Consider the following 112,404-nt stretch of genomic DNA (forward strand, 5'->3'; position numbering starts at 1 on the left):
ATATAAATCAAAATGTAATGTTCATTTGTTGGATTAACATAACTCAAAAACCACTGGGTGATTTCACACCAAATTTGGACACAATACATCTATCAACCCAATGAGTGACCATCACTTTAAAAAAATGTCATTTGGGAGTTGTAGTTGCTGGGATTTATAGTTAACCTACAATCAAAGAGCATTCTGAACTCCACCAACGATGGAATTGAACCAAACTTGGCACACAGGATTCCCATGACCAACAGAAAATACTGGAAGGGGTTGGTGGGCACTGACTTTGAGTTTTGGAGTTATAGTTTACCTACACCCAGAGAGCACTGTGGACTCAAACAATGAAGGCTCTAGATCAGGGGTCCTCAAACTTTTTAAACCAGGGGCCAGTTCACTGTCCCTCAGACCGTTGGAGGGCCAAACTATAGATTTTTTTTAAAAAAAATCAATTAAAAAATTTCCTCTGCACATTGCGCATATCTTATTTTGCTGTGTGGAAGGGCCCTTCGAGGGGGTTCTTTCTAGCCCTCTTTAGGCAGTAATTCCAGGAGCAGAGAATGGGAAATCTTCCTATTTCTAGTCTGAACAAAATCTGGCTACCAGTATTAAAAAATTATAACAGTAAATAAAGAACAACACTCAAACACAGGGGAACTCCAGACAAGAAACAATCAGGGCCGGGCTAATCACCTCTCAACAAAGGATTCTCCCTAAAAACTGTCAGGCTATGAAATGGTAACAAGGTGGCCAACTGAAACATTCATACCTACCTCCAACAGACAAGAGTTCTTTCTCCCACCCTGGATCTTCCACAATTTTCCTAGTTAAAGGTTTTCTTCTGACATAAAGTCCAGTCGTGTCTGACTTTGGGGTGTGGTGCTCATCTGCATTTCTAAGTCAAAGAGCCGGCATTGTCCGTAGACACCTCCAAGGTCATGTGGCCGATATAACTGCATGGAACGCCGGGGCAGCCTCCCTTGGCTGGCTCACGCTGCTCATCGGGCCTGATAGATAACGTGAGCCAACCAAGGGAGGAGCAGTACCGCGTGGCCTACTCTCGCGTAAAGCACCTCGCGACGTGCTTTACGTGAGAGTAGACCGCGCTGAGCACCTGCCCTTGGCTGGCTCACGCTGCTTATCGGGCCTGACGGTTAGCGTGAGCCTGCCTAGGGAGGGGCACTGTGTGTGGGGGCACTCCTCCTTCGCGGGCCGGATAAGTGCCCTTGGCGGGCCGGATGTGGCCCGCGGGCCTTAGTTTGGGGACCCCTGCTCTAGACCAAACTTGGCACAAATATGAACACAGATGGAGTTTGGGGGAAATAGATCTTGACATTTGAGAGTTGGAGTTGCTGGGATTTATAGTTCACCTACAATCAAAGCATTCTGAACCCAACAATGGAATTGGGCCAGATTTGGTACACAGAACCCTCATGACCAACAGAATATCCTGTGTTTTCTGGTGATCTTTGGCTATCCTTTCGCAACCCCTCCAGGGGTCTCAACCCTTAGGTTGAGAAATGGTGCTTTAAGGCCATCCAGTCTAACTCCCTTCACCAGGGCAAGGAAGCATAATTTATTATTTATTTATTTATTTATTTATTTACTATTCTTGTATACCGCCGTATCTCAAGCCCGAGGGCGACTCACAGCGGTTTCCAGACAGTAAACATCAAAGACAATAAAAACAGCAGCAATCAATATACCATGACAATTAAACTACACAATTCTATTACTAGCAATAAACAACATCAATACACAATTATCACAAAAAAACCCACCCCCGATCGCCTCATCATCCAAAACCTGATCCAAATTCGTCGTCCATTGTTCCGTTCCTATGTTCAAATTACCTGAATTGCACTGAAATTACTCAAATGCCTGCACAAACATCCAGGTCTTCAACTTTCTACGGAATGTCATGAGAGATGGTGCCAGCCTAACATCTGCAGGGAGGGCGTTCCACAGCCGAGGAGCCACCACCGAGATGGCCCTATCTCTCGTCCCCGCCAATCGTGCTTGAGAGGCTGGCGGGATCGAGAGCAGGGCCTCCCCGGAAGATCTCAAAGTCCGGGTGGGTTCATAGGCCGAGATGCGGTCAGATAGGTATCTTGGGCCGGAACCGTTTAGGGCTTTATAGGCCAGTACCAACACCTTGAATTGGGCCCGGTAGCAAATCGGCAGCCAGTGGAGCTGGTGCAACAGGGGGGTTGTGTGCTCCCTGCGCTCCGCTCCTGTTAGAATCATGGCTGCCGCGCGTTGGACTAGTTGCAGCTTCCGGGCCGTCTTCAGGGGCAGCCCCACGTAGAGAGCGTTGCAGTAGTCTAGGCGGGATGTGACAAGAGCGTGTACCACCGTGGCCAAGTCATAACCAAAGCCTTCCTGATAAAGAGCCATCCAGCCATAGATATAGATATGATTCACACACGCACACACATATATGTATATGACAGATATACGGTAGTACCTTCTGCTGTTAAGAATTCAATGACTACATGTTGCTTAAGTCGCATTGACCGTCTGCGCAGGGTTCCATACTTCGCACTTTAACCACACAACCATTCAATGCTAAGGCTTCCCACCAAAATGGAACTGTAGAGGAGAGTTTACTGAACAAGCCAGTACCTTCCGCATACCAGTACTGCCACCTGTTGAGGAGTTACGAAGGTGGAGGCATTACTTTTCATTCAACCCTCGTATTATATTAGCACAGCATAATATTATTATTAGCACAGCACAATATTAGTATTATATATTACTAATATTAGTAATATATAATTACTAATAATATTACTAATAATATATATATTAGTATTATATATTCCTATATTGTACTATACCACTATACCATAAAATTATTAGTAATATTACATGTAATATATAATATACAATTATTATCTATAGCAACCTCATCGCCCTTCTTCTAACTGGAAGGATCATCATCATTTCCCTTTGATTCTATTTCCTTCCCTTTGTTTACATCCTGAACTCAAGAGCAGCTCCCCCGCCCGCAAGGAAAGGGGCGTGGCCAGGAGTGGGCGGGGCTTCTTTCCCTCTTCCCCGCCCACTCCGCGCTCATTGGCTGCCCCTTCCCGGTCCTCCAGTATCCCAGAATGCTGCTGTTCCCGGAAGTGTTCCCTGTGAAGCGGAGTCAGGGGCTGTTGCTGCTTTGCTTGCCATGGAGGACGACGAGCTGGACTTGGCGGACGAGCTGGAGGCCGCCTTGCACCTGGCGCCCGAAGTGCAGCTGGCGATAGAGCAGGTGAGTCGGCTCATTAGCATAAATGGGCGTGGCTTCTGCAAGGGGCGGGGCGCCGCATGCTAATTAGGGAGGGAGGCTACTTGGGGCATCCCCAGTGACTGCAGCACCCATCATTACCCACTCCTGGACTATAGCATCCACCAGCCCTACCAAAATGAGTAATTATAGGAACCATGGGATTTGTAGTCCAACAGTGTTTGCTATTTTGAACCATGGGATTTGTAGTTCAACAATGTTTGTTATTGTGAATCATGGGATTTGTAGTCCAGCAGTATTTACTATTTTGAATAATAGGGTTTGTTGTCCAGCAGTGTTTGCTATTATGACTTATGGGGTTTGTAGTCCAGCTGTGTTTCTTATTGTGAATCATGGGTTTTGTAGTCCAACAGTGTTTGCTATTGCTACTCATGCAGATTGTAGTCCAACTGTTTGCTGTTGTGAATCAATGGGTTTGTAGTCCAACAATATTACTCTTTTGAATAATAGAGTTTGTAGTCCAATGGTGTTTGCTATTGTGAATCATGGGCTTTGTACAACAGTGTTTACTATTGCTACTCATGCAGTTTGTAGTCCAACTGTTTGCTATTGTGAATCATGGGGTTTGTAGTCCAGCAGTATTTACTATTTTGAATAATAGGGTTTGTAGTCCAACAGTGTTTGCTATTGTGAATCATAGGGTTTGTAGTCCAACAGTGTTTACTATTGCTACTCATGCAGTTTGTAGTCCAACTGTTTGCTATTGTGAATCATGGGGTTTGTAGTCCAGCAGTATTTACTATTTTGAATAATAGGGTTTGTAGTCCAACAGTATTTCCTATTGGTAATCATAGGGTTTGTAGTCCAACAGTGTTTACTATTGCTACTCATGCAGTTTGTAGTCCAACTGTTTGCTATTGTGAATCATGGGGTTTGTAGTCCAGCAGTATTTACTATTTTGAATAATAGGGTTTGAAGTCCAACAGTGTTTGCTATTGTGAATCATGGGGTTTGTAGTCCAACAGTGTTTAGTATTGCTACTCATGCAGTTTGTAGTCTAACTGTTTGCTATTGTGAATCATGGGGTTTGTAGTTCCCAACAGTGTTCGCTACTGTGAATCATGGGCTTTGTAGTCCAACAATGTTTACTATTGTGTGACTTATGCAGTTTTTAGTTCCCAACAGTGTTTGTTACCGTGAATCATGGGGTTTGTAGTCCAACAGTGTTTACTATTGCTACTCATGCGGTTTGTAGTCCAACTGTTTGCTATTGTGACTCATGGGGTTTGTAGTCCAGCAGTATTTACTATTTTGAATAATAGAATTTGTAGTCCAGCAGTGTTTGCTATTGTGAATCATGGGACTTGTAGTCCAGCAGTACTTACTAATGTGAATAATAAGGTTTGCAGTCCAACAGTGCTTGTTATTGTGACTCATGGGATTTGTAGTCCAGTAGTATTTACTATTTTGAATAATAGGGTTTGCAGTCCAACAGTGTTTTTCTATAGTGACTCGTGGGGTTTGTAGTCAGCAGTATTTATTATTTTGAATTATAGAGTTTGTAGTCCAACACTGTTTGTTATTGTGACTCATGGGGTTTGTAGTCTAGCAGTATTTGCTATTTTGAATAATAGGGTTTGCAGTCCAACAGTGTTTTTCTATTGTGACTCATGGGGTTTGTAGTACAACAGTGTTTAGTATCGTCAGTGTTTAGAACCATGGAGTTTGCAGTCCAACAGTATTTACTCTTGTTACTCATGCAGGTTTGTAGTCCAACAGTATTTACTATTTTGAATAATAGGGTTTGCAGTCCAACAGTGTTTTTCTATTGTGACTCATGGGCTTTGTAGTCCAACAGTATTTACTGTTGTGACTTATGCTGTTTGTAGTTCCCAACAGTGTTTGCTACTGTGAACCATGGGGTTTGCTACTCAACCCTACTCGTGCTACTCAACCCTACTAACTCACATGAGGGATCTCTCACAAGTTTACCTCACATTCCTCAAGAGGACACTAGCTTTGCCCCACTGACGCTAACAGGCTTGGGCCTACTAACTCACACAAGGCATCTCTCACACAGAGGTTTACCTCACACTCCTCAGGAGAACACTAGCTTTGCCCCACTGACACTAACAGGTTTGGGCCTACTAACTCACACAAAGCATCTCTCACACAGAGGTTTACCTCACACTCCTCAGGAGAACACTAGCTTTGCCCCACTGATGCTAACAGGCTTGGGCCTACTAACTCACACAAAGCATCTCTCACACAGAGGTTTACCTCACACTCCTCAGGAGAACACTAGCTTTGCCCCACTGACGCTAACAGGCTTGGGCCTACTAACTCACACAAAGCATCTCTCACACAGAGGTTTACCTCACACTCCTCAGGAGAACACTAGCTTTGTTCCACTGATGCTAACAGACTTGGGTCTACTAACTCACACAAGGCATCTCTCACACAGAGGTTTACCTCATACTCCTCAAGAGGACACTAGCTTTGTCCCACTGACGCTAACAGGCTTGGGCCTACTAACTCACAGGAGGCATCTCTCACACAGAGGTTTACCTCACACTCCTCAGGAGAACACTAGCTTTGTCCCACTGACGCTAACAGGTTTGGGCCTACTAACTCACACAAGGCATCTCTCACACAGAGGTTTACCTCACACTCCTCAGGAGAACACTAGCTTTGTCCCAATGACGCTAACAGGCTTGGGCCTACTAACTCACACAAGGCATCTCTCACACAGAGGTTTACACACACACTCCTCAAGAGGATACTAGCTTTGTCCCACTGGAGGAAGTCTCCATCTAGCAATTGCGGGCATTCTGGGAGATCAAGTTTCACAGGCTTAGTTATCGTTGGGAAATAATTATTTATTTATTGACAGTGTTTATATTCCACCCTTCTCACCCCGGAGGGAACTCAGGGCGGATCACAATGCACATATACATGGTAAACATTCAATGCCATAGACACACAACATATATAGACAGACACACAGAGGCTATTTAACATTCCAGCTTTTCCGGCTTCATGAGGATATGCTCGATTCTGGCCACAGGGGGAGCAGCTGTTTCACCGTCCACTTGTGACCTCGAGTCCTTTGATGGAGTACTTCCTCATTCTTCTGCATGCTGCTGGAAGGTTCTATGGCGTCATAAATTAGTTAAATTAGCTAAATTTCCTACTTGACCGATGTAACTGTGTTTCAGGCTGCATAGGTCAACATAACTGACTAACCTCCCTTTTCTGGGCAAGGTGCTGGAGCGGGTGGTCACCTTCCAGCTCCAGGGTTTTCTAGATGACATCAGTTACCTGGACCAGTCACAGTCTGGTTTCAGGCCTGGCCACGGCACCGAGACGGCTTTGGTCGCCTTGGTGGATAACCTCCGTAGGGAGCTGGACAGGGGGAATGTGACTGCTGGTCCTCTTGGACATCTCAGCGGCTTTCGATACCATCGATCATGGTATCCTTCTGGGATGGGTCTTGGGGGCACGGTTCTGTCATGGCTCCGGTCCTTCCTGGAGGGCCGATCCCAGATGGTGAAGCTGGGAGACGCCCGCTCGGACCCCTGGCCTTTGACCTGTGGGGTCCCGCAAGGCTCTATTCTGTCTCCCATGCTTTTTAACATCTACATGAAACTGCCGGGAGAGGTCATCCGGAGTTTTGAAGTTAGGTGCCACCTCTACGCAGATGACACACTACTACGCTTTTCCACCTAATTCCAAGGAAGTCTCTCAAGTGCTGGACGAGTGCTTGGCCGCTGTGGCGGTCTGGATGAGGAGGAACAAGTTGAAGATCAGTCCCGACAAGACAGAGTTCCTTCTGGTCGATCGAAAACCGGATCGGGGTATAGGGTGGCAACCTGTGCTGGACAGGGTTACACTCCCCCTGAAGTCACAGGTCCGCAGTTTGGGAGTCCTCTTGGATTCATCACTTACGCTTGAGGCTCAGGCGTCGGTGGTGTCCGGGAGGGCTTTTGCACAACTGAGACTCGTGTGCCAACTGCAACCATACCTCGCTAAGGCTGATCTGGCCGGGGTGATCCATGCCTTGGTCACCTCTAGATTGGACTACTGTAATGCGCTCTACATGGGGCTGCCCTTGAAAACGGCTCGGAAATTTCAGCTAGTCCAACGGGCGGCGGCCAGGATGTTAACTGGTGTTCCGTACAGAGAGAGGTCAACCCTCCTGTTCAAGGAGCTCATTTTCCGGTCCCAATTCAAGGTGCAGGTGCTCACCTACAAAGCCCTAAACGGTTTAGGACCCGCCTACCTGCGTGACTGCATCTCCGTCTATGAAGCCGCTCGCTCTCTTCGTTCATCTGGAGAAACCCTGCTCACGATCCCACCTGCGTCACAAGCGCGGCTGGTGGCGGACGAGGGACAGGGCCTTCTCTGTGGTGGCTCCCCGACTCTGGAATTCCCTTCCCAGGGACATCAGACAAGCCCCTACGTTGGCAGTCTTTAGGAAGAGCTTTAATGTTTTTGATTTGCTTTTAGATTATATGTAATGGTTATATTGTTGGTTTATTGTGGCCTTGGCCTTTGTAAGCCGCATCGAGTCCTTCAGGAGATGCTAGAGGGGTATAAATAAAGTTAATATTAATAATAATAATAATAATAATAATAATAATAACTAAGACCTTTTTCTTTCAACCCGCAGGTGTTCCCCAGTCAAGATCCGCTGGACAGAGCCGACTTCAACGCCGTGGAATACATCAACACGCTTTTCCCAACTGAGCAAGTGAGTGGAGTCTTTTCCCGGGTGCCTTGTGTGATTTGGAGTTACTTTGTCAATTTCCCCTTGTGTTTTCCTCCCAGTTTTGGAAATGTAAAGCAACAATCCAATATTGGCACTGTTTGCTTTTCTTTCTTTGTCCACTAGAGGCCGCTGTTCCCTTTTTGTTGTCATTCAAACCTCCTAAATGTTTTGAGAAGCAGCAAATGCAAATCTTACACATTTATATAGAATCATAGAATCATAGAATCAAAGAGTTGGAAGAGACCTCATGGGCCATCCAGTCCAACCCCCTGCCAAGAAGCAGGAATATTGCATTCAAATCACCCCTGACAGATGGCCATCCAGCCTCTGCTTAAAAGCTTCCAAAGAAGGAGCCTCCACCACACTCCGGGGCAGAGAGTTCCACTGCTGAACGGCTCTCACAGTCAGGAAGTTCTTCCTCATGTTCAGATGGAATCTCCTCTCTTGTAGTTTGAAGCCATTGTTCCGCGTCCTAGTCTCCAAGGAAGCAGAAAACAAGCTTGCTCCCTCCTCCCTGTGGCTTCCTCTCACATATTTATACATGGCTATCATATCTCCTCTCAGCCTTCTCTTCTTCAGGCTAAACATGCCTAGTTCCCTAAGCCGCTCCTCATAGGGCTTGTTCTCCAGACCCTTGATCATTTTAGTCGCCCTCCTCTGGACACATTCCAGCTTGTCAATATCTCTCTTGAATTGTGGTGCCCAGAATTGGACACAATATTCCAAGTGTGGTCTAACCAAAGCAGAATAGAGGGGTAGCATTACTTCCTTAGATCTAGACACTATGCTCCTCTTGATGGAGGCCAAAATCCCACTGGCTTTTTTTTGCCGCCACATCACATTGTTGTCTCATGTTTAACTTGTTGTCCACGAGGACTCCAAGATCTTTTTCACACGTACTGCTCTCGAGCCAGGCATTCTCCCCCATTCTGTATCTTTGCATTTCATTTTTTCTGCCAAAGTGGAGTATCTTCCATTTGTCACTGTTGAACTTCATTTTGTTAGTTTTGGCCCATCTCTCTAATCTGTCAAGATCATTTTGAATTCTGCTCCTGTCCTCGTTCCAGGTGTGGTCTCACCAAAGCGGAATAGAGGGGTAGCATATTGATCTAATCACATTATTCTTTTCGAACTGCTAGGTAGGCAGAAGCTAGGGCAACGGCGGGAGCCCGCTCCAACCCGCAGCTTTGAACTGCCAACCTTCCAGTCGGCCTTTGGTGTCTTTTGAAGCTGAGAGAGAGTGACTTGTCCAAGATTACTTTCCATGGTTTAGCAGGGATCTGAATTTGCATCTCTAGACTAATAATAATAATAATAATAATAATAATAATCCTAGTCTAGCACTCAAACATTTACACCACAAACTATTAAACATATGAACATAATGAGTTACAACTCATTTTGTGACCCTTGATGTCCATATCTTGAATACTATATTCAGTTGGATACTATAATTTAAGCAACAAAATGTCCTACCAACAACCCTCTGCATTCTCTGGACCAGGGGTCCTCAAACCTGTAAAGCGAAGGGCCGGTTCACTGTCCCTCAGACTGTTGAGGGGCCAGACTATATTTTGAGAAAAACATGGACAAATTTCTATCCACACTGCAGATATATTGTTTGTACTGCAACAGAACATGAAAGAACGATACAGTATTTAAAATGATGAACAATTTTAACCAACATAAACTTACCAGTATTTCAATGGGAATGGTGGGCCTGCTTTTGGCTGATCAGATAGTCAAGGGAATTCCGATTGTTGTTCTTGTTGTTGTTGTTGTTGTGTGTGACTTGAAGTTGTTTCAGACTTAGGCTGACTCCAAGTCTAAAGTTTAGACCAGGGGCCAAATAAATGACCTTGGGGGGCCACATCCGGCCCATGGGCCTTAGTTTGAGAACCCCTGGACAGATCCTTTGCTGATCATTTATTTTTCCAGTGAGAGATCGCTTTCCATCTAGTGGTTGCGGACTGGGCATTAGCAGGGCTGGGCTTTACCAGCTTTAGAAAATCTTGCCGCTTGAAAGGTCGACAGTTCAAGCCCAGTTTGGGGTGAGCTCCTATCGTCAGCCCAGCTTTCAAAAATAGCAGTGTGAGTAGATAAATAGGTACTGCATTGGTGGGGAGGTAATAAAAGGTACCCATGCAGACATGCCTACGATTTGATCGGGAGAGTGTCTAATGACAACAAAGCTCCTCGGCCAGAGTCGAGCACAGCCTCCAGATGCCGGAGATGAAAAAAAATGAGAAGCCTTTACCTCTGTTTATGTATTGTCTGTCCTTGCCCATTGTATAACGGCACTGAATGTTTGCCATATGTGTGCAATAAAAGGTGCCCATGCGGACATGCCTACGATTTGATTGGGAGAGTGTCTAATGACAACAACGTTCCTTGGCATGGAAGTGGAGCAACAACACCCCCTTGGGGCCATAGTCGAGCACAGCCTCCATATGCCGGAGATGGAAAAAGATGGGAAACCTTTACCTCTGTTTATGTATTGTCTGTCCTTGTTAATTGTATACCAGCATTGAATGTCTCCTCAGGGAGATAGGGTGGAATATAAATAAAGTATATTATATTATGTAATTAAATTAAACTCTGTGGCTCTTTTCTCCTCCTTGCCCCTTTTTTGTCTTACAGTCTTTGGCAAACATTGATGATGTGGTGAATAAGATCAAGCTGAAAATAAGGTATCTATAATATCATAATGTGATACAGGACAATACTACTCCTCCTAATAATAATAATAATAATAATAATAATATATAATAATAATATATTTTATATTACATGTAATATTATTGATAATATTACAGTATAATTGTATAGTGCTATATAGTAATATATAACACTGATATGGTTCTATGGTAATAATATTGTGTATATATCTATATAAATAAAAATGTAATGTTCGTTTGTGGGACTAACAGAACTCAAAAACCACTGGACGAATTGACACCAAATTTGGCAGCGAAACACATTCTAATCCGATCTATGTCTTTCAAACAAAAAACCCATAAAAAATGAAGGGGAAATAACTTTAAACTCCCCCAAAAGAAAAATGCCATACAGAGCATGTGCAAAAGCCCCTCTCCCCATTGCGCGAGAAGAATGAAGTCCAAACCGTTCTGAGGGAAGAGAAGCCTCTCCATGGAGTCCCTTTCCATGCAGGAAGGCAGAGTCCTTTTTCTTTTGGGGAGGGGAGGGATTGAGGAAAGGAAAGAGGGAAGGAAAGAGAAAGCCTGGCCCAATGGAGGGGTGGGGGCTTGGCGAGGCAAGCCCCAGCAGCAGCTGAAGCCACTGCAGCAGCTCCATGAGGCCCACGTGGCTACCAGGCAACTTTTCCCCCAAGACCAGAGGATTGCAAGGCAAGCCTGACTGCAGGTAGAAGGAAAGAAAGAAGAAGGAAGGGAAAGAAGGCAAGGACGGGATAGGAAAGGAAGGGAAGAGGAAGGAAAGGAACAAAGAAAGAAAGAAACGGGAAACTGGTGAAGGGAAGAGAAGAATATAGAATCAGAGAGCTGGGAGACACCTGGTGGGCCATCCCGGCCAACCCCATTCTGTTAAGAAGCAAGAAAATCACTTTCAAAGCACCCCCAACAGATGGCCACCCAGCCTCTGTTTAAAAGGAACATTTTGGAGTGTTTTGGCCGTCATGAATATAACTGAAAAGCCTTGCAGCTTCAGTGGTTGCTTCTCATTACTTTATTTTGCATACCTTGCACCTTAACAATCTGGCTTCTACTAGCCAAATCTGTCACTCCTTTTCATCTATCACCAAGGAGGCTGTCCAAACCTTGAACCGGTGCTAGGCCGCTGTGTCAGGCTGGATGAGAGCTAACAAACAGAAGTTGAATCCAGACAAGACAGAGGTCCTAATGGTCAGTCGTAAGGCCAAACAGGGCATAGGATTACAGCCTGTGCTTGATGGGGTTACACTCTTCCTGAAGACGCAGGTTCGCAGCTTGGGAGTGATCCTGGATTCATCGCTGAGCCTGGAACCCCAGGTCTCGGTGGTGGCTGGGAGAGCTTTTGCACAATTAAAACTTGTGCGCCAGTTGTGCCCTTACCTTGGGAAGTCTGATCTGGCCACAGTGGTCCACACTCTTGTTACATCCCGAATAGATTACTGCAATGCACTCTACATGGGGTTGCCTTTGAAAACTGTTCGGAAACTTCAGTTAGTCCAACGGGCGGCAGCTAGATTACTCACCGGAGCATCATACAGGGAGCACACCACCCCTCTGTTATGTCAGCTCCACTGGCTGCCGATCCAGTTCCAAGCACAATTCAAAGTGCTGGTTTTGACCTATAAAACCCTATACGGCTCTGGCCCAGCGTACCTGTCCGAACGTATCTCCTTCTATGTCCCACCTCGGAGTTTAAGATCTTATGGGGAGGCCCTGCTCTTGGCCCCACCTCTATCACAAGCGAGGTTGGTAGGGACGAGGGACAGGGCCTTCTCAGTGGTGGCCCCTCGCCTGTGGAACTCACTCCCCGGGGAAATTAGGTCATCAACATCCCTCCTCTCCTTCAGAAGGAAGCTGAAAACATGGATATGGGACCAGGCCTTTGGGTAATCTGGCAGACTGACAAGGTAATGACGACCAGAATTTGGAAAGGACTATGGTAATGCTGAATGGACTTACGGATTTTAGAACTCGGTGAACGTTGGCCACTAGATTGGCTTTTTAGTTGTTATTGTATTAATTGAATATTTTAATTATTGTGGTTATTGCTGTCATGTATTTTATCTGATGAATTGTTGGCATCGAATTGTGCCGGTTGTAAGCCGCCCTGAGTGCCCGAAATAAATAAATAAATAAATAGCCAGCAGGAAACCTTTGGTAGGAGGAGTTCCCTAGCCCAGACATGTGCCTTTCACCTTAAGAACAGACAAGCATCCCGAGCTCTGAGGATTATCTGGGAAGGAATCTCACTGGAGCATTGCAGCGCACCCAAATACCTGGGTGTCACTTTGGACCGTGCTCTGACCTACAAGAAGCACTGCCCGAACATCAAGCAAAAAGTGGGCGCTACAAACAACATCATAGGAAAGCTGACTGGCACAACCTGGGGATCACAATTAGACACAGTGAAGACATCTGCCCTTGCGCTATGCTACTCTGCTGCTGAGTATGCATACCCAGTGTGGAACACATCTCACCACACTAAAACAGTAGATGTGGCTCTTAATGAGACATGCCGCATTATCACAGGGTGTCTGCGCCCTACACCACTGGAGAAATTACACTGCTTATCCGGTATTGCACCACCTGACATCTCCAACTCATCCCTTGTTTGGGTATCAGCCAGCACGTCAACGACTTAAATCCAGACATAGTTTTCTAAGATCTAGAGAGACACTCGCTGGAACACCTCAGCAAGCGAGAGTCCAAAAGTGGCAGGCTCAAACTCAGAACCTCAACCAATGGCTGATACCAAATGAGAGACTCCCTCCTGGGCACACAGACAACTGGGTGACTTGGAAGACGCTGAACAGACTGCGCTCTGGCACCACGAGATGCAGAGCCAACCTTCAGAAATGGGGCTACAAAGTGGAATCCTTGACATGCGAGTGGGGAGAAGAGCAAACCACTGACCACCTGCTGCAATGCAACCTGAGCCCTGCCACATGCACAATGGGGGACCTTCTTGCAGCAACACCAGAAGCACTCCAAGTGGCCAGATACTGGTCAAAGGACATTTAATCAACTACCAAACTCACACATTTTGTATTTTCTCTGTTTGTTTGCTTTGTTCTGTTAGAAATGTAATATAACTGACTGGCTGCCCTGACACGAGAAATAAATAAATAAACCCAAAGCCAGTCATGCGTCAGAATATATTTGAATAGTGGGATTCCAGAGCATGGAACAGCTCCTTTCTTAGACTATGTCTCCCACTTTTCCTCCCTGTTGATGGGAAGTTCACAGGCAGGGCATCGTTGCTAATACATCAGGAAACTCTTTCAGTTTCCATATTTCCAATAGCATTATGGAAACGAAAGGTGGAACAACAGCTGTCTCTCCTTGGTTTTGGCACACAGAGTGGAATACTTAGTTAACACTAAAATGTCACACATTTCATTTCCTTCCTATGGCTGTGATCTATTTTTTGTAAAAGCCTGTCTGCTTTTTTCCCCTCTCTCGTTGCAGACGGCTGGACGATAATATTCGGACGGTGGTGAGAGGGCAAACCAATGTGGGGCAAGATGGCCGCGAGGTACGTGTTGTTTACCTGGGAGACTTCCTTCATACACTTCCTCATGTTGTGGTGACCCCCAACCATAACATTATCTTTGTTGCTACTTCTTAATTGTAATTTTACTACTGTTATGAACTGTAATGTAAATATCCAATATGTAGGATGTATTTCCATTCACTGGACCAAATTTGGCACTAATATCCCAAACATCCAAATTCGAATACTACTGGGATTGGGCAGGGGATTGATTATATCATTTGGGAGTTGTAGTTGCTGGGATTTATGGTTCACCTACAATCATCTGAACACGAGGAGGAACTTCCTGACTGTGAGAGCTGTTCAGCAGTGGAACTCTCTGCCCCGGAGTGGGGTGAAGGCTCCTTTGGAAGCTTTTAAACAAAGGTTGGATGGCCATCTGTCAGGGGTGATTTGAATGCAATATTCCTGCTTCTTGGCAGGGGGTTGGACTGGATGGCCCATGAGGTCTCTTCCAACTCTTTGATTCTATGATTCTAATCAAAGAGCATTCTGAACTCCACCAACAATGCAATTGAACCAAACTTGGCACACAGAACTCCCATGATCAACAGAAAATACTGGAAGGGTTTGGTGGGTTTGAGTTTGGGAGTTGTAGTTTACCTACATCCAGAGAGCACTGGGGACTCAAATAACGATGGAACTGGACCAAACACGGCAAGAATACTCAATATGCCCAAATGTGAACACTGGTGGCATTTGGGGAAAATAGACATTGACAGTTGGGAGTTGTAGTTGCTGGGATTTATAGTTCAGCTCCAATCGAAGAGCATTCTGAACTCCACCAACGATGCAATTGAACCAAGCTCGGCACACAGAACTCCCATGATCAACAGAAAATACTGGAAGGGTTTGGTGGGCATTGACCTTGAGTTTGGGAGTTGTAGTTTACCTCCATCCAGAGAGCACTGGGGACTCAAACAATGATGGAACTGGACCAAACTCGACCAGAATATTCAATATGCCCAAATGTGAACACTGGTGGCATTTGGGGAAAATAGACATTGACAGTTGGGAGTTGTAGTTGCTGGGATTTATAGTTCACCTACAATCAGAGCATTCTGAACTCCACCAATGATGCAATTAAACCAAACCCGGCACACAGAACTCCCATGATCAACAGAAAATATTGGAAGGGTTTGGTGGGCATTGACCTTGAGTTTGGGAGTTGTAGTTTACCTACATCCAGAGAGCACTGGGGACACAAACAATGATGGAACTGGACCAAACTCGGCCAGAATACTCAATATGCCCAAATGTGAACACTGGTGGCATTTGGGGAAAATAGACATTGACAGTTGGGAGTTGTAGTTGCTGGGATTTATAGTTCACCTACAATCAGAGCATTCTGAACTCCACCAATGATGCAATTAAACCAAACCCGGCACACAGAACTCCCATGATCAACAGAAAATATTGGAAGGGTTTGGTGGGCATTGACCTTGAGTTTGGGAGTTGTAGTTTACCTACATCCAGAGAGCACTGGGGACACAAACAATGATGGAACTGGACCAAACTCGGCCAGAATACTCAATATGCCCAAATGTGAACACTGGTGGCATTTGGGGAAAATAGACATTGACAGTTGGGAGTTGTAGTTGCTGGGATTTATAGTTCACCTCCAATCAAAGAACATTCTGAACAATAGAAGTGGGCCAAACTTTCCACGCAGAACCCCCATGAGCAACAGAAAATACAGTGTAGGGTCTTTGGCCACCCCTCTGACACCTTTGCCCCGTCCTTGGCTCGGCCAAGTACTGCCCTCCTCCTCCTCGCCGAGTGCCACAGCCGGCCATGGACGAGCAAGCCGACAATGTGTCGCTGCTGTTTTGAGCCGAGGGCCCTGGCGTACCACTGCCCCCGAGGAGGCACCCTGGGAGGTTGGCTGGGGAGGGTCTTCCAAGGGGTCGGCAGTGTTGAAAGGGGCTCCCAGTTTGGTCCCAGGAAAGGCCCAAAATCAACTATACTGCAAATGCTTACTTTGCGTAATGGGTTGAGTTGCCCCTGCCTGCCGCATACCAGTACTGCCATCTGTTGAGGAGTTACAAAGGTGGAGGCATTACTTTTCATTCAACCCTCATAACTATGATTTTTTTTTTCTTATCTGGGATTCTGGGAGTGATCATCCAGAGAGTGATTTTTCCCCCCCAAAGCTCTGGGTGTAGAAAAATAGAGCAAAAAGTGTATGAGAGCGTGTTTGTTTTCCATGCACGCAGCCGTCCTCTCCCCGACTGTTGATTTCCTGTTCTCTGCCAGGCTCTTGCCACAAGCAGCCCAAAGCCCGCAGGAATGCCAGGAATTTCCCAGCTTCGGGACTTTAATAGGTCAGGAAGGGAGGGAGCGGGGCAGGTCAGCTTTCACAGGAAAGGCGCTGGGATTGCATTTCAGGCCGCCGTGGAATTCTGCCTCCTTTCCAATCCAAGGCTGGTGGAAAGAGAGAACTTGTTGAAATTGTAATTGCTATCCCTTTTCTCCTTTGGCGAGGGAGAATGGATGGTCTGTCTGTGCTAATAGCTTCATTAATAAGGTCTGTGTCGGGGGCCAGAAGCCTGCATTTATCGGCCCATTCCACAACCATTTCTGAAAAGAAGGGGCCATTGTTCAGAAGCAAACTTAGAATACAGTTATAATGGATACAAAAGCTGGAAAGTGTCCAGAGGAGGGCAACAAAATGATCAAGGGTCCGGAGAACAAGCCCTATGAGGAGCGGCTTAAAGAGCTGGGCATGTTTAGTCTGAAGAAGCGAAGGCAGAGAGGAGTCATGATAGCCATGTATAAATATGTGAGATGTAAGAAGGATATTGCCTCTAAGCTGGAATGTGTACAGAGGCAGTTAAAAATCAGTTAGGGTTTAGGTTTAGAGGAGTGAGCAGTCAGGAGTTAGGTTCAGAGGAGTGAGGAGTTAGGAGTTGGGAGAGAAAGAAAGGAAAGGTGGCAGAGTGACTTGTGAAGCAAAACTTTGAGGCTTTGAAAAGCTGGGTTTGGTTATTGGAAGTTTCTCAGGCTAGTGCAGCCGAATGATGAAACATAGGTGGTATTCTTTTAGTCTAAGGAGAGGCTAAAGAATAGGTTACTTAGTATTTGATCTAGGGAGGATCAACTAAGGGAAACATCCCTGTATGGAAACTTTGTCTGAAACAAGTGCTCTACGTCAGAAAGATACTGTGTTACTTGAAAGAATGAACTGTTAAAGTTACAAGTATTATTCCAAGTGCAACAAGGAAAAGTTACGTCTTGCAACCACACGCTGTGTACTTAATAAAATTGTTAACTTTTATTTGAAGATCGCCTCAACTGGGAACTGGGGTAAAATCTCTGGAATACTGGTTCCTTTCAAATTGGTGGCAACAATAAATCATCCCTCAGTTTCCCTGCTTCTTTTCAGAAGTATTGTTAGGTTTTCCTTTTTATTTGGTATTTTTAAACGAGAGCACCACCCTCAAATTGCCTTCCAAGTCTGCAGGCTTAAAATAGCTCTGCTCTTTCTGGCTCCCCTACTTTCTGGTGGTGGTATTATTATTTTTTAAGGGATTTTCCAAGGAATTTGTATTTTATTTCTTGCCCAACATCTGTAGAAGGTGATTTGTTTTTGAAAAGGACCTGTTTCCTGGGGATGAAACAGCGGGAGAACATTCCTGGGCAGGGAGGGACCGCGCTTTGCCTTGGCTGGTCCAGACTCTGGCTGTTTCGGATCCCTCCGCAGATTCCGGGAGAACAGAGCCTGCCTTCTTCGTCGCCGCTGTTATTCTTTGTCCACTTGTTGGGAAGGGAGCGGGTCCTCCTTTCCTCCTCTGCTTTCCCCCCAAGTGCAGCTTTCTCTATTCCCTTTGGCACAGAACCCTGGTTGCTGGGTTGTTGTACGTTTTTCGACCTATATGGCCAAGTTCTAGAAGCATTCTCTCCTGACGTTTCGCCTGCATCTATGGCAAGCATCCTCAGAGGTAGTGAGGTCTGGTTGCTCCAACTCAGAGGGATTGAGTCTCTACCTCCCTTCAGTTAAAACTTCTGAGTCTGGGCTGAAGGCCTCTAGTCTAGATGTCGTCACAGTATTTATTTATCACCTAGATAAATAAAAATGTAATGGGAGGGGACCGCTAGTCACTCATAAAAACACTGAAAAACACAGCGGAAAATACTTAAAAAGCTAAAAAAACCCCATTACAATGCATGCACAAAACCACAAAAATACACACACACACATATATATACATACACAAAACTCGTATACACAAATGGCCACAGCAACGTGGGGTAGGGGACGGCTAGTATATAAATAAAAATGTAATGTCAGTTTGTGGGATTAACATAACTCAAAAACCACTGGATGAATTGACACCAAATTTGGACACAAAACACCAATGAGTGACCATCACTCATAAAATACTGAAAAACACAGCCAAAGAGACTTAAAAAGCCAAAAAATAAAAAATACATTACAACACATGCGCAAAAACACACATATATACGCATACACACACACACACACAAAACACATATACACAGGCTAGCCACAGCAGGGCATGGCAGGGGACAGCTAGTCACTCATAAAAACACTGAAAAACACAGCAGAAGAGACTTAAAAAGCCAAAGAAATAAAAAAATACATTACAACACATGTGCAAAAACACACATACACACACACACACACACACACACAAAACATATACACAGGCTAGCCACAGCAGAGCATGGCAGGGGACAGCTAGTCACTCATAAAAACCCTGAAAAACCCAGCGGAAGAGACTTAAAAAGCCAAAAAATAAAAATACATTACAACTCAAGCTCAAAACCACATATAGAATCATAGAATCATAGAATCAAAGAGTTGGAAGAGACCTCATGGGCCATCCAGTCCAACCCCATTCTGCCAAGAAGCAGGGATATTGCATTCAAATCACCCCTGACAGATGGCCATCCAGCCCCTGTTTAAAAGCTTTCAAAGAAGGAGCCTCCACCACACTCCGGGGCAGAGAGTTCCACTGCTGAACGGCACTCACAGTCAGGAAGTTCTTCCTCATGTTCAGATGAAATCTCCTCTCTTGTAGTTTGAAGCCATTGTTCTGCGTCCTAGTCTCCAAGGAAGCAGAAAACAAGCTTGCTCCCTCCTCCCTGTGGCTTCCTCTCACATATTTATACATGGCTATCATATCTCCTCTCAGCCTTCTCTTCTTCAGGCTAAACATGCCCAGCTCCTTAAGCCACTCCTCATAGGGCTTCTTCTCCAGACCTTTTATCATTTTAGTCGCCCTCCTCTGGACACATTCCAGCTTGTCAATATCTCTCTTGAATTGTGGTGCCCAGAATTGGACACAATATTCCAGATGTGGTCTAACCAAAGCAGAATAGAGGGGTACCATGACTTCCCTAGATCTAGACACTATGCTCCTATTGATGCAGGCCAAAATCCCATTGGCTTTTTTTGCCGCCACATCACATTGTTGGCTCATGTTTAACTTGTTGTCCACGAGGACTCCAAGATCTTTTTCACACGTCCTGCTCTCGAGCCAGGCATTGTCCCCCATTCTGTCTCTTTGCATTCTGTTTTTTTCTGCCAAAGTGGAGTATCTTGCCTTTGTCACTGTTGAACTTCATTTTGTTAGTTTTGGCCATTCATCTCTCTAATCTGTCAAGATCGTTTTGAATCCTGCTCCTGTCCTCTGGAGTATTGGCTATCCCTCCCAATTTGGTGTCTTCTGCAAACTTGATGATCCTGCCTTCTAGCCCTTCATCTAAGTCATTAATAAAGATGTTGAACAGGACCGATGCAAACACACATATATACACATATACACAAATATATACACGTATACACAAAAAAACACATACACACAGCAACGCGTGGCAGGGGATGGCTAGTTTCTAAAAAATATTATTATTAATCATCATCATCATCATCATCATCTTGATTTTTCTCCTTAATGCCTCTGATTAAAAGCCGGGTTGACAGTGCAACCCTCCTTCCATATGAGAGCACAATGACCCCATTCTCCGTGTCCTGGTGGGTTGTGGGGGAATATTTGGGGGCCCGTGGCATGCCAGGAGGGAACAATGCCAGACATTATTTATTTTAAGACGTGGGGAAATGGCAGTGTTTCTCTTCTTTACTGTTGGCAGCTGTGAAAACTCAGCTTTGTGAAGCAGGGTCTGTTCTGGCCGGGAAAGATATAGTGTTCGGCAGAGGAGGGGGGTCTATAATTCAGGCAGTCGATTTTTGAGCTGCTCCTCTTGAATGTGTATAGCCCGAAAAATAATAATAATCTATCTATATATATAAAAATGCCCTGTGCATAATGAGTTCCTTAAAAACAAAAGAACCAATGAACGAAATCACACCAAATTTGGCAACAGAATGTTTCACAAGGAGTGACCATCACTCAAAAAATTATGATTTTGTCATTTGGGAGTTGTAGTTGCTGGGATTTATAGTTCGCCTACAATAAAAGAGCATTCTGAACTCCACCAATGATGGAATTGAACCAAACGTGGCACACAGGATTCCCATGACCAACAGAAAATACCAGAAGGGTTTGGTCGGCATTGACCTTGACTTTGGGAGTTGTAGTTCACCTACATACAGAGAGCACTGTGGACTCAAACGATGATGGGTCTGGACCAAACTTGGCACGAATATTACAAATATGAACACAAGTGGAGTTTGGGGAAATAGACCTTGACATTTGGGAGTTGTAGTTACTGGGATTTATAGTTCACCTACACTCAAAGAGCATTATGAACTCCACCAACGATGGTATTGAACCAAACTTGGCACTCAGAACTCCCTTGACCAACAGAAAATACTAGAAGGGTTTGGTGGGCACTGACCTTGAGTTTTGGAGTTGTAGTTTACCTACATCCAGAGAGAACTGTGGGCTCAAACAGTGAGGGATTTGGACCAAACTTCGCACAGATAGTCAATATGCCTGCATGTGAACACAGATGGAGTTTGGAGAAAATAGACCTTGAAATTTGGGAGTTGTAGTTGCTGGGATTTATAGCAGTGGGTTAAACCCCTGTGCCGGCAGGACTGAAGACCGACAGATCGCAGGTTTGAATCCGGTGAGAGGCGGATGAGCTCCCTCTATCAGCTCCAGCTCCCAATTGCGGGGACATGAGAGAAGCTTCCCAGAAGGATGATAAAAACATCAAAAATCATCCGGGCGTCCCCTGGGCAACGTCCTTGCAGACAGCCAATTTTCTTACACCAGAAGCGACTTGCAGTTTCTCAAGTCACTCCTGACACGACAAAAAAAGTTAATCTACAATCAAAGAACATTCTGAACCCCACCAACAATAGAAGCAATAATAACAACAATACAAGCCATTAAAAAACATAAACAATAAAATACCCAACATTATCAATAAGACAACACACAATTAAAAACAGTGGGAAGGCCAAATGTAGAGTTAAAAATTGGAAATAATGCTGGGACATGGACGAAAGGTGATACTGGTGTTTGTGGAAGGGTATTCTAGGGACAACATTGTCTTGGCCAGGCAGGTTTGGATTCACAATTCCTTCCAGAAGTGCAAACCGAGTGTTAATCCCACCCTATCTCCCTTCTTTCATTCCTCCAGGCTCTTGAGGAAGCACAGAAGGCAATTCAGCAGCTCTTTGGGAAAATTAAAGACATCAAGGACAAGGCGGAGAAATCAGAGCAGATGGTAAGGTCCAAACAACAACAACAACAACAAATTACCTGTCCAAGCAACAACCCAAATTACCTGTCTGAACGCATCGCTCCCTATGAACCATCGCAGATATTAAGATCCTCTGGGGAGGCCCTGCTTTCTGTCCCCACGATTGGTGGGGACGAGAGACAGGGCCTTCTCGGTGATTGCTCCCCGGCTATGGAACTGGATGAGGCTGGATGGCCATCTGTCAGGGGTGATTTGAATGCAACATTCCTGCTTCTTGGCAGGGGGTTGGACTGGATGGCCCATGAGGTCTCTTCCAACTCTTGATTCTATGATTCTAACAGTGTTCTGGGATGGAGATGGTGTTATCCATGTCGATTTCCTTGAACGTGGAACGACAATAAATTCAGAGCATTACATCACAATGCTGCAAACTTTGAAACGATGGCTAACAAGGCTCCAAAAGGAAATGTTTTCCAACAGCATGACAATGCCAGACCACACACTTCACATGCCACCGCAGCAGAACTTTAGAGACTGGATCTCACCACCGTACAACATCCTCCATACAGTCCAGTTTTTGCACCGTCTGACATCCATCTATTCCCGATAATGACAGAAGAAACATCCTCCATACAGTCCAGATTTTGCACCGTCTGACATCCATCTATTCCCGATAATGACAGAAGATCTGCGGGGACATCATTATGCTTCTGATGAAGAACTATGAGACGCTGATTGCGGAAACAGAGTGTCGACTTCTTCTGTGACGGCTTCAGAAAACTTGTTCATCGTTGGCAGAAATGTATCCAATTGTCTGGTGATTATGTGGAAAAGTGAATAGGTAAAGGTAAAGGTAGTCCCCTGACATTAAGTCCAGTCATGTCTGACTCTGGGGTGTGGTGCTCATCTCCATTTCTAAGCCGAAGAGCCAGCGTTGTCCATAGACACCTCCAAGGTCATGTGGCCGGCATGACTGCATGGAGCGCCGTTACCTTCCCGCCGGAGCGGTACCTATTGATCTACTCACATTTGCATGTTTTCGAACTGCTAGGTTGGCAGAAGCTAGGGCTGACAGCGGAAGCTCACGCCGCTCCCCGGAATCGAACCTGCGACCTTTCGATCAACAAGCTCAGCAGCTTAGTGCTTTAACCCACTGCGCCACCGGGGGCTCCTGGAAAAGTGAATAGTGGTAGTTAAAGAGCACATTCTAAGGATTATTTCTGCATTTGATTTATTAAAATATTCCCATCCAAACCCAAGTAATGAAGGTGGAGGCATTACTTTTCATTCAACCCTCGTATATTCCGTGGGGACTCAGAGTAGAATACAGTGCTCATATGCAGCAAACATTCAGTGCCGTTATACAATTAACCATGACAGACAGTATGTAAACAGAGGTAAAGGCTTTCTATCTTTTTCCATCTCCGGCATCTGGAGGCTGTGCTCGACTCCAGCCACGGGGGGTGCTGTTGCTCCATCTTCGATGTCTTTAGATGCTATCCCGGTCAAATTGCTGGCATGTCTGCCTTGTATTACCTCCTCGCAAGGCAGTACTTATTTATCTACTCACATTTCTGTTTTCGAACTGCTAGGTGATCAGAAGCTGGGCTGATGGTTGGGAGCTTACTCCAACCTGGGCTTGAACTGTCGACCTTTCAATTGACAAGATTTTCTGCATCTGGTGGTTTAACCTACTGTGCTAAAGCCCGGCCCTGTCTCTTCCAAGGGAACAAGCAATCTCAGTTGGTTAAAATGGGAAAAATAAAAGGGTTTTTGAACTGATTTGCCCCATAGCCAAAGCATGTAGGCTGTCTGGTTTCTGGAAACGTGTGCTTCATTGTATTTTTTTATTTATTTATCGTATCAGGAGCAAACCAAGCAGTTGTATTGCATATTTTAACAAACAAAACATAAAGTTTGCAAGCTTGGTAGTTGTATAATTGTATAATCATTGTATAATTACAAGTATAAACACCTATTTTTTCAATCTTACAAGGTTAAAGAAATCACCCGGGATATTAAGCAATTGGACCATGCCAAACGCCACCTGACCACTTCCATTACAACGTTGAACCATCTACACATGCTGGCCGGTGGAGTAGATTCCTTGGAGTAAGTCTTATATGGGGGACATTTTGAGGAAAGAGGTGAAGGGACAAAGGAAAAGATCATGAGTAGACATCGGGTTACACCAGGCATGGACAGACTTTGGCCCTCCAGGTGTTTTGGACTTCAAGTTCCAGAATTCTTAACAGCCCATTGGGCCAAAGTTTGTCCTGGAGGGCCAAAGTTTGCCCATGCCTGAGTTATACAGTTTGATATGTTGTTGTTTTTAAATGGGTGTAGAGGGTGTTTATTTTTTCCTGTAGTTGCTTTTTACGGTATGTTCTTTTTCCTTGTTGTACCATTTGGTCTTGGGAATATCTTGGGCTCAATTCTGTGGTGTTGTCCAAATTAGAGCAAGCCAATGGAATCCATTTAGGAAGTATTCAATGTGTTGTAGATCAGCTGATAGTTTAACTGATGGTTTAAAGTGGATTGTGAGTTTTCCTGTGGCACAAAGTGATGGGCCTTCAAGTCTGGGAAATTCAAGTTTGGGAATTGGTTCTCGCTGTGAGACAACTGAGTCGGAAAGTGCAGGGCATCGAGGATATTTAGGGGAATCAGAAGTAGCAACAGCAGATAAGGAATCGAGTGGAAAGTTGAGTGATAAGGAGGGTTCCCAGGAGTGACCCTCTCTAGCTATGGAAATCAACCAAAGTATTGTCGAAGACTTTCATGGCCGGAATCACTGGGTTGTTATAGGTTTTTCCGGGCTATATGGCCATGTTATAGAGGCATTTTCTCCTGACGTTTCGCCTGCATCTATGGCAAGCATCCTCAGAGGTAGAGAGGTCTGTTGGAAGTAGGAAAATGGGCTTATATATCTGTGGAATGACCAGGGTGGGACAAAGGACTTTTGTCTGCTGGAGCTAGGTGTGAATGCTTCAACTGACCACCTTGATTAGCATTTAATGGCTTGGAAGTGCCTGGGGGACTACTTCCTACTTCCAACAGACCTCACTACCTCTGAGGATGCTTGCCATAGATGCAGGTGAAACATCAGGAGAAAATGCCTCTATAACATGGCCATATAACCTGGAAAAACCTACAACAACCCATCAACCAAAGTATTTGTTTACAAATCAGAGCCGTTCAGAGAGGTTACGTGGGAAAGTTGTGGAGAAAATTCACAGGAGACGTAATGCTGTCATTGCTGTCTTTGAAAGTTGTTTACCTTAAGTTGTTTACTTTAAGGTCAGTTCAGGTAATACTGCCTCAAGGGCATTCAGGGGAATCAGAAGTAGCAACAGTAGATAAGGAATCGAGTGGAAAGCTGAGTGATAAGGAGGATTCCCAGGAGAGACCCTCTCTAGCTACGGAGATCAACAAAAGTATTTGTTTACAAATCAGAGCTGTTCGGAGAGGTTACGTGGGAAAGTTGTGGAGAAAATTCACGAGAGACGTAATGCTTTCATGGGTGTCTATGAAAGTTGTTTACCTTACGTTGTTTACTTTAAGGTCAGTTCAGGTAATACTGTCTTGAGAGCATTCATGGGAATCAGAAGTAGCAACAGTAGATAAGGAATCGAGTGGAAAGCTGAGTGATAAGGAGGGTTTCCAGGAGAGACGGTTATCAGTACTAGTCCACACCTCTTGCATTCCAAAGTGACGTATGACGTACTACGCACAATGCTGCATCCATTTGTTCTATACACTTGATTTATGACCTCTCTAGGAATGCCGTTCCCTCCATGGTTCAGTTAACTCTTTCCGCGCAGGAATATATTACACTCGGCACATAGCTACTGCATTTAAACATACATGCATACTTTGAAGTCTACGTTATAAATTGCAAACAGCATCAATGTTAAGTTCTTTACTTTAAGGTCAGTTCAGGTAATACTGCCTCAAGGGCATACAGGGGAATCATAGTTGTAAGAGACCTCATAGGCCATCCAGTCCAACCCCCTGCCAAGAAGCAGGAATATTACATTCAAATCATTCCTGACAGATGGCCATCCAGCCTCTGTTTAAAAGCTTCCAAAGAAGGAGCCTCCACCACACTCCGGGGCAGCGAGTTCCACTACTGAACGACTCTCACAGTCAGGAAGTTCTTCCTAATGTTCGGATTGAATCTCCTTGTAGTTTGAAGCCATTGTTCCGTGTCCTAGTCTCCAGGGAAGCAGAAAACAAGCTTGCTCCCTCCTCCCTGTGACTTCCTCACACATATTTATATATGGCTATCATATTTCCTCTCAGCCTTCTCTTCATCAGGTTAAGCATGCCCAGCTCTTTAAGCTGCTCCTCATAGGGCTTGTTCTCCAGACTCTTAATCATTTTAGTCGCCCTCCTCTGGACGCATTCCAGCTTGTCAATATCTCTCTTCAATTGTGGTGCCCAGAATTGGACACAATATTCCAGGTGTGGTCTAACCAAGGCGGAATAGAGGGGTAGCATGACTTCCCTAGATCTAGACACTAGGCTCCTATTGATGCAGGCCAAAATCCCATTGGCTTTTTTTGCCGATGTGTCAGAAGTAGCAACAGCAGATAAGGAATCGAGTGAAAAGCTGAATGATAAGGATGGTTCCCTGGAGAGACCCTCTCTAGCTATAGAGATCAACAAAAGTATTTGTTTACAAATCAGAAATTGTTCAGAGAGGTTACGTGGGAAAGTTGCGGAGAAAATTCACGAGAGACATAATGCTTTCATGAGTGTCTATAAAAGCAGTTTACCTTAATTTCTTTACTTTAAGGTCAGTTCAGGCAATACTGCATTAGAGTGAGAAGCTAAGCTTGAGTTCTCTCGCTCCTGGTTCAACTCAAGCCTTGGTTTTGGATTTAATATATCCTGGAAGTTTCCTATGTTCCTGTTCATGTACTCCAGTTCAAGTTTTTACTAGTTACACCTTCTTGCTTGTGGATTTATATTGTACCTGCCATTTCTGGCTGTTCCTTGACTTCATCACCTCTGGAACTTTATGAGTGTTGAGATTAACTTCACAATTCAGCAGCAGATCAGTTGCACAACTTCAACGCTTTCCAGTAGCTTCTTCCTGCACAGTATTTTCAGTCAACTGCTCCCACAAACTGCAGTCACTCTGGAACCTTTTACAGACACTTGAGCACATGCCCGGCCATTGTCAGTTTTACCATTGTCTTTCCCCCAGTCTAGATGACATTAGACATTACAAACTTACCACAGCATACAGTTATATCTTGTCTTAGCAGACAGGTTCTTTTAATCAATTACATAGAGCCTTCGACAAACATCACAGCACAAGGAGAGAGAATACACTGTACATGACTTCCTTATATACAATTCTATACAATTACACATAGCAATCTCTGATTGGTTCCCAACTCATTAACTTAACTCAGACCCAGGATTACATCATTCACAATCACCTGGACTAGGCCAGAACACATTCCCCAAATGATTCCCTATATATAGTTAATGCATGACTCAGCATTTCCAATAGAAGCCCATTAGCAGTGCATGACTCAGCTATATTACATTACAATACATTGTAAAACCTGACAATGAGACATTTGGATTACTGTTGGGTTATGATCCTGTTGATTCTTGGATTGTATATTTTCTTTTTGTATTCCTGATTTTTATTTGCTTTTTATTAGGGCTGGGCGGTTTCGTTTTGTAATTTCGTAATTCGTTAAAAATTCGTTTTTTTATTTATAACGAAGCGATATTGAACCATTCAGGAGCAACTAAAAAACGAAACGAATTTTTCCAATTCGTTTCGGAATTGTTTCGGAATTGATTCATTATTGATTCGTTATTGATTCGTAAATGTTTCGTTATTATTTCCGCATGTCTGGTGCAAGTTTTAGGGTTGCTGTTTGTTTTCTCAGTGAAAAAAAAATATCATTATCACACCAACAGTCAACAACAGAGGGAGAGGGAAGCTTCAGAAGTTTTTTTAGCGTATTGCGCGATCGCGGCCGCCATTAACGAATCGATTCGTAATCGATTAGTAATTTCTGAAATTTCGTAAATATCGAACTTTTTTAAAGGAAAATTTCAGAATTCTTTTAAATAACGAAACGCAAAAAACCCCTAAAAACGAATCGAGTTTAGAAACAAATTTTTCCGTGTTTGGACAGCCCTACTTTTTATGTGTTTTTACAATAAGCTGTTTGGTTATATTCCTGGATTTTTGTGTGGTGTAGTGGTCATAGGTGTTTCCAGGCCTGCAGTGCAACAAAATGAGCCTAAACTTTATTTGGTGTTACCCAAACAATTCAGATGACAAATGTTGGAATTGGAGGTGTGAATCCGGTCTGAAGGGCACACTGCGGGTGAGAAGGAAGCCAATTGTAATTTCCACATTAAGTATCCTTCTCTCCTCCATCTTGACCGCTGCTCTAGGGCGATGACGAGGCGGAGGCAGTATGGAGAAGTAGCCAACCTTCTCCAAGGCGTCGTCAATGTGCTAGAGCATTTCAACAAGTACATGGGGATCCCACAGATCCGACAGCTTTCAGAAAGGTAAGCTATGGAGTGATGGAGCTGTTCCTGGCGACTCTGCCTCACTAGAACAGCTAGCTTGTAGAGTTTATTAACAGGTGTGGGTTTAAGGCATCCTGTGATTATTCTGCATGTTTCATTCAATGCTATGTTCACCTGGTTTGCATGGAGTGGTAGTTCTCATAAAACTTTTCCTTGATTGGAGTCTACTGGGAGGAAGCTGGTAGCCATGTAGTGGGTTGCGTTCACAGGGTTCAACCTTATTTCTCTCACATTTAGCAGCAACTTCTCGTCGCACGTCAGGTGGGGAGGAGCAATGTCAGCTAGCTTGTAGAGTTTATCAACAGGTGTAGGTTTAAGACATCCTGTGATTATTCTGCATGTTTCATTTTTTTCCCTCCAGAACAGTAACTTCATTTCTTGTTCTCTCTTTGGAAGGGTGAAGGCTGCCCAGAACGAGCTGGGGCAACAGATCTTGGCAGACTTTGAAGAGGCCTTTCCTTCTCAAGGCACAAAGGTATTCTTTACAACCCCCATCTTGTCTCCTGCATATGTCATCAACTGCCCCTCTGGGCCAGAGTGAAGAGAGAGGGGGCCAGGGGACAGTTCCATCTTGCCTCCTGCGTATGTCATCAGTTGGAGACCCCACCCCCCAGCATCAACTGCCACTCTGGGCCAGAATGAAGAGAGAGGGGGCTAGGGGACAGTTCCATCTTGTCTCCTGCATATGTCATCAGTTGGGGACCCCTCCCCCCAGCATCAACTGTCACTCTGGGCCAGAGTGAAGAGAGAGGGGGCCAGGGGACAGTTCCATCTTGCCTCCTGCATATGTCATCAGTTGGAGACCCCTCACCCCAGCATCAACCACCACTCTGGGCCAGAGGGAAGAGAGAGGGGGCCAGAGGACAGTTCCATCTTGTCTCCTGCATATGTCATCAGTTGGGGACCCCTCCCCACTGTACCAACTGCCACTCTGGGCCAGAATGAAGAGAGAGGGGGTTAGGGGACAGTTCCATCTTGTCTCCTGCATATGTCATCAGTTGGAGACCCCTCACCCCAGCATCAACCACCACTCTGGGCCAGAGGGAAGAGAGAGGGGGCCAGAGGACAGTTCCATCTTGTCTCCTGCATATGTCATCAGTTGGGGACTCCTCTCCTCAGCACCAAATGCGTCTTTGGGCCAGAGTGAAGAGAGAGGGGGCTAGGGGACAGTTCCATCTTGTCTCCTGCATATGTCATCAGTTGGGGACTCCTCTCCTCAGCACCAAATGCGTCTTTGGGCCAGAGTGAAGAGAGAGGGGGCCAGGGGACAGTTCCATCTTGTCTCCTGCATATGTCATCAGTTGGGGACTCCTCTCCTCAGCACCAAATGCGTCTTTGGGCCAGAGTGAAGAGAGAGGGGGCCAGGGGACAGTTCCATCTTGTCTCCTGCATATGTCATCAGTTGGGGACTCCTCTCCTCAGCACCAAATGCGTCTTTGGGCCAGAGTGAAGAGAGAGGGGGCTAGGGGACAGTTCCATCTTGTCTCCTGCATATGTCATCAGTTGGAGACCCCTCACCCCAGCATCAACCACCACTCTGGGCCAGAGTGAAGAGAGAGGGGGCCAGGGGACAGTTCCATCTTGTCTCCTGCATATGTCATCAGTTGGGGACTCCTCTCCTCAGCACCAAATGCGTCTTTGGGCCAGAGTGAAGAGAGAGGGGGCCAGGGGACAGTTCCATCTTGTCTCCTGCATATGTCATCAGTTGGGGACTCCTCTCCTCAGCACCAAATGCGTCTTTGGGCCAGAGTGAAGAGAGAGGGGGCTAGGGGACAGTTCCATCTTGTCTCCTGCATATGTCATCAGTTGGGGACTCCTCTCCTCAGCACCAAATGCGTCTTTGGGCCAGAGTGAAGAGAGAGGGGGCTAGGGGACAGTCCCATCTTGTCTCCTGCATATGTCATCAGTTGGGGACCCCTCCCCACAGCACCAACTGTCACTCTGGGCCAGAGGGAAGAGAGAGGGGGCCAGGGGACAGTTCCATCTTGTCTCCTGCATATGCCATCAGTTGGGGACCCCTCTCCCCAGCACCAACTGCCACTCTGGGCCAGAGTGAAGAGAGAGGGGGCCAGGAGACAGTTCCATCTTGTCTCCTGCATATGTCATCAGTTGGGGACCCCTCCCCACAGCACCAACTGCCACTCTAGGCAACAGTGAAGAGAGAGGGGGCCAGGGGACAGTTCCATCTTGTCTCCTGCATATGTCATCAGTTGGAGACCCCTCCCCCCAGCACCAACTGCCGCTCTGGGCCAGAATGAAGAGAGGGGGGGGGGCAGGGGACAGTTCCATCTTGTCCCCTGCATATGTCTTCAGTTGGGGACCCTTCCCCACTGTACCAAATGCCACTCTGGGCCAGAGTGAAGAGAGAGGGGGCCAGGGGACAGTTCCATCTTGCCTCCTGCGTATGTCATCAGTTGGAGACCCCACCCCCCAGCATCAACTGCCACTCTGGGCTAGAGTGAAGAGGGGGCCAGAGTAGAGTTCCATCTTGTCTCCTGCATGTGTCATCAGTTGGAGATCCCTCTCCCCAGCACCAACTGCCGCTCTGGGCCAGAATGACGAGAGAGGGGGCCAGGGGACAGTTCCATCTTGTCTCCTGCTTATGTCATCAGTTGGAGACCCCTCCCCCTAGCATCAACTGCCACTCTGGGCCAGAGGGAAAAGAGAGGGGGCCAGGGGACAGTTCCATCTTGTCTCCTGCATATGTCATCAGTTGGGGACCCCTCCCCACTGTACCAACTGCCACTCTGGGCCAGAGTGAAGAGAGAGGGGGCTAGGGGACAGTTCCATCTTGTCTCCTGCATGTGTCATCAGTTGGAGACCCCTCCCCCTAGCATCAACTGCCACTCTGGGCCAGAGGGAAAAGAGAGGGGGCCAGGGGACAGTTCCATCTTGTCTCCTGCATATGTCATCAGTTGGGGACCCCTCCCCACTGTACCAACTGCCACTCTGGGCCAGAGTGAAGAGAGAGGGGGCTAGGGGACAGTTCCATCTTGTCTCCTGCTTATGTCATCAGTTGGAGACCCCTCCCCCTAGCATCAACTGCCACTCTGGGCCAGAGGGAAAAGAGAGGGGGCCAGGGGACAGTTCCATCTTGTCTCCTGCATATGTCATCAGTTGGAGACCCCTCCCCACAGCACCAACTGCCACTCTGGGCCCGAGTGAAGAGAGAGGGGGCCAGGGGACAGTTCCATCTCATCTCCTGCAGATGTCATCAGTTGGAGACCCCTCCCCACAGCACCAACTGCCACTCTGGGCCCGAGTGAAGAGAGAGGGGGGCAGGGAACAGTTCCATCTCATCTCCTGCAGATGTCATAAGCTGGGGACCCCTCCCCTTAGCACCAACTGCTGCTCTGGGCCATAATAAAGAGAGGGGGGGGGCAGGAGACAATTCCATTTTGTCTCCTGTGCTATGCTAATAATATAGTATAATGTAATGTAATTTAATATATTGTATATACATATATTATTTATAATATTATAATGTAATACAATATAATACTAATAATAATACAATATAATAATTATATATTTTGTATTACATATAATATTACTAATAAAATTACAATATAATATTATAGTAAAGTATAGTAATATATAATACTGATATTGTACTATGCTAATAATATATTGTGTGTGTGTGCGTGTGTGTGTGTGTATATATATATATATATATATATATATCTTGTAAGCTGCTCTGATTCCCCTTTGGGGTGAGAAGGGCAGCATTAAAAGTTGTAAATAAATAAATAAATGAAATAAAATAGCTAAAGCATGCAACAACAATCAGAATTAAAATAGACTTTTGCTCTAAATGTTTAAGGCAATTTCCTAGTATTGACCTGTTCTTTTCTTTCTCCTTCTCCCTCTTGGTAGAGGGCCGGTGGGCCCAGCAACGTCCTCCGGGATGCATGTCTGGTTGCAAACGTCTTGGACCCTCGCATCAAGCAGGAGATCATCAAGAAGTTTATTAAGCAGCACCTTTCAGAATACCTGGTGCTCTTCCAGGAAAACCAAGATGTACGTTAGGAATCTCTATTTTTAAAATTTGATGCAAGCATACGGTATTTTTTTCTTGTTCTCCATGTTGCGGGACACTCATTAGCAGCATCAGTATTGGGATAACATAGAGTCTGACAAAGCACCCTGAAACCTCAACCATGAATCGTGTCCCCTTTTTCATTTGCCTGCAGGTAGCCTGGCTGGATAAAATCGACCGGCGTTACGCTTGGATCAAACGCCAGTTTGTGGACTATGAGGAGAAATACGGCCGCATGTTCCCACCAGAATGGTGTATGACGGAACGCATCGCTGTGGACTTCTGCCACATTACAAGGTGTGGAGCGGTGCCTGCGATTGAGAGATTTACTCTCCAAGCTCCGGAGAGTGGCTCAGTGGTGATTCGTCTTCATTTTGGGGTGGTGGGATGGAGAGTCTTTCTCTGAAGCCTCACTTTTTGAAACTCCGTTGTTCAGGCAACACAAGTAGAATCATAGAATAGTTTTTAAACTGTTTAGATAGTTTTTAGTAGATAGTTTTTAAACTGGTTTATTTATATTTCAGTAAGGCCTTCGACAAGGTCCCCCATGACCTTCTGGCAAGGAAACTAGTCCAATGTGGGCTAGGCAAAACTACGGTGAGGTGGATCTGTAATTGGTTAAGTGGACGAACACAGAGAGTGCTCACCAATGCTTCCTCTTCATCCTGGAAAGAAGTGACAAGTGGAGTGCCACAAGCAGGGTTCCGTCCTGGGCCCGGTCCTGTTCAACATCTTTATTAATGACTTAGATGAAGGGCTAGAAGGCAGGATCATCAAGTTTGCAGACGACACCAAATTGGGAGGGATAGCCAATAGTCCAGAGGACAGGAGCAGAATTCAAAACGATCTTGACAGATTAGAGAGATGGGCCAAAACTAACAAAATGAAGTTCAACAGGGACAAATGCAAGATACTCCACTTTGGCAGAAAAAATGAAATGCAAAGATACAGAATGGGGGACGATGCCTGGCTCGAGAGCAGTACGTGTGAAAAAGATCTTGGAGTCCTCGTGGGCAACAAGTTAAACATGAGCCAACAATGTGATGTGGCGGCAAAAAAAGCCAATGGGATTTTGGCCTGTATCAATAGGAGCATAGTGTCTAGATCTAAGGAAGTAATGCTACCCCTCTATTCTGCTTTGGTTAGACCACATCTGGAATATTGTGTCCAATTCTGGGCACCACAATTCAAGAGAGATATTGACAAGCTGGAATGTGTCCAGAGGAGAGCGACTAAAATGATCAAGGGTCTGGAGAACAAGCCCTATGAGGAGCGGCTTAGGGAACTGGGCATGTTTAGCCTGAAGAAGAGAAGGCTGAGAGGAGATATGATAGCCATGTATAAATATGTGAGAGGAAGCCACAGGGAGGAGGGAGCAAGCTTGTTTTCTGCTTCCTTGGAGACTAGGACGCGGAACAATGGCTTCAAACTACAAGAGAGGAGATTCCATCTGAACATGAGGAAGAACTTCCTGACTGTGAGAGCCGTTCAGCAGTGGAACTCTCTGCCCCGGAGTGTGGTGGAGGCTCCTTCTTTGGAAGCTTTTAAACAGAGGCTGGATGGCCATCTGTCAGGGGTGATTTGAATGCAATATTCCTGTTTCTTGGCAGGGGGTTGGACTGGATGGCCCATGAGGTCTCTTCCAACTCTTTGATTCTATGATTCTATGATTCTATATTTCACCTTTCTGCCAAGTTTAAACAGAATATGAGCCAACAGCAAGAGGCAGCACGTGAACCATGTAACATTCCTCCTCCGCCTTATACTGAAGCTGCACTCCTGTAACTAGTGATACAACAATTTATAGAATCATAGAGTTGCATTCAAGAGTCATAGAATCATAGAGTTGCATTCAAAGCACCCTCGACAGATGGCCATCTATAATAACGCAGCGAGTAGTAGTAAGATTTTTAAATAATTTAATTATTGATGAGGAATTATATATAAAATAATCCCAACGCTACTCAACCAAAATTATAAAGCCATCAAAAGGATAAGGGAGTATGGTTGCTGAAACAAATTTATATTTTAAAGGTAGGAACTGGGAACCACTAGAACTGAGAGACACAAACTACTTCTTCAAAAGAATTCCACTACCACCATTATTAATATTAATCAGGTTGAGGTAATATTGAGAGTTTATCCTGTAACGCACACTGTTCCACTATAGTTTCTTAGAGGCTGCTGTGATGCTGACTTTAATAATACTTTGACCACAAAGGTATTCACATTGAGGCTGGTATAAGTTGAATAAAATAACAAGAATGTTTATAGAACAGGCTTGAATAATTCCGGTACAAATGCTTATTGGTTTTAGTAAAATACTGTGGTTGCGTTAAGAGTCAAAATCTTAAAAACTTCTGGGTTACAAGTCTTCAAAGTTCCACCACAGAAAATTACTTCAAGAAATGTATCTCTGAAAGTAACTCCCAAAAATGCCCCTTAGGAATCTAGCCAAAAATACCCTGAACTAGACTTCCTTAGGAAGACTTCCTTAGGGTACTACTCCACAAAACAGTATTCTAGCTATCTACTAAATAGCTACTCTGAATACTTCACAAAAGACTGACTCAATCTTATTTTCTAAACCCAAACTTGTTCTGACTTACACCAACCCTTCTTCTCTCTAACAGTTCCAAACTCCACCTGATTATAACTGGTCCTTTAAGCCTCAATTTAAAAGACACTTTCCCCCTCTAGAACACTTAGGCTCCACCCCCACCTTCCTAGTTCATATTGTACTATGCTAATAATATAATATATTGTATATGTATATGTATAGATAGATAGATAGATAGATAGATAGATATATCTTGTAAGCCGCTCGGAGTCCCTTTCGGGGTGAGAAGGGCAGCATATAAATGCCATAAATAGATAAATAAATAAATATTGTATATATAATACAATATATTATATTATTAGCATAGTACGATATACCTATTAAATATTACTATATTGTACTATAGATTTATATTGTAATATTATTAGTAATATTACATGTAATATAAATATATAATTATAATATATTATTATATTGCATTACATTATAATATTATAAATATAATATGTATATACAATATCTTATATTAGTAATAATACATCACACAGTCCTAGATGCTTGGGAAGCGTTCGACTTGTGATTTTGTGATACGAAATCCAGCATATAGATCTCGTTTGTGTGTTTTTGTGTCAGTAAAATAATAATAATATGCTTCCTGTCCTCCTTTCTCCCCTCACACAACTCAGGACGGAGCTTGCAAAGATCATGCGAACCCGAGCGAGGGAAATTGAAGTGAAACTCCTTTTGTTTGCCATCCAAAGAACCACCAACTTTGAAGGTTTCCTAGCCAAACGCTTCTCTGGCTGCACCTTATCGGATACGGTTGTGGTGAGCATCGTTCTTCTCTCCCGTTGGGTTTGGCGTTCATGGCCGTCAACTGCGGAGTAACCAGAGTGGACACGCTCCCTTGCAAAATGTGTAGAGGTTGTTCTCACAAACAAGAATGGATAATTTTACTATGATTTTTCCTTGCTGTCAGATTATTCACAGATACGTTTAAGTACAGGACAACCTTCATATCCTGGACTTCACATGAATACATGAAACTGTATAATAGCCAAACCTGTTCAATGAGATGGACAGGAGTGCTGAAAAAAGGGTTTAACTTATAAAAGAGACCCCAAGTCAGTGGTTCCCAACCTTATTTTGACTAGGGACCACCTTGACCAGGGACCACCTTAAGCAGGGGCTACCTTGACCAGGGACCAACTTGGACCAGGGGCCATCTTGACCAGAGGCCACTTTGACCAGGAACCAATTTGACCAGGGACCACCTTGACCAGGGACCACCTTGACCAAGGGCCACGTTGACCAGGGGCCACCTTGACCAGGGACCACTTGACCAAGAACCATTTGACTAGTGACCACATTGACCAGGGACCACTTCGACCAGGGACCACTTGACCAAGAACCAATTTGACCAGGGACCACTTTGACCGGGGGCCATCTTGACCAGGGTCTACCTTGAGCAGGGACCACCTTGGCCAAGGACCACTTTGACCAGGGACCACTTGACCAGGGACCACTTTGACCAGGGACCACTTCACCAAGAACCAATTTGACCAGGGACCACCTTAACCAGGGACCACTTGACCAGGGACCACTTTGACCAGGGGCCACCTTGACCAGGGACCACTTTGACCAGGGGCCATCTTGACCAGGGGCCACTTTGACCAGGGACCAATTTGACCAGGGGCCACCTTGACCAGGGACCACCTTGACCAGGGACCACTTCACCAAGAACCAATTTGACCAGGGACCACCTTAACCAGGGACCACTTCACCAAGAACCAATTTGACCAGGGACCACTTTGACCAGGGGCCATCTTGACCAGGGGTCACCTTGACCAGGGACCACCTTGACCAGGGGGACCACTTGACCAAGAACCAATTTGACCAGGGACCACCTTGACCAGGGACAACTTTGACCAGGGTCCACTTTGACCAGGGTCCACTTTGACCAGGGACCACTTTGACCAGGAGCCACCTTGACCAGGGTCCACTTTGACCAGGGACCACCTTGACCAGGCACCACTTGACCAGGGACCACGTTGACCAGGGACTACTTGGACCAGACGCCACCTTGACCAGAGATGGCTTTGACCAGGGGCCACTTTGACCAGGGGCCATCTTGACCAGGGACCACCTTGACCAGGGGCCATCTTGACCAGGGACCACCTTGACCAGTGATCACTTTGACCAGGGACCACTTTGACCAAGGGCCACCTTGACCAGGGACCACCTTGACCAGGGACCACTTTGACCAGGGACCACTTTGACCAGGGTCCACCTTGACCAGGAACCAATTTGACCAGGGACCAATTTGACCAGGAACAACTTTGACCAGGGACCACCTTGACCAAGGACCACTTTGACCAGGTGCCACCTTGACCAGGGACCACTTAGACCAGGAACCACTTTGACCAGGTATCTCTTGAACTGGGACCACTCTCCAACAAGAGTACCAAAAGGATTGTGAATCTCTTTTTGATCAACTCTAGATTCAGTTGGGTTATTTGGGGTGTTGATTCAGAACATTGTATTGGATAGACCACATCAGCTCTAGTTTCTGATACAGAACATATGCCATCCAGTAGTTGCCTTCGGAAAAACATATTTAATAAGCCTTGGCACTATAAAAGGGTTTCACGAGACCAGTCACTCTCGTTGCAACGGTGTAATAACAGTAAGGCCGCAGAACGTATTTTAGTTTTTGTTGACCACTGGTCAACCACAGACCGTAGGTTGGGAACCACTGTCCTAAGTGAATAAGTTAAAACATAGATAAGTGAAAATGCACGTTGGTTCTGCAGATGTAAGGGTCCTACTGTACTTTTTAACCTCCCAAATTGTCTTTTTTTGCTGAACTTCATCCTATTGTTGTTGTTTTTCATTAGAAAAAGGCTGAATCACCTCTAGCCTCGACCAACCCCTTCCTGGAAGATGATACTTCTCCGGAGGCAGATGATGTCACACCAGAAAAGGCCGATATCGACAAGGTAGGTCAATGGCACACTTGAGCATATTTTATGCTGATTTCGTCAAACAAGATATGTACACAAATGATCTGCCATTGCCAGAAGGGACAGAGAGTTTAATCTATGCTGACGATCGTGCCATCACCACTCAAGCAGGGAGCTTTGAAATGGTTGGACAGAAGCTCTCTGAAACTTTAGGTGCTCTTACTGCCTATTACAGGGAAAACCAGCTGATTCCTAAACTATCTGAAATGCAGACGTGTGCCTTTCACCTTTAGAACAGACAAGAATCCCAAGCTCTGAGGATTACCTGGGAAGGAATCCCACTGGAGCATTGCAACACACCCAAATACCTGGGAGTCACTCTAGGATTTAGGATTTCTGGGAGTTGAAGGCCAAAAACATCTGGGGACCCCAGACTGAGAACCACTGCTCTAGACGGTGCTCTGACCTACAAGAAGCACTGCTTGACTATCAAGCAAAAAGTGGGTGCTGGAAATAATATCGTACGAAAGCTGACTGGCACAACCTGGGGATCACAACTAGACACAGTGAAGACATCTGCCCTTGCGCTTTTGCTACTCTGCTGCTGAATACGCATGCCCAATGTGGAATGCATCTCACCACATGTGGGTGTGGCTCTTAATGAGACATGCCGCATTATCACAGGATGTCTAGACCCCACACCACTGGAGAAAATATACTGTTTAGCTGGTATTGCACTACCCAATTCTGGGCACCACAATTCAAGAGAGATATTGACAAGCTGGAATGTGTCCAGAGGAGGGCGGCTAAAATGATCAAGGGTCTGGAGAACAAGCCCTATGAGGAGCGGCTTAAGGAGCTGGGCATGTTTATCCTGAAGAAGAGAAGGCTTAGCGGAGATATGATAGCCATGTATAAATATGTGAGAGGAAGCCACAGGGAGGAGGGAGCAAACTTGTTTTCTGCTTCCTTGGAGACTAGGACGCGGAACAATGGCTTCAAACTACAAGAGAGGAGATTCCATCTGAACATGAGGAAGAACTTCCTGACTGTGAGAGCCGTTCAGCAGTGGAACTCTCTGCCCCTTAGTGTGGTGGAGGCTCCTTCTTTGGAAGCTTTTAATCAGAGGCTGGATGGCCACCTGTCAGGGGTGATTTGAATGCAATATTCCTGCTTCTTGGCAGGGGGTTGGACTGGATGGCCCATGAGGTCTCTTCCAACTCTTTCATTCTATGATTCTATGATCTCCGACCTATCCTCTGTTCAGATATCAACCAGCACGCCAATGCCTTAAATCAAGAAATAGCTTCCTAAGATCTACAGAGATACTCACAGGAACAGCTCAGCAAGCAAGAGTCCAAAAGTGGCAGGCAAAACCCAGAACTTCAATCAGTGGCTGATAGCAGATGTGAATTTTGCTATTACTTATGTGTAAACCGCTTTGAGTCCCCCTCGGGGTGAGAAAAGTGGTATACAAACACTGTAAATAAATAAATAAACAAACAAATAAATAAATAATAAACCTTCCTGGAAACACAGAAGACTGGGCGCTGAACAGACTGTGCTCTGGCACCACGAGATGCAGAGCTAACCACGAGATGCAGAGCTAACCTTAAGAAATGGGGCCACAAACATGCGAGCGTGGAGAAGAACAAACCACAGATCACTTACCACAATGTATCCTGAGCCCTATCTCATGCACAACAGAGGACCTTCTCACAGCCAGACCAGAGGCACTCAAAATGGCCGGCTTCTGGTCAAAGGACATTTAACATCATGCTTAGGTCCACATCACGGGAGCACGAAAGGAAGGAGACAGTCCCAAAAAAAGATAAAAAAACAAGGTTTTATTTTAGTTTCTTCATGAAGAAGATTGAGAGCCTGACAGCATACGCAGATGCTTTCCTTCAAGTGACTGCCGCCTCTTCTTGGCTTTTTACCACCAATATATAACCTCAAGTAAACAAGAACATTTTTTGTCATGGAAAGTACTCTCTTTCCAGCCCCCTCCCTTGACCTTTTGATGAAAAGTACCTTCTTGTACCTGCAGACTCTGTGCTTCAAAAAACAACCTTTGAACTTAACCACAATACAACTTCCGACCTCTACATGTCACATCTTGTTTCTTAAAAACAATATACAACCTCAAGTAAACAAGAACATTTTTTGACCTTTTGATGGAAAGTACCTTCTTGTACCTGCAGACTCTGCGCTTCAAAAAACAACCTTTGAACTTAACCACAATACAACTGCCGGCCTCTACATGTCACATCTTGTTTCTTAAAAACAATATATAACCTCAAGTAAACAAGAACATTTTTTGACCTTTTGATGGAAAGTACCTTCTTGTACCTGCAGACTCTGCGCTTCAAAAAACCTTTGAACTTAACCACAATACAACTTCCGACCTCTACATGTCACATCTTGTTTCTTAAAAACATTTTCTTCCATGTTGCTCTTTTTCTGCTGTTAATTTCATTCAAAGCCCCTTGCTTAGCATCCTTCAATGGCAAGTTTTTAACTTTGTAGTTTTTCTATAGTCTCAATTTGCTTCTGACATGATAAATAAAAAATCCTGACAGCTCTCGTTTTCTCCTAGCCCAAAAAGCCAAAGGTTCCAGATAATCCATTCCATGGGATCATTTCCAAGTGCTTCGAGCCCCATCTCTATGTCTATATCGAATCCCAAGACAAGTGAGTAATTGAAATGTACAAGTTGATTGTTCCACATCACCTCCATTTTTGGATATATTTTTTTCCATCTGTTTCTCTTCGGCTTTTAATGTGTGTTCCCCATTCCAAATTTTTAATTTCCCAGGAATTTGAGTGAGCTGATTGACCGCTTTGTTGGGGATTTCAAAGCCCAGGGGCCTCCCAAGCCCAACGTGGACGAAGGAGGGGCCGTCCTGCCCAGCTGCGCTGACCTCTTTGTCTATTACAAGAAGTGCATGGTCCAGTGTTCGCAGCTCAGCACCGGCGAGCCCATGATCGCCCTGACCACCATCTTCCAGAAATACCTCCGGGAATATGCCTGGAAGATACTCTCGGGAAACCTGCCCAAGTGAGTTTTTAGCTCATCATTATCACTATCAGAGTGTTGTGTGGTTTCTTGGCTCAATGGCCAATATGTTCTAGCAGCATTTTCTCCTGACGTTTTGCCTACATCTGTGGCTGGTGTCTTCAGAGGATGTGATGTTGGTAAAGCAAGTGGAGTATATATACTTGTGGAATACTTACTTACTTAGGCGATCCCTCGTTGGACGAGTAAGATGGTCTTCCATTATGGGTTTCCTTGTGGGTCCGCATGTGGCCGTGGAGCCCTATTCTTGCTCTGCATCTTCTTCCGCAGTGTGGGCATTGGTTTCCAGGTGGAAGGCGGTCCCGGTCGGGGTTGGCTTGACACGCCTTCCTCCTGGCACGTTTCTCTCTTTCACCCTCCACTCGTGCCTCCTCGAATTCTGCAGCACTGCTGGTCACAGCTGACCTCCAGCTGGAGCGCTCAAGGGCCAGGGCTTCCCAGTTCTCAGTGTCTATGCCAGAGTGTTTAAGGTTGGCTTTGAGGCCATCTTTAAATCTCTTTTCCTGTCCACTTAAGTTTGGAGTAGAGCAACTGCTTTGGGAGACGGTGGTCAGGCATCCGGACAACATGGCCGGTCCAGCGGAGTTGATGGTGGAGGACCATCGCTTCAATGCTGGTGGTCTTTGCTTCTTCCAGCACGCTGACGTTTGTCCGCTTGTCTTCCCAGGAGGTTTGCAGGATTTTCCGGAGGCAGCGCTGATGGAATCGTTCCAGGAGTTGCATGTGACGTCTGTAGACAGTCCACGTCTCACAGGCATAGAGCAGGGTTGGGAGGACAATAGCTTTATAGACAAGCACCTTGGTCTCCCTACGGATGTCCCGGTCCTCAAACACTCTCTGCTTCATTCGGGAAAATGCTGCACTCGCAGAGCTCAGGCGGTGTTGTATTTCGGTGTCGATGTTGACTTTTGTGGAGAGGTGGCTGCCAAGGGAGCGGAAATGGTCAACATTTTCTAACGTTACACTATTAAGCTGTATCTCTGGCATTGGGGAGGGGATGGCTGGTGACTGCTGGAACAGCACTTTGGTTTTCTCGATGTTCAGTGACAGGCCAAGCTTCGTGTATGCTTCTGCGAAGGTGTTTAGAGTGGCTTGTAGATCTTCTTCTGTATGCGCACATTATTGTGGAATAATGTCCAGGGTGGGAGGAAGAATCAATATCTATTATTTATTTCGTGTCAAAAACATTGCATAAATAAATTAGTATACAGTGTTCCCTTTGTCGCAACTCAGGATAGATTCACCTTGCCCAAGACACCACCACACAGCAAGGCTGTAGATTTTGTAGTTTATTGGAGAAAAGCAAAATCAAATCAGGAAAATAAAGAAGTTTAGTTCAATGAGCAATACAGAGGCAAAGTTTCCAGGTTCCAAAGGCAAATAACATGAATCATAGAATCATAGAATCAAAGAGATGGAAGAGACGTCATGGGCCATCCAGTCCAACCCCATTCTGCCAAGAAGCAGGAATATTGCATTCAAATCAACCCTGACAGATGGCCATCCAGCCCCTGTTTAAAAGCTTCCAAAGAAGGAGTCTCCACCACACTCCGGGGCAGAGAGTTCCACTGCTAAATAAGTTTCCCCAACATAAAAGCATTACGTTGACCTCTAGCTTCACGCTTGTTGGCAAGGCGTGCACTTCTTCGAACTCTTAATTGCAACTGGTCCTCTCTAATCAAAGCATAGTCCTTTAGCATTGGTTAAGCAAAAGTCCACGGCAACAAGAGAAAGTCTCCAAAAACAGGATCAAAATCAAAGTCCCCAAAAGCCAGAAGCTTTCCGCAAAAGCCAAGGGAATTCCACAGAAGTTAACAGGGTAAAAGCAACATTGGACTGACAGAGAATGCCCTTCGACCAAGTCATTAAATAAGTTTCCCCAACATAAAAGCATTACGTTGACCTCTAGCTTCACGCTTGTTGGCAAGGCGTGCGCTTCTTCGAACTCTTAATTGCAACCGGTCCTCTCTAATCAAATCTCCACTATTATCTTCAAGGCTGGTTAGCTCATTATCCTCACCCAGCTCATGGGCCATCCAGTCCAACCCCCTGCCAAGAAGCAGGAATATTGCATTCAAATCACCCCTGACAAATGGCCATCCAGCCTCTGCTTAAAAGCTTCCAAAGAAGGTGCCTCCACCACACTCCAGGGCAGAGAGTTCCGCTGCTAAACAGCTCTCACAGTCAGGAAGTTCTTCCTCATGTTCAGATGGAATCTCCTTTCTTGTAGTTTGAAGCCATTGTTCCTCGTCCTAGTCTCCAAGGAAGCAGAAAACAAGTTCTCTCCCTCCTCCCCGTGGCTTCCTCTCACATATTTATACACGGCTATCATATCTCCCGTCATCCTTCTCCAGGCTAAACATGCCCAGCTCCTTAAGCCGCTCCTCATAGGGCTTGTTCTCCAGACCCTTGATCATTTTAGTCGCCCTCCTCTGGACACATTCCAACTTAGAGTCAATATCACCCTTACATCTCACATATTTATACATGGCTAACATGTCTCCTCTCAGCCTTCTCTTCTTCAGACTAAACATGCCCAGCTCTTTAAGCCTCTCCTCATAGGGCTTGTTCTCCAGACCCTTGACCATTTTAGTCGCCCTCCTCTGGACACATTCCAACTTAGAGTCAATATCCCCCTTACATCTCACATATTTATACATGGCTATCATATCTTCTCTCAGCCTTCTCTTCTTCAGACTAAACATGCCCAGGTCTTAAAGCCGCTCCTCATAGGGCTTGTTCTCCAGACCCTTGATCATTTTAGTTGCTCTCCTCTGGACACATTCCAGCTTGTCATTATCTCTCTTGAATTGTGGTGCCCAGAATTGGACACAATATTCCAGGTGTGGTCTAACCAAAGCAGAATAGAGGGGTAGCATCCTCCCACAAGGATGGTAAAACATCAAAAACGTATTGTCGAAGGCTTTCATGGCTGGAATCACTAGTTTCTTGTGGGTTTTTTCGGGCTATAGAGCCATGTTCTAGAGGCATTTCTCCTGACGTTTCGCCTGCATCTATGGCAAGCATCCTCAGAGGATGCTTGCCATAGATGCAGGCGAAACGTCAGGAGAAATACCTCTAGAACATGGCTCTATAGCCCGAAAAAACCCACAAGAAACTAACATCAAAAACATCCAGGTGTACCCTGGGCAACATCCTTGCAGATGACCAATTCTCTCACACCAGAAGCGACTTGCAGTTTCTCAAGTTGCTCCTGGCACAACAACAAAAAAATATCCTCAGATATTGTGAGGTCTCTTACAAACTGGAAAATTGGGTTTATACTCGTAGAAGGTCCAGGGTGGTAGAAAGAACTCTTGTCTGTTGGAGCTAGGAGGGCGACTAAAATATTGCTATTATGCTTGGTTATAAATGTCTCAGGGGCTTGGGGCTGGTTTGGGTCCATAAATCCAGCCTTTTGGGTGAGCGCAGTCCCTTTCCCTCCCCAGGACCAGCAGTGGTGGCGGCGGGCTGACCATCACCAGTTTGCTGAAGGAGAAAGAAGGCTCGGAGGTGGCCAAGTTCACGCTGGAAGAACTCTGCCTCATTTGCAGCATTCTGAGCACGGCGGAATACTGCCTGGCGACAACCCAACAGGTACAGCCCAGGATTGCCCTGAGAGCGGACCGTATTATTTGTCAATTATTTATTATTTCTATTGTTTTGTTTTGGTTCAACCGATGTTCCTCCCATTTTGAAAAATTAGAAAACTATTTTAAATACTTTAAAAATATTTTATTATATTATACACACGCAAAGAAATACGAACACTTTGTTGGAATTTACATAGAAAGTGGAAGAACACTAAGTATATAGGAAAGTAGGAAAATATTAAGAACTAGCTGTCCCCTGCCACGCATTGCTGTGGCCCACATGGATGTTCTGTTTGGGAGGTTTGGCCCAATTCTATCGTTGGTGGGGTTCAGAATGCTCTGTGATTGTAGGTGAACTATAAATCCCAGCAACTACAACTCCCAAATGTCAAGATTCGATTTCCCCCAAACTCCACCACTGTTCACATTTGGGCATATTGAGTACTCGTGCCAAGTTTGGTCCAGATCTATCATTGTTTGAGTCCACAGTGATCTCTGAATGTAGGTGAACTACAACTCCAAAACCAAAGGACACTGCCCACCAAACCCTTCCAGTATTTTCTATTGGTCATGGGAGAATTGTGTGCCAAGTTTGGTTCAATTCCATCACTGGTGGGGTTCAGAATGTTCTTTGGTTGTAGGTGAACTATAAATCCCAGCAACTACAACTTCCAAATGTCAAGATTCTATTTTCCCCAAACTCCACCAGTGTTCACATTTGAGCATATTGAGTACTTGTGCCAAGTTTGGTCCAGATCCATCATTGTTTGAGTCCACAGTGATCTCTGGATGTAGGTGAACTACAACTCCAAAACCAAAGGACACTGCCCACCAAACCCTTCCAGTATTTTCCGTTGATCATGGGAGAACTGTGTGCCAAATTTGGTTCAATTCCATCGTTGGTGGGGTTCAGAATGTTATTTGATTGTAGGTGAACTATAAATCCCAGCAACTACAACTCCCAAATGACAAAATCATTTTTTTTTTGAGTGAAGGACATAAATTGGGTTGTTAGGTGTCTTGTGTCCAAATTTGGTGTCAATCCCCCCAGTGGTTTTTGAGATCTGTGAATACCACAAACGAACATTACATTTTTATTTATATGGATAAGTAGAGATATGCAAAAAACGAAAAGGGCCACGGTGGTCCACGCTTTGGTTACATCCCGTTTAGATTACTGCAACGCTCTCTACGTGGGGTTGTCTCTGAAGACTTCCCGGAAGCTGCAGCTGGTCCAACGCTTGGCAGCCAGACTACTAACGGGTGCTGGGTTCAGGGAGCACACCAGTCCCGCTGTTACACCAGCTCCACTGGCTGCCAATTAGCTTCCGAGCACAATTCAAAGTGCTGGTGTTAACCTATAAAGCCCTAAACGACTCCGGCCCTGTTTACCTCTCCGAATGTATTCTCCCCTATGAACCATCAAGATTATTAAGATCGTCTGGAGAAGCCCTGCTCTTGGTCCCACCGGCTTCACAAGCACGTCTGGTGGGGACGAGGGACAGGGCCTTCTCGGTGGTGGCCCCACGACTCTGGAACTCTCTCCCACCGGAGATCAGAACCGCTCCTTCTATCCTGACTTTTAGGAAACAGGTGAAGACGTGGTTATGGAGACAGGCTTTTGATGAGTGAGACAACACCCTAAGACATGGATGGAAGATGATGTATAATTGTTTTTTAGTATGACGACTGACCACTGTAGTTTTGAATATATTCGTTGTTTTAATGTGTTATTGTAATATGAACTATGATGTTTTTACCGATTGTATGTGTTTTTATGGTTGGAAACCGGTCTGAGTCCCTCCAAAGAGGTGAGAAGGTCGGTATATAAAACTCTGAAATAAATAAATATTATATATAATACAAAAATACCTTAAAAATGGAAAAAATAGAAAAAAATTAAATAAAAATAAGAAAAAAATGGAAAAAATGATTTTTTTAAAAAAAATCCTTTGACTTCCATTCTGTGTCTTTGCCTATATATGTTATTACTTATTTATCTATTTTATTATTATTATTATTATTATTATTATTTCATTTATTTATTTAATTTTTCATTTTTAATACTTAAGATAATTGTTATATTGCATTTTTGGAATCTGTCGAATTTATATGAGATCCATCTCATTACCTGTTGTGTTGTCTCTCACCCCCCAACAGCTTGAAGAAAAACTCAAAGAGAAAGTAGACACCAGCCTCGTGGAACGGATCAACCTGATGGGAGAGATGGATACCTTCAGCATGTATGTGGGGAGCTGGTTTAGAAAGCCATGGCTTGCAAGGGGAATAATAATAATAATAATAATAATAATAATAAGCCAGTCAAGGTGGTCCCAGTGGTGATCGGCATACTGGGTGCAGTGCCTAAAGACCTTGGCCTGCACTTAAACACAATCGGCGCTGACAAGATGACTACTTGCCATTTGCAAAAGGCCAACTTACTGGGATCTGCACGCATCATTCACCGATACATCACACAGTCCGAGACACTTGGGAACTGTCCGACGTATGATCTAATACAACAACCAGCAGAGTGTCTGCTGTGGACTCATCTTGTTGTGTTTCAAATAATAATAATAATAATAATAATAATAATAATAATGAAGGCTTTCATGGCTAGAATCACTTGGTTGTAGGTTTTTCCTGAAGCATTCTCTCCTGACATTTCGCCTGCATCTATGGCAAGCATTCTCAGAGGTTGTGAGGACCTCACAACCGCTGAGGATGCTTGCCATAGATGCAGGCGAAACGTCAGGAGAGAATGCTTCTAGAACATGGCCATATAGCCCGAAAAACTTACAACCTCCCAATAATAACAACAACAACAACAAAGTATGGATTGTTGATGTCGCAATCTCAGGTGACATCAAGATTGAAGAGAAACAACTGGAAAAGCTGACACAATATGAGGATTTAAAGATTGAATTGCAAAGACTTTGGCACAAGCCAGTAAAGGTGGTCCCAGTGGTGATCGGCACACTGGGTGCAGTGCCTAAAGACCTTGGCCTGCACTTAAACACAATCGGCGCTGACAAAATTACTATCTGCCAGTTGCAGAAGGCCACCTTACTGGGACCTGCACGCATCATTCGCCGATACATCACATAGTCCTAGACACTTGGGTAATGTCTGATGTGTGATCTAATACAACCGCCAGCAAAGTGGTCTTGTCTGCTGTTGACTCATCTTGTTGTGTTTCTAATAATAATAATAATAATAATAATAATAATAATAATAATATACTTTATTTGTATCGAGGGGACTCAGAGCAGATTACAGATTACATATATGGCAAATATTCAGTGCTGTTATACAATTAACAACAAAGACAGACAGTACACAGACAGAGGCAAAGGCTTCCCTTTTTTCATCTCCGGCATCTGGAGGCTGTGCTCAACTCTGGACATGGGGGGGGGGGGGTGCTCTTGTTCCATTTTCCATGCCAAGGAGCCTGTTCTCCGTGGATGCCTTCCTGATCAAATTGCTGGCATGTCCATATGGGCGCTGAAAAGAAGCAAGGGAGCGGAGGGATGATTTATTGTTGCCACCAATTTGAAAGGAACTAGTATTCAGGAGATTTTACCCCAGTTCCCAATTTTAAAAAGAACTGGCCAATTTGCAATGGAGGTTGCCGATTAGGAACCAAATTTACCATCAAGTTGGAAGGGAGGCTGTTCAATTGCACCTTCTCCTTTATTAAGAAAGTAATAACTTAGTAGTAATTACACTGTATATACTGTAGCGTGACTGGAGAGAAGAATGTAGATTTATTTGGTTTCTGCGTTTCTGCCACCACGTGAGGTAAGTTGTAATATTGTGAGAAATGGCACTTTGGACACAGAATAGACGGAGCTGAGGCAATCTTCAAATAAAAGTTAACAATTTTATTAAGTACACAGCGTGTGGTTGCAAGACGTAACTTTTCCTTGTTGCACTTGGAATAATACTTGTAACTTTAACAGTTCATTCTTTCAAGTAACACAGTATCTTTCTGACGTAGAGCACTTGTTTCAGACAAAGTTTCAATACAGGGATGTTTCCCTTGTTTGATCCTCCCTAGATCAAATACTAAGTAAACTATTCTTTAGCCTCTCCTTAGACTAAAAGAATACCAGCTATGTTTCACCATTCGGCTGCACTAGCCTGAGAAACTTTCAATAGCCAAACCCAGCTTTTCAAAGCCTAAAAGCTTTGCTTCACAAGTCACTCCGCCACCTTTCCTTTCCTTCTCTCCCAACTCCTAACTCCTCACTCCTCTGAACCTAACTCCTGACTCCCCTGAACCTAAATCCGGACTGCTCACTCCTCTAAACCTAAACCTTAACTGATTTTTAACTGTCGTTTTTTCAAACTCTCCCTTCTAAGCTCCTCCCACTTCCCTCTCTCCTGCATCGGTCTCCATGGCAACGCACATGGAGGACTCCTCTGACTTAGGCCGCTCCAGCATTACTGCAGCCAATCTAAACACAAATACAGTTAAAATCATACAATTTATAATCAACTCCTGTACAGGCGCCTTTTACCTCCCCGCCAAAGTGATACCTATTGATCTATTCACATTGCTGTTTTCGAACTGCTAGGTGGGCAGAAGGGCTGACGGCGGGAACTCACCCCAGTCCAGCTTTGAATTGCCAGCTTTTTGGTCAGCATGTTTTTCTGCAGTTGGCAGTTTAGCCCGCTGTGCTCACCACGGCCCCGTCGCCTTTCAAGTGTTATTTATTTATTTATTTATTATTTACGACATTTATATGCCGCCCTTCTCACCCCGAAGGGGACTCCGAGTGGCTTGCAGAATATATATACATACAATATATTATTTATTAGCATAGTACAATATCAGTATTAAATATTACTATATTGTATTATACCATGGTATTGTAATATTATTATTATTAGTAGTATTATATTGTATTACATTATAAATATTATATTGTCGTGCTTTATCTCACAATTCAGCAGCAGATCAGTTGCACAACTTCAGCGCTTTCCAGTAGCTTCTTCCTGCACAGTATTTTCGGTCAACTGCTCCCACAAACTGCAGTCACTCTGGAACTCTTTTACAGACACTTGAGCACATGCTCGGCCATTGTCAGTTTTACTATTGTTTTCCCCTCCAATCTAGATGACATTACAAACTTACCACAGCACACGGTTATATCTTGTCTTAGCAGACAGGTTCCTTTAATACATTACACAGAGCCTTCGGCAAACAGCATCACAGCACAAGGAGAGAGAATACACTGTACATGACTTCCTTATATACAATTCTGGGTGACGCCTTCTCAGCTGGGTGACGCCTGCTCAGACCCCTGGCCTTTGACCTGTGGGCTCTATTTTGTCGCCCATGCTTTTCAACATCTACATGAAACCGCTGGGAGAAGTCATCCGGAGTTTTGGAGTTGGGTGCCATCTTTATGCAGATGACGCACAACTCTACTACTCCTTTCCACCTAATTCCAAGGAGGCCTCTTGGGTGCTGGATGAGTGCCTGGCCGCTGTGTCGATCTGGATGAGGAGGAACAAGCTGAAGATCAATCCTGACAAGACCGAGGTCCTCCTGGTTGATCATAAACCGGATCGGGGTATAGGGTGGCTACCTGTGTTGGACGGGGTTACACTCCCCCTGAAGCCACAGGTCCGCAGTCTGGGTGTCCTCTTGGATTCTTCGCTCACACTTGAGGCTCAGGTGTCGGTGGTATCCGGGAGGGCCTTTGCACAATTGAGACTTGTGCACCAACTGTGACCGTACCTCGCGAAGGCTGATCTGGCTGGGGTGGTCCATGCCTTGGTCACCTCTAGAATGGATTACTGCAATGCGCTCTATGTGGGGCTGCCCTTGAAGACAGCTCGGAAACTTCAATTGGTCCAGCGGGCAGCAGCCAGGATGCTAACCGGGGCTCATTATCAAGAGAGGTCTACCCCTCTGTTTAAGGAGCTCCACTGGCTGCCGTTTATTTTCCGAGCCCAATTCAAGGTGCAGGTGCTCACCTACAAAGCCCTGAACGGTTTGGGACCACCCTACCTGCGTGACCGCATCTCCATCTACGAACCCACACGCTCTCTCCGGTCATCTGGGGAGGCCCTGCTCGTGATCCCACCCACGTCGCATGCGCGCTTGGTGGGGACACGGGACAGGGCCTTTTCTGTGGCGGCCCCCCGACTTTGGAACGCCCTCCCAAAAGAGCTTCGACAGGCTCCTACGTTAGCAGCTTTCAGAAAGAACCTAAAAACTTGGCTGTTCCGATGTGCCTTCTCAGATTAGGAATTCCCCATCCCAAGTCCTAGAAGCACTTTAGTACAATTAATATTGCTGCACACCGCACTATTTTTAATCCTACGTGCCTCCTGCCATTTCAGCACTTTTAACCCTGTACCCCATTGCTCTGGCCGGCCCAGTTTTTAAAGTGTCCTGATGTATTGTCACTGTTGTTGTTATTCTGCTTAACTATTTTGATTTGCTTTGTTTATTGTTGTGTTATGTTTTTACTGTATTGTGTTCTGAGGCTTCGGCCTATGTAAGCCGCATCGAGTCCCTCGGGAGATGCTAGCGGGGTACAAATAAAGTTAATAATAATAATAATAATAATTCTGTACCTTTACACATAGCAATCTCTGATTGGTTCCCAACTCATTGACTTAAATCCAGGATTGCATCATTCACAATCACCTGGACGAGGCCAGAACACATTCCCCAAATGATTCCCTATATACAGTTAATGCATGACTCAGCATTTCCAATAGAAGCCTATTAGCAGTGCATGACTCAGCTGTATTACATTACAATACATTGTAAAACCTGACATATATGTATATACAATATATTATCCCAGGCGTGGGCCAACTTTGGCTGTTAGGAATTGTGGGAGTTGAAGTCCAAAACACCCGGAGGGCTGAATTTGGCCCGTGCCTGTTGTTAGTATCGAGCTGCCTGGGTGGACGCACATGCCAATAATTCTTGTTCCTGTTGCAGAGTCATTTCCAACAGTATCCAGCTTCTGGTGCAGGATTTGGATGCTGCCTGTGACCCAGCGCTCACCGCCATGAGCAAGGTACAGTCATATCTATCCAACCCAATTCTTATTGAAGGATCTTCCAGGCGGTTGCTCAGAATCTGCTTAAATACCCCTAGTTTTGATTTACTCTCACTATCATTCATTCATTAGGCGATCCCTTGTTGTCTGAGTAGGATCGGTGTCCTAGCGGTGGGTCCGTAGGTGACTGTGGAGCCCTATTCTTGACCTGCATGTTCTCCCGCAGTGAGGGCATTGGTTTCCAGGTGGAAGGCGGTTGGCTTGACGCGCATTCCTCTTGGCACGTTTCTCTCACCCTCAATTCGTGCCTCTGCAAATTCTACAGCACTGCTGGTCACAGCTGACCTCCAACTGGAGTGCTCAAGAGCCAGGGCTTCCCAATTCTCAGTGTCTATGCTAGTGTTTTTAAGGTTGGCTTTGAGCCCATCTCTTTTCCTGTCCTCCAACATTCAGTTTTCTATTCTTGAGTTTGGAGAAGAGCAACTGTTGCGGTTTATCAGTCTATGCGGAAGCTACCCAGTAGTCTTCCCAGCCCCAGCCCTCTAGTTTTGAATCACACAGAGTCAGAGTAAAAGGAAAAACAAAATTTACTCTTGTGTAGTCAGAGATAAATATGCAGCTTTACAAAATAACCAGCCTTGAAAATAAACTTAGTCAATTGCAGCAAAATAACTCACACAAAAGTCCAATGCATTAAAATCATGCATTCTCTGCTTCTTCATGGGCTAGGCAAAACTACGGTGAGGTGGATCTGTAATTGGTAAAGTGGACGAACACAGAGAGTGCTCTCTAATGCTTCCTCTTCATCTTGGAAAGAAGTGACAAGTGGAGTGCCACAAGCAGGGTTCCGTCCTGGGCCCGGTCCTGTTCAACATCTTTATTAACGACTTAGATGAAGGGCTCGAAGGCATGATCATCAAGTTTGCAGACGACACCAAATTGGGAGGGATAGCCAATACTCCAGAGGACAGGAGCAGAATTCAAAACGATCTTGACAGATTAGAGAGATAATTGGCCAAAACTAACAAAATGAAGTTCAACAGGGAAAATTGCAAGATACTCCACTTTGGCAGAAAAAATGAAATGCAAAGATACAGAATGGAGGACGCCTGACTCGAGAGCAGCACGTGTGAAAAAGATCTTGGAGTCCTCGTGGACAACAAGTTAAACATGAGCCAACAATGTGATGTGGCGGCAAAAAAAGCCAATGGGATTTTGGCCTGCATCAAGAGGAGCATAGTGTCTAGATCTAGGGAAGTAATCCTACCCCTCTATTCTGCTCTGGTTAGACCACATCTGGAATATTGTGTCCAATTCTGGGCACCACAATTCAAGAGAGATATTGACAAGCTGGAATGTGTCCAGAGGAGGGCGACTAAAATGATCAAGGGTCTGGAGAACAAGCCCTATGAGGAGCGGCTTAGGGAACTGGGCATGTTTAGCCTGAAGAAGAGAAGGCTGAGAGGAGATATGATAGCCATGTATAAATATGTGAGAGGAAGCCACAGGGAGGAGGGAGCAAGCTTGTTTTCTGCTTCCTTGGAGACTAGGACGTGGAACAATGGCTTCAAACTACAAGAGAGGAGATTCCATCTGAACATTAGGAAGAACTTCCTGACTGTGAGAGCCGTTCAGCAGTGGAACTCTCTGCCCCGGAGTGTGGTGGAGGCTCCTTCTTTGGAAGCTTTTAAGCAGAGGCTGGATGGCCATCTGTCAGGGGTGATTTGAATGCAATATTCCTGCTTCTTGGCAGGGGGTTGGACTGGATCGCCCATGAGGTCTCTTCCAACTCTTTGATTCTATGATTCTATGATTCATTGGTGCAAGGAGTCTTGTAGTAAATTGTTCAGGATCTTCAGCAAGTCCTGTAGTATAGAAGTCCCATCCGGTCTCATCTGATCACCATCTCTGAATATACCTCATGATAACTCCATGCAGGGAGTGGATCAAGCTTAATTGCTTAATTGTCCAGGTGTTCTTCCTCAACACGCACCCATACAGGCAATGATCCTTGGAAAAACCTAGCATACATACGCACATTCTGTAATAGAAACTACTTTGGGAGATGGTGGTCAGGCATCCGGACTACGTGGCTGGTCCAGGGGAGTTGATGGCGGAGGACCATTGCTTCAATGTTGGTGGTCTTTGCTTCTTCCAGCACACTGACATTTGTCCGCTTGTCTTCCCAAGAGATTTGCAGGATTTTTCTAAGGCAGCGCTGATGGAATCATTGCAGGAGTTGAGTGTGATGTCTGTAGACAGTCCATGTCTCACAGGCATATAGCAGTGTTGGGAGGACAATAGCTTTATAAACAAACACCTTGGTATCCCTACGGATGTCCCGGTTTTCAAACACTCTCTGCTTCATTTCGAAAAAGGCTGCACTTGCAGAGCTCAGGCGGTATTGTATTTCGGTTGACTTTTGTGGTGAGGTGGCTCCCAAGGAAGCAGAAATGGTCAACATTTTCTAATGTTACACCATTAAGCTGTATTTCTGGCATTGGAGAGAGATTGGCTGGTGACTGCTGGAAGAGCATTTTGGTTTTAATAATAATAATAATAATAATAATAATAATAATAATAATAACAACAATAATAGAATAGTAGAATCATAGAATCAAAGAGTTGGAAGAGACCTCATGGGCCATCCAGTCCAACCCCATTCTGCCAAGAAGTAGGAATATTGCATTCAAATCACCCCTGACAGATGGCCATCCAGCCTCTGTTTAAAAGCTTCCAAAGAAGGAGCCTCCACCACACTCCGGGGCAGAGAGTTCCACTGGTTTTTGAGTTCTGTTAATCCCACAAACAAACATTACATTTTTATTTATATAGATATTACATATAATTATTACATCGTATTATTATTAGTATTATATTGTATTACAATATTATGATCAATATTATATGTACATACAATATATTATATTATTAGCATAGAACTACATTAGCATTATATATTACTATATTATCAATATTATATGTATATATAATGTATACAATATTATATGTATATATTTATTGTTAGAATAGGGCAACGCTGCCTCCACATAATCACTTACAAATCCTATTGAATCCTTATTTCAAAATACTTTTGTTCTTCCACATGTCATGGTTATTCTCCAAGGTCCTCTCTTAGGCATTTTGTACATCCTTCATCACAAGAGTCAAGGAGGTGGCTTTCCATGTTGGAAAGTGTTGTTTTTGGTTGACATAGTTTTTACAAACTCCCACCTCTCTCTTTCCCTCTTTCTGTTGGTTCTTCACAGATGCAATGGCAGAACGTGGAACACGTTGGAGACCAGAGTCCCTACGTCACCTCCGTCATCCTTCACATCAAGCAGAACGTCCCCATCATTCGTGATAACCTGGCCTCGACCCGGAAGTATTTCACACAGTTTTGCATCAAGTTTGCCAAGTGAGTGGCCTGCCTTGCATTTTGCTGCCTTCTGGGACCTTTCTGTAACTGGTGGAAACTGGCCAGGGTGGCCCATGCCTTAGTCACCTCCAGATTGGACTACTGTAATGCACTCTACGTGGGGCTGCCCTTGAAAACGGCCCGGAAATTTCATTTGGTTCAATGGGGGGCGGCCAGGTTGTTAACTGGTGCTCCTTACAGGGAGAAGTCAACCCTCCTGTTCAAGGAGCTCCATTGCCTGCCATTCATTTTCCGGGCCCAATTCAAGGTGCAGGTGCTTACCTACAAAGCCCTAAACGGTTTGGGACCCATCTACCTGTGTGACCGCATTTCCGCATACAAACCCACATGATCTCTTCGTTCATCTGGAGAGGCCCTGCTCACAATCCCACCTGCATCACATGCGCGATTGGTGGGGACGAGGGACAGGGCCTTCTCGGTGGTGGCTCCACGACTCTGGATATTTATTATTATTATTGCCACCTTCCTGCATCTGGAACGGGTGTAGCTATTGACCAAAGAGAGTATTTCGGAGGCGCAGCCATCCCCTGGAAACAAACCTGCATCTGTACCTTTTCTTGACTTTCAGGACCTGATTCCAAACAAATGTGGAAAAGGTCAAGAATCCAAACAATCCCATTTCTTTTAAAGCAAGCTTCTTGTCCTCATAGTTCGAGCTGTATAGATATATCTGTATTGGCACTAGTGCAGCCATGGGCAAACTTTGGGCCTCTAGGTAATTTGGACTTTTCAGGCTATATGGCCATGGTCTAGAGGCATTCTCTCCTGATGTTTCGCCTGCATCTATGGCAAGCATCCTCAGAGGTAGTGAGCTCTGTTGGAACTAGGAAAAAGGGTTTATATATCTGTGGAATGACTGGGGTGAGACAAAGGACTCTTCTCTGCTGGAGCTAGGTGTGAATGTTTCAACTGACCAGCTTGATTAAAATACAATGGCCTGACTGTGCCTGGAGCAAACCTTTGTTGAGAGGTGATTAGATGTCCTTGTTTGTTTCCTCTCTGTTGTTGTGTCCAAACACGAATCAAGGAACATGAAAGGCACTGCAGACTACTTCAACCAGAGAAGTCAGCCATAGCAGAACACCTGAGGAACCAACCTGGACACAGCATTTTATTGGAGAACAAAGAAATGCTGGACCACTCTCACAACCACCATGTCAGGCTACACAGAGAAGCCATTGAAATCCACAAGCATGTGGACAATTTCAACAGAAAGGAGGAAACCATGAAAATGAACAAAATCTGGCTACCAGTATTAAAACTCTAAAATTACAATAGCACAACAACAGAGAGGAAACAAACAACCTGATTGATGCGGTTGAAGTGGTAGGATCTTTAGGGGCAAGTGACCATGTGCTCCTGCAATTTGAGGTACAAAGGAAGGCCGAAACTAAGACAAGTCAAACCCGCATTTTGGACTTTAGGAGAGCTGATTTCCGAAAAATGAAGGAAACACTGAGCAGCATTCCGTGGACACAGATACTAAAAGGCAAGGGAGTTACGGATGGATGGGAATTTCTCAAGAGTGAAATACCCAAGGCGCAATTGCAAACCGTGCCAACAAAGAGAAAAAATAGGACAAGTGCAGAGAAGCCAGAATGGATGTCCAAAGAACTTCTAAATGTGCTAAGACACAAAAGAGACATGCACAAGAAGTGGAAAAAGGGAGAAATCACCAAAGAAGAATTCAAACAAATAGCCAACACCTGTAGGGAAAAGGTCTGCAAGGCTAAAGCAAAAAAAAAAAAAAAAAAAAAGAACTCAGGCTTCCCAGGGACATTAAAAACAGGAAACAAACAAGGACATCTAATCACCTCTCAACAAAAGATTGCCCCAGGCACTGGCAGGCCATCGGGTGCTGGTCGGGGTGGTCAGTTGGGGCATTCGCGCCTAGCTCCAACAGACAGGAGTTCTTTGTCCTGTTTTCCTAGTTCCAGCAGACCTCACTACCTCTGAGGATGCTTGCCATAGATGCAGGCGAAACGTCAGGAGAGAATTCCTCTAGACCATGGCCATATAGCCCGAAAAAACCTACAACAACCCACACAGACCAATGTTATTTCTTCCATAGGAGGTTTTTCTTTCTAGTAAAATAATATGGTTGCACAATTTACAACAAGGTTTCCAGAACACAAATAAAGAAATCCATGGTAGCTTTACACACAGCAGCCTTCACGCTGGAGCTTTCTCACAGAGGCTTCTCTCACACAGAGGCTTACCTCACACTCCTCAAGAGAACACTAGCTTTGCCCCACTGATGCTTAGCAGGCTTGGGCCTACTAACTCACAGGAGGAATCTCTCACACAGAGGTTTATCTCACACTCCTCAGGAGGACACTAGCTTTGTCCCACTGACGCTAACAGGCTTGGGCCTACTAACTCACATGAGGCTTCTCTCACACAGAGGTTTATCTCACACTCCTCAAGACGACACTATCTTTGGCCCACTGACTCTTAACGGGCTTTGATCTACTAACTCTTTCACACTTTTGTAATACAAAAATACCCAGCTAATTTGTAATATTTCTGACATGAATTTCTTTGTTCTTCTCCCCACAGTTCCTTCATCCCCAAGTTTATCAACCATCTCTTCAAGTGCAAGCCGATCAGCATGGTGGGGGCAGAACAGGTGAGGAGGGGGGAGGAATGGGAGATGGATTGTGGCCAGCAGAGCAGCACAGAGTCAAGAGAATGGGGAGTCATGAATACTTAGGCGATGATTCCTCGTTGTCAAAGTAGGACTGTCCTCCAAGATTGCTGTACTGGCGGTGAGTCCGTAGGTGACTGTGGAGCCCTATTCTTGACCTGCATGTTCTCCCACAGTCAGGATTGGCTTGATGCGCCTTTCTCTTGACACATTTCTCTCTTTCGCCCTCCATTTGTGCCTCTTCAAATTCTACAGCACTGCTGGTCACAGCTGACCTCCAGCTGGAGCACTCAAGGGTCAGGGCTTCCCAATTCTTAATGTCTATGCCAGAGTTTTTAAGGTTGGCTTTGAGCCCATCTTTCAATCTCTTTTCCTGCCCACCAACATTCCATTTTTCTTTCTTGCCTTAGTCACCTCTAGTCTGGACTACTGTAATGCACTCTACATGGGGCTGCCCTTGAAAACGGTTCAGAAAATCCAGATGGTCCAACGGGCGGCGGCCAGGTTGTTAACTGGGGCTCCTTACAGGGAGCGGTCAACCCTCCTGTTCAAGGAGCTCCACTGGTTGCCATTCATTTTCCGGACCCAATTCAAGGTGCAGGTTCTTACCCACAAAGCCCTGAATGGTTTGGGACCCACCTACCTGCGTGACTGCATCGCTGTATATGAACCCACACGATCTCTCCGTTCATCTGGAGAGGCCCTGCTCACGATCCCACCTGCATTGCAGGCGCGATTGGTGGGGACGAGAGAGAGGGCCTTTTCGGTCAAAGGCCAGGGCTCCGAGCAGGCATCTCCCATCTGGGATCTGCCTTGGTTCAACCACACGTGGAATCACATTGTGTCCAATTCTGGGCACCACAATTGAAGAGAGATATTGACAAGCTGGAATGTGTCCAGAGGAAGGCGACTAAAATGATCAAGGGTCTGGAGAACAAGCCCTATGAGGAGTGGCTTAAGGAGCTGGGCATGTTTAGCCTGAAGAAGAGAAGGCTGAGAGGAGACTCCATAGCCATGTATAAATATGTGAGAGGAAGTGACAGGGAGGAGGGAACAAGCTTGTTTTTTGCTGCCCTGGAGACTAGGACGCAATGGAGCAACGGCTTCAAGCTACAAGAAAGGAGATTCCATCTGAACATTAGGAAGAACCGGAGTGTCTAGCATACTGTCTAGATCTAAGGAAGTAATGCTACCCCTCTATTCTGCTTTGGTTAGACCACATCTGGAATACTGTGTCCAATTCTGGGCACCACAATTCAAGAGAGATATTGACAAGCTGGAATGTGTCCAGAGGAGGGCGACTAAAATGATCAAGGGTCTGGAGAACAAGCCCTATGAGGAGCGGCTTAGGGAACTGGGCATGTTTAGCCTGAAGAAGAGAAGGCTGAGAGGAGATATGATAGCCATGTATAAATATGTGAGAGGAAGCCACAGGGAGGAGGGAGCAAGCTTGTTTTCTGCTTCCTTGGAGACTAGGACGCGGAACAATGGCTTCAAACTACAAGAGAGGAGATTCCATCTGAACATGAGGAAGAACTTCCTGACTGTGAGAGCCGTTCAGCAGTGGAACTCTCTGCCCCGGAGTGTGGTGGAGGCTCCTTCTTTGGAAGCTTTTAAGCAGAGGCTGGATGGCCATTTGTCAGGGGTGATTTGAATGCAATATTCCTGCTTCTTGGCAGGGGGTTGGACTGGATGGCCCATGAGGTCTCTTCCAACTCTTTGATTCTATGATTCTATGAGTGTGAGAGTTGTTCAGCAGTGGAACTCTCTGCCCCGGAGTGTGGTGGACACTCCTTCGTTGGAGGCTTTGAAACAGGCTGGATGGCCATCTGCCGGGGGTGCTTTGAATGAGATCTTCCTGCTTCTTGGCAGAATGGGGTTGGACTGGATGGCCCATGAGGTCTCTTCCAACGGCAGGAGTTGAAGCCCAAAGCACCGGGAGGGAAAGCCACAGTTTGCCCATGTCTAGGCTAAGTGGACCACTTGGGCCACATTAACCGCCTTCTGCCTCTTTCCATGTGGTGTGGTTTCTTTTAAAGCAAACAAAGCAGTTGATGCCTTGGAAATGGCATGGCATGTTGGGGAGCTCTCTTTCCGATCAGCCCACACCTGTCAGGGCCTGTTGTGGGTTGAACTCTGCCCTGAACGCATAGGCACACCTGTCCGCTGCTCATCCCCTTCCCCGGCTTCGTTGTGTTGTCCCTTGTGTGGCAACACAGCCGTGTCAAGCCAAGCTGGCAGCTGCCGATCGTGGCCACAGCTGCTTGTCCTTCTTTAGGGCTCCCTTTCAAATCTATGATACTATATCTGTGGGTGTGTGAATCATATCTATCTATCGATATCTAAGGCTGGATGGCTCTTTGTCAGGAGGGCTTTGATTACGTTTTCTTGCCCTGGTGAAGGGAGTTGGACTGGATGGCCTTAAGTATTTTCTGTTGGTCATGGGGGTTCTGTGAGGGAAGTTTGCCCCAGTTCTGTTGTTCGTGAAGTTCAGAAAGCTCTTTGATTTTAGGTGAACTATGGGCATATGGGGAGCCCCCGGTGGCGCAGTGGGTTAAAGCACTGAGCTGCTGAGCTTGTTGATCGAAAGGTCGCAGGTTCGATTCCGGGGAGTGGCGTGAGCTTCCGCTGTCAGCCCTAGCTTCTGCCAACCTAGCAGTTCGAAAACATGCAAATGTGAGTAGATCAATAGGTACCGCTCCGGCAGGAAGGTAAGGGCGCTCCATGCAGTCATGCCGGCCACATGACCTTGGAGGTGTCTACGGACAACGCTGGCTCTTCGGCTTAGAAATGGAAATGAGCACCACACCCCAGAGTCAGACATGACTGGACTTAATGTCAGGGGACTACCTTTACCTTTACCTTTATGGGCATATGGAATCCCAGCAACTACAACTCCCAAATGTCAAGGTCTATTTCCCCCAAACTCCATCTGTGTTCATATTTGGGCATATTGAGTACTCATGCCAAGTTTGGTCTAGATCCTTCATTGTTGAGTACACAGTGCTCTCTGGATGTAGGTGAACTACAACTCCCAAACTCAAGGTCAATGCCCACCAAAGTCTTCTAGTGTTTTCTGTTGGTCATGGGAGTCCTGTGTGTCACGTTTGGTTCAATTCCATCATTTGTGGAGCTCAGAATTCTCTTTGATTGTGGGTGAACTATAAATCCCAGCAACTACAACTTCCAAATGACAAAATCAATTTTTTTGAGTGAAAGACATACATTGGGTTGTTAAGTATCTTGTGTCCAAATTTGGTGTCAATTCGTCCAGTGGTTTTTGAGTTATGTTAATATCACAAACGAACATTACATTTTTATTTATATAGATAGATAGATATAAATAGATGTGTGTGTATTTGTGTATATATGTGGTTTTGCACATGCATTGTAATGTATTTTTTTGTCTTTTTAAATCAGTTGTGTTTTTCTGTGTTTTTATAAGTGATGGTCACTTGTTATGCCTGATATGTGTTTTGTGTCCAAATTTGGTGTCAATTCGTCCAGTGGTTTTTGAGTTATGTTAATATCACAAACGAACATTACATTTTTATTTATATAGATTTATTTATTTACTATATTTGTGTACTGCCTTTCTCAGCCCGCAGGCGACTCAGGGCGGTTTACAGTCGGCAACAATTCAATGCCCCCTCCAAACCATAAAATACAATTAAAAACATTAACATAAATATAAAATATTGTGGTCATCCGGGGCCCTACTCTGCAAATCAATATCTGCATCCTTGTGTAGGGCATTCCTGTCTCATATAACAAGGATTTTTGTGTACCTTTCAGCTCCTGCTGGACACTCATTCTTTGAAGATGGTCCTGCTGGACCTGCCCTCCATCGGATCCCAAGTGGTGAGGAAGGCACCGGCCAGCTACACTAAGATTGTGGTGAAGGGTATGACCCGGGCGGAAATGATCCTCAAGGTAAACCTTGTTTCTTTGCCTATGATCCCACTTAGATGTAACAACAACACTCTATTTATATTTCACCCAGTCTCCCTGATACAGTGAGAGAACTTGAGACTCCGTGTCCACTTGCTGGGCCCATCCTCGACCGGTTCATCCCGCTGGACGCAGGCTCATAGCTGCAGCTAGACCGACCACTTGCTCCCTCGATCCGTGTCCCTCTTGGTTGGTGAAATCCTGCTTGGAGGGATTACGCGACCCTCTGTTGAAGATTATAAACAGCTCCCTTGAGCAAGGAGTCTTTCCAGAGGGTTTAAAAGAGGCGGTGGTCTCTCCCCTGCTGAAGAAACCAGACTTAGATCCCTCGGTTCCCTCCAGTTACCGCCCAGTTTCAAATCTCTCGTTCCTGGGCAAGGTGATTGAGAGGGCAGCAGCGGAGCAGTTGCAGCAATTCCTAGACGACACAGCCGGACTAGATCCCTTCCAGTCCGGCTTCCGTGCGGGACACGGGACAGAGACTGTGCTGGTCTCCATCACGGATCACCTTCGATGCCAGCTTGACCAGGGCGGGTCAGCGCTGCTTGTGTTATTGGATCTCACAGCAGCATTTGACACAGTCGATCACAATCTTTTGACCCACCGCCTTGCTGTTGCTGGAGTCAGGGGGAGAGCTTTAAACTGGCTGTCCTCCTTTCTTCACAACCGCGGACAGCGAGTGGAGAGGGGAGGCCTGGTCTCTGAGAGGTCCCCTCTATCTTGTGGGGTTCCTCAGGGGATCATTCTCTCCCCTCTGTTGTTTAACATCTATATGCGACCACTTGCTCAGATGGTTCAAGGTTTTGGGCTTAAGTGTTACCAGTATGCTGATGACACTCAGCTGGTGCTGAAGATGGAAGGCCGACCAGACTTTGTACCCGATTGTTTCCATGAGTGCCTCGAGGCCGTGACTGGATGGCTGCGTGCCAGCAGGTTGAGGGTGAATCCAGCAAAGACGGAGATCCTATGGCTGGGTCGACTGGGCAGTGGGGACATCCAGCTGCCTACCCTGGATGGCGAGGAGCTACGCCCGTCATCATTGGTAAAGAGTCTGGGAGTCCTTTTGGACCCTCTGCTGACGATGGAGGCCCAGGTCTCCGCCGTTAGCAGAACCGCTTTTTTTCATCTGCGGCAGGCTAGACGGCTGGCCCCCTCCCTGTCCAGGGATGACCTAGCTACGGTGATCCAGGCCACGGTCATCTCAAGACTGGACTACTGTAACGCCCTCTACATTGGCCTCCCTCTGTCGGTGATCCGGAAGCTCAAGTTGGTACAAAATGCAGCTGCTCGGCTTCTTGCGGGAATTCCGATGAGATGCCACATAACACCAATCTTACTACAGCTGCATTGGTTACCAATTGAGCACCGGATCACTTTCAAAGTGATGGTACCTTTAAGGCCTTGCATGGTCTGGGGCCGATGTACCTGAGGGACCGCCTCACCCCCTACCAACCCCAGAGATCCCTCCGTTCTGAGGACCAAGATCTATTGGAAGTCCCCAGCGTCAAGACCTTGCGTCTCACAGCAACCAGACGCAGAGCCTTTACAGCAGTGGCACCATCACTCTGGAATACTCTGCCACCTGAAGTCCAAGCCTTGCGGGACTTATCAGCTTTCCGCAGGGCATGTAAGACATATCGGTTTTGACAGTCCTTTGATATCTGATATTGCTGTTTTTAAATTGTTTTAAATTGTTTTTAAATTGTGTTCGATTTTAGCCTGTTCTTGTAAGCCGCTCTGAGCCCCAGGGGAGTGGCGGCATATAAGTTCGAATAATAAATAAATAAATAAAATCATATTATTATTAGTGCTATTATATTGCATTACATTATAATATTATAAATATTATATATATTCTATATATATACACAATATATTATACTACATTACATTATATTATTAGAATAGCAGAGGATACAAGATGGAACTGTCCCCTGGCCCCCTCTCTCTTCACTCTGGCCCAGAGTGGCAGTTGATGCTGGGGTGAGGGGTCCCCAACCGATGACATATGCAGGAGACAAGATGGAACTGTCCCCTGGCCCCCTCTCTCTTCACTCTGGCCCAAAGAGGCATTTGGTGCTGAGGAGAGGAGTCCCCAACTGATGACATATGCAGGAGACAAGATGGAACTGTCCCCTGGCCTCCTCTCTCTTCACTCTGGCCCAGAGTGAAGAGATGACATATGCAGAGATGACATATGTAGGAGACAAGATGGAACTGTCCCCTGGCCCCCTCTCTCTTCAATCTGGCCCAGAGCGGCAGTTGGTGCTGGGGGGAGGGGTCCCCAACTGATGACATATGCAGGAGGTAAAATGGAACTGCCCCCTGGCCCCCTCTCTCTTTACTCTGGCCCAGAGCAGCAGTTGGTGTTGGGGAGAAGGGTCCCCAGCTGAGTATTGGACATTCATAGACAACGAGAACGGGAAGCTCTGGCCCTTGAGTGCTCTAACTGGAGGTCAGCTGTGACCAGCCGTGCTGCGGAATACGAAGTTGGTGGTGGGGAGAGGGGTCCCCAACCGATGGCATACGCAGGAGACAAGATGGAACTGTCCCCTGGCCCCCTCTCTCTTCACTCTGGCCCAGAGCGGCAGTTGATGCTTGGGGAGAGGAGTCCCCAACTGATGACATAAGCAGGAGACAAGATGGAACTGTCCCTTGCCCCCCTCTCTCTTCACTCTGGCCCAGACTCACAGATCCAGAGAACCTCATTAGTTAGCCACACATGTTCCTCATTCAGGCTGGAAGCTGGATGGGAAGGCAGCTCTCAGTACAAGAAAACATTGCTGCGGCCCCATATATTATTAGGCAAAGGTGGGGCAGTTTGGCGTGCCTGGAGCATGTGTCACCGGGTGTCTGCCGATACCTTGCAAACATAGCCCCCCCTTTCCCACCACAAACCTCCCCTTCCTCCCGTAATTTTGATGAATCATCTCTTTCTTTAAAATTGTTGACTCCCTTTTTCCTTTGCTCACGTGAACAAGAATATTCATCCAAGGCAGCCGGGCTGCGAGGGAATCTTTTCAAGGTCCGCACACACACACATACACACAAACACCATCTGGCTGAGACCTTGCCTGACGACGCAACATTTTTAAGAGATGCCACAGTCGCTTCCTAGAGACTCCATCCCCGAATTGCCATTCCGCAACGGAGGTGAGGTTTTGGATGCTCCTCCTCCTCCTTTTTCGAGTGAGATCATGAAAATAGTCTGTGGAAGTGGCTGTTTTCGTGTGGCTACATGGTCCTGCGGGGTGGGATTTTGTGGGGTGACTCTGTCTGGAAGTATTGATTTGCGAGAAGAATTTAAAAAACAACAGCATCTTATTCAAAACTAACAAAATGAAGTTCAACAGGGACAAATGCAAGATACTCCACTTAGGCAGGAAAAACGAAATGCAAAGATACAGAATGGGGGACAATACCTGGCTCGAGAGCAGTACGTGTGAAAAAGATCTTGGAGTCCTCATGGACAATAAGTTAAACATGAGGCAACAATGTGATGTGGCGGCAAAAAAAGCCAATGGGATTTTGGCCTGCATCAATAGGAGCATAGTGTCTAGATCTAGGGAAGTGATGCTACCCCTCTATTCTGCTTTGGTTAGACCACACCTGGAATATTGTGTCCAATTCTGGGCACCACAATTCAAGAGAGATATTGACAAGCTGGAATGTGTCCAGAGGAGGGCGACTAAAATGATCAAGGGTCTGGAGAACAAGCCCTATGAGGAGTGGCTTAAGGAGCTGGACATGTTTAGCCTGAAGAAGAGAAGGCTGAGAGGAGACATGATAGCCATGTAGAAGTATGTGAGAGGAAGCCACGGGGAGGAGGGAGCAAGTGTGGCGGAGGCTCCTTCTTTGGAAGCTTTTAAACAGGGGCTGGATGGCCATCTGTCAGGGGTGATTTGAATGCAATATTCCTGCTTCTTGGCAGGGGGTTGGACTGGATGGCCCATGAGGTCTCTTCCAACTCTTTGATTCTATGATTCTATGATTCATCTCTGGCTTCTGGAGGTGGTGCTCAACTCCATCTCTCGGGGAGATGCTCATCTCCATTTCCAAACCACGGAGCCTGCGCTGTCCATAGACACCTCCTGGTCGTGTGGTTGGCATGATTGCTTGGAGTTCCTGTTTGCCTTCCCACCGATGCAGTACCTGTTGATTTGAACCCTGGTCAAGGGAGCAAGCTTGTTTTCTGCTTCCTTGGAGACTAGGACGCGGAACAATGGCTTCAAACTACAAGAGAGGAGATTCCATCTGAACATTAGGAAGAACTTCCTGACTGTGAGAGCCGTTCAGCAGTGGAACTCTCTGCCCCGGAGTGTGGTGGAGGCTCCTTCTTTGGAAGCTTTTAAGCAGAGGCTGGATGGCCATTTGTCAGGGGTGATTTGAATGCAATATTCCTGCTTCTTGGCAGGGGGTTGGACTGGATGGCCCATGAGGTCTCTTCCAACTCTTTGATTCTATGATTCTATGATTCTTCCACACTCAGACCCCACGACACATGACAGCGCTACATCAGTCTTACAATAATAGTAATAATAATAGTAATAATAATAATATAACAACAACAACAACACTTTATTTATATTCCACCCTATCTCCCCGAGACGACTCAGAGCTGATTACAGCATACATACAAACACAAACACAGACAAACATTCCATGCCTTCATACAATGAGACAGACATTCACAGACTAAGGCAAAGGCTTCCCCTTTCATCTCCGGCTTCTGGAGGCGGTGCTCAACTTCAGCTCTCGGGGAGGTGCTCATCTCCATTTCCACTTTATTTATATTCCAATAAATAATATTCCAATAAATAAATTCCAGTGGTCCCCTTTGAAATGTCAGGTGTACCTTGCTTCCTTCTGACTTTTGACCAATTTTCTGTCCCTGAAGGTTGTCATGGCCCCACATGAACCCGCAGTAGTCTTTGTGGACAACTACATCAAACTCCTGGCTGATTGCAGCACGGACACGTTCCAGAAGATTTTGGACATGAAGGTGAGAAACAGGGCGGATTACAGTGTACACATATATGGCAAACATTCAATGCCAATTTTTGACATACAAACATATACAGACATACACAGAGGCTATTTAAGTTTTTCTGGCCGCCAGGGAGCTGTCGCTTTCATCGTCCATCTGCGACACTGATGAAGCACTTCCGCATTCCCCGCATGCTTCCCCACTGGAGTTCTTTGCTGGAGTCTTCTTTATGGCCTCATAAATCAGTTAATTTAGCCTCCCCATACTTTAAGGTGGTACCTTATTTTCCTACTTGACAGATGCAACTGTCTTTCAGGTTGCAAAGGTCGACAACAGGCTACACACAATTGGTTGGAAACCCACTTCAACCCGGGCTGGCTTCGAACTCATGACCTTTTGGTCAGAGTGATCTTAATGCAGCTGACACTCAGCCAGCTGCGCCACAATTAATTAATTAATTATTAATTAATTATTTACAGTATTTATATTCCGCCCTTCTCACCCCGCAGGGGACTCAGGGAGGATCACAATGTACATATATACATGGCAAACTTTCAGTGCCACAGACACACAACATATATAGACAGACACACAGAGGCTATTTAACAATCCAGCTTTTGTTGAGGGTATTCTGGCCACCAGGGGAGCTGTCACTTCACCGTCCATTTGTGACACCGATGGAGTACTTCCTCATTCTTTGCATGCTTGCTGGAGATTTTTATGGCCTCATAAATTAGTTAAATTAGCCTCCCTGCATAAGCGATACCTAAATTTCCTACTTGACAGATGCAACTTTCTTTCGGGCAGCAAAGGTCGACAACAAGGTACACAAATTGGTCGGACATTCATTCTGACCCGGGCTGGCTTCAAAGTCATGACCTTTCAGTCAGTAGTGATCTTAATCCACGCTCTGGTTACATCCCGTATAGACTACTGCAACACGCTCTATGTGGGGTTGCCTCTGAAGACTGCCCAGAAGCTGCAATTAGTCCAACGAGTGGCAGCCAGATTACTAGCAGGAGTGGAATACAGGGAGCATACTACTCCTCTGCTGCGCCAGCTCCACTGGCTGCCAATTAGCTTCCGAGCACAATTCAAAGTGCTGGTGTTGCCCTATAAATCCCTAAACAACTCCGGTCCAGTTTACCTGTTCGAACAGATTCTCCCCCATGAACCATCAAGGTTGTTAAGATCTTCTGGAGGGGCCCTGCTCTTGGTTTCACCACCCCAGCAATTGCGTCTGGTTGGGACGAGGGACAGGGCCTTCTCGGTGGTGGCCCCTCGGCTCTGGAACTCCCTCCCATTGGAGATTAGAACTGCCCCTTCTCTCCTGACCTTTAGAAAGCTGGTAAAAACTTGGTTCTGGAATCTGGCATTTGATGAGTGAGTCAATAACTCTGGACCACATGGACAGTTGGTGATAAATTGTGATTTCATTCTGACGACTTGGCCTTATGTAATTATATGACTGTTTTTTAATGTGTTTTATATTAGTGTATTATGGGATGTGATGTTTTAAACCAGGGGTCCCCAAATTACGGCCCGCGGGCCACTTCCGGCCCGCCCAGGGCACTTATCCGGCCCGCGGAGGAGCGCCCCCCCCCCCCCCCACACACAGTGCCCTTCCATTGGCTGGCTTACGCTGCCCATCGGGCCTGACGGATAGCATGATCCAGTCAACGGCAGCTGCTCCGTGTGGCCTACTCATGTGTAAAGCACCTCGCGAGATGCTTTACACGCGAGTAGGCCGCGTAGGGCTGCCCCTCCCTTTGCAGGCTCACGCTATCCGTCAGGCCCGATGGGCAGCGTAAGCCAGCCAGCTGTGCTACAGTCCCGGTGCCAAGTACACAAGCTTCTCAAGCCATGATGCTCTGAGTTGTACATACATTACAGTGGAACCTTGACTTAACAGCTCGGTCACAGAACAAATTAAACTCTTAACTCAAGGCACCACTGTATGTTCTCTTGTGGCTCCAATCTCTTCCTTTTGACCTTCTTCAGTGCTGCTTCGCTTCATGCGAAGAGATTTGAGCTGCTCACACTCTGAGCCCTGGGTTCGTTGGAGATACATTGGCGACTGTGTCACGGCCACCCATTTCTCTGACTTTTCTGTCCCTTTCCGTGTTGTCCCGCAGGGTTTGAAGCGGAGCGAGCAGAGCGCCATGTTGGAATTGTTCCGCCAGAGGCTGCCGGCCCCTCCCTCGGGGCCTGAAAGCACCAGCTTTGTCTCCCTGACAGCCCCAACGCCCGAACAGGAGTCCTCGCGCATCCGGAAACTGGAAAAGCTGATCAAGAAAAGGCTCTAGAGGTTCTCCCTTTTCCTCTTGGTTCCCCGGCCCCCCAGATCCCTCAGTCCCAAGAAACCGATGCTGCTGGTAATGGGGGCTCTACATTCCTTAGCTCACTGGAGCATATGGTAGTCGGCATAGTATTTGAAGATCCACGTTACACCATAATCCATGTGTGAATGGATTATGGGAGCTATAGTTCAAAGCAAAGGTTGGTTCCCTCTGTTGTCAGTCTTTTAATTATATATATATATGTGCAGTACTGTAAAACAACACAGATCAGGAACAGATCCGTCTGAACGGATATTGATGGAGTGGCTGTGGATTATGTACCCAACCATTTCCTTGAATGAAACTGTCTTCAAAAGGCAACAAACAGAGACCTGCCTTATTCCCTATCCTTTGAATACACTCCTATTCAGAGACATGGTTCTCCACATCACTCCCTCTTTCTTGTTTGTGTGAATATTTCTTTTCCATCTAAATAGTTCCTGTTTTCTTTGGTGGTGACCAGTTGTCCTTTAAAGCAGTGGTTCTCAAACTTCCTAATGCTGTGGCCCTTTCATACAGTTCCTTATGTTGTGGTGACCCCTAACCATAACATTATGAGAAGGAAAGGACAGGGTCCACATAATGGAGACCAGGAGGGAGAGCGAGAGAGAGAGAACTCCATTCAAGATGCAAGCAAACTTCATCTCTTCTTCTCCGGAGATGAAGTGATGTCACCGCCTCCCTCCGGAGAAGAAGAAGAGACCCCTGGAAAGTGAAGGGGACGGAAAAATGTCTGTGGTGTCTCAGCTCCTAAGACCCCTGTGAAAGGGTCATTCGACCCCCAAAGAGGTTGCGACCCACAGGTTGAGAACCGCTGCTTTAACGCCTTTTCTGTACCTAAGAGGCTATTAGTCACTCGTCCTGAATGAGAACAGTGTTCTTCCTTGCTCAGAGTCATCTCACAACTTCCTTTGGACCTTTGATCCACTTGATTTGCAACCCAGGGCGAGGGCAGTGTTTACACCTGATGTGGATCAGCCTCAATCTCCCACATCAAGGCGGGTGTGACTTGTGCCACCTTGGTTTTACGAGCCGCCTTTCACCGCGAACAGCAAACACAACCTGCAAAGCTTTCCAAAGAAGGTCGCTGCGTTCTTTCCCTCCGTCCTTGGCATCCTTTGCCTTGCAAATATTTTAGACACAAGATTGACACTAAAACAAGAGGACATTCGAATGTAAATTAAGAACCGTCCGGTAGCAAAGTCCCTGTTATGTAAATTGCTTCTCTTCCCCACCTGTTTTTGTCCTTGTTGTTGGATACACCGGCTGAAGAATACTCCATTTCCTTATTTATCGGAACCTTCCCAGTCGCTGGGTAATGATGAAGTCTCAAGTTGTACATTTTCGATCAAAAATAAAATAACTCTTTTGCTTGAGGGCTCGTTTTGCCGTTTGGTCATCTTGTCATGCCAATCTCAGTCATCGTTTTTGTTGAGATTGATTTCACAATTCAGCAGCAGATCAGTTGCACAACTTCAGCGCTTCCAGTAGCTTCTTCCTGCACAGTATTTTCAGTTAACTGCTCCCACAAACTGCAGTCACTCTGGAACTCACGATCCCATCTGCATCGCAAGCGCCTTTGGTGGGGACGAGGGACAGGGCCTTCTCTGTGGTGGCCCCCAGACTCTGGAACTCTCTCCCCAAGGACATCAGACAAGCCCCAACGTTGGCAGTTTTTAGGAAGAGCCTGAAGACCTGGCTGTTCCAGTGTGCCTTCCCAGAGTAGGAAGCTCCTAGCATCATGTCCCAAATGCACCTTATCAGGGGTCCCCAAACTACGGCCTGCGGGCCACTTTCGGCCCGCCAAGGGCACTTATCCAGCCCGCGGAGGAGGAGCGCCCCCCCCCCACACACACACAATGCATTAACTGTATATAGGGAATCATTTGGGAATGTGTTCTGGCCTAGTCCAGGTGATTGTGAATGATATAATCCTGGGTCTGATTAAGTTAATGAGTTGGGAACCAATCAGAGATTGCTATGTGTAATTGTATAGAACTGTATATAAGGAAGTCATGTAGAGTGTATACTTTCTCCTTGTGCTGTGATGCTGTTCATCGAAGGCTCTATGTCAGGGGTCCCCAAACTATGGCCCGTGGGCCACTTACGGCCCGCCAAAGGCACTTATCTGGCCCGCGGAGGAGCGCCCCTCCCCCACAGTGCCCCTCCCTTGGTTGGCTCACGCTATCCGTCAGGCCCGATGGGCAGCATGAGCCAGCCAAGGGCAGCTGCTCCGCGCGGCCTACTCGCGCGTAATGCACCTTGCAAGGTGCTTTACGCGCGAGTAGGCCGCGTGGTGCTGCTCCTTCCGTGGCAGACTCACGCTGCGTGGTGCTGCTCCTTCCTTGGCAGACTCACGCTGCGTGGTGCTGCTCCTTCCTTGGCAGACTCACGCTGCTCCTTCCTTGGCAGACTCACGCTGCCCATCGGGCTTGACGGATAGCGTGAGCCAACCAAGGGAGGGGCACTGTGGGGGAGGGGCGCTCCTCCGAGGGCTAGATAAGTGCCTTTGGCGGGCCGTAAGTGGCCCGCAGGCCGTAGTTTGGGGACCCCTGACATAGAGCCTTCGATGAACAGCATCACAGCACAAGGAGAAAGTATACACTCTACATGACTTCCTTATATACAATTCTATACAATTACACATAGCAATCTCTGATTGGTTCCCAACTCATTAACTTAATCAGACCCAGGATTATATCATTCACAATCACCTGGACTAGGCCAGAACACATTCCCCAAATGATTCCCTATATACAGTTAATGCATGACTCAGCATTTCCAATAGAAGCCTATTAGCAGTGCATGACTCAGCTATATTACATTACAATACATTGTAAAACCTGACAGTTTTGTAGCGATACCTGTCCACATTTGTTTAACATTTAAACCACAAATAGGTTACATAACTCAATGTTATGCATCTAAGGGCTGTGTGTTTAAAGATGGTGGAGACGGTGGTGGAGGCTCCTTCTTTTGGAGACTTTTAAGCAGAGGCTGGATGGCTGTATGTCGGGGTGCTTTGAATGCAATTTTCCTGCTTCTTGGCAGAATGGGGTTGGACTGGATGACCCATGAGGTCTCACCCAACTCTAGGATTCTATGATTCTAATTAAAAGTTGCAGATGAGAACGGTGACAATAATTAACTGTTGACATTGCTGACTTGATGAACTTTTGGGGGAAAACAATGTGTTTACATTAGTCAGAGACAATGACTTTTTAAGTTAAGGAAATGTTTACAAGGTTAAGATGGAAGTCAATACAAAGCTCCTTACATTTCCAACACCAGTTAAGGGGAGTCAACATCTGCCAGGAAACTGAGATGAAACCAGGATGTTTCAGGCTGGACAAACATCTATCATCTATATAAATAAAAATGTAATGTTCGTTTGTGCTATTCACAGAAATCAGAAACCACTGGGGCAATTGACCCCAAATTTAGACATGATGTCCCTAACAACCCAATGTATGTTCTCCACTCAAAAAACCAACGAAAACCAAAAGCAGAAAGGACTTCTAAACTGCATGTCCACAAAGGGGAAACTGCATGTCTACAGAGACCCCTGGCCACGTCCCCTCCTCGCGGGGAAACAGCCGACCGGTAAAGCCAGGCGCATGTGCACGGCCACACACACACACACAAGCGAGTGGAGTGGAGGTGGAGGCACGCCGCATGCAGCCCCTTCTCTTTCCCTCCTATGTCAGGAGAGCAGTCTCCTCCTCCTTTCCCTGTTGGGAAAGCAGCAGCAACGGAGCATCCACGCAAGGAAGAAGGGGAGGATGGGGGGAGGAGGGCGAGGGGGAGGAGGCAAGGAAGGTTGAATGAAGGACCTTCCTTCTCTCCCTCCCTTCCCTTCTTTCCTCCCCTTCCTTCCTTCCTTCCCTTTTCTTCCTTCCTTCTCCTTCCTTTCCTTCTTTCCCTCCTTCCCTTCCTTCCTGTCCCTCCTTCCTTCTTCCTTTCCTTCTTTTCCTCCCTCCCTCCCTTCCCTCCTTTCCCTTTCTTCATTTCCTTCCCCTTCATTTCCTTCCCTCCCTCCTTTCTTCCTTCCGTCCTGCTCCCTTCTTCCTCTTCCAACTCCTTTCTTTCCTCCCTCTCCGTTCTCTCTCATTTCTGTAGATCTGTCTCTGGCAAAAGAGCACACATTTATCTCTCTCTCTCTTCTATTAACATCCAGACTGGGAGGTAGTTCCCTCTGCCACACTCCTTCTCTCCCTCACTCCCTTCCCTTCTTTCCTCCCCCCCTTTTCTTCCTTCCTTCCCTTCCTTTCCTTCCCCCCTTCCTGCCTTTACTGTCCCTCCCTCCTTCCTTTCCTTCTTTCCCTCCTTCCCCTCCATCCTGTCCCTCCTTCCTTCTTCCTTTCCTTCTTTTCCTTCCACCCTCCCTTCCTTTCCTCCTCCTTTCCCTTACTTCATTTCCTTCCCCTTCATTTCCCTCCCTCCTTTCTTCACACCCCTCCTTCCTTTCCCTTCCTCCTTCCTTCCTTTTTCCTTCCTTCCTGTCCCTCCTTCTTTCCTTCCCTTCTTTCCCTCTTTCCCTCCCTCCCTTTTCCTTCCTTCCTTCTTCCTTTCCTTCTTTCTATGTAAGATATAAATACAATATTTTATATATATTACTATATAATATGTTACTATTATATATATAACTATATAATACAAATTAAATAGACTTACAGAATAGAGTTGGAAGGGACTGTCAAGAAGTAATGAGAGAAGGAGGGAAAGAGGGAAGGAATGAAGGAAGGAAAGGGGGAAGGAGGGAGGAAAAGAAGGAATGGAAAGAAAGAAAGAAAGGGAGAGAAACAAGGAGAGAAGGAAATAAAGTGAAAGGGAAAGAAGGAAGGATGTAACCAAAGAGCAAAGAAATGGAGGAAAGAAACAGGTAGAGATGGAAGAAAGAAGAAGATAAATAGGAAGGGAAAGAAGTAGAGGAAAGGAAGGAGAGAAAGAGGGAGGGAAGCGTGGTGGGTACAACTCGTTCATTTATAACTTTAGAACAACATCAGCAAAATATCGCTATATAAGAGACCTTAGTACAATCCAAAAATTGTGACAGACAGCAGTGCTGTTCACTAGCCATGCTCTATGGAAAGAGATGCTTATGCATCTAAGGGCTGTGTGTTTAAAGATGGTGGACACAGTGGTGGAGGTTCCTTCTTTGGAGGCTTTTAAGCAAAGGCTGGATGGCCATCTGTCGGGAGTGCTTTGAATGCAATTTTCCTGCTTCTTGGCAGAACGGGTTGGACTGGTAGGCCTAGGAGGTCTCTTCCAACTCTTATGATTCTATATCTGTCGGACCCACGTTTTGATAGGTGGGGTCGGAAAAAATAGTGCTTGCCTAGTGAAATTGGGTAGAGGGGCAACAGGCCCCCTCCTCTGCAGCTTACAGCAGCCTTGCCATGTATTCCTTTCCTGCATCTCGGCAATCTTCCAACTGCAAGCAACAATGAAACAGAGTCTTAAGCGCCCGTGAAAATATGCATTTTATCTCAGTATTATTTGTATAATTTTAGAACCCAGGATGACTATCTCTGCGACTGTGTTTGAAGAACCATTACCAAGCTTTGTTCTCACGCCTTGTTGTGCCAAGGTGACCTTTTCCAATCATGGTTGGCATTTGGAGCTGGCGAGAGATCCCTACTCCACACTGCGTAAAAGAAACATATCGGGAAAATGTCTTTGGATTTCTTTTCCTCATAATTGGAATGTTTCCTTCTGGCAAGGAAACTAGTCCAATGTGGGCTAGGCAAAACTACGGTGAGGTGGATCTGTAATTGGTTAAGTGGACGAACACAGAGAGTGCTCACCAATGCTTCCTCTTCATCTTGGAAAGAAGTGACGAGTGGAGTGCCGCAGGGTTCTGTCCTGGGCCCGGTCCTGTTCAACATCTTTATTAATGACTTAGATGAAGGGCTAGAAGGCAGGATCATCAAGTTTGCAGACGACACCAAATTGGGAGGGATAGCCAATACTCCAGAGGACAGGAGCAGGATTCAAAATGATCTTGACAGATTAGAGAGATGGGCCAAAACTAACAAAATGAAGTTCAGCAGTGACAAATGCAAGATACTCCACTTTGGCAGAAAAAATGAAATGCAAAGATACAGAATGGGGGACAATGCCTGGCTCGAGAGCAGTACGTGTGAAAAAGATCTTGGAGTCCTCGTGGACAAAAGGTTAAACAGGAGCCAACAATGTGATGTGGCGGCAAAAAAAGCCAATGGGATTTTGGCCTGCATCAATAGGAGCATAGTGTCTAGATCTAAGGAAGTCATGCTACCCCTCTATTCTGCTTTGGTTAGACCACATCTGGAATATTGTGTCCAATTCTGGGCACCACAATTCAAGAGAGATATTGACAAGCTGGAATGTGTCCAGAGGAGGGCGACTCAAATGATCAAGGGTCTGGAGAACAAGCCCTACGAGGAGCGGCTTAGGGAACTGGGCATGTTTAGCCTGAAGAAGAGAAGGCTGAGAGGAGATATGATAGCCATGTATAAATATGTGAGAGGAAGCCACAGGGAGGAGGGAGCAAGCTTGTTTACTGCTTCCATGGAGACTAGGACGCAATGGAACAATGGCTTCAAACTACAAGAGAGGAGATTCCATCTGAACATGAGGAAGAACTTCCTGACTGTGAGAGCCGTTCAGCAGTGGAACTCTCTGCCCCGGAGTGTGGTGGAGGCTCCTTCTTTGGAAGCTTTTAAGCAGAGGCTGGATGGCCATTTGTCAGGGATGATTTGAATGCAATATTCCTGCTTCTTGGCAGAATGGGGTTGGACTGGATGGCCCATGAGGTCTCTTCCAACTCTTTGATTCTATGATTCTATGATTCTATGAGTGTCAGTTGAGCCAGATTTTACTTCCTCCTTTTTTTCAAAAAGAGCCAATTTCTCTCTTTATATTTCATTTAATGTATATGTGTGAAGTGGACATTCAAATAGGATTAAACTACCGTGGTCGCAGTATTAAAACTACTCAAGACTCTTGTTCAAAAATTAATCTTTAATCTATCAATAATAATAATAATAATTTATTTATTTATTTATTTACCCCGCAGGGGACTCAGGGCGGATTACAGTGTACACATATATGGCAAACATCCAATGCCAATGGTGTTATAGAACTCCAATATGCTGATGACAACGTTGTCTGTGCACATTCAGAAGAAGACCTACACGCCACTCTAAACACCTTCGCAGAAGCATACAAGAAGCTCGGCCTGTCATTGAACATCGAGAACACAGATACTAAAAGACAAGGGAGTTACGGATGGATGGGAATATCTCAAGAGTGAAATACTCATGGCGCAATTGCAAACCGTGCCAACAAAAAGAAAAAATAGGACAAGTGCAAAGAAGCCAGAATGGATGTCCAAAGAACTTCTAACTGTGCTAAGACACAAAAGCCAATTGCACAAGAAGTGGAAAAAGGGAGAAATCACCAAAGAAGAATTCGAACAAATAGCCAACACCTGTAGGGAAAAGGTCCGCAAGACAGAAGCATACGAGAAGTTCGGTCTGTCATTGAACATTGAGAAAACCGAAGTGCTCTTCCAACAGTCACCAGCCAATCCCTCTCAAATGTTAGAAATACAGCTTCATGGTGTTATAGAACTCCAATATGCTGATGACAACGTCGTCTGTGCACATTCAGAAGAAGACCTATAAGCCACTCTAAACATGTTTGTATGTCAAAAGATATACAAACATATACAGACATACACAGAGGCTATTTAACTTTTTCTGGCCACCAGGGGAGCTGTCGCTTTCATTGTCCATCTGCAATGCTGATGAAGCACTTCCGCATTCCCCGCATGCTTCCCCGCTGGAATACTTTGCTGGAGTCTTCGTTATGGCCTCATAAATCAGTTAATTTAGCCTCCCCACACTTTAAGGTGGTACCTTATTTTCCTACTTGACAGATGCAACTGTCTTTCGGGTTGCAAAGGTCGACAACAGGCTACACACAATTGGTTGGAAACCCACTCCAACCCGAGGTGGCTTCGAATTCATGACCTTTTTGGTCAGAGTGATCCTAATGCAGCTGACACTCAGCCAGCTGCGCCACAATCCCAATAATAATAATAATAATAACAACAACAACAACAACAACAATAGTAGTGACAATCTCATTACACCAGCATAGTGATGTCCACAGACTTTACCTGCCCAGGAAATCAGGAGGCAGAGGGTTGGGGTATATCTTGTTCTATCATTCCAAGTCCTAATCGAATAGGAATATGTTAATGTGTGTCTATCCAGGTTGGGGTTCATAGAATCATAGAATCAAAGAGTTGGAAGAGACCTCATGGGCCATCCAGGCCAACCCCCTGCCAAGAAGCAGGAATATTGCATTCAAATCACCCCTGACAGATGGCCATCCAGCCTCTGTTTAAAAGCTTCCAAAGAAGGAGCCTCCACCACTCTCCGGGGCAGAGAGTTCCACTGCTGAACGGCTCTCACAGTCAGGAAGTTCTTCCTCATGTTCAGATGGAATCTCCTCTCTTGTAGTTTGAAGCCATTGTTCCGCGTCCTAGTCTCCAAGGAAGCAGAAAACAAGCTTGCTCCCTCCTCCCTGTGGCTTCCTCTCACATATTTATACATGGCTATCATATCCCCTCTCAGCCTTCTCTTCTTCAGGCTAAACAGGCTCTTTTTATTGTTTTCAATGTCCCTGGCAAGCCTGAGCTCTTATTTTGCTTTAGCCTTGCGGACCTTTTCCCTACAGGTGTTGGCTATTTGTTTGAATTCTTCTTTGGTGATTTCTCCCTTTTTCCACTTCTTGTGCAATTGGCTTTTGTGTCTTAGCACAGTTAGAAGTTCTTTGGACATCCATTCTGGCTTCTTTGCACTTGTCCTATTTTTTCTTTTTGTTGGCACGGTTTGCAATTGCGCCATGAGTATTTCACTCTTGAGATATTCCCATCCATCCATAACTTCCTTGTCTTTTAGTATCTGTGTTCTCGATGTTCAGTGACAGGCCGAGCTTCTTGTATGCTTCTGCGAAGGTGTTTAGAGTGGCTTGTAGGTCTTCTTCTGAATGTGCACAGACGACGTTGTCATCAGCATATTGGAGTTCTATAACACCATGAAGCTGTATTTCTAACATTTGAGAGGGATTGGCTGGTGACTGTTGGAAGAGCACTTCGGTTTTCTCAATGTTCAATGACAGACCGAACTTCTCGTATGCTTCTGCCTTGCGGACCTTTTCCCTACAGGTGTTGGCTATTTGTTTGAATTCTTCTTTGGTGATTTCTCCCTTTTCCCACTTCTTGTGCATGTCTCTTTTGTGTCTTAGCACAGTTAGAAGTTCTTTGGACATCCATTCTGGCTTCTTTGCACTTGTCCTATTTTTTCTTTTTGTTGGCACGGTTTGCAATTGCACCATGAGTATTTCACTCTTGAGAAATTCCCATCCATCCGTAACTCCCTTGTCTTTTAGTATCTGTGTTCTCGATGTTCAATGACAGGCCGAACTTCTTCTTTGCTTTTGCGAAGGTGTTTAGAGTGGCTTGTAGGTCTTCTTCTGAATGTGCACAGATGATGTTGTCATCAGCATATTGGAGTTCTATAACACCATGAACTGTATTTCTGACATTGGAGAGGGATTGGCTGGTGTGATAGCATCCAGAGCCCTAATACATTCCTAAAAAAGGAAGGTTTCCAAACTTGGGCTTTGGGTGTGACCCACCAAGGCATTTCTCATAAATCATTTTAAAGTATTTAAAAAAAGTATTTTCAAGCTTAGGCCTCAGGCCTGGGCTGTGCGAACCGCTAATAAAAACGGCGTTTGAAGTACAGATTCCGGTCTTTGTTTCGTCCTAACAGGCTGGAACAAAAAAGAAAATGTCAAAAGCCTGCTGGGTATGACAGACTCGGCATATTATTAATTGTTTTTCCTTGATATCTGCAGGCCTTGGAAGTTTTTGCACGGGAAAATACTGCCTTCTTTGCGGAAAGTGTTTTTTCTTCTTTTTCTCCTCTCTCCGTCCGCTCTGATGGGCATCGGTATCTCCTAGAGATCTAGTTTCATCAGACCAGAGACGATCCATGCCGGGCAGCCCATCCCCAGCAGAAAAAATGTGGGATCATTCCTGCCGGCAGCTGCTGGCCCCGTTCCCCCAGAAGCCGCATAGCTGCAAAAGCCACAGACGCCAATGGCTCCTGGCTCCATTTCGGCTTCTCGTATCCAGGAAGGACCAATTAGGAATCTGTCAGAAGGGTTTTGGGTTTGCGAGTGGCCGGCCACATGTTTGCTTTGGCCCTTCGGGGGTCGATGAATACACTTCCCTTTCCTCCAGCCGGCTGGACCAACGTCTGGAAAAACAACCCTTTTTTGGACAACCATTCCTAGGCTTTTTGGGCTATGTGGCCATGCTCTGGAAGCATTCTCTCCTGACGTTTTGCCTGCATCTGTGGCAAGCATCCTCAGAGGTTGTGAGGATTCTGCTCTGGTTAGACCACACCTGGAATATTGTGTCCAATTCTGGGCACCACAATTCAAGAAAGATGTTGACAAGCTGGAATGTGTCCAGAGGAGAGCGACTAAAATGATCAAGGGTCTGAAGAACAAGCCCTATGAGGAGCGGCTTAAGGAGCTGGGCATGTTAGCCTGAAGAAGAGAAGGCTGAGAGGAGACATGATGGCCATGTATAAATATGTGAGATGTAAGGGGTCTGATCAAAAGTCTGGAGAACAAGTACTATGAGGAGCGGCTTAAAGAGCTGGGCCATCCAGTCCAACCCCATTCTGCCAAGAAGCAGGAAAATTGCATTCAAAGCACCCCTGACAGACTGCCATCCAGCCTCTTTAAAAGCTTCCAAAGGAGCCTCCACCACACTCCAGGGCAGAGAGTGTTTAGCCTGAAGAAGAGAAGGCTGAGAGGAGACATGATGGCCATGTATAAATATGTGAGATGTAAGGGGGATATTGACTCTAAGCTAGAATGTGTCCAGAAGAGGATGACTAAAATGATCAAGGGTCTGGAGAACAAGCCCTATGAGGAGCGGCTTAAGGAGCTGGGCATGTTTAGCCTGAAGAAGAGAAGGCTGAGAGGAGATATGATAGCCATGTATAAATATGTGAGAGGAAGCCACAGGGAGGAGGGAGCAAGCTTGTTTTCTGCTTCCTTGAAGACTAGGACGCGGAACAATGGCCTCAAACTACAAGAGAGGAGATTCCATCTGAACATGAGGAAGAACTTCCTGACTGTGAGAGCCGTTCAGCAGTGGAACTCTCTGCCCCAGAGTGTGGTGGAGGCTCCTTCTGTGGAGGCTTTGAAACAGAGGCTGGATGGCATGTAGCCGGAGGGGGGGGGGGCTCGAGGGGCTTCAGCCCCCCCCCCCCCCCCGAAATTCTCATGGTGGTTCGCGAAAAGGCCTTACTGGTGCATTATTTAAACTGTTGTGTTTATTCATATCATGATCTGATCACCATACTCAATATATCCCATATGCATGAGGGTATTGGGGTAATGATACAAAAGGTTTGCTAGGCTAGACCCTCTTTCACTCAGACTCAGCCCCCCCCCCCGAAACTCAGCCCCCCCGAACCCGCCCCCCCAAAAATTCTCCCCCCCCCCCAAAATGAAATCCTGGCTACGGGCCTGGTGAGAGCCGTTCAGCAGTGGAACTCTCTGCCCCAGAGTGTGGTGGAGGCTCCTTCTTTGGAAGCTTTTAAACAGGGGCTTGATGGCCATCTGTTGGGGGTGATTTGAATGCAATATTCCTGCTTCTTGGCAGGGGGTTGGACTGGATGGCCCATGAGGTCTCTTCCAACTCTTTGATTCTATGATTCTAAGATGCAGGCGAAACGTCAGGAGAGAATGCTCCTAGAATATGGCCATATAGCCCGAAAAACCTACAACTCGGGGCGGCTCAACCATTACGCAAAGTAAGCATTCGCAGTATAGTTGATTTTGGAGGGGCGCTCTTGGGGGAAAAATAGACCTTGACCTATGCAAGTTGTAGTTACTGGGATGTATAGTTCACCTTCAATCAAAGAGCATTCTGAACTCCACCAATGATGGAATTGAACCAAATATGGCACACAGAACTCCCACGACGAACAGAAAATATATGTCAGTGATTGGTTGGGGGGAGGGGGGGGGGCATTTTTCCAGCCATTTTTTTTTTTTGGTCGTGTCAGGAGTGACTCCTGGTGTGAGAGAATTCGCTGTCTGCAAGGACGTTGCCCAGGGGACGCCTGGATGATTTGATGTTTTTATCATCTATGGGGAGGCTTCTCTCATGTCCCCGCATGAGGAGCTGGAGCTGATAGAGGGAGCTCATCCGCCTCTCCCCGGATTCGAACCATTCCAGCCATGAAAGCCTTCGACAATACATTCCTAGAACCCTTTGGTCAGCATGGACGTTGGGGGATTCTGGGTAGTGTAATATTTTAATTGGGGTTGTCTCTACCAGTTTGGATCAGTTGGAAAGTAATTCCCAACTCTGAGTCCCCTCTGGCTGCTTTGAGTCCCCCCTCGGGAAAGAGGGAAAAAAGGAGGGAAGGAGAGAAGGAAATACAAAAGTGAAAGAAGGCAGGAAAGAGGGAAGGAAGGAGAGAAGGAAGGAAGGAAGAGGGAGGGAAGGGAAGAAGGAAAGAGAGAAAGGTAGAGAAGGAAGGAAGGAGAGAAGGAAATAAAGTGAAAGAAGGAAAGAGAGGGAAGGAAGGAGAGAAGGAAGAAAAGGAAAGAGGGAGAGAAGGAAAGAAGGAGAGAAGGAAATAAAAAAGTGAAAGAAGGAAGGAAAGAGAGAAGGAAGGAGAGAAGGAAGAAAGAAAAAGGGAGAGAAGGAAAGAAAGAAAAGTAGAGAAGGAGAGAAGGAAATAAAAAGTGAAAGACAGAAGGATAGAGAGGGAAGGAAGGAGAGAAGGAAGAAAGAGAAAGAGGGAGGGAAGGAAAGAAAGAAAGGTAGAGAAGGAACGAAGGAGAGAAGGAAAAAGTGAAATAAGGAAAGAAAGAGAGAAGGAAGGAGAGAAGGAAAAAAGAAAAAGAGGGAGAGAAGGAAAGAAAGAAAGGTAGGGAAGGAAAGAAGGAGAGAAGGAAATAAAAAAGGGGAAAGAAGGAAGGAGAGAAGGAAGAAAGAGAAAGGGAGAGAAGGAAAGAAAGGAAGCTAGAGAAGGAAAGAAGGAAATAAAAAAGTGAAAGAAGGAAGGAAAGAGAGAAGGAAATAAAGAAGTAAAAGAAGAAGAAAAGACAGAAAGAAGGAGAGAAGGAAATAAAAAAGTGAAAGAAGGAAGTAAAGGGGGAAGAAAGGAGAGAAGGAAGAAAAAGAGGGAGAGAAGGAAAGAAGGAGATAAGAAAATAAAAAAGTGAAAGAAGGAAGGAAAGGGAAGGAAGGAGAGAAGGAAGAAAAAGAGGGAGAGAAGGAAAGAAAGAAAGGTAGTGAAGGAAAGAAGAAGAGAAGGAAATAAAAAGTGAAAGAAGGAAGGAAAGAGAGGGAAGGAAGGAGAGAAGGAAATAAAAAAAAGTAAAATAAGGAAGGAAAGAGAGAGGGAAGGTAGGAAGGAGAGAAGGCGTGAAAGAGAAAAAGAGGGAGGGGAGGAAGGAAGGATGGATGGAACCAAAAAGCAAAGGAAGTGAGGAAAGACACAGGTAGAGAAGGAAGAATGAAGAAGGGAAAGAAAAAGAGGGAAGGAAGGAGAGAAAGAAAGAAGGAGAGAAAGGGAGGGAGGGTTGGCCACAGCAACGCGTGGCGGGTACAGCTAGTAACAAACTAAATACTGATGGAGTTTCAGGGGATTAACCTGGCCTGATGTGAGTTGTAGTTCACCTACAACTTTATGCATTGTGTACAATGAAAAAGATGACTTTTCAATGGCCGGTTTCGTGCTTGGCCAGTCCTTCTTGGAGATACACCTCTCCTTTATCACTTCACTTGAAGCCACGCAAAGACCGTAATGACCCAAAAAGCTACAGACCAATCTCCCTGTTGTGCCACCTCTACAAAGTTCTGGAGAGACTTATTCTGCATAGAACTATGGAAAAAATAGACCCCTGTCTGATCCCACAGCAAGCTGGCTTCAGGAAAGGCAAAAGCTGCACATTGCAAGTGCTGAACCTGACTCAGCACATAGAAGATGGCTTTGAAAGGCAGCAGATCACAGGAGCTGTCTTCATAGACCTGTCCGCAGCCTATGATACTGTGAACCACCGCCTCCTCCTGAGAAAAATGTATAGTATCACAAAGGACGACCACCTCACCCGCCTCATAGGAAACCTGCTACAAAACAGGAGCTTTTTTGTTGAGTTTCAGGGCCAGAGAAGCAGATGGCGGAAACAGAAGAACGGCCTGCCTCAGGGGAGCGTGCTTGCTCCATCCATGTTCAACATCTACACAAATGACCAGCCACTGCCAGAAGGGACAGAGAGCTTCATCTATGCTGATGATCGTGCCATTACTGCTCAAGCAGGGAGCTTTGAGACTGTAGAACAGAAGCTCTCCGAAGCTCTAGGTGCTCTTACTGCCTATTACAGGGAAAACCAGCTGATCCCCAACCCATCTAAAACACAGACATGTGCCTTTCATCTCAAGAAAAGAGAAGCATCCCAAGCTCTGAAGACCACCTGGGAAGGAATCCCACTGGAGCATTGCAGCGCACCCAAATATCTGGGAGTCACTCTGGACCGTGCTCTTACCTACAAGAAGCACTGCCTGAACATCAAGCAAAAAGTGGGTGCTAGAAACAATATCATACGAAAGCTGACTGGCACAACCTGGGGATCACAACCAGACACAGTGAAGACATCTGCCCTTGTGCTGTGCTACTCTGCTGCTGAGTACGCATGCCCAGTGTGGAACACATCTCACCACACTAAAACAGTGGATGTGGCTCTTAATGAGACATGCCGCATTATCACAGGGTGTCTGCGCCCTACACCACTGGAGAAATTACACTGCTTAGCCGATATTGCACCACCTGACATCCACCGGGAAGTAGCAGCCAATAGTGAAAGGACCAAGGCAGAGACATCCCCAGCTCATCCCCTGTTTGGGTATCAGCCAGCACGTCAATGACTTAAATCTAGAAATAGTTTTCTAAGATCTACAGAGACACACGCTGGAACACCTCAGCAAGCGAGAGTCCAAAAGTGGCAGGCTCAAACCCAGCACCTCAACCAATGGCTGATACCAAATGAGAGACTCCCTCCTGGGCACACAGAAGACTGAGTGACTTGGAAGGCATTGAACAGACTGCGCTCTGGCACCACGAGATGCAGAGCCAACCTTCAGAAATGGGGCTACAAAGTGGAATCCTCAACATGCGAGTGCAGAGAGGAGCAAACCACTGATCAGCTGCTGCAATGCACCCTGAGCCCTGCCACATGCACGATGGGGGACCTTCTTGCAGCAACACTGGAAGCACTCCAAGTGGCCAGATACTGGTCAAAGGACATTTAGCCAGCTACCAAACTCACAAATGTTGTATTTTGTCTGTTTGTTTGCTTTGTTCTGTTAGAAATGTAATATAATGGACTGGCTGCTCTGACACGACAAATAAATCACTTCACCTGGCGATGAACGTAAATGTGATGATGCTGCGGCACTCCTTCGATCGCCTGGCTCTGATTCGCAGGCCAAAGGGCGTCTCTTTGTTGACTCAAGGCTGAGGAAGAAGGTGAAGCCGGGATGGAAGGGATTATTCATCTTCAAAGTGGGTCCCATTATCTTTCATTGGTAGCCATAAAGAGAGGGCGGGAGGGGGCCTCATTTAGAGACCTGGGCGTATTCCAAGTGTGAAGTGCATCTTTCATAGAATCATAGAATCAAAGAGTTGGAAGAGACCTCATGGGCCATCCAGTCCAACCCCATTCTGCCAAGAAGCAGGAATATTGCATTCAAATCACCCCTGACAAATGGCTATCCAGCCTCTGCTTAAAAGCTTCCAAAGAAGGAGCCTCCACCACACTCCGGGGCAGAGAGTTCCACTGCTGAACGGCTCTCACAGTCAGCAAGTTCTTCCTCATGTTCAGATGGAATCTCCTCACTTGTAGTTTGAAGCCATTGTTCCACGTCCTAGTCTCCAAGGAAGCAGAGAACAAGCTTGCTCCCTCCTCCCTGTGGCTTCCTCTCACATATTTAATATACATGGCTATCATATCTCCTCTCAGCCTTCTCTTCTTCAGGCTAAATATGCCCAGTTCGCTAAGCCGCTCCTCATAGGGCTTGTTCTCCAGACCCTTGATCATTTTAGTTGCCCTCCTCTGGACACATTCCAGCTTGTCAATATCTCTCTTGAATTGTGGTGCCCAGAATTGGACACAGTATTCCAGGTGTGGTCTAACCAAAGCAGAATAGAGGGGTAGCATTACTTCCTTAGATCTAGACACTATGCTCCTATTGATGGAGGCCAAAATCCCATTGGCTTTTTTTGCCGCCACATCACATTGTTGGCTCATGTTTAACTTGTTGTCCACGAGGACTCCAAGATCTTTTTCACACGTACTGCTCTCGATCCAGGCATTGTCCCCCATTCTGTATCTTTGCATTTCATTTTTTCTGCCAAAGTGGAGTATCTTGCATTTCTCACTGTTGAACTTCATTTTGTTAGTTTTGGCCCATCTCTCTAATATGTCAAGATCGTTTTGAATTCTGCTCCTGTCCTCTGGAGTATTGGCTCTCCCTCTCAATTTGGTGTCGTCTGCAAACTTGATGATCCTGCCTTCTAGCCCTTCATCTAAGTCATTAATAAAGATGTTGAACAGGACCGGGCCCAAGACGGGACCCTGCTTCAGGCACTCCACTTGTCACTTCTTTCCAAGATGAAGAGGAAGCATTAGTGAGCACTCTCTGTGTTCGTCCACTTAACCAATTCCAGATCCACCTCACCGTAATTAAATTAAAAATTTAATTTAATTTTAAATTAAAATTAAAACAGCAGAGAGAAAAACAGGCAGGGACATCTAATCACCTTTCAAGAAGAGTTTGCTCCAGGCACTGTCAGCCCATTGTATGCTAATCAAGGTGGTCAGTTGAAAAGATTCACACCTAGCCCAACTTACAAAAGCCTTTTGTCTCACCCTGGTCATTCCACAGATATATAAACCCCTTTTTCCCAGCTCCAGCAGACCTCTGAAGATGCTTGCCATAGATGCAGGCGAAACGTCAGGAGAAATGCCTCTAGAACATGGCCATATAGCCCGAAAAAACCCACAAGAACTGAGTGATTCCGGCCATGAAAGCCTTCGACAATACACCTCACCGTAGTTTTGCCTAGCCCACATTGGACTAGTTTCCTTGCCAGAAGGTCATGGGGGACCTTGTCGAAGGCCTTACTGAAATCCAGGTACGCTACATCCACGGCATTCCCCGCATCTACCCAGCTTGTAGCTCTATCGAAGAAAGAGATCAGATGAGTCTGGCATGACTTGTTTTTGATAAATCCATGTTGACTATTAGCGATGACCGCATTTGTTTCTAAGTGTTTGCAGACCGCTTCCTTAACAATCTTTTCCAGAATCTTGCCCGGTATCGACGTGAGGCTGACCGGACGGTAGTTGTTTGGGTCGTCCTTTTTTCCCTTCTTGAAGATTGGGACACCATTGGCCCTCCTCCAATCTGCTGGAACTTCTCCCGTTCTCCAAGAACTCTCAAAGATGGTTGCCAATGGTTCCGAAATGACTTCCGCTAGTTCCTTCAATTCTCGGGGGTGTAGTTGATCTGGCCCTGGGGACTTGAACTCATTAAGAGCGGCCAGGTATTCCTGGACGACTTCTTTCCCAATTTGGGGTTGGATGTCCTCCAATCCCTCACCCACTCCATCTTGCTGAGGTTGAAGACTCTCTTTTTGTGAGAAGACCGAGGCAAAGAAGGCATTAAGTAGTTCTGCCTTTTCCCTGTCCCCTGTCAGCATTGCCCCATCTTCTCCTCGAAGAGGTCTTTGTCTGTAAGGTCACTGTTCTGGGCTCTGAGGCTGCCTGGCTCGAGAGCAGGACGTGTGAAAAAGATTTTGGAGTTCTTGTGGACGACAAGTTAAACATGAGCCAACAATGTGATGCAGCAGCAAAAACACCAATGGGATTTTGGCCTGCATCAATAGGAGTATAGTGTCTAGATCAGTGGTTCTCAACCTTCCTAATGCCGTGACCCCTGTTATGTTGTGGTGACCCCCAACCATAATGTTGTTTTTGTTGCTACTTCATTACAGTCATTTTCCTACGGTTGTAAATCATAATGTAAATATCAGATATGCAAGATGTATTTTCATTCACTGGACCAAACTGGGCACAAATACCCAATGCACCCACATGTAAATTCTAGTGGGGTTGGAGGAGGATTGGTTTTGTAATTTGGGAGTTGTAGTTGCTGGGATTTATAGTTCACCTATAATAAAAAAGCATTCTGAACTCCATCAACAATGAAATTGAACCAAATTTGGCACACAGAACTCCCATGACCAACAGAAAATACTGGAAGGGTTTGGTGGGTATTGACCTTGAGTTTGGGAGTTGTAAAAGGTAAAGGTTTTCCCCTGACATTAAGTCCAGTTCGAAAACATGCAAATGTGAGTAGATCAATAGGTACCGCTCCAGCGGGAAGGTAACGGCGCTCCATGCAGTCATGCCGGCCACATGACCTTGGAGGTATCTACGGACAACGCTGGCTCTTCGGCTTAGAAATGGAGATAAGCACCACACCCCAGAGTCAGACATGACTGGACTTAAAGGTAAAGATAAAGGTAGTCCCCTGACATTAAGTCCAGTTCGAAAACATGCAAATGTGAGTAGATCAATAGGTACCGCTCCGGCGGGAAGGTAACGGCGCTCCATGCAGTCATGCCGGCCACATGACCTTGGAGGTGTCTATGGACAACGCTGGCTCTTCGGCTTAGAAATGGAGATGATCACCACACCCCAGATTCAGACATGACTGGACTTAAAGGTAAAGATAAAGGTAGTCCCCTGACATTAAGTCCAGTCATATCTGACTCTGGGGGTTGGTGCTCATCTCAGTTTCTAAGGCAAAGAGCCGGTGTTGTCCATAGACACCTCCAAGGTCATGTGGCCGGCATGACTGCATGGAGCGCTGTTACCTTCCCGCCGGAGCAGTACCTATTGATCTACTCACATTTGCATGTTTTCGAACTGCTAGGTTGGCAGAAGCTAGGGCTGACAGCGGAATCGAACCTGCGACCTTTCGATCAACAAGCTCAGCAGCTCAGTGCTTTAACCCACTGCGTCACCGGAGTTGTAGTTCCACTATATCCAGAGAGCACTGTGGACTCACGCAGTGGTGGATCTGGACCAAACTTGGCACAAATACTCAATATGTGCAAATGTGAACACTGGTGGAGCCTGGGGAAAACGGACCTTGACTTTTGGGAGTTGTAGTTGCTGGGATTTATAGTTCATTACAATCAAAGAGCATTCTGAGCTCCACCAATGATGGAATTGAACCCAACGTGGCACACAGAACTCCCACAACCAACATAAAATACTGGAAGGGTTTGGTGGGCACTGACCTCAAGTTTTGGAGTTTTAGTTCACTTATATCCAGAGAGCACTGTGGACTCAAACAATGATGGATCTGGACCAAACTTGGCATGAATATTCAATGTTCCCAAATATGAACACAGATGGAATTTGGGGGGGGGGGGGGGAAGACTTTGATATTTGGGAGTTGTATTTAGTGGGATTTATAGTTCACCTAGAATCAAAAAGCATTCTGAACCTCACCAACGATAGAATTTGGCCAAACTTCCCACTCAGAACCCCCACGACCAACAGAAAATACTGTATTTTCTGATGGTCTGTGGCGACCCCTCTGATACCTCCTCGCGACTCCCCCAGGTTGAGAAACACTGGTCTAGATCCAGAGGATGTCTTGTTTCTCAAACACTCTGCTTCATTAGGAAGAATGCTGCACTCTCAGAGCTCAGGCGGTGTGGCACCACGAGATGCAGAGCCAACCTTAAGAAATGGGGCCACAAAGTGGAATCCACGACATGCGAGTGTGGAGAAGAGCAAACCACTGACCACCTGCTGCAATGCAACCTGAGCCCTGCCACATGCACAATGGAGGACCTTCTTGCAGCAACACCAGAAGCACTCCAAGTGGCCAGATACTGGTCAAAGGATATTTAATCAACTACCAAACTCACAAATTTTGTATTTTGCCTGTTTGTTTGCTTTGTTCTGTTAGAAATCTATATCTATAAATCTGTAAGGGGCATCCAACGGGACAGCAAAACTCAAAACTCCCCCAACGAAAATTAACCAAAATTCCCATGCACATACCTAAACCCACAAGGTACAAACATATCGAATCAAAATAAAAAACAACACAACAACACAATCACAAAAGGACAAAACAACTGAGCATGCGCAATGGCACCCAGCCGTAAGTTCCCTGGCGCGTGCACATGGCCTGCCGGCCAACGCACCCTCCGCACAAGCCACGCCTCCATCTCCCCGCCCCCCGCGATCACCCCACACCACGGCCCCTCCCTCCCCCTGCCCGCCCCACACGATCACGCCACAACACGCCGCCTCCAAAGAAGCCTTGCCCACTCGAAGCCCCGCCGCGCCGCTTCCCGCCCTGTCAAAACCATCCCTCCTCCCCCTCCTTCATCTTACCCCGCCCACGCGACACGCCCCCTTCCTTTGCCCCCCACCCCTTCCCTCCCTGAGTCAATCCTTCCCTCCTCCCACCCCCCTCCGGTAAGACACGCCCCCTTCCTTCACCCCGGCGGGCCCAATCAAGGAAGAGGAAAAACATTGAAGGAAGGAAGGAAACAGAGAAGGAAACATGGAAGCAAAGAGTGAAGGAAAAAAGGAAAGAGGTAGAATCATAGAATCATAGAATCAAAGAGTTGGAAGAGACCTCATGGGCCATCCAGTCCAACCCCCTGCCAAGAAGCAGGAATATTGCATTCAAATCACCCCTGACAGATGGCCATCCAGCCTCTGCTTAAAAGCTTCCAAAGAAGGAGCCTCCACCACACTCCGGGGCAGAGAGTTCCACTGCTGAACGGCTCTCACAGTCAGGAAGTTCTTCCTAATGTTCAGATGGAATCTCCTCTCTTGTAGTTTGAAGCCATTGTTCCGCGTCCTAGTCTCCAAGGAAGCAGAAAACAAGCTTGCTCCCTCCTCCCTGTGGCTTCCTCTCACATATTTATACATTGCTATCATGTCTCCTCTCAGCCTTCTCTTCTTCAGGCTAAACATGCCCAGTTCCCTAAGCCGCTCCTCATAGGGCTTGTTCTCCAGACCCTTGATCATTTTAGTTGCCCTCCTCTGGACACATTCCAGCTTGTCAATATCTCTCTTGAATTGTGGTGCCCAGAATTGGACACAAGAGAAGGAAGAAAAGAGAGAAAGAGGAAATGAAGAGGGATGGAAAGAAATGGGTAGAGAAAGAAGGAAGGAGATAAGGAAAGAAAAGGAAGGAAAGAGGAGCGAAGGAAGAAGAGAAAGAAAGAGAAAGAGGGGGGAAGGAAGGACAGACAAAAGGAAGAATGGAAACAAAATCCACAGGAAGGAAGAAAGGAAAGAGGCAGAGAAGGAAGAAAGAGAAAGGGAAGGAAAAGAAAAAAGGAAGAAGGAAAGAGGAAGAGAAGGAAGGAAGGAGAGAAGGACAGAAAAGGAAGGAAAGAGGAGCAAAGGAAGAAGAGAAAGAAAGAGAAAGAGGGGGGAAGGAAGGACAGACAAAAGGAAGAATGGAAACAAAATCCACAGGAAGGAAGAAAGGAAAGAGGCAGAGAAGGAAGAAAGAGAAAGGGAAGGAAAAGAAAAAAGGAAGAAGGAAAGAGGAAGAGAAGGAAGGAAGGAGAGAAGGACAGAAAAGGAAGGAAAGAGGAGCAAAGGAAGAAGAGAAAGAAAGAGAAAGAGGGGGGAAGGAAGGACAGACAAAAGGAAGAATGGAAACAAAATCCACAGGAAGGAAGAAAGGAAAGAGGCAGAGAAGGAAGAAAGAGAAAGGGAAGGAAAAGAAAAAAGGAAGAAGGAAAGAGGAAGAGAAGGAAGGAAGGAGAGAAGGACAGAAAAGGAAGGAAAGAGGAGCAAAGGAAGAAGAGAAAGAAAGAGAAAGAGGGGGAAGGAAGGACAGACAAAAGGAAGAATGGAAACAAAAACCAAAGGAAGGAAGGAAGGAAAGAGGCAGAGAAGGAAGAAAGAGAAAGGGAAGGAAAAGGAAGAAGGAAGAAGGAAAGAGGAAGAGAAGGAAGGAAGGAGAGAAGGACAGAAAAGGAAGGAAAGAGGAGCAAAGGAAGAAGAGAAAGAAAGAGAAAGAGCGGGGAAGGAAGGACAGACAAAAGGAAGAATGGAAACAAAATCCACAGGAAGGAAGGAAGGAAAGAGGCAGAGAAGGAAGAAAGAGAAAGGGAAGGAAAAGGAAGAAGGAAGAAGGAAAGAGGAAGAGAAGGAAGGAAGGAGAGAAGGACAGAAAAGGAAGGAAAGAGGAGCAAAGGAAGAAGAGAAAGAAAGAGAAAGAGGGGGAAGGAAGGACAGACAAAAGGAAGAATGGAAACAAAATCCACAGGAAGGAAGGAAGGAAAGAGGCAGAGAAGGAAGAAAGAGAAAGGGAAGGAAAAGGAAGAAGGAAAGAGGAAGAGAAGGAAGGAAGGAGAGAAGGAAAGAAGAAAAGGGAATGAGGGAAAGAAGGAGAGAAAGAGGGAGGTAAGGTGGGCCACAGCAACGCATGGCAGGGAAAGGGGAGGTAGGACTCCCAAGACCCAACATAAAGCACGAGAAGGGTTTGGTAAGCAATGGGAAGGAAGGAAGGAAGGAAGGAAGGAAGGAAGGAAGGAAGGAAGGAAGGAGGGAAGGCAGGAAAGAAAGAGGTACCAAAGGAAGGAAGAAGAGAAAGTAGAAAGGAAAGAAAAATAAAAGGAAGGAAAGGCAGGAAAGAGGTAAAGAAGGAAGGAGAAAAGGAAATAAAAAATGAAAGAAGGAAGGTCTTTCTTCAAAAAGATCTTGGAGTCCTCGTGGACAACAAGTTAAACATGAGCCAACAATGTGATGTGGCGGCAAAAAAAAGCCAATGGGATTTTGGCCTGCATCAATAGAAGCATAGTGTCTAGATCTAAGGAAGTAATGCTGCCCCTCTATTCTGCTTTGGTTAGACCACATCTGGAATATTGTGTCCAATTCTGGGCACCACAATTCAAGAGAGATGTTGACAAGCTGGAAAGTGTCCAGAGGAGGGCGACTAAAATGATCAAGGGTCTGGAGAACAAGCCCTATGAGGAGCGGCTTAGGGACTGGGCATGTTTAGCCTGAAGAAGAGAAGGCTGAGAGGAGATATGATAGCCATGTATAAATATGTGAGAGGAAGCCACAGGGAGGAGGGAGCAAGCTTGTTTTCTGCTTCCTTGGAGACTAGGACGCGGAACAATGGCTTCAAACTACAAGAGAGGAGATTCCATCTGAACATTAGGAAGAACTTCCTGACTGTGAGAGCCGTTCAGCAGTGGAACTCTCTGCCCCGGAGTGTGGTGGAGGCTCCTTCTTTGGAAGCTTTTAAGCAGAGGCTGGATGGCCATTTGTCAGGGGTGGTTTGAATGCAATATTCCTGCTTCTTGGCAGGGGGTTGGACTGGATGGCCCATGAGGTCTCTTCCAACTCTATGATTCTATGATTCTATGATTCTAAGGAAACATGGAGGGAAGAAAGGAGGCAAAGGAAGAAAGGGGGAGGGAATGAAGGAAAGAGAGAAGGATGAAACCAAGGAGCGAAAGAAGGAAAGAAAGAAAGAAAGAGGTAGAGAAGGAAGAAAGGAGAGAAAGGGGGAGGAAAAGGGGGAAGGAATAGGTAGGTACCTCTCTTTCATAATACTCCAGATATTTATTTATTTGATGCATTTATTAACCGCCATTCTCAGCCCTTTAGGGCGACTCATGGCGGTGTACACACATATAAAAGACAATTTACAAAGAGGCAATTACAACAACATATAAACTACATAACAATTACAAAACCTACACTAAAAATCCGCTTCGTCTCATAGTGGAATCATAACCAATCTCATATTCCTTGTTCCATTCCAGTCATCTTTACCACATTGTTATAGCACTTAATTAAATGCCTTCTCGAACAGCCATGTCTTGAGGCTCTTGCGGAATGACATAAGGGAGGGCGCCTGTCTGATGTCTGCAGGGAGAGTGTTCCACAGCCGGGGGCCACCACCGAGAAGGCCCTCTTCCTCGTCCCCGCCAAACGTGCCTGTGAGGCAGGCGGGATCGAGAGAAGGGCCTCCCCAGACGATCTCAAGGTCCTCGTGGGCTCGTAGGCCAAGATGCGGTCCGAAAGGTATTTTGGGCCGGAACCGTTTAGGGCTTTGTAGGCCAAAACCAGCACCTTAAATTGGGTCCGGTAGCAAATCGGCAGCCAATGGAGCTGGGACAACAAGGGCGTTGTATGCTCCCTGCCACCCGCTCCAGTTAGTAACATGGCTGCCGCGCGCTGAACCAGCTGAAGCTTCCGGGCCGTCTTCAAGGGCAGCCCCATGTAGAGAGCGTTGCAGTAGTCAAGGCGGGATGTGACCAGAGCGTGTACCACCGTGGCCAAGTCAGACTTCCCGAGATACGGGCGCAGCTGGCGCACGAGCCTAAGCTGTGCAAATGCTCCCCTGGTCACCGCTGAAACCTGGGGGTCCAGGCTCAACGATGAGTCCAGGATCACACCCAAGCTGCGAACCTGCGCCTTCAAGGGGAGTGCGACCCCATCCAGCACAGGCTGTAACCCTATACCCTGCTCGGCCTTGCGACTGACCAGGAGGACCTCTGTCTTGTCTGGATTTAATTTCAGTTTGTTCGCCCTCATCCAGACCATTACAGCGGCCAGGCACCGGTTCAGGACCTCGACTGCCTCCTTAGTAGCAGGTGGGAAGGAGTGACAGAGTTGGACATCATCTGCGTACAGATGACATCACACCCCGAAACTCCGGATGATCTCACCCATCTACCTCTACTTTGAAAAGATTTACTATAGGCCACAGCAACGCGTGGCAGGGTACAGCTAGTGTAATATAATTGACTGGTTGCCCTGGCACGACAAATAAAATCAAATCGTGAAACATTCTGGTCCTGTTTCCATGAAAAGGCTTTGAGTTTGCTGCCTGCTTCCCCTTCCTCTCTGCCTTCTTCGCATGAATGGAAGCCATCTGCAGGAGCATAAATCAACCCAGATCAAAACCAGGCCTCCGCCGACCCAGCCAGAGAGGGAGTCGAAGGGAATTCGCACTTTTTCAGTGAATCACAAAAAATGAAAATATTTTTTTTTAAAAAACGGAGAGTCAGCAGGATCAGTATGGAAAATGGACGTGGAACCATCCAGGCGAGGTTTTCCCCAAGTCAGTAGAACAGGCACCGCTTTTGGGATTTTTTCCAGTTTCCTCCTTGAGCTATTTATAGATCCCGAGTAAACTGGAAGAAGGTTTCCATTGAATTTCTCGTGTCAGGGCAACCAGTCAATTATATTACATTTCTAACAGAACAAAGCAAACAAACAGAAAAATACAAAACTTGTGAGTTTGGTAGTTGGTTAAATGTCCTTTGACCAGTATCTGGCCACTTGGAGTGCTTCTGGTGTTGCTGCAAGAAGGTCCTCCATTGTGCATGTGGCAGGGCTCAGGGTGCATTGCAGCAGGTGGTCAGTGGTTTGCTCTTCTCCACACTCGCATGTCGAGGATTCCACTTTCTGAAGGTTGGCTCTGCATCTTGTGGTGCCAGAGCGCAGTCTGTTCAGTGCCTTCCAAGTTGCCCAGTCCTCTGTGTACCCAGGGGGGAATTTCTCATTTGGTATCAGCCATTGGTTGAGGTGCTGGGTTTGAGCCTGCCACTTTTGGACTCTCGCTTGCTGAGGTATTCCAGCGAGTGTCTCCGTAGATCTTAGAAAACTATTTCTTGATTTAAGTCGCTGACGTGCTGGCTGATACCCAAACAGGGGATGAGCTGGAGATGTCTCTGCCTTGGTCCTTTCACTATTGGCCGCTACTTCCTGGCGGATATCAGGTGGTGCAATTCCGGCTAAGCAGTGTAATTTCTCCAGTGCTGTAGGGTAATATTGAATGTTTATTTTACTTAAGTGATATTTGTCTCTACTGTTCTATTGTAGCACAAATCCTATGTAAAATCATACTAGAATCATAGAATCAAAGAGTTGGAAGAGACCTCATGGGCCATCCAGTCCAACCCCATTCCGCCAAGAAGCAGGAATATTGCATTCAAAGCACCCCTGACAGATGGCCATCCAGCCTCTGTTTAAAAGCTTCCACAGAAGGAGCCTCCACCACACTCCGGGGCAGAGAGTTCCACTGCTGAGATGTCTCTGCCTTGGTCCTTTCACTATTGGCTGCTACTTCCCGGCGGATGTCAGGTGGTGCAATACCGGCTAAGCAGTGTAATTTCTCCAGTGGTGTAGGACGCAGACACCCCGTGATAATGCGGCATGTCTCATTCAGAGCCACATCCACTGTTTTAGTGTGGTGAGATGTGTCCCACACTGGGCAGAGTAGCATAGCGCAAGGGCAGATGTCTTCACTGTGTCTGGTTGTGATCCCCAGGTTGTGCCAATCAGCTTTCGTATGATATTGTTTCTAGCGCCCACTTTTTGCTTGATGTTCAGGCAGTGCTTCTTGTAGGTCAGAGCACGGTCCAGAGTGACTCCCAGGTATTTGGGTGCGCTGTAATGCTCCAGTGGGATTCCTTCCCAGGTGGTCTTCAGAGCTCGGGATGCTTCTCTGTTCTTGAGATGAAAGGCACATGTCTGTGTTTTAGATAGATTACGGATCAGCTGGTTTTCCCTGTAATAGGCAGTAAGAGCACCTAGAGCTTCAGAGAGCTTCTGTTCAACCATCTCAAAGCTCCCTGCTTGAGCGGTGATGGCACGATCATCAGCATAGATGAAACTCTCTGTCCCTTCTGGCAGTGGCTAGTCATTTGTGTAAATGTTGAACATGGATGGAGCAAGCACGCTCCCCTGAGGCAGGCCGTTCTTCTGTTTCCGCCATCTGCTTCTCTGGCCCCGGAACTCAACAAAAAAGCTCCTGTTTTGTAGCAGGTTTCCTATGAGGTGGGTGAGGTGGTCGTCCTTTGTGATGTTATACATTTTTCTCAGGAGGAGGCGGTGGTTCACAGTATCATAGGCTGCAGACAGGTCTATGAAGACAGCTCCTGTGATCTGCTGCCTTTCAAAGCCATCTTCTATGTGCTGAGTCAGGTTCAACACTTGCGATGTGCAGCTTTTGCCTTTCCTGAAGCCAGCTTGCTGTGGAATCAGACAGAGGTCTAATTTTTTGGTGGGCACTGACCTTGAGTTTTGAAGTTGTAGTTCACCTACATCCAGAGAGCACTGTGGACTCAAACAATGTTGAATCTGGACCAAACTTGGCAAGGATACTCAATATGCCCAAGTGTAAACACAGGTGGAGTTTGGGGAAAACAGACCTTGACGTTTGGGAGTTTTACTTGCTGGGATTTATAGTTCACCTACAATCAAAGAGCATTCTGAACTCCACCAATGATGGAATTGAACCAATCTTGGCACACAGAACTCCCGTGAACAACTGAAAATATTGGAAGGGTTAGGTGGGCACTGACCTTGAGTTTTGAAGTTGTAGTTCACCTACGTCCAGGGAGCACTGTGGACTCAAACAATATTAGATCTGGACCAAACTTGGCACGGATACTCAATATGCCCAAATGTGAACATTTGTGGAGGTTGGGGAAAATAGACCTTGACATTTGGGAGTTGTAGTTACTGGGATTTATAGTTCACCTACAATCAAGGAGCATTCTGAACTCCACCAGTGATGGAATTGTACCAATTTTGGCACACAGAACCCCCATGACCAACCGAAAATACTGGAAGGCATTTTGGAGTTGCAGTTCACCTACATCCAGATAGCACTGTGGACACAAACAATGTTGGATCCGGACCAAACTTGGCACGGATACTTAATATGCCCAAGTGTAAACACTGGTGGAGTTTGGGGAAAACAGACCTTGACGTTTGGGAGTTTTACTTGCTGGGATTTATAGTTCACCTACAATCAAAGACATTTTGAACTCCACCAATGATGGAATTGAACCAATCTTGGCACACAGAACTCCCATGAACAACTGAAAATACTGGAAGGGTTTGGTGGGCACTGACCTTGAGTTTTGAAATTGTAGTTCACCTACGTCCAGGGAGCACTGTGGACTCAAACAATATTAGATCTGGACCAAACTTGGCACGGATAGTCAATATGCCCAAATGTGAACATTTGTGGAGGTTGGGGAAAATAGACCTTGACATTTGGGAGTTGTAGTTACTGGGATTTATAGTTCACCTAGAATCAAAGAGCATTCTGAACTCCACCAATGATAAAACTGAACCAAACTTGGGACACAGAACTCCCATGACCAACAGAAAATACTGGAAGGGTTTGGTGGACATTGACCTTGAGTTTGGGAGTTGTAGTTCACCTACATCAAGAGAGTCCTGTGTTCTCAAACAATGATGGATAGGGACCAGACTTGGCACGGATACTCAATATGGCCGAATGTGAACACTTGTGGTGTTCTGTATTAGACTGTCATCCGTCTTGAGTCCCCTCAGTAAGACAGGGAGGAATATAAAGTGCGTTGTTGTTGTTTACTCGTTCAGTTCCGTTTATTCCCTGTTGACCGTCACCACCCCCAGCTCCTTCAAGGTCAAGCGAGTCACTTCAAGGATCCCATCCATCCATCTTGCCCTTGGTTGGCCCCTCTTCCTTTTTCCTTCCATTTCCCCCAGCATCGTTGTCTTTTCTGAGATTTCTCGGTGTTTACATTTGGGTGTATTGAGTATTTGTGCCAAATTTAGTCCAGCGAATGAAAAATACACTCTGCATCTCAGATATTTACATCACGATTCGTAACAGGAGCAAAAAGTAGTGTTAGGAAACAGCAACGAAAATAATGTTATGGTTCCACAACCTAAGGAACGGTCTTAAGGGGTCAAGCTGAGAAACACTGCTTTGCCGGGAGTTTGTTGTCCGGCTGACACTAGCCCAGGACTGCGGTCAGTCTAGAAGAGGCCCAGGGCAGTTCAAGTGTGACCCTAGTCCTATATTATCCTATGGCGTGGAGGGTAAGGCTGTTGTCTAAGGGAGGAAGAAAGTGGAGAGGGAAGGGAGGAGTAGAAAGGGGAGAAGGAGGAGGAGGAGAGGAGGAGGCTCTGCTCCCGCCCCTTGCTTGCTTTCCTCCTGGCCTGGCCGGGCTTCACTCGGCACAGCAGCGATGGTGGGTCGGTTGAGCCTGCCAGAGGTGGCCGGGGAGGCTCTGCCGGAGGGCAAGAGGGGGCTGGACAGCCCAGACTCCGGCCTGCCACCCAGCCCCAGCCCCCCCACCCCAGGGCTGGCCAACGGGCTCCCTGAGAGAGACAGCCCACCTGCCTTCAAGCCTTCTCCTCCACCTCTTCCTCCTCTGCAGCCTCTTCAGGTGAGTCTTGCCTTGCTTTTGACATCTTCCACTTCTTCCTATTCACCTGAGAGTTTGGGAAAGTGCCTTCTTTGGCCGGCAGCTCCCAGATCTGGAGGGATGGAGGGCTCTTTCCATAGGGGCTCCTTTCTCTCTCATAGGTGAAGGACACATACCTTGAGGCACTTTCTCCTGCAACCTTCCCTCCTTGAGTGTGGTGGGAGCTCCTTCCTTGGAAGCATTAAACAGAGACTGCATAGCTACAGGGGCGGCTCAACCATTACGCAGAGTAAGCACTTGCAGTACACTTGATTTTCCCAGGGGCGCTCTTGGGGGAAAATAGACCTTGACATATGCGAGTTGTAGTTACTGGGATGTATAGTTCACCTACAATCAAGAGAGGAGATTCCATCTGAACATTAGGAAGAACTTCCTGACTGTGAGAGCCGTTCAGCAGTGGAACTCTCTGCCCCGGAGTGTGGTGGAGGCTCCTTCTTTGGAAGCTTTTAAGCAGAGGCTGGATGGCCATTTGTCAGGGGTGATTTGAATGCAATATTCCTGCTTCTTGGCAGAATGGGGTTGGACTGGATGGCCCATGAGGTCTCTTCCAACTCTTTGATTCTATGATTCTATGATTCTATGAATCAAAGAGCATTCTGAACTCCACCAATGATGGAATTGGACCAAATATGGCACACAGAACGCCCACAATGAACAGAAAATATATATCAGTGATTGGTTGGGGGGGGGGGGCGCCGAAATACTACTTGCTTACAATTGAAAATTACCTAGGGCCACCTCTGCATAGCTATAGACCAGTGGTTCTCACTCTTCCTAATGCCGTGACCCCTTAATACAGTTCCTCAAGTTGTGGTGACCCACAACCCTATGAGTTGTACTGGATGGGCCTTGGGGTCTCCTCCAATGATTCTAGGTAGCACTTCAAAACCCTAGATCAGTGGTTCCTAATCTCCCTAATACAGTTCCTCAAGTTGTGGTGACCCCCAACCCTAAGAGTTGTACTGGATGGGCCTTGGGGTCTCCTCCAATGATTCTAGGTAGCACTTCAAAACCCTAGATCCGTGGGTCCTGATCTTCCTAATACAGTTCCTCATGTTGTGGTGACCAACAACCCTATGAGTTGTGCTGGATGGGCCTTGGGGTCTCCTCCAATGATTCTAGGTAGCACTTCAAATCCCTAGATCAGGTGGTCCTGATCTTCCTAATACAGTTCCTCATGTTGTGGTGACCCCCAACCATATCAGTTGTACTGGATGGGCCTTGGGGTCTCTTCCAGTGATTCTAGGTAGCACTTCAAATCCCTAGATCAGTGGTTCCTAATCTCCCTAATACAGTTCCTCATGTTGTGGTGACCCCCCAACCATATGAGTTGTACTGGATGGGCCTTAGGGTGTCTCCCAATGATTCTAGGTAGCACTTGAAATCCCTAAATCAGTGGTTCTCAACTTTCCTAATACCACAACCCCTTAACAGAGTTCCTGATGTTGTGGTGACCCCAACATATGAATTGTACTGGATTGGGCCTTAGGATCTCCTCCAATGATTCTAGGTAGCCCTTGAAATCCCTAGATCAGTGGTTCTCAACCTTCCTAATGCTGCAACCCACTAATACAGTTCCTCATGTTGTGGTGACCCCCAACCCTATGAGTTGTACTGGATGAGCCTTAGGGTTTCTTCCAATGATTATCGGTAGCCCTTGAAATCCCTAGATCAGTGGCTCCTAATCTTTCTAACACTTGAAATCCCTAGATTAGTGGTTCTCAACCTTCCTAATACCACAATCCCATAATACAGTTCCTCATGTTGTGGTGCCCCCCCCCCCAACCATATCAGTTGTACTGGGTGGGCGTTAGGGTCTCCTCCAATGATTCTAGGTAGCACTTGAAATCCCTAGATCAGTGGTTCTCAACCTTCCTAATACCACAACCGCTTAATACGGTTCCTCCCGTTGTGCTGACCCCAACATATGAGTTGTACTAGATGGGCCTTAGGATCTCTTCCAGTGATTCTAGGTAGCACTTGAAATCCCTAGATCAATGGTTTCTAATACAGTTCCTCATGTTGTGGCGACCCCCAACCATACGAGTTGTACTGGATGGGCCTTAGGGTCTTTTCCAATAATTCTAGGTTGCACTTGAAATCCCTAGATCAGTGGTTCCTAATCTTCCTAATACAGTTCCTCATGTTGTGGTGACCCCCAACCATATCAGTTGTACTGGATGGGCCTTAGGGTCTCCTCCAATTATTGTAGGTAGCACTTCAAATCCCTAGATCAGTGGTTCCTGATCTTCCTACTACAGTTCCTCATGTTGTGGTGACCCCTAACCCTATGAGTTGTACTGGATTGCCATTGGGGTCTCTTCCAATGATTCTAGGTAGCATTTGAAATCCCTAGATCAGTGGTTCCTGATCTTCCCAATACAGTTCGTCAAGTTGTGGTGACCCCCAATCATATGTGTTGTACTGGATGGGCCTTGGGGTCTCCTCCAGTGATTCTAGGTAGCACTTCAAATCCCTAGATCAGTGGTTCCTTATCTCCCTAATACAGTTCCTCATGTTGTGGTGACCCCCAACCCTATGAGTTGTGCTGGATGGGCCTTGGGGTGTCTTCCAATAATTCTAGGTAGCACTTCAAATCCCTAGATCAGTGGTTCCTTGTCTTCCTAATACAGTTCCTCAAGTTGTGGTGACCCCCAACCATATGAGTTGTACTGGATGGGCCTTGGGGTCTCCTCCAATGATTCTAGGTAGCACTCATCCCACCAAAAGCCCTCCTCTGTTGTGATTGGCTGGCCTCTCAGCCAAAGGGAAAGCTTTTTCTGAGACTCCAAGTGTGGAGGGGAGAGCAGGTGTGCTCAGCTTATGGCAGCATGGTGCACATTTGCAGGCAAGGAAGAGCGTGCGAGGCTGGAAGGAGGCTTGCACAATTGTTCGTGGGGTTCAAGGGCCTCTTTGATTGTAAGTGAACTATAAATCCCTGCAACTATAACTCCCAAATGTCAAGGTCTTTTTCCCTCAAACTTCACGGTTGTTCAAATTTGGGCATATTGAGTATTTGTGCCAAGTTTGGTCCAGATCCATACTTGTTTGAGTCCACATTGCTCTCTGGATGTAGGTGAACTAAAACTCCAAAACTCAAGGACAATATCCACCAAACCCTTCTAGTATTTTCTATTGGTCATGGGAATTCTGTGTGCCAAGTTTGGTTCAATTCCATCCTTGCTGAAGTTCAGAATGCTCTCCGAGTGTAGGTGAACTATAAATCCCAGGAAACTGCAACTCCCAAATTACAAAATCAATGTCCCCCTTAACCCCACCAGTGTGCAAATTTGGGTGTATCGGGTATTTGTGCCAAACTTGGGGTTGTTGTTGGGGTTCAGAATGCTCTTAGATTGTAGGTGAACTATAAATCCCAGCAACTATAACTCCCAAATGTCAAGGACTATTTCCCCCAAACTCCACGGGTTTTCAAATTTGGGCATATTGAGTATTTGTGCCAAGTTTGGGCCAGATCCATCATTGTTTGAGCCCACGGTGCTCTCTGGATGTAGGTGAACTACAACTCCCAAACACAATGTCAATGCCCACCAAACCCTTCCAGCATTTTCTGTTGGTCATAGAAGTTCTGTGTGCCAAGTTTGGTTCAATTCCATAGTTGGTGGAGTTCAGAATGCTCTTTGATTGTAGGGAAACTATACATCCCAGCAACTACAACTCCCAAATGTCAAAACTTCTAGTATTCAGATTTGGGCATATTGAGTATTTGTGCCAAGTTTGGTCCAGGTCCATCATTATTTGAACCCACAGTGCTCTCTGGATGTAGGTGAACTACAACTCCCAAACACAATGTCAATGCCCACCAAACCCTTCCAGCATTTTCTATTGGTCATGGGAGATCTGTGTGCCAGGTTTGGTTCAATTCCATCTTTGGTGGAGTTCCGAATGCTCTTTGATTGTAGGTGAACTAGAAATCCCCACAACGACAACTCCCAAATGTCAAGTTCCATTTTCCCCAAACTCCACCGGTGTTCACATTTGGGCATATCGAGTTTCCGTGCCAAGTTTGGCCCAGATCCATCTTTGTTTGAGTCCACAGTGCTCTCTGGATGTAGGTGAACTACAACTCCAAAACTCAAGGTCAGTACCTACCAAACTCTTTGATTGTAGGTGAACTATAAATCCCAGCAACTACAACTCCCAAATGTCAAGGTCTATTTTCCCCAAACTCCACCAGTGTTCACATTTGGGTATATCGGGTATTTGTGCCAAATTTGGGGTTGTTGTTGGGGTTTAGAATGCTCTTTGATTGTAGGTAGATTGAACACAGTGCTCTCTGGGTGTAGGTGAACTACAACTCCCAAACTCAAGATCAATGCCCACCAAACCCTTCCAGTATTTTCTATTGGTCATCGAAGTCCTGTGTGCCAAGTTTGGTTCAACTCCATCGTTGGTGGAGTTCAGAATGCTCTTTGATTGTTGGTGAACTATAAATCCCAACAACGACAACTCCCGAATATCAAGTTCCATTTTCCCCAAACTCCACCAGTGTTCACATTTGGCCATATCGAGTATTTGTGCCGAATTTGGTCCAGTGAATGAAAATACATCCTGCGTATCAGATATTTACATCACGAGAGTATATAAAATTATTTATGAAGTAGTAACAAAAATAATGTTGTAGTTGGGGGTCACAACATGAGAAACTGTATTAAGGGGTCGCGGCAGGAGGAAGGTGGAGAAACACTGTCCTAGAAGAGGGAAGGAGCAGCCATTCGTCTTGTGTCATCTTTCAGGCAGCTGCTGTGGTGTTGGAAGACAACATTTGCCGGGCAGCTGTTGTGTCGTATGTGTGCCCTCAACCCGATGGAACAGGATTTGGGAATAATAGTGCCGTCACCCACAGGCTTGTTATGAATTAGGGTTAATTGTCAGAAGTGGGCAAAGTTACTGTTTTTATTAGCCATGTTATCTGAAACCGGTCTCTCTTGGTTCATTTTCCCCTTCCACTTTACTCCCAGCGCCAACCACGTATGTTGGGTGTATGCTTGAAGATTAATTTCCAATCCTCAGGAGGACAAATGGATTGTAATCTGCAAAAGGTCAGGCTAAAATAAATCTGCTAAACCTTCAAGGTGCCACGGGGACTCTCTCTTGTTTTCCCCACACCAGTTGTCTGACTCCTCTGCAGTTTATTGTCAAAGGCTTTCATGGCTGGAATCACGTGGTCCTTGTAGGTTTTTCAGGCTATATGGCCATGTTCTAGAACAGTGTTTCTCAACCTGGGGGTCGGGACCCCTGGAGGGGTCGCAAGTGGGTATCAGAAGGGTCACCAAAGACCATCAGGAAACACAGGATTTTCTGTTGCTCATGGGGGTTACATGTGAGACGTTTGGCCCAATTCTATCGTTGGTGGAGTTCAGATTGCTCTTTGATTGTAGGTGAACTATAAATCCCAGCAACGACAACTCCCAAATGTCAAGGTTTATTTTCCCCAAACTCCACCAGTGTTCACATATGGACATATTGAGTTTTCATGCCAAGTTTGGTCCAGATCCATCATTGTTTGTGTCCACAGTGCTCTCTGGATGTAGGTGAACTACAACTCCAAAACTCAAGGTCAATGCACATCAAACCATTCCAGTATTTTCTGTTGGTATTTGGGAGTTCTGTGTGCCAAGACTGGTTGAGTTCCATTGTTGGTGGAGTTCATAATGCTCTTTGATTGCCGGTGAACCATAAATCCCAGCAACTACAACTTCCAAATGACAAGATCAACCCCCCACCCCACCCTACCATTATTCAAATTTGGGCATATTGGGTATTTGTGCCAAATTTAGTCCAGATAATGAAAACACCACCTGCATATCAGATACTTACATTACGATTCATAACAGTATTACAGTTATTAAAGTAGTAACGAAAATAATTTTATGGTTGGGGGTCAGCACAACATGAGGAACGGTATTAAGGGGTCGTGGCATTAGCAAGATTGAGAAACACTGTTCTAGAAGCATTCTCTCCTGATGTTTTGCCTGCATCTATGGCAGGCATCCTCAGAGGTTGTGAGGTCTGTTGGAACGAGGAAATTAGGGTTTTTATTTATTTATAATTCAAATTTATATGCTGCCACTCCCCTGGGGCTAAAATCGAACACAATTTAAAAACAATTTAAAAACAACAATATCAGAGATCAAAGGCCTGTCGAAACAGGTATGTCTTACATGCCCTGCGGAAAGCTGATAGGTTCCGCAAGGCACGGACTTCAAGTCGCAGAGTATTCCAGAGCGATGGTGCCACTGCTGTGAAGGCTCTGCGTCTGGTTGCTGTTAGACGCAAGGTCTTGACACTGGGAATTTCCAATGGTCCTCAGAGCGGAGGGATCTCTGAGGTTGGAAGGGGGTGAGGCGGTCCCTCAGGTACATCAGCCCCAGACCATGCAAGGCCTTAAAGGTGAGTACCATCACTTTGAAAGTGATCCGGTGCTCAATTGGTAACCAATGCAGCTGCCATAAGAGTGGTGTTATGTGGCATCTCATCGGAATTCCCGCGAGAAGCCGAGCAGCTGCATTTTGTACCAACTTGAGCTTCAGGATCACCGAGAGAGGAAGGCCAATGAAGAGGGCGTTACAGTAGTCCAGTCTTGAGATGACCGTGGCCTGGATCACCGTAGCTAGGTTGTCCCTGGACAGGGAGGGGGCCAGCCGTCTAGCCTGCCGCAGATAAAAGAAGGTGGTTCTGCTCACGGCGGAGACCTGGGCCTCCATCGTCAGCAGAGGGTCCAAAAGGACTCCCAGACTCTTGACCAATGATGACGGGCGTAGCGCCTCGCCATCCAGGGTAGGCAGCTGGATATCCCCACTGCCCGGTTGACCCAGCCATAGGATCTCCGTCTTTGCTGGATTCACCCTCAACCTGCTGGCATGTAACCATCCAGTAACGGCCTCGAGGCACTGATGGAAACAATCGGGTACAGAGTCTGGTCTGCCCTCCATCCTCAGCACCAGCTGAGTGTCATCAGAGGAAACTTCAGAGGGGTGAAGGAAAATATACGTTACAGTCTCAGTTAGTCCTGGGTCCAAGGTGTTTGAAGCTGAGAAGCCTTTCCAAGTTTCCTCTTTCCTCAATGGCTGTGAATGCTGGAGCAAACCACAACCCCAGTTCAGATGGCCTATGTTTGAAGACTCAGGATCTTCCTTTGGTGCCAAAAGAACCGGTTTGAAGGCGCTTGAGACTTCCAACGTCGTTCAGGTTGGTCTGAACATGAAGCACAAGTCTCAAGGGTAAAAACCTCAGAACTGGTGCTGAGAGGTAATTTAAATCAGGGTCTTTTAGAGTCAAGTCTCTTACATCCATCTGGTAGAAACTCTGATGGCAGAATGAAAAGAAAGGAAGCACTCCCCTCCTGCAGGAAGAGGTGGAGCCAAACAGTACTGATTGACAGCTATAAGTAACCAATACATACAACTATACATAAGCAGGGTCAGGCCCATAGCCAGGATTTCGTTTCGGGCGGGGGGGGGGCTGATTTTTTTTCAGGGGGGTTTCAGGGGGGGGGGGCTGAGTTTCGGGGGGGCTGAGTCTGAGTGAAAGAGGGTCTAGCCTAGCAAACCTTTTGTATCATTACCCCAATACCCCCATGCATATGGGATATATTGAGTATGGTGGTCAGATCATGATATGAATAAACATAACAGTTTAAATAATGCACCAGTAAGGCCTTTTCACGAACCACCATGAGAATTTTTTGGGGGGGGGGGGGGCTGAAGCTGCCCGAGCCCCCCCCCCCCCCCCCCCCCCCGGCTACATGCCTGAGCAGGGTAAAAGGAGAGGATTAAGCATGATACAACAGTTTAAATCTTGCAACTAACAGTTCTACACATAGGTGGCGCCACTCGCGCCATCACAGTGATGGCTTCAGAAAACTTGTTCATCGTTGGCAGAAATGTATCCAATTGTCTGGTGATTATGCAGAAAAGTGAATAGTGGTAGTTAAAGAGGACATTCTAAGGATTATTTCTTCGTTTGATTTATTAAAACACTCCCATCCAAACTCAAGTAACGAAGGTGGAGGCATTACTTTTCATTCAACCTTTGTATAATGTTAGGAGGGTGAATGTGTCAGAATCTGCTCATTGCTGATTTTATATTTGATGTCAAAGCACTAAAATTGCCACTCGATTCACGATTCAAACAGGAACTTTTTTCTCTCTCTCAAGTTGAGGCTGACCTTGGCTGCAAATTACGCAGAGACTAAAATGGTTTCAGCACAGCTTGAGGGCTGGATTGAATTAAAGGGTTGGGAGTGGGGAGGAATGCGTTCCAGCTCTCTCGCCCGTCTGCCAGGACAGTAGCTGGGCCGGCCACATCTTTGTGGGAATTGTGTCTGTCCAAAACGTTGAAAGGCTTCACTGGGTAACTCTTGCTCTTCCACTGGTCACTCACTTGAGTATCCTTTGGCCTGGTTGATATTGCTTCCCTCTCCCTCCATCCAGAGGTAGCCCTAGGTAATTTTCAACGGTAAGCAAATATCATTGATATGGAGCAGGAACGAGAGGGGCTAGGCGAGGCTCAAGGGGCCGGCCCCTTCGGGAAGAGGATCGCCCGGCAGTGAGGCAAGGAAGCCGAGGCTCCCCCCGGACTACTAGGGCTGTTGTGAGCCGAGGGGGCGCTCCTCAAGTGGCGGACGAGGGGCATTTACAGAGGCGCCTCTGCGCCCCTGCCAAAAAAAAGTGTACTGCAACCGCTTACTTTGCGTAATGGTCGAGCCGCCCCTGCCTCCATCCAAAGTGGGGTTTCTCAACCTTCCTAATGACGCGACCCCTTAATACAGTTCCTCATGTCGTGGTGACCCCCAACCATAACATTATTTCCGTTGCTACTTTAGAACTGTATTTTTACTACTGTTATGAATTGTAATATAAATATCCGATCTCCAGGATGTATTTTCATTCATTGGCCCAAACTTGGCACAAATATATTGTCGAAGGCTTTCATGGCCGGAATCATTGGGTTGTTGTAGGTTTTTTCAGGCTATGTGGCCATGTTCTAGAGCAGTGTTTCTCAGCCTGGGGGTCGGGACCCCTGGGGGGGTCACGAAGGTGTGTCAGAGGGGTCGCCAAAGGCCATCAGAAACAATACTTTCTGTTGGTCATGGGGGTTCTGTGTGGGAACTTTGACCCAATTCTATCATTGGTGGGGTTCAGAAAGCTCCTTGATTGTAGGTGAACTATAAATCCCAGCAAGTACAACTTCCAAATGTCAAAGTCTATTTTCTCCAAACTCCATCAGTGTTCACATTTGGGCATATTGAGTATCTGTGCCAAGTTTGGTCCATCATTGATCCATCATTGTTTGAGCCCACAGTGCTCTCTGGATGTAGGCAAACTTCAACTCCCAAACTCAAGGTCAATGCTGACCAAACCCTTCCAGTATTTTCTGTTGATCATGGGAGTTCTGTGTGGCAAGTTTGGTTCGATTCCATTGTTGGTGGGATTCAGAATGCTCTTTGTTTGCAGGTTAACTGTAAATCCCAGAAACTACAACTCCCAAATGACAAAATCAATCGCCCTGCCAACCCCACCAGTATTCAAATTTGGGTATACTGAGTATTTGTGTCAAATTTGCTCCAGTGAATGAAAATGCATCCTGCACATCATTATTTACATGCCGATTCATAATTTTAGGGTTATGGTTGGGGGTCACCACAACATGACGAACTGTATTAAGGGGTTGTGGCATTAGGAAGGTTGATAACCACTGTTCTAGAGGCATTTCTCCTGACATTTCGCCTGCATCTATGGCAAGCATCCTCAGAGGTAGTGAGGTCTGTTGGAACTGGAATTTCTCTACTTTTAGCATGTTGTTTTCTGTATTTCTGGGATTAATAGAAGGACCCTTCACTTTGCAGGATGCTTTGCCTTTGGTCACCCCTCCGCTCCCTGGCTGCACCTCTCGATTATGCCCGCTGTCCTTTGGAGAAGGAGTGGAATTCGACCCGTTACCACCTAAGGATATAAGGTACCAAAAATAGGATTGATCCTTCTGGGTCTTTCGTGTCTCTCTTCCTCAAGGTTGTTATGGGTTAGAAGTGGGGAAAAAAGCTCTAGTTCAAAGGACCAGTTGGATTTGTCAAGAGGGATAGTTTGATGGAGAATTCTCCTCTATTGGCCATGGGTAGACGTCCCTTTGGAGATGGCAGGATCCACGGAAGGACTACCAAAACATGGGCAGCTGATATAGGAATATCCGTTGCTTCAGATAATCTGAATTTAAGACATAATGTGGGTGGCTTGGAGAGCTACTTATTAGGATGTCTGATTGTTAGATATTCTCTAGTCCAGTGGTTCCCAACCTTTTTTGGACCAGGGACCACTCTCCAACATTTGTACCAACCGGGTCACCAATTGGTTTTTGGTCAACTTTAGATTCGGTTTGGTTATTTGAGGTACTGATTCAGAGAATTGCATTGGATAGACCACATCAGCTCTAGTTTCTGATACAGAACATGTTCTGGTACAGCTGTACCAGGAGCTCCAATTTTGTTTGCTTTGCATTGAATGTTTATTTGCAGGCCTAAGTTTCAGGGACTCTGCAGATAGGTGGCTTCTTTGGTTGCAGTTATAGGGCAAGCCGCCTGTCCATCATCATTAAGTTTGGTCCCGCCCCTTGCTCAGGGCAATTGTGAAGGGAAGGGAGCCATTTTTTAGTTAGTCTCAGCAAGGAAAGCTATGTACAGGACGTGTGTAAAGCTTCCCGCTGTACAAAAGCTTCAACCTTTAGGAATTACCAGGGGAGAACAGCTTTAAGAGTCTCCTAAGAATTTCCAGGGTTACAAAAATTCCAACAGAAACAGAAGGAAAAGAGTCTCCAAAGACTTTGCAAGGAAACAGCCCTAAAGATCAAAGAACTCCAGCTGAGGAGACTACAGGCCTTGCTGGTAGGTCCACTCGGTGCTTTGAGACGCAGTTCAACCCAGTAGTGGTGCCCACATCAGTTAGGTTTAAGCAGGGATCCCCAAACTACGGCCCGCGGGCTGGATCCGGCCCCCCAAGGGCATCTATCCGGCCTGCGGGCTGTGGAGAAGGGTGAGAGGTGAGCGAAGGGGGATGGAGGCGGCGGGCAAAGCGGCTTGGGCCCGCTTTGTCCTCTGCCTCCGTGGACCAGCCTTCTCCGGCCTTCGGGATGCGGCCTAGCCGCATCCGGGAGGCAGGAGAAGGGGGGGGGTGAGGCGGCGGGCAAAGCAGCTTGGGCCTGCTTTGCCCTCTGCCTCCGTGGACCAGCCTTCTCCGGCCTTCGGGATGCGGCCTAGCCGCATCCGGGAGGCAGGAGAAGGGGGAGGAGGCGGTGGGCAAAGCTTTGCCCTCCGCCTCCGTGGGCCAGGCTTCTCTGGCCTTTGGGATGTGGCCTCACCACATCCCGGAGGCAGGAGAAGGGGGGGGGGAGGCCTGACCTTAAATCCAGTCATGTCCGACTCTGGGACTCTGCTGCTCATCTCCATTTCTAAGCCAAAGAGCCGGTGTTGTCCATAGACACCTCCAAGGGCATGTGGCCGGCATGACTGCATGGAGCGCTGTTACCTTCCTGCCGGAGTGGTATCTATTGATCTACTCACATTTGCATGTTTTCAAACTGCTAGGTTTATATTTATTCTAAACTGCTAAGTTTATGTTAAAATAGTTCTTCATTTTAATTATTGTATTATTTAAAGTGTTTTTTGCACTACAAATAAGATATGTGAGGTGTGCATAGGAATTCATTCATGTTTTTTTTTTTCCAAATTATAATCGGACCCTCCAACAGTTTGAGGGACTGTGACCCGGCCCTCAGTTCAAAAAGTTTGGGGACCCCTGGGTTTCAGTTTACAGTCAGCCTGGGAGAAGTTAAAAAGGGGGTTTTCCTTTAAAGAAGAAGTTATTGAAGATAGTTGCCTGTCCTTCGTGGGCAAGTTTAGGACCTAAAAGCTTGGAATCATTTATTTAATTTTACTGAAGACAAGAGAAGTTTCTGTTTGATTGTTCATTAATAAAAGACTTTGTTGTACTTCTCAAGCCATCTAAAGACTGTTTGGGGTGGAAACCTCTGAGAACTTCTCTTTGGGCCCCCTGGCTTCCCATTGGGCAAAGGTTGCACGTCCTGTTTTAAAGACAACTATTTACAGGCCCAACACGCGACAGAATAGAACATATGCTGTCCAGTATTCGCCATCTGCTCACCCACATATTTAATCATTTAGAGCTGCGGACCTTATTTTAGGTCTTGCAGCCCACCAGTGGACCACGACCCACAGGCTGGAACCATAGTCAAGAAAAGGAAAGTGGATGGGACCAAACACTTGTGTTATAAGAAGGGTGGACTAAAACTCTTTTCCGTGGCAGGATGAAGAGGAAGTGGGTTTTCAGTTACTGATTTCCAGAGCAGACTTAGTCAGGATTCGTTGCTGTAAGGAGAGGCAGTCGAGCGATTTACGAGGGAAAGGAATTCACTTTTCCCACAATGGAAGATTTAAATTGCAGACTGAGTAAGCATTGCAGAGTTGCAGACGAGGGGGAGATACTTTGGTAAAATGTATTGAACTCCGCCTGCTTTGGGGTGGGCTTTAGGGATGGGATTGATGTGATAATAGTAATAATAATAATAATAATAATAATAATAATAATAATAATAATGTGGTCCCAGTGGTGATCAGCTCACCTTGGCTGATCACCACTGGGACCACCAGTGCAGACGCAATCGGCGCTGACAAAATTACCATCTGCCAGCTGCAGAAGGCCACCTTACTGGGATCTACACACATTGTTCTGTGGGTGAGCAGATGGCGACTACTGGATGGCATATGTTCTGTATCAGAAACTAGAGCTGATGTGGTCTATCCAATGCAATTTTCTGAATCAGCACCCCAAATAACCAAACTGAATCTAAAGTTGATGAAAAACTGATTGGTAACCCTTTTGGTACTTATGTTGGAGAGTGGTCCCTGGTCAAAAAAAGGTTGGAGTAATGAAATGAGTAATGAGTTGTAGGCCAAAAACATCTGGGGACCCCAGGTTGAGAACCACTAGAGGGACAGTCATTTCTCCTTGTCCTCAATTTACACAGTCCATTGGAAAAGGAGATGATGGCCAGGATCCCTCCAGCTATTTCCCAAGCCAGGTAGCCCCATGAAAATGTATGTATGTATGTATGTATGTATGTATGTATGTATGTATTTATTTATTTATTTATTTATTTATTTACAGCTTTTATATTCCGCCCTTCTCACCCCGCAGGGTTCTCAGGGCGGATTACAGTGTACACATATATGGCAAACATTCAATGCCAATGTTGACTTACAACATATACAGACATACACAGAAGCTATTTAACTTTTTCTGGCCACCAGGGGAGCTGTCGCTTTCATTGTCCATCTGCGATGCTGATGAAGCACTTCCGCATTCCCCGCATGCTTCCCCGCTGGAATGTAAACCCCAAATGTTAACTTAAACAGAACTGGAAGGGAAATCTATGCTCTCTAATTGGATTGGGAGGAGAATTGTCCTTGAGTTTCCTACTACCATCTCTGGTTAGTTTTTTTTCTGAGTAGTGATGTCAACCATTTGAGTTTCACCCCTGTTTCTGTCCTTCTGCCCCAGGTACACCTCTTCGGTGAAATACGACTCGGAGAAGCACTTCATTAATAATATTTATATGCCCATGGGTCTTGGGGTGTCCGCTTGTAGCCAGACGGTCTTCTGCGTCCCTCAGAGCACATGGCGCAACTACAAAGCCGAGGTCCACTTCCAGCCACGCAACAAAGCCACGAGTTTCGCCAGCACCACCATCATCTACCCCAAGCACACCACAACCATCTACACCACCACACTGGATTACAATTGCAGGAAGCACATGCGGAAGTTCTTGTCCAGCGTGGAGTTGGAGTCT

The 112,404-nt window shown here is 46.1% G+C and overlaps 2 protein-coding genes across 2 annotated transcripts in view; both read left to right on the plus strand.

The window, feature by feature from the left end:
* The first annotated feature begins 3,095 nt into the window (after window positions 1-3,095).
* VPS53 (VPS53 subunit of GARP complex) lies at window positions 3,096-70,455 on the plus strand. Its single transcript, XM_067472009.1, has 22 exons — window positions 3,096-3,250; window positions 7,899-7,979; window positions 10,638-10,687; window positions 14,156-14,222; window positions 21,816-21,902; window positions 23,875-23,990; window positions 28,311-28,430; window positions 28,848-28,926; window positions 32,328-32,471; window positions 32,645-32,787; window positions 35,737-35,878; window positions 37,948-38,049; window positions 40,613-40,707; window positions 40,832-41,074; window positions 44,542-44,689; window positions 46,846-46,928; window positions 51,656-51,734; window positions 54,986-55,134; window positions 57,715-57,784; window positions 61,598-61,735; window positions 66,651-66,755; window positions 68,876-70,455. The coding sequence occupies exons 1-22, from the start codon at window positions 3,167-3,169 to the stop codon at window positions 69,044-69,046; spliced, it is 2,496 nt and encodes an 831-aa protein (XP_067328110.1). The 5' UTR covers window positions 3,096-3,166; the 3' UTR covers window positions 69,047-70,455.
* Window positions 70,456-98,226: 27,771 nt separating this feature from the next.
* RFLNB (refilin B) overlaps window positions 98,227-112,404 on the plus strand; it is a 14,804-nt gene continuing 626 nt past the window's right edge. Inside the window, exons 1-3 of the mRNA XM_060757052.2 lie at window positions 98,227-98,487; window positions 108,395-108,504; window positions 112,116-112,404. The exon at window positions 112,116-112,404 is cut by the window's right edge and continues 626 nt beyond it. Coding sequence (XP_060613035.2) covers window positions 98,287-98,487; window positions 108,395-108,504; window positions 112,116-112,404 — 600 coding nt within the window. The 5' untranslated portion in view covers window positions 98,227-98,286. The remainder of the gene's footprint in view (window positions 98,488-108,394; window positions 108,505-112,115) is intronic.

The sequence above is a fragment of the Anolis sagrei genome, chromosome 11 (assembly GCF_037176765.1).
Source record: "Anolis sagrei isolate rAnoSag1 chromosome 11, rAnoSag1.mat, whole genome shotgun sequence".
NCBI classification, from domain to species: Eukaryota; Metazoa; Chordata; class Lepidosauria; order Squamata; family Dactyloidae; genus Anolis; species Anolis sagrei.

Coding starts and splice junctions, on each gene's coding strand:
- VPS53 (XM_067472009.1), top strand. CDS start 3,167: ATGGAGGACGACGAGCTGGACTTGGCGGACGAGCTGGAGGCCGCCTTG. Junction 28,927..32,327: donor TTCCTTCTCAAGGCACAAAG/GTATTCTTTACA, acceptor CCCTCTTGGTAG/AGGGCCGGTGGGCCCAGCAA. Junction 61,736..66,650: donor GGGCGGAAATGATCCTCAAG/GTAAACCTTGTT, acceptor CTGTCCCTGAAG/GTTGTCATGGCCCCACATGA.